Source organism: Schistocerca cancellata, chromosome 1 (genome assembly GCF_023864275.1).
Source record: "Schistocerca cancellata isolate TAMUIC-IGC-003103 chromosome 1, iqSchCanc2.1, whole genome shotgun sequence".
Lineage (NCBI taxonomy): Eukaryota > Metazoa > Arthropoda > Insecta > Orthoptera > Acrididae > Schistocerca > Schistocerca cancellata.
The window spans coordinates 137571955-137716133 of record NC_064626.1 but is presented as its reverse complement, the minus strand read 5'-3'; the positions used below and the strand labels follow the sequence as shown (position 1 = coordinate 137716133).

Sequence of the window (144179 nt, the reverse complement as noted above, 5' to 3'; positions counted from 1 at the left end):
ACTGATCGTCCGTCGGACACTCTCTGTCTAATAGGCGCTAGTCATGCATGGTTGTTTACATCTTTGGGCAGGTTTAGTGACATCTCTGAAGAGTCAAAGGGATTGTGTCTGTGATACAATATCCACAGTCAACGTTTGTGTCCGGGAGTTCTGAGAGCCGGGGAGATGCAAAACTGTTTTTGGTGTGTGTATATCCAAGAGTAAAAACTGCCTACATGTTGGGAAAAATGACAGTTGTACCTAGACTCCATGAAACGCCACAGACTACGAAGCCTAAGAAAGTACCAAGCAGTGAGGCTGACTCATTGAAAACGTTTTGTAGGCACGATGCTGAAAGGTTCCTCAACAATTTAAAATCGTTACTGGGCAAACTAACTTTACATAAGCCAGAAAAAATATTGGCAGTTAAAGGATGCAAGCAAGTTGGAGCTACGACATCAGCTGAGCGTGATGGTAATGCTACAATTATTGCATACATTAATAGATTTGGCAACAGTCTTACACTCTTGTTTATATTCCCAAGGCAGAAATTTAAGGACCATAAGTTGAAGGGTGCATCACTTGGATCTCTAGGATGTGTGCATCCAAATTGCTGGTCCAACAGCAGTATTTTTCTGAAATACTTGGGACACTTCATTTTCCATATGAATACAAATTAAAATGAGAAAATATTACTAATACTTCACAATTACGGAACTCAAATCACTGCGGAAAGCGTCACACAAGGAATGAAAAATGATGTAATCTTACTTACATTGCCATCGCATGGTAGCCGCAAGAACATAAATTTATGATGTTGCTCAAACTTCAAGTCGAACGTAACCATTATAATACACACCTTTGAACATTCAAACTAGATTTCGACCAACTTGAATATGGCTCCTAAACCAGACCATATTTCAAGATGATGAATTTCTCATTTTTTATGTGACAGATAAATAAGAATCTGATTTGAATACTGAAAATGCATCAAGGAACGACAAATTGGCAGCAGCAGGAGAATGTGGTGTTTCAACTCATTTATCAATTCAGGTACACTTTTTCCCAATAGAATCGCTACATCACTTCCCGAAAGCTCTTCCACAAAATTGTGGACTTATAGAAGGGGAAGAAAACATGCCGTTCATTATGAGTTTTGATAGACACACCTGAAAACAGACAATAAAATCAAGGCATACTGCAAGAGAAGACGGGTTCTTCAGCTATCGAAAGGAAATTATTTAGGTGAAATGCAGAAGGAAGTAAATTTAAGTAGAAAAGGTAGATGACTCTGCTTCAGGCAGTAATTGCCGTCCACTTAATTTGTGTCATGACAGTTACAATGGAATCAGTTTCAATGGCTTTCTACTGCAAATTCAGGCTGAAGAAAATAAACCAGATGTTATTTCATTTAATACAGACACAGGCTTTAGGAAAAACTACATCCTGGAAGTGAATTTTTGTGATATATGAAACAAGACAAGGAAACACTTTCTAGGAATGGTTGTCTCTGAAAATTATGTGAGGTTTCTGATAAATGGAACATTTTTATGGCCTTTAGTAGATGCTGTAAGTGAAATTTTGCAAGAAAATAATCTCATGTAAGTACCAGAATCATCATCACGAAGGCATGGTGGACTGAGATCCCCTCCTTATTTCTATTACTCTAACGTCAATTAACGCCTAGTATTATTACTATATTTGTAAAGTAACGAATTAAATATGTCAATCGGAAATGAACAAAACGTCGTAATAGAAACTAATATAGTGGTAACAAAAGTTAAAAATATGGAAATTTTACATAGTGTTGATACAATGAAGGTAATTTGCTGCTTTCATTCGTATGTTAATGAAAATTTTTAGTCCTACTTTTTACACCACTAAAGTTATTTTTATGTGTAGTATTAGAACGATCGAATTACTACCCTTTTTACGTTCAATGAATTACATTCACAACATATAAATCACTTATTTTATGTTAAGGCTCATAGTATATAACCACATTTTTCCCTTGAGCCAAGTACAAACTTCTAAACATTCATCTCTATGGTCTCGAAAGTTAAAAAATCAGTTAAGAGGGCTAAGAGAGTGTTTCTTCTAGAAAGATCAGACAAGCAATTGTTAGCATCTCACTTCGACAATGAACAGCAGTCGTTTGGTTCCAAAATGATGGCCATAGAGGAATTATGGGCGAACTATGTCGCAGCTGGTGAAAGTTTAATAGATTGTAACACGGGCTCTGGACAAGTATGCGCTAACAAGTGGATTAAGGACGGAGAAGACCCACCGCAGATAGTAACGAATTTCGGAAAATGCTGAGGAATCAAAGGCTGCTGCACTCTTGGTCCAAAAGAGGAAAATGGCCACACGCAAAGATTAGTAGAGATTAGTGCGTCTGCGAAAAGATCTATGCATGAAGCATAGAACAGCTACCACCGCCACACATTGGCTAAAGATCTGACAAAGATCCAGAAAAGTTCTGGTCCTACGTAAAATAGCTAAGCAGGTCTAAGGCTTCCTTTCAGTCACTCTTTGACCAATCTGGTTTGGCAGTAGAGGACAGCAAAACGAAGGCCGAAGTTTTAAATTCCATGTTTAAGAAATCGTTCACGCAGGAGAATCGTGCAAACGTACCGTAATTTGACCATCGCGCAGAGTCCCGTGCGTACGACATAGCAATAAGCATGCCTGGCGTAGAGGAACAACCGAAAGAGTTAAAAGTAAATAAGTCGCCAGGTCCGGATGGAATCCCAACTCGGTCTTACTTTGTTTATATTTATCGCGAACCCCTCGAACAACGCCTTAACACCGGTTTGCTGCAGAAGACTAGAGCATATCCTGAGTTCTAATATCATAAATTTCCTCGAGATAAAAAAGCTCATTTCCACGAATCAGCACAGCTTTAGAAGGCACCGCTCGTGCGAAACCCAGCGTGCTCTTTTCTCACACAGTATACCGCGGACTATGGATGAAGGCCAACAGCGTGATTCCACATTTCTTGATTTCCGAAAAGCATTTGACGCGGTACCCCACTGTAGACTGTTTACAAAGGTACGTGCATACGGAATAGGCTCCCAGGTATGCGACTGGCTCGAAGACTTATTAAGTAATAGAACCCAGTTTGTTGTCCTCGATGGCGAGTTTTCATTTGGGACAGGGGTAACGTCAGGAGTGCCTCAGGGAACTGTGATAGGACCGCTGGTGTTTTCTGTCTACGTAAATGATATGCAGACAGGGTGGGCAGCAAGCTGCGGTTGTTCCCTGATGACGCTGTGAGGTGTACAGCAAGGTGTCGAACATAAGTGATTGTTAGGTTGATACAAGAATACGTATACAAAATTTCTAGTTAGTGTGATGAATGGCAGCTGGCTCTTAATGTACAAGGGGCGTTCAAAAGGTTTTGCACAGTTGTCTCTAATATTTTTATTTTTCACAGGAGGATAATGAAACTTTTTGTAAACATTCTTGGAACATTTAACTATATGTTGGTGTATAAAAATATTTTCTTTTATTTACAGGAGACCCATAATGGACCGTGACGTAGATGTCAGGTTGTGACAACGGTCGGTGATGGAGTTCCTCTTCAAGACCGGCGATGACTCTGTCTCATCGATTCACAGGAAGTTGCTCCCTGTTTATGGGGAGGACACAGTGGATTGCAGCAGTATCCAGCTGTGGTTGCAGACGTTTAAAGAATGTGATTTCTCTCTACTGCACAATCCACGATGCGGAAGATCATCGACGGCAGTGAGTGATGTGAATAAGAAGACCATTGATCAAATCATAGCCGACCGCTGTGGCCGAGCGGTTCTAGGCGCTTCAGTCCGCAACCGCGCTGCTGCTGCGGTCGCAGGTTCGAATCCTGCCTCGGGCACGGATGTGTGTGATGTCCTTAGGTTAGTTGGGTTTAAGAAGTTCTAATTCTAGGTTCTGATGACCGCAGATGTTAAATACCATAGTGCCTAGAGCCATTTGAACCATTTGTTTGCGAAATCATCCAAAAAGACAGATGTGTGACGACACGACAGCTTGTCATTGGGCAGTGTGGTATCACTAGTACAGCCACTAGGGTACAGAAAAATCTGTGCGCGTTGGGTGCTTACTTTATTGACAAGAGAAATGAAAACGATGAGGAAGAATGTGTGCAATGGTCTCATGAAGACCTTTACTGAAGAGTGGAAACACTGTTTTGAAGGCGTCATTACCCAGGATTAAACATGGTTTGTCCGAACCTGAGAGCAAAACTCAATCCATGGAGTGGCGTCATCCGGGTTCCCCTTGAAAAAAGAAACCAAGACTTTCACGAACAGTAGGCCGTAAGGTGATGGTCTCCTTCTTCTGGGATCAGTGTGGTGTCATTTTCATTGACTGGCTCCACAACTAACTGGGACCGTTACTGTTTGTCATTGGACAAGCTGCGACGTGCCATCAAGACCCACAGACTACAGCTTCAGGGTCAACTCATCATACTACACCATGACAATGCCAAGCCCCATAGAGCCCTTATGATGCAGGAGTAAATCAGGAAATTGGGTTGGAAAATTGTTCCTCATCCTCCCTACAGTCCGAACTTGGCTCCGTCTGATTTTTACCTCCTTGGTCGTCTGAAGGCCCACCTGCGCGGTAAAACATTTGATAGTGAGAAATACCTGATTTCCTGTGTCAAGCGATGGTGTAAAAGTCAATCCCCAGAATTTTACCAAAGTGCATTTACATCGTGAAAAGAACGTTGGGCCAGATGCGTCACAGCTGAAAGAAATTCGTTCTCCCCCAGGCAAAAATAAAACAAATTGAGACACATGTGCAAAACTTTTTGAACGCCCTTTGTACGTACATGCTGTCGAGCGGGCGTTGGCGGGTTGTCGCTTGTGCGTGTGTCTCTCTCGTGATAGGCGCGCTCGATCCAGCGCCTGCTCGCGACCTTCGCGCTTCATCTTCGCCGACCAGTGTGCTGGCGACAGCTTACACCAGCACACATTCATTTCGAATAACACCACTGAGGAAGTTAAGAGAAGCGAAATTTGAAGCTGACTGCAAAACAATCCAATTGCTGCCGACATACATTTCTCGTAGGGACCACGAAGATAGGAGAAATTAGAGCTTATATGGAATAATATAGACAGACGTTTTTCCCCAGCTCTCTCTGCGAGTGGAACAGGAGTGGAAACGACTAGGTGTGGTAGAGGGTACCCCCAGCAACGCACTGCACGGTGACTTGCGGAATATGTACACTCCTGGAAACTGAAATAAGAACACCGTGAATTCATTGTCCCAGGAAGGGGAAACTTTATTGACACATTCCTGGGGTCAGATACATCACATGATCACACTGACAGAACCACAGGCACATAGACACAGGCAACAGAGCATGCACAATGTCGGCACTAGTACTGTGTATATCCACCTTTCGCAGCAATGCAGGCTGCTATTCTCCCATGGAGACGATCGTAGAGATGCTGGATGTAGTCCTGTGGAACGGCTTGCCATGCCATTTCCACCTGGCGCCTCAGTTGGACCAGCGTTCGTGCTGGACGTGCAGACCGCGTGAGACGACGCTTCATCCAGTCCCAAACATGCTCAATGGGGGACAGATCCGGAGGTCTTGCTGGCCAGGGTAGGTGACTTACACCTTCTAGAGCACGTTGGGTGGCACGGGATACATGCGGACGTGCATTGTCCTGTTGGAACAGCAAGTTCCCTTGCCGGTCTAGGAATGGTAGAACGATGGGTTCGATGACGGTCTGGATGTACCGCGCACTATTCAGTGTCCCCTTGACGATCACCAGTGGTGTACGGCCAGTGTAGGAGATCGCTCCCCACACCATGATGCCGGGTGTTGGCCCTGTGTGCCTCGGTCGTATGCAGTCCTGATTGTGGCGCTCACCTGCACGGCGCCAAACACGCATACGACCATCATTGGCACCAAGGCAGAAGCGACTCTCATCGCTGAAGACGACACGTCTCCATTCGTCCCTCCATTCACGCCTGTCGCGACACCACTGGAGGCGGGCTGCACGATGTTGGGGCGTGAGCGGAAGACGGCCTAACGGTGTGCGGGACCGTAGCCCAGCTTCATGGAGACGGTTGCGAATGGTCCTCGCCGATACCCCAGGAGCAACAGTGTCCCTAATTTGCTGGGAAGTGGCGGTGCGGTCCCCTACGGCACTGCGTAGGATCCTACGGTCTTGGCGTGCATCCGTGCGTCGCTGCGGTCCGGTCCCAGGTCGACGGGCACGTGCACCTTCCGCCGACCACTGGCGACAACATCGATGTACTGTGGAGACCTCACGCCCCACGTGTTGAGCAATTCGGCGGTACGTCCACCCGGCCTCCCGCATGCCCACTATACGCCCTCGCTCAAAGTCCGTCAACTGCACATACGGTTCACGTCCACGCTGTCGCGGCATGCTACCAGTGTTAAAGACTGCGATGGAGCTCCGTATACCACGGCAAACTGGCTGACACTGACGGCGGCGGTGCACAAATGCTGCGCAGCTAGCGCCATTCGACGGCCAACACCGCGGTTCCTGGTGTGTCCGCTGTGCCGTGCGTGTGATCATTGCTTGTACAGCCCTCTCGCAGTGTCCGGAGCAAGTATGGTGGGTCTGACACACCGGTGTCAATGTGTTCTTTTTTCCATTTCCAGGAGTGTATCTAGATGTAGATGTAGTTACGGCCTTTTACTATATGGTTCGTTGTGACGCATATGATAAGAAATATAGCAAGTAATAAAATGCTAACAGACTTATATAATTACATCAAAAGTCCAATTATTGCGTCTGCTGTGACTGTTGGAAAACATATGCCCAAAGTACTCCCCCGTATCTCAAACTGCCCATTTAGTAAGAAGTGTAGTTCTATTTTTCATGCAGACAGGGCTTCGCTTGAAAAAAATCATTGCATTTTCTTGTAATTCTGAACGTTTGCAAGAAGAAAGTCCTGTGGGAAACAAAACCTGATGGCTTCAAATCTGATGACTGTCGACATGTTATGAACATGGAACTAATGTGCACTGTTCTGCCGCTAAGATGAGCACTACAAACATGCCGAGACGGCTGTTTAATAATAGTCATATTGTTGTGTATGAACATAATGCGCGCCCGCAGCTCGTGGTCGTGCGGTAGCGTTGTCGCTTCTCACGCCCGGGTTCCCGGATTCGATTCCCGGCGGGGTCAGGGATTTTCTCTGCCTCGTGATGACCGGGTGTTGCGTGATGTCCTTAGGTTAGTTAGGTTTAAGTAGTTCTAAGTTCTAGGGGACTGATGACCCTAGATGTTAAGTCCCATAGTGCTCAGAGCCATTTGAACCATTTGAACCGGCGAACTTCTACGCATACACATAAATCAACAGCTAAGAAACAAAGTAGGCTGCTAATAATGGACTACAGTGTATCAAATGGTTTTTATTCCAGTCTTTGATCACAATATCACTTCTTTAGACGATGACCGGTTTCAGTCCGTAATGAGCATCCTCAGATCTTTTTTACATGTCCTAAAGTGATACGGCCATAATAGCATCGTCAAAACATATAAATCATCACAGCATCGTCACATAGATCTAAAATAAGGTGACCTATTCTACACCTAAAAAAAGATCTGAGGATGGTCATTACGGACTGGCCGGCCGGAGTGGCCGAGCGGTTAAAGGCGCTACAGTCTGGAACCGCACGACCGCTACGGTCGCAGGTTCGAATCCTGCCTCGGGCATGGATGTGTGTGATGTCCTTAGGTTAGTTAGGTTTAAGTAGTTCTAAGTTCTAGGGGACTTATGACCACAGCAGTTGAGTCCCATAGTGCTCAGAGCCATTTGAACCATTACGGACTGAAACCGGTCACCGTCTAAAGACTGGAATAAAAAACATTTGATAGTATTGGATCACTGTTTGTGTACGCGAACATGCCGCAGTTGGTGATACAGTGTGTCATCTGTTAATTCCAATACAGACTCTTCAGCATACAATAATTTACGGTGCTACAACTGATCGCTTGCACCCCTTCACTTTCTGTGTCTCTCTGTACGTGTTTTTTCCCTTTACACGCTAAATAAGCGGTCACTATCGTTATTACCACAGCATGTTTCATTTAAAAGATTGTCATGCTAGAAGCCTAACGTGCATTTATAAGAGTGGGAGTTTTAATATCGGAATGTGGCTTGTATTCCGTAAAGGCTGATTCTCAGTAGACTGGGTGAAGTCTAACGAACGTACACGTCTAAAATGCATCATCCACTCTTACCAGTATTCTAACACATCATCTGCAGGGCTCAGACAACTGGCGCCGACCACTAGAGGTCCAGTGTCTGCCACAGAGCGGAAACCTCTCCGTAGCGGAGCTCCACACTTGTCGAAGACAAAGTTTGTGGCAGACTCGTAAAATCGCTCCCGAAAACCAGCGAGCAGATAACAGTTAATGGAGGCTTAATTATATGCATCTTCGTATTGAGCAACTAGGACGATGTTACAACTTCAGATAGTCTTCTTCCTCTGTTGTTGTGTCCTATTTTCCCCGTACTTCTTCATCTCCCCACGTTGTGCTTTCCTTTCTTCTGTTCGGATAGTTCCCGATTTCTTACTTCTTCTGCCTTGAAAGCCTTCTGATTTAAGTATTTCATTATCAAAAAGGCTTCTTTCTGTTATGTCCCATTTATTGATGTTTCTTTCCAATGATTTTCTTATTTCTGTAATCCATACTACCGTCAGTTTCTTTTTGCCGAAATATAGAAATACTCGTTTCTTTCGCATGTTCCCATTCATTCGGATGAAGCATCCAAAGAAGGTCAATCTTTGCTTTACCATTACGTCTGGTATTTTTTCAATATTTTCGTAGATCTTCTCGTTACTTCCCATTTTCCAGCCTGTACATTGCACCCATTATTTTTCTAATAATTCGTTTGTCAAGTACTTGTAATCTGTCCAGCTTATTGTGCATTGTTTAGCATTCACACGTAAGAGTCTTATCGCTGTGGCATAGTGTCTCGGTTTTGTTTTTATGGATATGCGTTTCTTGATTTAAATACTTTTTTCAACCCATACGCTTTTGCTATTTTATTAAGTTACATATGTCGCCAATTTTTTTTTATTCCATTTTGCTCCGGCATAGCGGTAGCAGGCAGTACGGGCCATGGCGGTGCTCTCGCTGTCGCTGGTTACTCTTCGTGTTGTACTGTCCCCGTCAATACATATAAACAAAACTAGTATCGCAGTCGACTAATTTGGGAGCGTTCTATCGAATGTGAACGTAAAATTTCGCTTTTAAAAACCACTTTATTTGTAACGGAAAGCAGTCTGTCACGTTCCGTCGACTTTGGACGTGGTATGTAAGACTTGATGAGCAGTATTTGTTTGGGCTGACTCCAGCTACGCATTTCAAAAACAAAATTTCGCATACCTGCGGAAACACCAGAGAAAATGCGTCTGAAGACTCTTATGAGGGCATCCTGTATAATCCCGGGAGATTCAGCAGTTACAGGGTTATTACAAATGATTGAAGCGATATCACAGCTCTACAATAACTTTATTATTTGAGATATTTTCAAAATGCTTTGCACACACGTACAAAAACTCAAAAAGTTTTTTAGGCATTCACAAATGTTCGATATGTGCCCCTTTAGTGATTCGGCAGACATCAAGCCCATAATCAAGTTCCTCCCACACTCGGCACAGCATGTCCCCATCAATGAGTTCGAAAGCATCGTTGATGCGAGCTCGCAGTTCTGGCACGTTTCTTGGTAGAGGAGGTTTAAACACTGAATCTTTCACATAACCCCACAGAAAGAAATCGCATGGGGTTAAGTCGGGAGAGCGTGGAGGCCATGACATGAATTGCTGATCATGATCTCCACCACGACCGATCCATCGGTTTTCCAATCTCCTGTTTAAGAAATGCCGAACATCATGATGGAAGTGCGGTGGAGCACCATCCTGTTGAAAGATGAAGTCGGCGCTGTCGGTCTCCAGTTGTGGCATGAGCCAATTTTCCGCGGGCTACGCGTGAAACTTGCCCGCACGCGTTCAACCGTTTCTTCGCTCACTGCAGGCCAACCCGTTGATTTCCCCTTACAGAGGCATCCAGAAGCTTTAAACTGCGCATACCATCGCCGAATGGAGTTAGCAGTTGGTGGATCTTTGTTGAACTTCGTCCTGAAGTGTCGTTGCACTGTTATGACTAACTGATGTGAGTGCATTTCAAGCACGACATACGCTTTCTCGGCTCCTGTAGCCATTTTGTCTCACTGCGCTCTCGAGCACTCTGACGGCAGAAACCTGAAGTGCGGCTTCAGCCGAACAAAACTTTATGAGTTTTTCTACGTATCTGTAGTGTGTCGTGTCCATATGTCAATGAATGGAGCTACAGTGAATTTATGAAATCGCTTCAATCATTTGTAATAGCCCTGTATATGTCTGTTGTAACTGGTACATATGATACACTACGTGATCAAAATCATCCGGACACCCACAAAAATATACGATTTTCATATTAGGTGTATTGTGCTGCCACGCACTGCCAGGTACTCCATATCAGCGACATCAGTAGTCACTAGACATCGTGAGAGAGCAGAATGGGGCGCTCCGCGGAACTCGCGGACTTCGAACATGGTCAGGGTGTCACTTGTGTGATACATCTCTACGCGAGGTTTCCACACTCCTAACCATCCGTAGGTCCACTGTTTCCGATGTAATAGTGAAGTGGAAAAGTGAAGGGACACGTACAGCACAAAAGCGTACAGGTCCACCTCGTCTGTTGACTGACAGAGACCGCCGACAGTTGAAGACCGTCGTAATAGGCAGACATCTATCCAGACCATCACACAGGAATTCCAAACTGCATCAGGATTCAATGCAAGTACTATGACAGTGAAGCGGAAAGTGAGAAAACTTCGATTTCATGATCGAGCGGCTGCTCTGCTGGTAAATGCTACACTACGCTTGGTGTAAGGAGCGTAAACATTTGACGATTGAACAGTGGAAAAACGTTGTGTGGAGTGACGAATCACGGTAAACAATGTGGCGATCCGATGACAGGGTGTGGGTATGGCGAATGCCCGGTGAACGCCATCTGCCAGCGTGGGTAGTGCCAACAGTAAAATTTGGAGGCGGTGGTGTTATGGTGTGGTCGTCATTTCATGGAGGGGGCTTGCACTCCTTGTTGTTTTGCGTGGCTCCATCACAGCACAGGCCTACATTGATGTTTTAAGCACCTTCTTGCTTCCCACTGTTGAAGAGCAATGCGGGAATGGCGCTCGCATCTTTCAACACGATCGAGCACCTGTTCATAATGCACGGCTTGTGACGGAGTGGTTACGCGACAAAAACATCCCTGATTGGCCTGCACAGAGTCCTGACCTGAATGCTACAGAACACCTTAGGGATGTTTTGGAACGCAAACTTCGTGCCAGGCCTCACCAACCGACATCGTTAGCTCTCCTCAGTGCAGCACTCCGTGAAGAATGGACTGCCATTGGCCGGCCAGAGTGGCCGAGCGGTTCTAGGCGCTACAGTCTGGAACCGCGCAACCGCTATGGTCGCAGGTTCGAATGCTGCCTCGGGCATGGATGTGTGTGATGTCCTTAGGTTAGTTAGGTTTAAGTAGTTCTAAGTTCTAGAGGACTGATGACCAGAGCAGTTAAGTCCCATAGTGCTCAGAGCCATTTGAACCATTTTGGACTGCCATTCCCCAAGAAACCTTCCAGCACCTGATTGAAGGTATGCCTGCGAGAGTGGAAGCTGTCTTCAAGGTTAAGGGTGGGCCAACACCATACTGAATGCCATCTTTACCGATGGAGAGCGTCACGAACCTGTACGTCATTTTCAGTCAGGCGTTCGGATTCTTTTGATCACATAGTGTACGTGAGTCAGGCAAAATATTCTCAGATTTCAAGAAAATATAGTAATACCAATTACAAATAATGCAGGTGGTGAAAGTTGTGAATATTTCCGAACTATCAGTTTAATAAGTCATGGTTGAAAAATAGTACCATGAATTACAGCAGAAAGAAAAAACTGATAGAGGCCAACCTAGGCAAAGATCACTTTGGGTTCCGCAGAAATGTAAGAATACACTTGCCAAAGCTGACACTGCGATTTATCTTGGAAGAAATGTCAAAGAAAGGCAAACCGACATTTGTATCATTTTTAGATTTAGAGAAAGCTTCTGACTATGTTGAGTGGACTGCACGCTTCGAAATTCTGCTCGTGTCATGGATAGAGTACAAGGAGCCAAAAGTTATGAGGAACTTTTACAAAAACAAGACTGCAGTGGTAAGAATGGAAGTATACGAAAGTGAATCCGTGATTGTGAGGGGGTGAGGCCCTGTTCTACCGAATCCCTGGCGTTATTCAGTCAGTGCACTGAGGAAGCAGTAAACGACACCAGGGGGAATTTTGGAAAGGAAACTGAAGTCCAGGGAGGAGAAATATACACTGTGAGATTCGTCAGATGGCAGTGTAATCCTGTTAGGGGCTGCAAATTATTTTGAAGAGTAGCTGAACGGAATGGACAATGTCTTGAAAAGAAGTTGTAAGATTAAGGTCAACAAAAGCAGAATAAACGTAACGCAGTGTAGTCGAACTCCACTGAGGTAACAAAAATCATGGGATAGGCGTACGCCAATTTACGCATGGCGGTAGTATCGCGTATACAAGGTATAAAAGGACAGTGCATTGGCGGAGCTGTCATTTTCACTCGGGTGATTCACCTGAAAACGTTTTCGGCGGGATAATGGCCGGACTCTGAACGTGTAATAGTAGTTGGAGCTAGACGCATGGGACATTCCGTTTCGGGAATCGATAGCGAATTGAATATTCCGCGACCCACAGTGTCAAGATTTTGCCGTGACCACATTTCAGGCATTACCTCAGACAGCGAACAACGCAGTGGCCTACGGCTTTCACTTTGCACAGCGTTGTCAGTGCTGACAGACAAGCAACACTGCGAGCAGTAAGCGCAGGAATCAACGTGGGACGTAAGACGGAAGTATCCGTCAGGACAGTGCGGCGAAATCTGACGTTAATGTGCATGGTAGTAGACGACCGACTCGAGTGACTTTGGTAACAGCACGATATCGCCTCCAACTCCTCTCCTAGGCCCGAGACCATATGGGTTGAACCCTAGACGACTGGAAAACCGTGCACTGGTCAGCCGAGTCCTGATTTCAGTTAGTAAGAGCTGGTGGTAGGGTTCGAGTGAGGCACAGACCCCCCCCCCTCCCCCCTCCCCCCCCCCCCCCTGAAGCCATGACCCAGGTTGTCAACAAGGCACTGTGTAAGCTGGCGATGGCTCCATAAATGTGTGAGCTGTGTTTACATGGAATGGACTCATTCTTCCGGATGTTCGGCTACTTGCAGACCATTTGCAGCCATTCATGGGCGTCACGTTCCCAGACAACGATGCAATTTTTACGGAAAACGATGCGCAATATCACTGGACTATAGCTGATCGCGATTGATTCGAACAACATTCTGGACAATTTGAGCCCAGATCACTCGACACAAATCCTATCGAACATTTGTGGGACATAATCGAGGTGTCGGTTCGTGCGCAAAATCCTGCATCGGCAACACTTTCGCAATTATGGACGGTCATGGAGACAGCATAGCTCAGTATTTCTGCAGGCGAATTCCAACGACTGTTGAGTCCATGCCACGTCGAGATGCTGCACTAGGCAAAAGGAGGTCCGACATGATATTAGGAGATATCCCCCGATTTTTGTCACCTTAGTGTACATCAGGCGATGGTGATGAATTTGATTAGGGACTGAGACACTAAAAGTGTGGTGTCACCGCCAGACACCACACTTGCTAGGTGGTAGCTTTAAATCGGCCGCGGTCCATTAGTACATGTCGGACCCGCGTGTCGCCACTGTCAGTAATTGCAGACCGAGCGCCACCACACGGCAGGTCTAGAGAGACGTATTAGCACTCACCCCAGTTGTACGACTACTTTGCTAGCGACTACACTGACGAAGCCTTTCTCTCATTTGCCGAGAGACAGTTAGAATAGCCTTCAGCTAAGTCCATGGCTACTACCTAGCAAGGCGCCATTAACCATTTCAAGAGAGAGTCTCACTTGTATCATCAAGAATGCTGTATACAAATGATAGATTAAAGTTAAGTATTCCAGCAGCTACGTACTTTTCTTTATAGCATTCATTACGTATCCTGTTTCAGACCTAACGCCAGCCGGCGTCTGTAAACGCGTGCCTTTCGGTTACCCGTCACTGTGGACTGGCTGTCTTGTCAGTCCACTACAAAAAGTAGTAGGTAAGTTTTGCTGCGTTGTCAGCAAAATAATCGACGATGGTCTAAGTAGAGAGGATATAAAACGAGAGCATTTCCGAAAAACAAGAATTTGTTAACATGTAATGTATATTTAACAGTTAGGAATGTGTTATCGATAGTTACGATGTCACGGCATAGGTGCAAAGTTCGTAGGTTGGCACTACGACACCGACCCAGACGACAGCGCCCTCTAGCCGGCGCTGTGCAGCTCTACGATCTCCGCTCCAGATTCAACCCATTTGATTCCGAGGAAACGACCTAGCAACATTGATTCTACTTCATAGGGAGGCTAGCAATTACAGACTGTGTTACTTCAGTTACTTCAATAATAGTTTTTCCAACTACTAGTAGCTGTTAGATTTGATGGATGAACGGCTTCGCACCTACGTGCTCATCTGTACACAAAGTAAAGTAAAAGAGTTGTAACCTAATTGCAGTATCAAGCATTTCACCTATTCCTGCTCCTACTCACTTCCTACACTGGGCCTACTCTTCTGTTTACAGGAGCAGACCCACGCGCCGCCTTCCAGGCGGGATACAAAAAGGGCTGTATGCCTCGTACGGAAGTGAAACGTGGACGATAAGTGGTTATCAAAAGAAAAGAATAGCAGGTTTTGTAATGTAGTGCGTTTCTGGATGAGGTATCGAATATATTGCTTCCCCCTACTTATACCTCCCGAGGAGATCACGAATGTAAAATTAGAGAGATTAGAGCGCGCACAGAGGCTTTCAGGCAGTCGTTCTTCCCGCGAACCATACGCGACTGGAACAGGAAAGGGAGGTAATGACAGAGGCACGTAAAGTGCCCTCCGCCACACACCGTTGGGTGGCTTGCGGAGTATAAATGTAGATGTAGATGTAGATGTAGAACAATGCTGAAGATTAAATTGGTGTATCGACTAAATAATGAGTAAACAGAGAATCAGATTGGCAGACAAAAAAGTTATAATGTAAAGGGAGGGATTGGTTGATAGGACACATTCTGAGGCAGCAAGGAAAAATGGTTCAAATGGCTCTGAGCACTATGCGCCTTAACTTCTGAGGTCATCAGTCGCCTAGAACTTAGAACTAATCAAACCTAACTAACCTAAGGACATCATACACATCCATGCCCGAGGCAGGATTCGAACCTGCGACCGTAGCGTTCGCTCGGCTCCAGACTGTAGCGCCTAGAACCGCACGGCCACTCCGGCCGGCGCAGCAAGAAACGTCAGTTCGATAGTGGGTAAAAAAATGCAATAAACAGGAAGAAATGAGTATGCGTTGCAGTAGTTAAACAGAGATGAAGAAGTTTGCACAGGCTAGAGTAGCAACGAGAGCGACTTCAAACCTGACTTCGGACTGAAGACCATAACAACAAGAACCTATGTTGGATTCTACGGAGCATTTGGCGATAATTACAGAGTTCGAGTTGCGTTTCCTGACAGACGTTTAATTGACTTTGCGAGTGCCTGTCATAGTTGAATATCGCACGTGGGCAGACGGATCATAGCCACCGCAGCCTGTCTAGTGCTGTATAGACAGGGCAGGCGGCGTTTCGTTGCCAGAGCGGCGCTGTGATACAGATCTCAGCCTCATTGGCCGCCTCCTTTTCCCAGTTTGTCAGTCGGTGTGCCCATATGCAGCCGCCGTCCTAACAAGTTGTTGTGTTGTGCAACGCTCGCCAGACGCTGGCGGGCGTACGCGCCGCACATGACAAGCCGGCCCCGCGAACCGGAAATAGCGCGGCGACGCTCCGAGATCGTGACGAGGCCGGTTACGGCAGGGGAAGGCAGAGCAAGGAAAGGCAAGGACGCTTTCCTGCCCCGCTGCTGGGGCGTGTGTCACTGCACGCCGGCACCGCGCGGGAGGACTGGCCCTTTACAATCCTTCAGTTGTGCGCCACTGTCCTGAATAAGACTTTTTTTGGTTCACCACCAAAACGAACTTATAAAAGTTTGTTTTACTGCTAACTAACCTTTTCGCCGCAGATTTATGGCATGTTGCAGACATCTGCGTCTCCTCCCTCTCTATGTTCACCTATTGTTCCCTCCCATCGCTCCACCCACCTCACCCTTCTCTCTCTCTCCACTTTCTCCTCCCCCTCTCTCCTCTGTCCTCTCTCCGACCACATCTCCTTCCCCTAATAATCTTCTAGTCTTTCCACCTTCCTACTACATCTCCTCCCTCTGCCTGCCCCTACGTCTATTTATACCCAAGTACCACAAATCTCTGTCCATGTCCTCTGGCCGCTCTCTCTGTACATCTCCTCCTCTCCCCTTGTCTGTCTAGCTCATTCTACCCCTCTATCACTATTCATCTCCTCCCTTCCCTCCTCTCACAGCTCAGCCATGACTATTTGGAGGTGTACAGCATGCTGCTGCTACAGACATGCCTCCTCCACTCGCACTGCCTGCCTCTTCCTCCCCACACTTTTTGTCCATCTCATCCTCCTCCTATCTCTCTCTCTCTCTCTCTCTCTCTCTCTCTCTCTCTCTTTCTCTCTCGGTCTCTCTCTATCCATCCCCTCCACCCTCTCTCTGCCCTTCTCCTTCTCCCCATTGTCTCCATCTCTTACTAGCCATCTTCATCTCTCTGTTCAGCCATGCCCATCTGCACATGTAGTCCTCGCAAAGGAGGTCGATAAAACAGGTTGATAGTACTCCCACACAACACATCTGTCATGGAGGGCAACCTACACATTGGGACTGGAAAACTGTTTCTTGTCCCTAATGTGTAGACTGCACTAGAAAGCAGAGTACTAAGGCCGATACTGTTCCCACACAACATACCTGTTGTGCAGGGTAGCCTATATTCCATGTGGTGGGAAAAACACATTTTTTCCCATAACTCTGCTCCTATTGGAGATAAGAGGTACCCCTGATATTCGTGGAGGCTGCTGATTCTATGGCAAATTTGGCCGAAATCAATCGAGGGGTTTGGGAGGAGATTCTGGACATGAATGCACACATTTACACTCTGCCTCGTATATGTAGAGACAGAGATTGTTTCAAATGTCATTAGTAGCTGACACACTTTAAAGCTTAAAACAGAATATTTTACCTGAATAAAATAGTTCTCGGTTATGAAACACTAAAACAATTAAAATGCTGCTGTTTCGAGCATTGCAGCGTTCCTCTTCAGAGCGACTAACTGTTGGATTGTGGAGATGGTCTTCCCTTGTATACTCTCTTATTTCATTTGTCAGGTGGTTACCGACGTCGCATTGTTAGACGTCATTGTATGATTCGAAGTAAATATTGCTATGGAAGGGTGCCTGCACTGTGGGTTATTGGCTGTCCTACTCTCGCAGGTGATTGGTAGACAATAGCTAGTCGCCACCTTCTATCCGTGTGGTTGCGTTTCCCTGCAGCCAGACTTTAATGGTGCACAGTATGCTGTTGAGCCCAGGTACTGTGGAACAGCCGCCAGGTGAACCAATGTAGGCCTAAGGACTGGGATCGATGGTAGCCTACTCGTCAGCAACTTGTAACTACCCTCCCTGTTAATGCTCTTTGGGAGTTTAATTAGTTCGAACGCCCCTCTTATTTTTCACTACTTCATCCACAGCTGCCGCGCAAGTATACGAGGTTCTTGAAAATTAGTAGGTCGGCCACACTCCCAGTGGTATTCGGCCACAGCTGATCCGTTGCCTTGCCCCAGTCGCACATAGCGTTCATGTCCTGACACACAAGTGATCATCCATCTCATCGGACTTCGTAGACGTGGAGAGCATCTACGGAATCCATGCATCTCACGACATCTCGGACCTTGTGTCCTGGTATATTGGTGTAATTCTTTGTTAGGCGTCAGGCTAAGTGATGTGCCACACAGGAATTAAACCTATATCCCAGAGCTGCCACAAGATACGAGATTTGGTGGGGTTCACAAAGGGTTTCGTTGATACTCTTCATACTGCAGGCGTCTACGAACCCCGATGTGAATGTGGCGAAGTCTACATAGCAGAAACTAGGAGACCGGTTAGCACTCGTGTGTCGGAGCATAACTACGTTCGACTTGTTTGCTTCTAAAACTTCACATCTGATCACTTTAATGTGTTTATTGCATTGTCTTCGTGTCTTGCTATCTTTAATATTGACTGGTGTACTAAAATTTGAACAAAATGTGTTTTGAAAACTACAATATGTGAAATCTAGGCCCAACATCCGGCTAGATGAATGCGGCAAACCTTCCAAAACAACCCTCAAATTGGCCAGTGGATCCGACAATTAGCAGCCTAGTACTGAACAAAGATGATCGTCGTCTAGCTAGTTTGACACGTTATGCTAACGAGACTGCAGAATTTGTAACTATATGACTGCATGTTGTTGTGTGTTGCATCCAGTACTGTTTAAGAAGACCCAAAGCACGCGGAGCACATCTTTTCTATCCTGAAATTTCACGTGTTGCGCATCTTATTTCCCGTCGACGACGTATGTACGAACATCCTTCAGCATAGCATGATCATGTATTTCAGAATCTACTTTGTTCTACCATATAACACTCAATGCGACGTCAGCAAATCTTGCAAGGTCATCCGTGCTCCCAGGCAAATGATAAAAAGTTGCTCATAGGGGAAAAGGAGATGTCCTTGTAGGAAGTGGGAACGGATGTATTCCCAGTTTGTGCTGGTAATACTGTTGCTGAAATCCGCGAAGCAGAGTGTCAGAACAGTGCCCTTCTGCAACATGGTGAGTGCCGTATGAGGAAGCTACAGAGAAAATATGGGAATGTTTTGTAGAATTTCATATCAAATGATAGCCAAAACCGCTGTAGCGCCATTGAAATGATATGATAAAACTCACCGTGAATAGCCAGACTTAAACAAACCCAAGTTATGAGTGTCCGCCAAGGCTGTGTCCCTTTGTTTTCGGGACTTTTAAAATGTTGCTTAATAGATTCACAGAAATTCATAATCCACAAATGCTTGGCATGTCTACATTTAATACACCTGCAGAATCTGGCAGGGCGCAGATGTCCCCCACGTGCCTCCGCTTGCGGATATCTATGAAAGTAGGTTACATAGATGAATACTAGCAGCAATGTTGTAAGTCAGCCGTCTGGCACACTTTCTATGCTCGAGTACACTCCTGTTTAGAAAAAAAAAAACAGGACACCTTGAATGAGTAGAGATAGGACGTGTACTGCAGAAATGATTAACATTTGAACGATGTCGGCCCAGCCGGCCGGGTTGGCCGAGCGGTTCTAGGCGCTTCAGTCTGGAACAGCGCGACCGCTACGGTCGCAGGTTCGAATCCTGCCTCGGGCATGGATGTGTGTGACGTCCTTAGGTTAGTTAGGTTTAAATAGTTCTAAGTTCTAGGGGACTGATGACCTCAGATGTTAAGTCCCATAGTGCTCAGAGCCATTTGAACCATTTTTATTATGTCGGCCCACAGGTTCAACGTCAAAATCGTTATCGCGGCGCAGCAACACCTACCGGTAAAATATGCCTGGCGCTCTCGTTGTCACTATAAACCGAAGGTAATGCATCAGTGTGACTTGAGCTGACGTGCAAGATGCTTCGCAGACGTATGCGCGAACCGTACCGTCAAATCAGTGAGCTTGAAAGAGGGCAAATTATTGACATGAGAGAATGCGCGCGTAACTTCAAGCGGCCCGCCTGAGATAGTATCGCCAAACATATTTGTTTTCCTAAAACCGAAATACTAAGTGATACAAAAATTAAACATGGGACGGAGCAATGTCTGAACCAGAGCAAAAGGCAGTGCAGTATTGTGCTCTGTCGTCTACGCTATGAGAACAACTGACCTAACTGTATATGAACGGCTACTTGAATCTGCACGTGCATTCGCCTGATAGACAAATTTCATCGCTAATTAACTCAGAAATGAGCACCCTGTATATGTATATAAGTTTTCTATTCGAAGTATAAAAAAAGTTAACAAAATCCATTGCAAAAGATGTTGAAAAATTGTTCGTGATAAAACAAAACAGTCTTAGCAAAAATTTGTTACAAAAAACCATTGAAAAATATTGTCAATAAACCATAAATTACAAAAGTAATGTAAAACTGAGAAAAATATTGTTAATACACCGGAAATTAATTTGTTATACATTTGGAATATACTGGCAGATTAAAAGTGTGTGCCAGAACTTTGCCTTTCGCGAGCAAGTGCTCTACCATCCTTTTTTTTCATTTTGTTTGTTATTCTGCGTTGTATTTCGTCGTAGTAGACGTAATATGACATCCCTTGAAGTTCGTGGATGATTCTTTCACTCAGATTTTATATTACAGAGGCCAGGCAGCTCTCTGACCTACTTCGCTGAGCTACCGTGCCTGCGCCCTCTCAGGTACCCAAGTACGACTCACGCCCCGTCCTCACAGCTTTACTTTCGCCAGTACCTCGTCTCCTACCTTCCAAACTTCACAGAAGCTCTCCTGCGAACCTTGCAGAACTAGCACTCCTGGAACAAAAGATATTGCGGAGACATTTGCCACAGCCTGGGGGATGTCTCCAGAATGAGATTTTCACTCTGCAGCGGAGTGTGCGTTGATATGAAACTTCCTGGCAGATTAAAACTGTGAGCTGGACCGAGACTCGAACTCGGGACCTTTGCCTTTCGCGGGCAAGTGTTTTACCATCTGAGCTACCGAAGCACGACTCAGTCCCCGTCCTCAAAGCTGTACTTCCGCCAGTAGCCTCGTCTCCTACCTTCCAAACTTCACAGGAGTTCTCCTGTGGAAGTAAAGCTGTGAGGATGGGCCGTGAGTCGTGCTTGGGTTGCTCAGATGGTAGAATACTTGCCGGCGAAAGGCAAAGGTCACGAGTTCCAGTCTCGCTCCGGAACACAGTTTTAATCTACCAGGAAGTTTCGTATCAACGCATACTCCTCTGTAGATTGTCATTATTTTTAAAAAAATCCACACCCCGATCACAACCATACCTCGTCCTTTCACTACAGAGATGATGATGAGTCCCATACTTCTTTACAGAGCGTAGGGGAGCGACGCGGGAGACCCGCGCCGCCTTACTAGGCAAGGTCCTAGTGGAGATGGTTTGCCATTGCCTTCCTCCGACAATATTGGGAATGAATGATAATGATGAAGACGACACAGCAACACCCAGTCATCACGAGTCAGGAAAAATCCCTGACCCCGTCGGGAATCGAACCCGGAACCCCGTGCTCGGGAAGCGAGAATGCTACCGCGAGACCACGAGCTGCGGACTCACTACAGAGAACTGAGCACAAATGGTGAGGCTCATACAATTGCTGTAGAGAGAAAAGGGGGAGGGAAATAACTCGTCATTTTAATGTATTCCTATTGGTCTGGAGAAAGGTTGGGGGATGGGGTTGAAAGGTGACTACACTGGGCCACAGCGCCAGAAATCGCGCCAGAGAGTATTGTTCCTCCGCCTCCACTGGCAGTGATTATTGAGACGCAGCGACAGGCAGTTCTTACCGAGAAGTTGTGGTGGACACTGCTTGTAGCTGAAGTTGGAGTGAGATGGGGTAGTAGTGAGTGTTTGTTCCATGTTTTATGCAGCTATGTGATGGGAGAGATAGCAGATGTTATTCTAATGGAGACATTGTAATGATCAGAGTGCATTTCGTCAATATAAATTAAGGTAACAAACTACTTTTATTCTTCTCTCTCATTATTTCAGTGACCTGAATAATGTGTCATTACAGGTTCAGTCAACAAGCATCTGGCGTGTGTTCTTGTATTAGAGTGTAATTTTGGTTTTCTTGCACAATTATAGTATTTGTAATTTTCTTTTATCACGTCAGTATAATTGGTATTTAAAAATTCTTCTCTTGTTGAAGAAGAACCGTGCCAGATGTGCGTTGAGTCATACTACCACATACAGAACAGCTACACTTGTGCTTTGTTGGTTTCGTAGGTTTTATAGTTGCTGGGGACTTAATTAATTATTTGTATTGACTGAAATTTTCATTTCATTCTTTGTGGTTGTTACATGCAGTCAGATTGCGTACAAAAACTAGTCAGGGCCAGCCGTTTACGAGAGACTGCGTAACCGAACAGACAGTAAAAAAAAAAATTATTTGCATAATTATAAAATTTATTTAAGAAAGCCCCCATGCAGGGTCTCCCACGTTTTGTAAGCCCTCCTATTGGCCTAGATCATTGGTGGAGGGTAGCCTTGATTTTGGCTCTAGAACTGGCACAGTGGGTGTGTGACTTTCATTTTTATGTCATGCAGTTACCCAAAAGCCATGGGTAAGGGGGTTAAATGTACCACACACGATTGCCCTAAAGGTGTGGGTGGGACACGTGACAGGCATCAGGTTACATCCTGTCCTTGAAAGTATCACACCCAATTGCCCGAGATGCGTGGGCGGAAGGTAGAAGTTCGCCGGAAGCGTGGGCGTGACCTTGACATAAGATTGTTATCTGGCCTCGTACCCGCACTGATTAACTACTACAGTGTTCCGCTACCCAAGACTTGCAGGCCTGCTATGAACGAGTATGTCGTTGACGTTGTCGGTATTGTTCTTCGACAGTGCGTTAGTATGTGGGCAGAAAGCAGTTGTAACGTGATATTTCTGGACGATGCGTCTTATCTTCGCCGTGAATGCCTCGGTGTGCAGCACAAAAGCAATGACAATACTTTGTCCCTGTTCGTTCACAGTATCAGTGGTGTGGGTGTTGTACGTAAGGCTCGTCAGACCGGCCCTTTGGTGTAGCTGCTTGTACTTGAAGGAAAATCTGTGACCGGCTGTCTCAGCTTCACTGGCACTACTAGCGGATTCCTCATAGACCGCGGTTCCATTCACACGAACATCAAATTGACGGTGGAGACCGAAGTGGACGGTGAATTGCCGTTTCTAGACGGTGAAGAGGGTGGAGGATAAACTTAGCCACAGTGTATATGTCAAGAAGATTCATTCCGGCATACATTTAGGGACTTCAAAATGTAAATTATACATCTCGCCCACGCAACAGGGAGGCTACAAGGTAATCAGGTTTTCGCAGTTTTTTATGTTTATGGTATGTGAAGCTGATAACTTAAATATCAATCATCAAAAACAGTTAGACGCAACTCTCAAAAATTCTTGAGGAAATACATTTTGAAGTTCCCTGATCATCTATAACACGCTAAAGTAAGAGATTTTTTTTTTTTTACGAATAGCGTGCCTGTGTAGTACAGCATTCGCCTGTCACGTAGGGGACCTGGGTTCGATATCGAGTGACTTTAAATTTTTGAACAAAGGTGTATGTTCTACGTGAATTTCTGTGTCGCGTAAAATACTTAAGGGTAAAAAAAAAAAAATCGGTAGCGCTCGGGACTGAGTATCGCTGGATCGAGTTTCGTTTCGGTCATTATTCTTTTCGTTTTCTTTTTTTTTTTTTCGTTCAGCTCAGTTCGAATAACTGGGTCATTAAACATAAAATTCATCAAATGAGTGCTAAGTAACACATATCTAATCGTTATTTTTGTGAATGTCTTCCTATTTCTGAATACATTTTTGCTAAAATAAATTCTTCTTTACCGATCCAGTATAAAAGGTTTTAATCAAGAGTGTTTTAATTTTAAACAAATGACACAATAGTTTTTTCCATCTTTGTGCATTTTACGTTGCATGCGAATTCTCGTAGAACATGCAGCTTTGTTTAATAACCTGAATTCGTCAAGAATTAAAACTACGCGCCTAATATGGGAGGCGAGCAATCTACCACAGAGCCACGTCGCTTGCTTGCCGTAAGAGCGACCCCTAATATTTACTTATTAAGCATGGTCGGAAAACTTCAAAGTCGATTTTCTCGGTAATTTTGGCATCGAACTTCTTAGGAAGATTCACTTTTGAGTTCTGTATTTCACGTACCACAAATGCAAAATAATTCATAAATCCGATTGCAGTGTGGTCTCCTTCTAAGACCATTGCACAAGAGCAGCGCATTAACAAAAGGGAGTACATGTTTGCTGCGCGGAGTGGCCACGCGGTTTAAGGTGCCATGTCACGGATCGCGCTGCCCCTCCAGCCGGAGGTTCGAGTCCTCCCTAGCGCATGGGTGTGTGTGTCTTGTTCTCAGCATAAGTTAGTTTAAGTAGTGTGTAAGTCTAGGGGCCGATGACCTCAGCAGTTTGGTCCCTTAGAAATTCACACACATTTGATCATTTGAACAGTTCATGTTCCAAGCTTCCTGCAGAGACAGCTCTGCACGGATAACTGGTGCATCTCAGTGTACGACTGAACTGGAAACGTACTCCTCAGTTGATGTACCGTGAAAGTACTTGTGGGTAAAACGTCTAAACTGTACAAAAATTCACCTTGAAATTCTGGCAGTATATAGATCAAATGCAATGTAGCGTCCTGTCCTAGTGAAAACGAACCAGCAATTTGACAAAGATCCCACAGAAATGGGTGCTGCCGAGTGACAAATCCAGTAGCTCCACGTGATTTCCTTAGTTTCGCTAAGCTGAAAAAACGCCGGGGGCAAAAGGGGTTTTCCAGCAGTCACGACGTTCACTCAGCGGTTCTGCATTGGCTCTGTGACCAAGGAGCGGATTTCTACTGTCGAGAAACTGAACGAATGGTACACCGTTCCGACTGTTCTTTACAGCGACGTAGTAACTGTGTTTAAAAGTAGTGTCACGTAGCTGTGTCACTTTGACGTGCAGTGCAGCATTTAATAAAAATTAATTGGCCTCACACAATAATGCGTAACTTACTTTTCGATGTCTGCTCTTAGCTCTTCGCCCAGAGATGCTACCACCCAGCGCAGAGAACCAGTGCACGAAAACAACATACTGTGCGCTTCACCCGCAGCGCTATGCTCCGAGACTGTGAAGGAATACGAACCGACTGATGCTATTGCATTTGCGATGGCAAATTATTGTGGAAAATGGTCCCCATTCTCTGGAACAACCTGGAGGCGTTCTAGATCTGTAATCTCGAGCTGTTCTTTGAGTCGATAAAGGGCTGATGGGATGGAAGGGGGTGGGGATGGAAGGGGGTGGGGAACTGTCGGCCAGAGGAAGTTGCACCCTTGATGCGGCACCTTGTAACTGCGATGAGGGGTCCTTTTCCCGAAGGAGCCGTTACAGAACGGGAGGGAGATTTTGAATGAACGGAGAGACCGTGAGAAGAGACAAAGGCTCAAAATAGCCAGACCTGAATTACGAATACTAGCGCAGAGAGCAATCTGAACTAATACAAACATTCGAAAATTAAAAACACCTTTGAAAGGGAGACATACATGGTGTGAATATCACAAATTGAGCATTTTGCAACAAGGGGGAAGGGGGGCATACCCCTGTTTTGGGTGAGATCTAGCGAACGCCAGTCGGTCTGATTCAAAATCGTGCAGTTTAGAGCGATGCGGACGTCAGCTCACTAAAGCCACTGGGCAGGATCTCTCTCTTAGCTACGAGCTGATAGAGGAAAGGTTTGCCCTAAGGTCTGTACGATTCCTGCTGAACACAGCTGAGGATTCAGAACGAGATTTTCACTCTGCAGCGGAGTGTGCGCTGATATGAAACTTCCTAGCAGATTAAAACTGTGTGCCCGACCGAGACTCGAACCCGGGACCTTTGCGTTTCGCGGGCAAGTACTCTACCATCTGAGCTACCGCAGCACGACTCACGCCCGGTCTCACAGCTCTACTTCTGCCAGTATCTCGTCTCCTACCTTCCAAACTTTACAGAAGCTCTCCTGCGAACCTTGCAGAACTAGCACTCCCGAAAGAAAGGATATTGCGGAGACACGGCTTAGCCACAGCCTGGGGGGGGTCGGGCACACAGTTTTAATCTGCCAGGAACTTTCACAGCTGAGGATGTTTAAAATATTCCATGGAAGTGCGGCGGCACCTGGGATTAGATCTTTACATAGTGTGCTGCTATTAATTTACCTGTTTCAGTATTTACAAGACGTTTTTATCAGTAAATTTCTTTAAATTAAATGCTGATGTATATTTACTATGCCTCGTGGCATGAAAGTTCACCATAATTTGTCAGTTGGCGTTCTCATATGTTACCGGTTGACAGTAAATTCTGTATATGGAGGTGGATAGGCTGTTCTGAAAATTAACAGCAGCGCCATTTACTACCTTCTTTCTCTAGGTAAGAAATGCAATATTCAGGGTAAAGCGAAATTCACGCACTCGTACTTCGCAGCGCGACTCCTCACATGCCAGCAATAAAAAAATGTCTGTCACAAGATTTCGTCCGGCAAGTACATCCGACAGAAAAAGGACGTTCAGGAGTGGCAATCTGGCAACACTGTAACCACATGTATAGTAACCAGCTCTGTCAAAACTCGGCAATTGTATTGTACGGTTGGTGCAGTGGACAGAGTTTTGGGTTAGGACACAGGAGTTCGAGATTTCGATCCTGGGTTCAAGCATATGTTTTTTATTTGGTAAATGTGGTCCAAGTGGTACGGTATGTGGCATCTTAATCGTCAACAGCGATTGCAGCGAGTCCTCTGGAAAACATTTGCACCTACATACGACAATCGTAGAAATAGAACATTGGTCAGCTTTGAAAGATGCCCTTTCCACGTCGTGGGTTCCAATTTATTGGCGCCACTTCCTCTACTAGAAGCGAAACCCGTTTTCTTTGTACCCTCCTCTAATGCTCACATAGATAAGTACGAACTACACTCCTGGAAATTGAAATAAGAACACCGTGAATTCATTGTCCCAGGAAGGGGAAACTTTATTGACACATTCCTGGGGTCAGATACATCACATGATCACACTGACAGAACCACAGGCACATAGACACAGGCAACAGAGCATGCACAATGTCGGCACTAGTACAGTGTATATCCACCTTTCGCAGCAATGCAGGCTGCTATTCTCCCATGGAGGCGATCGTAGAGATGCTGGATGTAGTCCTGTGGAACGGCTTGCCATGCCATTTCCACCTGGCGCCTCAGTTGGACCAGCGTTCGTGCTGGACGTGCAGACCGCGTGAGACGACGCTTCATCCAGTCCCAAACATGCTCAATGGGGGACAGATCCGGAGATCTTGCTGGCCAGGGTAGTTGACTTACACCTTCTAGAGCACGTTGGGTGGCACGGGATACATGCGGACGTGCATTGTCCTGTTGGAACAGCAAGTTCCCTTGCCGGTCTAGGAATGGTAGAACGATGGGTTCGATGGCGGTTTGGATGTACCGTGCACTATTCAGTGTCTCCTCGACGATCACCAGTGGTGTACGGCCAGTGTAGGAGATCGCTCCCCACACCATGATGCCGGGTGTTGGCCCTGTGTGCCTCGGTCGTATGCAGTCCTGATTGTGGCGCTCACCTGCACGGCGCCAAACACGCATACGACCATCATTGGCACCAAGGCAGAAGCGACTCTCATCGCTGAAGACGACACGTCTCCATTCGTCCCTGCATTCACGCCTGTCGCGACACCACTGGAGGCGGGCTGCACGATGTTGGGGCGTGAGCGAAAGACGGCCTAACGGTGTGCGGGACCGTAGCCCAGCTTCATGGAGACGGTTGCGAATGGTCCTCGCCGATACCCCAGGAGCAACAGTGTCCCTAATTTGCTGGGAAGTGGCGGTGCGGTCCCCTACGGCACTGCGTAGGATCCTACGGTCTTGGCGTGCATCCGTGCGTCGCTGCGGTCCGGTCCCAGGTCGACGGGCACGTGCACCTTCCGCCGACCACTGGCGACAACATCGATGTACTGTGGAGACCTCACGCCCCACGTGTTGAGCAATTCGGCGGTACGTCCACCCGGTCTCCCGCATGCCCACTATACGCCCTCGCTCAAAGTCCGTCAACTGCACATACGGTTCACGTCCACGCTGTCGCGGCATGCTACCAGTGTTAAAGACTGCGATGGAGCTCCGTATGCCACGGCAAACTGGCTGACACTGACGGTGGCGGTGCACAAATGCTGCGCAGCTAGCGCCATTCGACGGCCAACACCGCGGTTCCTGGTGTGTCCGCTGTGCCGTGCGTGTGATCATTGCTTGTACAGCCCTCTCGCAGTGTCCGGAGCAAGTATGGTGGGTCTGACACACCGGTGTCAATGTGTTCTTTTCTCCATTTCCAGGAGTGTATTATTCTTGCCTCGTTCAGGTCCATTACATTTCGTTAGGGCTTTACGTTACCAGTAGCAGTAGCAACGGACTTTGCGAATAATGTCCAAACTCGCTTACTATTTGTATGTGTTGTCACCATGGTCCCATTAATTGTTTCAACTGTCTGTTTCTTATTTCTCCAACCACGTATTTTTTGTGTTCATTGATACAAAATATTGTAAATTTAGGGTACATGTGACATAAGAAACGGTGTATACTACAGTACGAAATGTCAGCATGAAATTAGCAGATAAAAATAATGCCCCCCAACCCAGGATTGATCGCTCGACCTCCTGCACACTAACCCAAAACTCTATCCACAGCGCCAATTGAGCATCTTATTAAGTAAGTGCCTGTAGAGGTAGTTACCGCTCATATTGTTACAGTGTTGCCAGATTGCCACTCTTTAACGTTCTTTTTCTGCCGGATATACTCGCCAGACGAAATTTTGTGAGAGACATTGTTTATCGCTGGCACGTGAGGAGTCGCGCTGCGAAGTCCGAGTGCACGAATTTCGCTTCACCCTGTATAATTTGCCTATGTTTTTCAAGTACAGAGTTATCAGGTGATTTCGAACTGGGCTGTATTTAATCCACAATTTAACAAGCTGTGGTACAGTGTGGAGGAGAAATTATACTACTAACGTAACACAGGAGCTGGTAATATGAAGGATAATACACTCCTGGAAATTGAAATAAGAACACCGTGAATTCATTGTCCCAGGAAGGGGAAACTTTATTGACACATTCCTGGGGTCAGATACATCACATGATCACACTGACAGAACCACAGGCACATAGACACAGGCAACAGAGCATGCACAATGTCGGCACTAGTACAATGTATATCCACCTTTCGCAGCAATGCAGGCTGCTATTCTCCCATGGAGACGATCGTAGAGATGCTGGATGTAGTCCTGTGGAACGGCTTGCCATGCCATTTCCACCTGGCGCGTCAGTTGGACCAGCGTTCGTGCTGGACGTGCAGACCGCGTGAGACGACGCTACATCCAGTCCCAAACATGCTCAATGGGGGACAGATCCGGAGATCTTGCTGGCCAGGGTAGTTGACTTACACCTTCTAGAGCACGATGGGTGGCACGGGATACATGCGGACGTGCATTGTCCTGTTGGAACAGCAAGTTCCCTTGCCGGTCTAGGAATGGTAGAACGATGGGTTCGATGACGGTTTGGATGTACCGTGCACTATTCAGTGTCCCATCGACGATCACCAGTGGTGTACGGCCAGTGTAGGAGATCGCTCCCCACACCATGATGCCGGGTGTTGGCCCTGTGTGCCTCGGTCGTATGCAGTCCTGATTGTGGCGCTCACCTGCACGGCACCAAACACGCATACGACCGTCATTGGCACCAAGGCAGAAGCGACTCTCATCGCTGAAGACGGCACGTTTCCATTCGTCCCTCCATTCACGCCTGTCGCGACACCACTGGTGGCGGGCTGCACGATGTTGGGGCGTGAGCGGAAGACGGCCTAACGGTGTGCGGGACCGTAGCCCAGCTTCATGGAGACGGTTGCGAATGGCCCTCGCCGATACCCCAGGAGCAACAGTGTCCCTAATTTGCTGGGAAGTGGCGGTGCGGTCCCCTACGGCACTGCGTAGGATCCTACGGTCTTGGCGTGCATCCGTGCGTCGCTGCGGTCCGGTCCCAGATCGACGGGCATGTGCACCTTCCGCCGACCACTGGCGACAACATCGATGTACTGTGGAGACCTCACGCCCCACGTGTTGAGCAATTCGGTGGTACGTCCACCCGGCCTCCCGCATGCCCACTATATGGCCTCGCTCAAAGTCCGTCAACTGCACATACGGTTCACGTCCACGCTGTCGCGGCATGCTACCAGTGTTAAAGACTGCGATGGAGCTCCGTATGCCACGGCAAACTGGCTGACACTGACGGCGGCGGTGCACAAATGCTGCGCAGCTAGCGCCATTCGACGGCCAACACCGCGGTTCCTGGTGTGTCCGCTGTGCCGTGCGTGTGATCATTGCTTGTACAGCCCTCTCGCAGTGTCCGGAGCAAGTATGGTGGGTCTGACACACCGGTGTCAATGTGTTCTTTTTTCCATTTCCAGGAGTGTACATAACGAACCCCCAAAATTCGCTAAGCCCACAGATTCTCTGCATCAGGGAGAGAGAATATGCCCTCTGCGCTAGGGTTTTTAGTAGACTCATTTCTGTGCAGGGTCGTGGCACTTCTGGGCAAGCAGGTACAAGTTCCGCTGAGTCTTACTGTGGCGCAACGTTCCAACCTGTTCCCTCTTCACCAAAGCGTCCAGGAAGGGTAGCTTACTATCCTCTTAGACCTCCATCGAAAATTTAATGTTCAGGTGAATAGAGTCTAGATGTGTGAGACAAACATAGGTATAAGGAAGGTACCTGCCAAGACACCTTGGGTACTTAGTCTGATCAACGAAAGAAAGAAGTGTAAAAATGTCTGGGGAAAGACGGTAATACATCAATATAAATCACCACCACTTAGGAATGAAGAAACAGGAAGTGCAGAGAAGCCAAAGCGAAATCTATAGGCACATAAGTGAAGAACCTGATAGGGAAACGGTTCTTAGAAAGACTGATCCAACTTAAAGAAAAGTCAAAACACCCTTCAGTGAACATTAAGTGTACAACGGGAATTCCAGTACACAGAGGAGGAAGAGAGTAAGTGGAAAGAGCACACTGGAGCCCTCTGAGAGTGGAGAAGCTATCTGAAGACGCGACAGAAGAAGAAATGGAAGACGATACAGAAGACACAGGGGGATCTATTATAAGAGTCAGAGTTTCAAATCATTGGGGGAAGTGGCAACCAAAGGTCTTTTCAAGCCGGTGTTCAGAATCCATGAGACTGGATACATACCATCAGACATACAGACAAATATCGTCCACACAAACACGAAAAAGAGTTAGGGCAGACAAGTGCGAGAACTATTTCACAATCAGCTTAACAGCTCGTGCATCCAGTTGCTGACAAGATTAATATACAGGGTGATTATAATTAAAGTTGAACTTTCAAATCACTGTAGAAATAACACCACTAGTCAGTATGGCGTCAAATTGCAATGGAATATTATCGGAGAAGGGGGAAAACGTATGACAGAAGAAAAAAATAGTGTGGAAATTGATCAATAGATAGTGCTGTATGTGGCAGAATACGTAAATGAAAACACGTGTCATTCGCACGACTCATTGAAGTTCGTATAAACACGCCGGGTCCACGGCTTTTCCTCCTTTCCCGTCTGCGACGTTCGCCATGGTTTTCTCAGTGCATCTAAAGACTTATCAATATTAGTACGGAAGACAGCAGTGAGGACAATAATTCGACATAGCACGATGCTTCTAAACATTACTAATATTGAAATATTAGGTATGTGTATCAGCGTTCAGGAGTATCTGTTTATATCAAGAACAGTACTTTCATTGTTTTGCTCCACAGAAGGACCGTACCACTTCAATGTTATGTACGTATATCTCAATTATTAAGGGTACTTTGGTTGGTTGGTTGGTTTGGGGAAGGAGACCAGACAGCGTGGTCATCGGTCTCATCGGATTAGGGAAGGATTGGGAAGGAAGTCGGCCGTGCCCTTTCAGAGGAACCATCCCGGCATTTGCCTGGAGTGATTTAGGGAAATCACGGAAAACCTAAATCAGGATGGCCGGACGCGGGATTGAACCGTCGTCCTCCCGAATGCGAGTCCAGTGTCTAACCACTGCGCCACCCCGCTCGGTTTAAGGGTACTTCTTCTAAATAAAGTTATTAATGTTTTATCTTTTTGTAGACATCTGCTTGTGTTTATTGACCACCTCCACTACCGAGACATCAACGGCTTTTGGGTAGCCTAATTCTGAGAGGCAGTTCTCACGAATAAAGAATATATCGTCAAGTAAAAAGCACTCGACGACATAATATGGTGTTAGATGTTCACAGTTCTGAGAAAAACAGGAGTAAGGTGTAGGAAAGGATAATATACAGTATGTACAAGAACGAAGAGGGAACAATAAGAATCCAAGAAAAAATGCTCATACTAAAAAGGGTGTAAGACAAGGATTTATTGTTTCGCACCTACTGTTCAGTCTATGCATCGAACAAGAAATGATGGAAATAAAAGAAAGCTTCAACAGTGATATTTATTCACCGTGAAATGATACCACTGATAAGTTCCCCTTGTGACTTTGCTATTGTCAGTGAAAGTGAAGATGAATTAAAGAAACTGTTGGATGGAATGAACAGTCTAATCAACAGAAACTAAGGACTGAGAGAAAACAGCAGAAAGCGAAAGTACTGAATAGCAGAAATGAGATTAGTGATACAATCAAAATTGGTGACCATGAAATGGCTGAAGTGAAGGAATTCTGCTACCTTAGAAGCAAAACGAAACGTGACGGACGAACCAAGGAGGACGTAAAAAGCAGACTAGCATAGGCGACGAGGGCTTTCCTGGCCATCAGAAGTCTATCTGTACCAAACATAGGCCTTAATTTGAGGACGAAATTTCTGAGAATCTATATTTGGAGCACAGCATTGTATGGTAATGAATAATACACAGTGGGCAAACAGAAAATGAACTGAAGTGTTTGAGCAGTTGTGGTATAGAAAGATGTTGAAAATTAGGTAGACTGAAGATATAAGAAAGGTGCAGATTTTCGCAGAATCGGTGAAGAAAGAATTATATGGAAACCTCAGGCAAACAGATGGGACATGATAATAGGACAAGTTTCAAGACATGACGGTCTAACTCGAATGCCATTTCAGAGAGTTCTAAAGGGTATAAACTGACGACAAACACAGAGATTGGAATACATCCAACAAAGAATTGATGGCGAAGGATCCTAGTGCTACCCTGATATGAAAAGGTTGGTACCGGTGGCAGTTCGCATCAAACCAGACAGAAGATTTAAGACCCAAAAAAGTTTGAAGACTCTGTTAAACTCCTCTCTTCCATGTTGCCATATTAAGAGGGTGTCGTCGACATAATGGAAGAAGCAGACCTCAGCTTGATATAGTTGCTGACCTCTCAAATTCAGAAATTGGTTTGGTGCAGTTCTCCATGCTTGTCTGTCCTGTGCAAGCCTTTTCATCCATACACAACTAATGCAGCCTACATACGCTTGAATTTATTTACTTTAGTCGACGTTTTGTCTCCATTTACCCCACGTACTTACATCCATAACAAAATTGACTAGTCATTGATACCTCAAGACGTGTTCTGTCAATCACTCCCTTCCCTTAGCCAAGTTGGGCCAAAAGGCTTTTTTCTCCTCAGTTTTTCCTTAGTTATGCGATCCACCCACATAAACCACAAAACTTTTCTGTAGTACCATATTTCCGATGTTCCTATTCTCTTCCTGTCCATACCGTTTACCTTCCATGTTTCCTTTCCGTACAAGGCTGCGCCCCATGCAGATATTTTCGCAAGAGTTCCTGGGCCGAAATATACATTAGATGTTCACAAATTTCTCTTTTCATAGAATTTTTTTCCTTTGTGTAGTCAGTCTGCAATTCGTACCATCCTTACCTCTGCTGTCGTCAGTTATTTTGCTCCCGAAATAGCAAAACTCCCCTACAAGTTTTAGTTTCTCTTTTCCAAACCTAATGCCCTCAACATCACATGAGTCTGGACTTTTACTATACTGCGTTACCCATGTTTTAATTTTGTTGATTTTCATGTTACGAGGGCGTGCTGAAAGGCAACGCCTCCAAATTTTTTATATGATAATTCTTAAAGCTTTTTATACAAAACTAACGTTATTACCATTCTGCATCTTTATTCTTCATATCTACATATTTGTTTCCCAGCTTAGTCACCCTGGCGACGAACACATTTCTCCCAACGAGAGATGAGATTGTTAATACTGTCACTGTAGTACGTGTGACTTTACTGACAGAGCCACAACCTCACTTCTGCTTGAACCGCTTTACCACAATCAAAGTGAAGACTTTTTTCTCTACTGTTGTTTCATCCGCCACGCCCCATATGGGCAGCGGGTGGGCTGTTAACGGTACAGTACTCCGTTCGTCAGACAAGGGTGTTCATAAAAGATAATAAAGGTGATAGAAAAATAAAAATATGAGGACTGTTTACGTTTTAAGTTAAAAGGTTAATGACGGACAGCTAAAAGGACGAAGAATACATACAATTTATAAACACAGTCGCAATGAGATGAAATTTTTCTATGAAAAAGCACTGCACTTTAACTTAACATCTGAAGCATCATCACTGGGTGAAAAAATTTTCTGGAATGAGAGGACATGTTTCTTAGAGGTTCAGGGGGTGTGGAAGTCTGTTTGGTGGGGAAACTATGGAGATAATAGGTAGAAGGTGAAGGAGCTAGTGGGAATACAAACAGTGGAAAGGACGAAGGGTGAGGAGGATTAATGATGTGTGAGGAGGTTAGGGGCACAAGAAGAAATGGATAGGGTTGCGTCTAGAAGGAAAAGGAGAGAGGAGCCCTCGTGTGGAGTGGGACCGCTGAGGTGGTGTGAAAGTTGGTAGGAGGGATAAATAGCTGGACAGATCTCATTACCTTGGAGGCAGAGCTCGTTGAAATTGCGTTGAAGTAGGATATGGAATGTGTGTAGGTTTAAGGATGGAGGGATGTGTTTGTGAAGGTGAGGCAGCATACCGGCTTTGGTGATCAGAGGTGTTATCGGAATCTAGTTTACAGATAGTGTAGGAGATGCAGAGGTCTTCGATGTGAGTAAATAGGGGTGGGAATTTGATCAGATGGTAAAGGATCCATGTGGGGAAAGGTAAACGGATCCAGAAAGGGAAATGGAGTGCATGCCGTTCAAGGATATGGATCGACTTATAGAATTTTGGCGGAGCGGATATCCATGCAACACTGGCATGACAGGGGATGGGTCAATCAGAATTTTGTAGATGTGGGAACAGTGGAGAGGTGTTATTCCTAAGTTCGGTCTGTTAGTAGTTTTAGAGTACTGTGTGCTTTTTGTTGGTTGGTTAGTAGGCTAGGTTTCTGCCGGTCGAGGGTTATTACAAGTTAGTTAGCTGCATAGGACGGTCGTAAATGGTAAGGTAGAAGTCGTGGAAGTGGAAGGTGTGCGTGGATTGTTCTATAATTATTGCCTGGGTTTTTGAGGGATTGATCTTGAGGCACCACTTGTTATGCCTGGAAGTAAACTAATTGATGTGGGTTTGGAGGGATCTTTGGAATTTCTGGAGTGTAGGATAGAGGCGAGGAAAGCTAAGTCAAGCATACTGAAGGAGGTGGAATGGTGGTGGTGGTCTGGACATACCAGCAGTGCAGTGGAGATAAAGGAGAGCAGAGTGGACAGAGCCTTGAGGCACTCCTGCAGTGGAATTGGTATTGTTAACAGTGACAAAGGGTGGGTAATTAGACGGAAAGGCTGCAATAAGATGGACATAGTTAATTGGAAGCACATATGTCTGGAGTCTGAAAAGGAGAATGGAATACCATACACGATTGTAGGCTTTCTCTAGGTCAAGGAACACAAAAATAGCAGATTTCTGGGAGCATATTTGGTGGGATAGGAGATAGATGAGTGCAGGAGCAGGTTAGTGGAGGAGAAACTGTGACAGAAGCCACACTAGTTAATTGGAAGAAGGTGCTGTTGGTTCAGATGTTGATGGACACGTTGGGAGAGGATGGATTTGAAGACCTTGCTGAAAACTGAGATGAGGCAGCTCAGGAAATGTAAGGAGGTACTGGTAGGGAGTTTGTGTGATTTGAGGAATAGGAGAATAGGAGGATTTGGAGGTTTTGTAAAGCTCAGGTTAATAACATTTGGAGAAGATAGTGGTATAAAAGGTTGCAAGGGTGGCGAGAAGGCAGAGGGGCATTCTTTAAGGTGGAAACAGGTGATGAGGTCATGATCAGGGGATGTGTTGCATTTTCTGTGAAGTACGTTTTATGTCATGTTCTGTGATTGGTGTATTTAATTCTGTATTTGGTATGTTGCCCAAGTACTGGAAGCTAATGCCAGGGGTGGGACAGCAGTGTTTGTACTTTTGTGAATGGTAGGGAATAGCGAGTAATCAAAATGAGGGTCGTCAGGGACAGAGAAAACGTCAGAGAGATAGGATGCAAAGGGTCAGCTTTGCGCAGGTTATCAGCTATGGAATGATTGTCGCGGAGGGGCAGATATTAAGTTGATGGAAGTTTTCCCGTACTTGGAAGAGATAATGGGGAGTGTAGTGTTGAGTCTGGTGCATGTCCGGCGCCAATTCTAGCATTTTTTTGGATTTAATAAATTCCTGACACGCCTCGGTATTTGTTGGTGGCATTTTAGTGTGCCCTGGCCATAAGTGAGTAGGAAGGAGCAGTACATGTGACACGATTCTCAAAGGAGGAGTAAGGCTTGTGGAACTGGGTGGCCCAGTGAGGATACAGTGTCTTGGTAGCGATGTGGTTGGAGATAGCATCTGACAAGGTCCGTTCCAGGAACGATGTGGCTTGAGGGATATCTTCAGATTGTTGTAAGGTCTGGGGGTGGCTTCCAATCTTGCTTTCTATGAAGTCCCAGTAGGCATTCCAGGTGGTAGGGGAGCAGTGTTGTATAGCTCTTGAATGGAGATTGGAATGGGATGCATGGGGAAAAGGTTTTGTGTGTAGATGGTGAGGAGTACACATAGGTGGTCACTTCCAATTCAATCAAGGACTTCTGTCATGAGGCCTCCAAGGAGGTTGGGTGGTGCTAGGATGACATTGAGGGTGGTGTTGATTTCAGGATGGGTGTGGCGTGGGATGGGAACAATGTCACCTTCCAGGGAGCCAGAAAACTGATGCCACCACTGGATCTCTGCTGAGGATCTCCTATGGATGTCAAGATCAGAGGCAGTGATATAGGTGTATGAATTGAGTAGGTGAGTAAGTCATAGGGGATGGGATGATTATGTCGGATGTTTCTGGTTGCTCAGGTAATGGTTAAGGTGTAAGGATAAGGTGTTGAGTGGGAGTACTGTATAAGGGTTTGGCTAAATGGGGACTTTTTGTGATGGCTAATTGCATCTCCATCTCTGGACAGGGGAAGGGGGCTATTTGTGCAGTGAAGAATACAGCGAGAAGCTAGGATGGTGTGATATGGTTGGAAGAATGTTTCATTAAAGATAAACATATGGACATTGTGCTGTGTCAGGGTATGCATTAAAAGACTTTTATTGGTGGGTAGTGAGCAGATGTTATTGGACAAGAATTTGTAGTGCTGTCACGCCATTACAAGGGAAAGTAACAGTGGTGCTTGTGGGTGGGGACTAGATGGACCTTATACTAGTGTTTTGAGGTAAGTGAAGACAAAGTGGGCCTGTTGGTGGGAGTAGGTAGCTTGGATGTTGAGATGAAAGACACAGCGATCAACAGGTGAGATTTGTTGAAGTGTGTGTGGATGTTGGAATGGATGAATATTTTGGAGGACAACTGTTATGAATTTGATGATGTCTTCAGCAGTGGAGGTTGGGTGGAGACATTTGCTAGGATGAATGGAGGTTTCAGTGGGACAGATTGACACAGTGAGTTCCAGGTTGATTGGTTGAGGATTGGCTTTACATTTCATGAAATAGGTGGAATGGGAGTCATTGCAGGTGTTGTAAGTAGGAAGGGAAGCTAGGTTAGGGCATCGTTTAAGGAAATGGGGGTTTTTGCAGTGTTGAGAGGTAGACGCGGTTTTACAACCTCTGGTTAGATGATCATTGTAACAAAGACATTTTTCATAGCAGTAGGACTGTGGATGGGATTTGGAAGGTTCAACATTGTCGCAGTGGTGGTAAATCAGGGCTCCCTCTTTAAGGAGAAGGTTAATAGTGGAAGCAGATTCAATAAATACACAGACAATGGGGTTGGTTCCGTGATCATTGTTGGTCCGAAGGGCTCGATGACTTCTAAATTAGGTTTGGTGTTCAGTTCGGATTCCTCTTGAGATCCATGGTGATCGGTGCAGTGAGGGTGGGGGGACAGTGAGGAGGTTGAGGTTGTCTGTCACATAGTATTGTGGTAACGGGTATTTAACAGGCTTCGGACCAAAGGCAATATGAAGAATTTTGAAGAGGAGGTTGTGGTGTCACCGCCAGACACCACACTTGCTAGGTGGTAGCCTTTAAATCGGCCGCGGTCCGTTAGTATACGACGGACCCGCGTGTCGCTACTATCAGTGATTGCAGACCGAGCGCCGCCACACGGCAGGCCTAGTCTAGAGAGACTCCCTAGCACTCGACCCAGTTGTACAGCCGACTTTTCTAGCGATGGTTCACTGTTTACACACGCTCTCACTTGCAGAGACGACAGTTTAGCATAGCAAGGCGCCATATTCAGTTACTATGTATTCTGAACAGATAATATTGTGAATCACGTACCGTCAAGAGCGATGTTCATCATTAATGGATTAAAGTTAAGTATCCAACTAATTACGTCCGCTTTCTGAATTCTAATTACTTGTCATGTTCCAGACCTCACGTCAGTATAGTTCTTCCCTCCTCACGCCAGCCTGCGTGAGCTAAAACGCGTGCATTTCGGCCTCCTCTAGTAACACGGTGTTGGCTCTTCTGCCAACACAACGGAGATCACTGTGGAAATTGAGGTTGAGAGACTTGGTAATACAGGGACTTTTCTAGGAATGATTTGTAGCATGTTCAGGCTGAGTAGGTATTTTTTGCTTTCGAGTGTGAAGCATTTGAGTTTGAGGAATTTTGGATCTGGGTTGGAGGACAAAAGTGTGGTTTGTAGGGGTGTACAGTGGGTGGGGAGAGGAGGGCGAGAGGAGTTGTGTCCATATGCTGGGTGTCGTCAGGATCAGTTACTGGGTTTTTTTGTGTGAGAGTGAAACGGATGTAAGTGTTTTGTCGTTTTGTTGCTTTTTTAAGAGCTTTTGTGGGGAAGGGTGATTGTGGGATGGAGGGTGGCGAGCTGTGACGTAGTTCGGGGTTATCTTTGAGCAATGCAAGTCCTTCAGCATGATATGCATTGGTTGGTGCAGTGAGGGTCGATGAGGCGATGCTCATATTGTCATCTGAGGCAATTTTTGCTCAGCGGGCTGTTACGCATGTGGCAGTGGTGGATGTTGTGCCCGATGAGTATTGGCTGAACGGGAAATTAGATGGGTAAATGCAGACGGAGAGAGTTGCATAGGTTATGGTTGTTGTGGAAGAGGTTACTGTAGGTAAGGGAGGATAGGTGTAGGAAGTTGGTTGTGCTACGTGTGGTGATGGTGGCAGCAGGAGAAGTGTAGACGATAATTGTTGTGAGACGATCCATGATGGTGGACAGTGATGCGCAGCGTTGAGGGGGATGAGCGGACGCCAAAGGGGCGCTGGGACGACAGTGACGGGCTGTGGTGAAGTTGCAAATGATGAGAATGTCTCCGGTGTGATGCAGTGGCGGCAAAAAAACAAATGGCACCAGCGGCGGCGACGAACAGGAGATGAAACTGCGGTGACTGGCCGATGGAGGCGAAGACTGGCTGCCGATGACCAGTGGCGAGGGCGAGGTCGGGATGCGACGACGATGACTGTCAGCGTAGGAAATGACAGGTAGTGAGCACTGGCAGCGAAAGCATTGATTGGCAGTGTAAACTGGCAACAATGGCGAGGGCGACTGCGATGACGATAGCGTAGACATCTGGAAACATATCCCTATCGCAATTGTAAACCTGAGAGCAGACCAAGCAGTTTTTATTTACGAAATGAATAGGGGTTCCAACCCTAGAATGTGACCAAGAGAAGAGTTCGAAGATGTCCTGTAAGTCTTCTGGCCTCTACGGAGGACGATCGATGACAGTGCACCCAAGGCGTCGAATTGTTGTATTTGTCGCAGCCCACTGCTTCTTATCCACCAACATAGTTATGATGCACATCGCCATGATGCACGCTACAATTCGGAGCCCTCCAGTGGCAGAGGGCTGCAAGTACAAAGCCGGAGAAAACAGTTAGTACAAACTTTTAGAGGTTTCCACTTCATTCAAGATTTATTGTTGCAACAGTGCAAATGGAGTATAAGAAATCATTACATTTGCAGTTAGGTAGCACAAGCGGTTCCCTAGTACCAAGTATCAATCCATGATGAAACACCCGTATTAGTGTAAGTTCCGTGGCCAGCAAGGCTGGCGCTGACTCTATAGTGAATACTTCTCGGGTTACGTTATACCACACAAGCTCGTCTTGTTCATGTACTTTTGAAGAATTGTATACGAGACTGTGCTTAACCTGACACACAATATTCTTAGCGCAACGCAATCTGACTTTCAAAAATCCCTACAAAAGAATAGCCCTGACTAACATTAACCTATACCTTTCACAAATCACTTACCTCACCAAAACTCTTCGTTACTCGAACTACTGCAATACAGCGAGCGCCACTACTGCCAGCTAAATAAAAGATTCAAACTACGGAAGGCACTAACTACTGATAGGCATAGTTAGCAAATGAAAGATTTTGATAGAGAACAAACAATGTATTTACCTTAGTAGTGTTGAAAAACCATAATATACATGTTCATGACATCCAGTCTTACAAATTTCCAAACTCCATCTCTCTCCCCACATCCACCACTGCTGGCGGCTCACCTCCAACTGAGCAACGCTACGCGCTGTTCACATCCAGCTGCCGCTGCCCAACACTACAATGGCAGACAACAATGCAAACTAGCCACAGACTGCACACAGCACAGCCAGTGATTTTCATACAGAGCGCTACGTAACGTTGCCAATAAGAAAACCTAAACAGCCTACTTACATAGCCCCCATGCTCCCCACAAAAAATTTTACAATTTGTTTTGGGCAGTGGCCAATAATGATTTGATAAAATTTTTCATAATTACAATAACAAAGATATCAAATGCACACACTTATTGATACAATGTCGGTCAAAAGCTAAAATTTTCTCACAGTCCATAAAGACAGTCCTGATCATTCATCATAATAGTAGTTACACTTTTTTTTCACAAAGTCTCATTAGTAAAAGAAATTGCACACAGAAGTAGTGGATTTCCATGCAGTCTTGAAGAAGTAGTGTCGATTGGACACAAGTCCAGAGATAATGCTGGCCAGGGAAGTTACTGCACGTATTGCAGGTCACATGGAGTTTCATGGACAGTGTGTGGGCGAGTATCATACTGTTGGAACAACAAACCACCTTCCTGAAGTTGCTGCACGTATTGCAGGTCACATGGAGTTTCACGGACAGTGTGTGGACGAGCATCGTACTGTTGGAACAACAAATCACCTTCCTGTTGCAAGAAACACAATAGAATGGATATAACAGCAATCTGCACATACCAAGTGCTGGTTAGCGTCCCCTCCAGAAACACCAAAAGTGAACAAGAGTTGTAGTACCCCAGACCACAAGGCCTGCAGTGGGGAGATTGTGTCAGACAAGTGGACTCTATAAAACAGCGCTCACCAGGTCTACATTGTAGGCACAAACGACCGTCACTTGCATGCAGGCAGAATCTGCAATGATCGCTGAAGACCACAATGCGCCATTCCAAGATATCCTCTGACGGCACCACTTGACCCGTGCATGTCGATGTTGTGGTCTTAGTCGAGGACGCTGCTCGTAAACAGTTCGCAATAGTTCGTGTTGGTACGTCTATGCTCACAAGCCGTCCTACCTGTGCTGTGTTAACTGCGCGATCTGCCACAGCTGCCCTTACAATACGACGGTCCCGGCGGGCGTCTGTGCTGCGTGGACGTCCAGAACCTCGTCTGAGTGTGAGAATGTTCACGTGACCACTGATGCCGGCACTGGCGCACAGCTGACACAGCACGTCCAACGTGTGTGGAAACTCTCCAAAAGGACAATCGCGTCGCTCGGAAGGCCATAATTTGACTCCTTTCAAACTGCTGAGTTGGCTGTAGGAAGAACGAGTGTGTCTCCATGGCATGGTTACCTGCTTGCTTCACGTGTTTACACCACACTGAGCTTTCTACGAGGGTAATCCAAAAAGTAAAGTCTCCTATTTTTTATAAGTACGGAACTCTGTTTGTGTGGCAGTTGGTCACACTGTTATGAAGAGTGCTTCATGCACTGTGTGTAAACATGCGCACGCCGCGCTGAGGCGCTGTGTTGGCTTGGCAGCCGTTGAGAATGGAGCTCCCGTTTGATTTTACCGCCAAGTGCGAATTGCTCGCAGTTACACGGTTTTTGAACGCAAAGGGCACTGCGCCGATTGAAATCCATCGCCAATTGACGGAAGTGTATGGTGTGTCGTGCATGGATGTCAAAAATGTCCGTAAGTGGTGTACAGAGTTTGCAGCTGGTCGGACCGAAATTCAGGACGAACAAAGGAGACTGTCAATTTCTGAGGAGACAGTGTTGAAGGTTGAGTAAAGCATGCGCGAAGATCGTCGAATCACCCTCTATGATCCTGAGGTTTCTCGAAGCACCGCTCACAGAATTTTAACGGAAACATTGAACTACGGGAAGGTGTGCGAAAGGTGGGTGCCACGCATGCTGACTGAGGACCACATGCGGCAACGAGTTGATGCTTCCCGCGCATTTCTTCACCGCCTTGTAGCCGAACAGGACAACTTTCTGGACTCAGTTGTCACGGGTGACGAAAGCTGGGCATACCACTTTACACCTGAGACCAAGCAACAATCACGGCAGTGGCGGCATCCTTCTTCGTCAAAGCCTTGGAAATTCAAACAAACACTGTCTGCCGGTAAAGTCATGACAACCGTTTTCTGGGATCGGAAAGGGGTATTGTTGGTCGACTTTATACCCACTGGGACCACTGTTAACGCTGAAAGGTACTGTGATACTCTGAAAAAACTCAAACGGGCAATTCAGAACTGGAGAAGAGGAATGTTCAGCAAGGGTGTACACATTTTCCATGACAACGCTCGCCCACACATCGCTCGGCAAACCGTTGCTCTCCTGCAACAGTTTCAGTAGAACATAATCACCCAGTCACCCTATAGCGCTGATTTGGCGCCCAGTAACTATCACCTGTTCCCTAGGTTAAAAGAACATTTTGGCCGGAAAGCGATTCAGCTGCGACGACGAGGTGAAAGAAGAGGTTCATAAACTTGCTGAACAGCATGGCTGCAAGCTAGTATGACATGGGCATACAAAAACTGCCACAGCGTCTACAAAAATGCATCGACAGAAATGGTGATTATGTCGAAAAATAGCTAAATGTTCAAGCTATAAACTGATGTAAACCATTGTAGAAATAAACATCTCTACGACTTATAAAAAAATAGGAGACCTTACTTTTGGGACTACCCTCGTAATTGTAAGCATTCCCTGCTAAAGATCAAAGACAGATGACTCTCTACTAGCTATGCTACTAGACTGTCTGTTGGAGGACGACGCTTAAACCATTATCATTACATCTACCATCCCACGGGTGGCATACGCCGTCATCGGATAAAAATCTTTCCAGGCGTACTACTTTTTTTCCGGCTGCGTCTGTGGACGTGAATAAAGATGTAGAATGTTAACCGTTTTATTTAAAAAGCTTTAAGAGTTTTGACATAAAAAACCAGAGGCATTCTTTTTTGCATCTCTTTTCCAAACACTGTCCATCCGCTCAGCTGAATCTTCCAAATCCTCTGCCGTCTATACTTTATTTAATAAAATTGCAGCCAAATAGCCATATACAGTTACTTTGCTTAACATTTTACATTTACATTTTCATTTTACATTTTTGCATATTCGTTTATAGATTTCACTGTTTTACTGCACATTTCTATGTGTTATCGTTCATAGGCTTCGTCAAACAGTTCACATGCATATGTCGTGGTTGAGTCATGATAAGATTTGTTTTTGCAAATTAGATGATGAACGCCGTTAATAGGTAGTCTAGTTACGACATGTCACAGTTCAAAGTTTAGTGCCGTCCATGAGCGGTTCGTCGTTGCTTCGGTGCCATAGAACTCCGGCCAAATTTTTTCTCGATTATCCTCCATGATCTTCAGTTGATTTCTGGAGTCGTCCGGGGTGGCCGAGCGGTTCTAGGCGCTACAGTCTGGAGCTGCGCGACCGCTACGGTCGCAGGTTCGAATCCTGCCTCGGGCATGGATGTGTGTGATGTCCTTAGGTTAGTTACGCGTAAGTACTAAGTTCTAAGGGACTGATGACCTCAGAAGTTAAGTCCCATAGTGCTCAGAGCCATTTGCACCATTTTTTTTTTCCTGGAAGTTTGATGTCTTGAATAAGGAATGCTTCTCTGGCTAGCAAGTTCACTAGTCTAGATCTTGTTGTTTTTGAGAGACCTAGTGCTCTTTTTAGGTAAGTCGATTTTGCCTTTTCTAGTGTTTCTAGATTTTTTCCTGTCAGGTTGTCGCACATAACCTCCATCCCATAGGCCAGGATTGGCAAGATTTTTTTTTCTCCTTGAATTTTAATACCCTTTCCATACGACTAACTAGAAAAGAAATGCTCTGTAGTGTCGCAATTTAGAATTATCAAGTGACAGACGATGGCACAGTGGCTCATCCTTTCAGAACACTCCATTTTCTGGAGCAGAGGGTAGTTCCTGGTACTAGCGTTACCCATCGGAGAAGCTGAGAGAGCAGACGTGCACAAAAATCAGCAGCCGGTCACAGCAGGTCCGAGAAAATGCCTAAAGGGCCGAGCGGGTACGTATTTCGCAAGTGTCGGCGCCGCAGCGCGTGCCGTGCCGTGTGTACCTGTAAGGAAAGCGGCGGCCCGCGTGACGTAGCCGTCACGTGACCCGCGGCGGCGCGCCGGCCGGAGCGCCCGTGGCCGGCACTCAGTGTCCGGCGCTCGCTCCCCACGGACGTCACCGCCACAGCCACACAGCCGCTCCTCACACACGCCTGCGGGGCCGCCCGGTAAGTCTGCCCTGCTACCTGCTGCGCGCCTCTGCCCGCGCGTAGACGCCCACCGACGCTGCACTCGCGACGCGTTGTAAACAAACGCCCGAGCAACAGGTGGGCGGCGCCCGGCGTACCGGGGCGGGAAGTTCGAAAGCGACGGCGTGGGCCGCTGTGGCGAGCAGCTGATCTTGACAGTCACCGGCACCGCCGGCCGCGTTTCGCCTTTTCCTCTCCCGCTTTACATTATTTCGTTATTAGCTCTCCAAACTCTTTAACCTCCTCTTTAATCTCGCCTACCTTTGCGCCGATGGTCACGTATCATGCTTACCGCGCGCAACAGTGAAAATGTAAATTCCATTCAACTAGCTAATTCTTACAATTTCAGTTGAACTGATAACGAACATCACATACAAAACTAAAACTTATCTCTGGTTTTCTTTTTGCAAAGATTTTCATCCACAAAGGAAAAGAGAGGAAATTTGTTGCCAGCTTACGGATAACTTACATATGACAGGAATGAAACAATATAACAAAAATAGCATCCACCTCTCGAGTCCTACCAGTTCAGTACACTACATCATTTAGTAGTGTAGTTGGCAGTAACTGAAACTTCTCCTCGCGTTTTGTTTTGAAGTGTTTTTTTACAACTCACGAAAAATTTTGCAAAGATAATTAATCATCAACGCTTGGCCCATAAACACTTGAGGGAAAAATTACAACAACTCACTGGAATTACCAGTTCAGTACACTACATCATTTAGTACAGTAGATGGTAGTAACTGCAACTTGTCCTGTTTTGTTTTGAAGTGATTTTCTTACAACTCATGAAAAATTTTGTGAAGATAATAAATCACCAACGCTAGGCCCATAAACACTTGAGGGAAAAATTCCAACAATGCAGTGGATCGAATTCGAAGCTGGTAAACTGTTTGGCCTACAAATTCGAGGGCTTGCCAGCTACGAGCAAGACGATGAAATGTTACAATGTGAGGAGAAGTTTCTGTAGGAAAATTTTAAAAATGTTTGCCAATTCGAGGCAATATACAAGTTATTGCTGCAGTGGTTAACGGTTTCGGCCTGACGCGCCCATTCTCAAATCACACACGCTGATACCATCTGTAACTAGTTATACAACATGGTGCCAAAAGGTAGCAGTATTTTTGTACAAGAATGTCAAAACTGTGAGCGACAAATACTCTCACTGATAAAAGAGCCTACGTGTGTACTTTAACAGTCGTTCACTTATGTAATAAAATGGAATGCCTACAGGTGACCTTTCGATGTTATTTATTATATTGCAACCACTTTCAGTGATTAAGTACATCATCTTCAAATCTTAACTCAAGCTGAAGGGGTTAACTCCAGTCGTAAACACGACTCCATGAGAAACCAGTTCACAGATGTTGGCCACTGATGGAATCGCGTGTACTATTGGAGTTAACCCCCTCTGTGTCAGTTAAGACCTAAGGATGGTGTACTGAATCACCGACACAGGTAGCCATTTAATAAGTAATATCGAAGGGACGGTTGTAGGTGTTCCAAAACTCAACCAAACGTACCAATAAGAGTATTTGTTGCTCAGAATTTGACTTTCTTCTACAAAGCTGTTCGTGCTCTTTGGCACCATTTTACATAACCAGTTACGGTTGATAACAAGGTGTGCGGTTTGTGAATAGACAAGTCAGCCCGAAACCGGCAACCATTGCAGCAATAAACTGTACGTTCATGAAAATGAAAAAGACAAAATAAAAAATATATCAAATTTTCCTTAAAAGTATTTGTTTCTACTTCTTAGGAAATAAGAGAGCACAAAATTATAACTAGGTAGTGGGTGAACTGTTGTCATACTATAAAAAGTTTCGCGATAATGTTTCAAGCATTATCCGATTTCGTTCCTCAAAACTGCGCGTCAATTTCTGACGAATATGGCGAATGGTTTCACCCAGTTATTACAGTACAGTCACGAAGAATTGGTACAGAGGGGAGTGGTCTCCTGTTCTTTTATAAGTGGAACATCCCGACTTAGCTTATAAGCGTGAGAGAAGCTTAAACGCGCAGCCAATTTATACTTCGATCAAAAATTCTTCAAAATGTCAGATCTGAACATTGATGATCGTAAAAGTTGTGAGAGATAGGTACTCTAACAGCACCTACTGAAATTTCTTCGTTCATTATAAATTAATGGATTATTTTTATATGTCTGATAATTTCTATAAGATTCTGTAAAAAAAATTGAAATTCTTTTGGTTTAGTTTAATAATTTTGTGAAATGAAGTTTATTGAATTTTATCAGTGCAGGTGTTTCCTGTTTTTCAAGTGACTCTTCAGGTCAGCGATTCACAATCGGTGGTAAATTACGTATAATAAACATTTTGGTGTCTATTACTTCTTTAATAAATATGTATATTGGTGACAGAAATCTGGAAATAATTAGTTTTTTTCGGATTTCTTTCTATTATGTCTAAATAAAGGTAAAAATCCTAATAAAAAATATACAAATTTTCGACGAAGATTTTTGCACAGTGCTACTGGTCGCAAATATAGTCAAAAACATGGGGTATTTGAATTACTATTGGAAACGAGACATTTCTTATGCAGGAGGTACCTGGAAACAGGAAAAACCCGGGAACCTGTAGTTTTTTTGTTTAAAACACAATTTTAGAGTGTTGCCAGTGCGTTGAGAAGTTTGCGCACTAATCGAAAATCTAGAGGACTTCCTGATGGGACAAATTTAAATCTGCTCTTTGTATGCATCTAGGCTTCATTCAAAAGAAAATTATCAATTTAGTATTTCAGTCGCTTCTATTTTGAACACCATTTCCCTTTCCAATGGTTATGCCATCATTATCAGATAGATTAAGATATTTTTAAGTCGTAGGATTAATTTTTGGCATGTCGGTGTGTTGTCTATTTATCAGAGAGCGATGAGGCAAAATGACTATATTTCGTCTTGCAACATTTATAAAATACTGTGATACTAAAATATGTAGTGACAACATATGTAGTGTACTATGGCAGCATACAGCAAACGTATTCATCCAGATATGTAGACAAGAGGATACACAACATTCTTGCCTCATCGCTACCTGCAAAATACGATGACACATGTTTCCATATCCCTAGATATGGAAACATGTATCACATGTAACTACACCTGATGATGATGGCATTACCACCGAAATGTTTGTTGGTCATTTAAATAAAAATGAATGAAGCTGTAAATCCTTAATCTTTTTGTGTATTATCTAATAAACTATAGTCCTAGATAAACAGTCCATTATGGACGAAGTATTTGGCATACCTAGACTTGCAAGCTAAGTAGAAAAATAATCAGGAGCAGTATTTGTCTTCTTCTTCTGACAACGAGAAATTAAGACCTAATACAGGGGCTTACCGACAATCATTCTTTCCACGCTCCATTCGCGAAAGAAAAAAAGAAGGGGGGGGGGGGGTGAGATTGTTGTACGAGAAGTACCTTCCGCCACACCCAGTTAGGTGGTGTTCGGAGTATGATGTGGATATTCTTGTTAGATCTTTAAGTGCAGATTCGTTGCTGTACATAAAAGCCATTGGTAAGACGGCTCGTGGAGAACTGCCCCAAAGACTCGTAGCTCATACAAAGTTCTGCAGGCAGGGTGTTATTTAGTATTTAAACAATGCTTTTCAAATTTTTATTTTTTCAGTGTCAATTTTACGACAGTCTTTTTGGAAAATGCACCGACAGCTGCTAAATGAAATTCTTTACTCTGCTACCAGTCTCAATTCACAGATCGTAATCGGCCTGTGAAACATACTTCATTCTAAACTTAAGCTTGACTCGCAGAGAACATCTATAAGTCATGTTTTGTGATCAGACACAGAGTTAACATAATGTTCTGTAACAGTTACGCTTATTTTGATGTTAGAGTTAATAGTTTTCCGCAGCTGTATTGTTTATGGCCTGCTCAGTGAAATTTTAGTACAAGAAAAGAGATTTACTGGGCAACTATCTGCAATGTCTTTAACACAATGGGTTACAGCTGTGGAGCATCGCCTTTCGAAAGCGTTAATGTTCACTGACATACGTCCATATCGAAGATGCTATCTCATAGTAAATTCCAGCCAATTCATGTATGTAAAATTAGGTTCATTCCTCGTTTTCTGATTGTTCAAAAAGCATCTTAGATGATGTACTATCCATATGGTGAAACATATTTCTCAAAGGCTACAGATTCAGACTAAATAGACAACTGGCTTCTTTGTAATGAGAAAGTTAGAGCATTTGTCAAACTTTTAAAGTGCCCTAACACCCATAGTTTAGAATGAAGGTAACCATTTTTATTGATTCCCGTGCATTACAACAGCTGTACGACATTTCCAATGTTCTAAATGATCGTATCTAAAGTAACTTATTTATTTTTTGCCATTTTTTTTTTGTCAGACATATCATCACGTTGATAGACTTGTGATGAGAAGCGCAGCAACAAAATGGTTTCGCCTTTTGCAAACTACCGCTCTAATATTTACCTGCATTTATTTTAAATAATCAATACTGAATTTGAATACTGATACCTCGAGCTCGATTTGAGCCTGAGTAACCACCAGACTGAAAGCTAGTGTTTCTATAGGTGCCACCCCTCTCCGTTTCCATGTTTCTGCTCGCTTTTAGAAATTACAAAACAGTGGTGTGAATAATTCTGTCTAACCAACTGTCTGCCAGACTGGGTACTGAATATCTGCAACGATGATCGACAATCATCCAGTTGACATTAATTCTCAGTCTACGTTGGGCTGCTAGCGGTTACTTCGTTAGGAGCTGTTTACAAGTTTACGAGAACCTGTTTGCCACGAGAAAGCACCAACGATGGTGTGCGTATTTCTCGCTCATTAACCCAACGGAGATTAATTACGGTAGGTATCGACTTCTTCGTTGAAAGTTAAAGGCCACAAAACCAAGAAAAGAAACATTAGGTATTCACGAAATAGTGTAGAGAGTCATTTTCTAGCAACAAAATAACATCAAAAAGTGAAAATAATTACTGTTAAGACTACCAGACTACCTGCACAATAGACACCATGTTGTTGGAGATGACAAACTATCCGAACAGTTGATCAAAGCTCTACAAATCCTAGCAAACTGGTAGCTAAGGTAACAGATTTCAGTACTTAAACAACTGTTTTAGGTGAAATTTTCAGTGGCACGTGTAATAGTGAAAATCTTGTATTTTCAAGTATCAGTAAAATATGAACACGCTGATGATGGCACAAACGTGCTAATGGATGATTTTGTAAGATAGGTAACGAGAGAACAATTTGTACTTCACAAACAAAGCCGAAATTCAATCCTATAAATTCTTCTTCAAAAGAGGCAAAACTCAATCCTTTAAAGTCGTCTTCTTCTTCTTCTTCTTGATTGAAATCATCTGTCCCTGGGTCGTCGGCTCTTTCCAACTGGTTTACAATTGATAACTTGTCTGACTAATCTGTCTTCCCTCAGTCTGCTGATGTGTTATTCTATGAAGTTAACCTACATTATCAATTCCTCTGAAACAGTGGGAACTCCTTCGTGTCCTTCCCAATAACACACTACTAACGTGGACAGGATATGAGTGTTGATGTAAGTATACGGGTAGATGTGACGGATGGCCTGTTGAGATCTGAGAGGATTTGCGTCACTGAAACGAGGTCACAGCTCTTTGGAGAATGTCTCAGTGGCGAAGGCAGACAGAACCTTGGGCCCGTGTTTACTTTGGGGTCAGTTCAGCTTCTTGCCGATTGTAGGAGCGCTTCGCGTAGCGCCAAAGAAGTGTACGTTCCTGACGCCACCAAAAGAAAGAAATAGGCTCTACCTCATAGAACGTAATAAATGGAAAAGAGAATGTAATGAAAATAATGTCGCGATCCTCTGGATAAGTAGCTTCTCGAAAAAAAAAAAAAGAAAATGTTTTATTGAGTACTCTCTTTGACAACATGCTATTACCATGAGATACGTAAAATAAATCGAGTTATTGCACTTGGCATAGAACGTGACGCCAATAATAAAATATAATCTGAGTGGTCCTTTTATACATTTTGTTAGTGACGTCGCTGTATCACCTATTCTAAGTATATTGACTTCAATTTTTGCAGACCCTATGACGCTCTGTGGTAAGGAAATCAGTGATCAACAAACAGTCTTTATTCAAGCTGAAGGTTATCGTCGTTATCATGGTATTCTTTAAATATTTAGAAGTTGTGGGGCAACGAGTTCAGAATGTGGGTTGTTTCACGATACCGAGGTTGGTTGATTCCGTCGGTAAATGCTATACCGCGAGGTCTTCGTTGCAGTGTGTTAGATGCAACGCAATGCAGCCTCCGTTTTGCAACATCGCCTCAAGTGCGAGCGAAATTCTTGTAACGTGCCTGTCGATTCCGAGCGGTGTTCCTATTGTAAGCGGTCTGCTTATATGAAGCGACAAATGGTCGTACGGCTCAATAAGGAAGTTGCTGCAAACACTGTACTTTACCGAACAGTACATTTATGTTTTGCCACTTTGTCTAGAACACTACGTCGTTTCCCACGTTGTGTCTTACATGATACATGTTTGCTATGTTGCAAAAATTAATCGATATTTTTTCTTCCACACTTCAGGTTTTAAGCGTTTGCCTGTTTCTTGTCCTTCCCAGACTTCTTTGGCACACCGGATTACAATTTCTGGCATTGTAATTTAGTCTGACACTCTTCCTTCTGTCGACAGTTTCACGCCATTTTCACCTGTTCTCTTCGATTTTGTTTCTTGCGATACATATGTTTAATTTCTTCTTAACGCCCCTGTTTCTTAATCTGTCTACTCTCCTACAGCCTTTGACAGCGGTAAGAAATCTCATTTCAGCTGCCTGGATCTTTGTTTGCTGTTGTCTGTAAATGACCCACAACTCAGTTTCGTAGGGTACTTTGGAGTTACACATTACTTTGTAAAATTTCAGTCGTGCTGTTGTTTGTGTCTTGTTCTAAAGAAGCTTTTTATTGTTCGACATATGTTTTAATATTTTGCTGTTGTTTGTGTCTTGTTCTAAAGAAGCTTTTTATTGTTCGACATATGTTTTAATATTTTGCTGTTGTTTGTGTCTTGTTCTAAAGAAGCTTTTTATTGTTCGACATATGTTTTAATATTTTGCTACTTTGCCGTCTATATCTTTGTCGTACTCGCAAATGATATCACATCTCAGATAAATAAAACGGCTGACCTGTTCTGCTACTGTGCTGCTCACATCCATTTTTTTGTTATGGGTTCCTAACCTATAAAAGCCACTGTCATAGTTTTCTTTGTGAATGTAGTCATATTAACAGGTCATACATCCAAGTTGCTGACAAGAATAATATACAGAAGAATGAAAAAGAAAACGGATAATGTGTTGGATGCTGATCATTTCGCCGTTAGGAATGGTAAAGACTCCAGAGAGGCAATTCTGTTGCGGGTGATAATGGAAGCAAGGCTGAAGAAAAATCAAGATACGTTCATAGGATTTGTCGATCTGGAAAAAGTATTGGACAATGTAAAATTGTACAAGATGTTCGAAATTCTGAGAAAATAGGGGTAAGCCATGGGGAGAGACGGGTAATACACAATATGTACAAGAGCCAAGAGGAAATAATAAGAGTGGACGATCAAGAACGAAGTGCTTGGATTAAAAAGGATGTAGTCTTTCCTCATACTGGTCAATCTGTACATCGGAGAAGCAATGACAGCATAGAAGAAAGGTTCAGGAGTGGAATTCAAATTCAAGGTGAAAAGATATCAGTGATACAATCCGCTGATGACATTGCTATACTGAGTGAAAGCGAAGAAGAACTGCAGGATTTGCTGAAAGGAGTGAACAGTCTAATTAGTACAGAATATGGACTGACAGTAAATGGAAGAAAGACGAAAGTAATTAGAAGCAGTAGAAATGAGAACAGCGTGAAACTTAACATCAGGATTTATGGTCACGAAATAGATGAAGTTAAGGAATTCTACTACGTAGGTAGCAAAATAGCCAAACATGGAAGGAGAAAAGAGGACATCAAAAGCAGACTAGCACTGTCAAAAAGGGCATTTCTGACCAAGAGAAGTCTAGGAAGAAACTTCTGAGGATGGACGTTAGGAGCACAGCATTTTATGGTAGTGAAACGTGGACTATGGGAAAACCGGTACAGAAGAGAATCGAAGCATTTGATATGTGGTGCTACAGACGAATGTTGAAAATTAAATGGACTTATAAGTTACGCTACGGTACTGTGCAGAATCGGAGAGGAAAGGACTGTATGGAAAACAATGGTAAGGGGAAGGGACAGGATGACAGAACATCTGTTAAGGCATCAGGAAATGTACTAGAGGGAGCTGTAGATGGTAAGAGAACTGTAAAGAAAGACAGACATTGGAATAGATCTAGCAAATACTTGAGGACGTAGGTTGCAAGTGCTACTCGGAGATGAAGAGGTTGACACAGGAGAGGAATTCAAAAAAAAAAGGCTCTAAGCACTATGGGACTTAACATCTGAGGTTATCAGTCCGCTAGACTTAGAACTTCTTAAACCTAACTAACCTAAGGACATCACACACATCCATGCCCGAGGCAGGATTCGAACCTGCGCCCGTAGCAGCAGCGCGGTCCCGGACTGAAGCGCCTAGAACCGTTCGGTCACATCAGCCGGCGTGAGGAATTCGTGGCGGGCCGCACCAAACCAGTCAGAAGACTGATAACTCAAAAAAGAAAAATACTCGTATTGTTATCTTCGGCTGTTTTGTTTGTTAAAATTGGGGGTTCAATATTTATGACAAGAAGATGGTATTCAAAGAACTCTATAGTCCAAGATGTCCTAGTCGCCCTTAATATCGTTGATAATCGATTTCTTGTGGCTAGGTGTCATAGATCGATACAGACGTCGATTGAAATCACATTAGTTAGTTCGAGTAGTAGACGGTACTGGCCACAACGTAACCAGTCATGCATCCATTTATGTGTCACAAACTGCAGCCGCGAAATTTGAGCGAAATCTTAGAAGGTGGTGATCAGCAAGCAGGAGGACCGCCCACGGTGCACCTACGTACATGACCGAGGAACCAGCCTCCAGCAGCCAGCTGCGAGCCGCTCACCTTGGTAACGGCGCGAGGGCCTTCGCCTTGGCCGCCACTTGCCGCTCGGTCCACGAGCAGTTCCACGCGCTCTGCACTGACAGCCATCCGCACGTTTGTTAACGAAATGCAGCTGACTGTGGTCACAGCAGTATTGTGTAAATGGAGTCCACCGATACAAGTACCTCCCGCCTTGTACATCAAGGTACGCCCAGTGTCAAAGGAAAAGTGCCAACTAATCTCTCGATACATACAGAGATCTCTTATTAGAGTCAAATCTCCTGTGTACGTTCAACAGGACGGTAGTGAGTATTCGGTTTAACGGTGTATTATTAACAGAGCCAGCAAAACATGAAAACTTGGTTCAAATGGCTCTGAGCACTATGGGACTTAACATCTGAGGTCATCAGTCCCCTAGAACTTAGAACTACTTAAACCTAACTCACCTAAGTAAATTACACACATCCATGCCCGAGGCAGGATTCGAACCTTCGACCGTAGCGGTCGTGCTGTCCCAGACTGAAGCGCCTACAACCGCTCGGACACATCGGCCGGCCATGAAAACTTGCCAGTAATCTAGTAGCGACTGAGTAGCGCTGCAAGGTGGTAGCAGACAGTGCGACGGCGAGAAACACACGGTATATACATCTGCATCTACATACATACTCTGCAAACCACTGTCAAGTGCATGGAAGAGAGTGGTTCCCAACTGTACCACGTATTAGGTTTTCTCCACTTTCATTTGCGTATATACACTACTGGCCATTAAAATTGCTACACCACGAAGATGACGTGCTACAGACGTGAAATTTAATCGACAGAAGAAGATACTATGATATGCAAATGATTAGTTTTTCAGAGCATTCAGACAAGGTAAGCGCCGGTAGCGACACCTACAACGTGCTGACATGAGAAAAGTTTCCAGTCGATTTCTCATACACAAACAGCAGTTGACCGGCGTTGCCTGGTGAAACGTTGTTGTGATGCCTCGTGTAAGGAGGAGAAATGCCTACCATTGCGTTTCCGACTTTGATAAAGGTCGGATTGAAACCTAGCGCGATTGCGGTTTATCGTATCGCGACATTGCTGCTCGCGTTGGTGCAGATCCAATGACTGTTAGCAGAATATGGAATCGGTGATTTCGGGAGGGTAATACGGAACGCCATGCTGGATCCCAACGGCCTCGTATCACTAGCAGTCGAAATGACAGGCATCTTATCCGCATGGCTGTAATGGATCGTGCAGCCACGCCTCGATCCCTGAGCCAACAGATGGGGACGTTTGCAAGACAACAACCATCGGCACAAACAGTTCGACGACGTTTGCAGCAGCATGGACTATCAGCTCGGAGACAATGACTGCGGTTACCCTTGACGCTGCATCACAGACAGGAGCGCCTGCGATGGTGTACTCAACGATAAACCTGGGTGCGCGAATGGCAAAACGTCATTTTTTTGGATGAATTCAGGTTCTGTTTACAGCATCATTATGGTCGCAGCCGTGTTTGGCGACATCGCGGTGAACGCACATTGGATGCGTGTATTCGTCATGGCCATACTGGCGTATCACCCGGCGTGATGGTATGGGGTGCCATTTGTTACACGTCTCGGTCACCTCTTGTTCGAACTGACGGCACTTTGAACAGTGGACGTTACATTTCAGATGTATTACGACCCTTCATTCATTCCCTGTGAAACCCTGCGTTTCAGCAGGATAATGCACGACCGCATGTTGCGGGCCTTTCTGAATACAGAAAATGTTCGACTGCTGCCCTGGCCAGCACGTTCTCCAGAGCACTCAGCAATAGAAAACGTCTGGTCAATGGTGGCCGAGCAACTGGCTCGTCACAATACGCCAGTCACTACTCTTGATGACCTGTGGTATCGTGTTGAAGCTGCATGGGCAGCTGTACCTGTACACGCCATCCAAGCTCTGTTTGACTCAATGCCCAGGCGTCTCAATGCCGTTATTACGGCCAGAGGTGGTTGTTCTGGTTACTGATTTCTCAGGATCTATGCAGTAAAATTGCGTGAAAATGTAATCACAAGTCAGTTCTAGTATAATATATTTGTCCAGTGAATACTCGTTCATAATCTGCATTTATTCTTGGTGAAAAAATTTTAATGGTCAGTAGTGTATGTTTATCTTTAAAGACAATATTTTGAACATGACTGCACGAAAGCAACGGTTACGTAACAGCAAGTGTAATAGACAGCCAACCAGTTGCAATAAATGGTGGTTTTCAAGTAACCTTTTTCCCTGGTTTCAACAGATTTAAACCCTGTCTTCCTCAGAAGGACAACCTGCATATAATGCGATAACATAACTTCCAACCAAAACGTCATGGACCAATATTACGTGTCAAACGGAAATTACTCTCTACAAAAAGTATAGCAATGTCAAAAACAACATGACGTGTACCAACATAGGACAAGTCAAACAATGGAAAATCCAGGATGAAAAGGATAGTTGCTACTGACCATATAGCAGAATGCTGAGTCGCACAAAGAAGGACAAGTAGTACTTACAAACTTCACATTAGCAATTAGTCAGTAAAACTGTCTCCGCATGACGTGTGTTGGCAACAGTCTTTATGTCCACATGTAAAAGTTAAGGCCCCATAGAATCAAGAGAAAAACGAATCTCTTAAAGTAACAGACCATGTTGATAGTTACATGCCGACTGAAGGGAATGGAGAGCGTGGGTTCCAGAAAAACAAATCCAGAGGCGCATGCCTATTCCTTGTATCCACGCTCTCCACTCTCCCTCAGTCAGCATGTAGCTGTTAACATGGGCTGTTATTTTAAGAGATTCGTTTTATTGATGTGACAATCCCTTGAGCCTAGATGCTTTAACTTTTACATGTGGACATATAGACTGTTGACAACGCATGTCATATGGAGACAGCTTTACTGACTGGTTGCCAATGTGAAGTTTGCAAGTACTACTTGTCCTAATTGGTATACATGATGTTGTTTGTGACATTTCTACATTTGCTGTACAGAGTAGCTTCTGTTTGGCAGGTAAATTGGTCCAAGACGTTAGGATTGTAAGTTTTGTTATCGCATTGTATGCACGTTGTCCTTCTGAGGAAGACAGGTTTCAATCCGTCGCAACCATGGTAAAGGTTATTTGAAAACCAGCATTTTGTCTATCGATTGTTGGCTGTCTATTACAATAGTCTGTTACAATAGCATCTGCTGTGACAGAGTGAAAGAAGGGGATGGTCCCCCTGTCAGTGTTCCCTCCTGTTTCACACGTCAAAGACCACAAAAAGCGCTTCATAGTGTTAATTTGAGAACTGGTGCCCTCTGGCTTCACCTGCAAAGTGCAGATGTGAGTGGAGGATGGAGTGACTTTGTGAGGACAGAGTAGTGCGTGGAGGAGTCGGGTGAGAGGCGCAGGCAGACGAGACGAGAGAGGGAGGGAACCTGGGGCTGCCTGAGATAAGCCAGCAGCGGCGTGACAGCGAGAGGGGCCGACGCGGCCGGCCGCCGCCCACGCCCACCTACCGGCGCTGCGGCCTCTTCAAAAGGACAGCCGCCGCCGAGGCTGCCCCCAGCTCTGCCGCACCCACGGCTGCCTCTCTGTTGTGGGGGAGAGGTCTCCGTTGGCTACGACAAAATGCAGCCAGCTGCTGAAGTTTTGTGATCTGTCCGAGGCGTTTCATTGTGTGGATCGTGGCACTCTTTCGTAAAAGCTAAAATTTTACCTAAGTAATGGTTTTACGAACCATTTAAGGAAAAGAGGCCACGTTTTTGTGCTGAATGATTTTTAAAAAAGTGCTGGGCGAAGAGAAAAATTTAGTTGCTTAGAGCGAAAATAAAAAGGAACTTCCACAGGGTTCAATTTTTGGTCCACTCCTTTTACTTTTTTGTGTGAATGATCTTCCACTCTATATTCAAGTGTTTCTTGCAGATGACACTAGCATTATACCCAACTTTGTTATAGAGAATGCTGTTGCTGTTGTTGTGGTCTTCAGTCCTGAGACTGGTTTGATGCAGCTCTCCATGCTACTCTATCCTGTGCAAGCTTCTTCATCTCCCAGTACTGCAACCTACATCCTTCTGAATCTGCTTAGTGTATTCATCTCTTGGTCTCCCTCTAAGATTTTTATCCTCCACACTGCCCTCCAATACTAAATTGGTGATCCCTTGATGCCTCAGAACATGTCCTACCAACCGATCCCTTCTTGTAGTCAAGTTGTGCCACAAACTCCTCTTCTCCCCAATTCTGTTCAATACTTCCTCATTAGTTATGTGATCTACCCATCTAATCTTCAGCATTCTACTGTAGCACCACATGTCGAAATCTTCTATTCTTGTCCAAACTATTTATCGTCCATGCTTCACTTCCATACATGGCTACACTCCATACAAATACTTTCAGAAACGACTTCCTTACACTTAAATCTATACTCAATGTTAACAAAAAATGGCTCTGAGCACTATGGGACTCAACATCTTAGGTCATAAGTCCCCTAGAACTTAGAACTACTTAAACCTAACTAACCTAAGGACATCACACACACCCATGCCCGAGGCAGGATTCGAACCTGCGACCGTAGCAGCCTCGCGGTTCCGGACTGCAGCGCCAGAACCGCACGGCCACCGCGGCCGGCCCAATGTTAACAAATTTCTCTTCTTCAGAAACGCATTCCTTGCCATTGCCAGTCTACTTTTTATATCCTCTCTACTTCGACCATCATCATTTATTTTGCTCCCCAAATATCAAAACTCCTTTACTACTTTAAGCGTCTCATTTCCTAATCTAATTCCCTCAGCATCACCCGACTTAATTCGACTACATTCCATTATCCTTGTTTTGCTTTTGTTGATGTTCGTCGTATATCCTCCTTTCAAGACACTGTCCATTCTGTTGAACTGCTCTTCCAAGTCCTTTGCTGTCTCTGACAGAATTACAGTGTCATTGGGAAACCTCAAAGTTTTTATTTCTTCTCCATGTATTATGATGGATTGATCACATAACCAATGCGGAGATATTGAATAGAATTGGGAAGGAGTTTGTGGCACAACTTGACTAGAAGAACGGATCGGTTGGTAGGACGTGTTCTGAGGCATCAAGGGATCACCAATTTAGTACTGGAGGGCAGCGTGGAGGGTAAAAATCGTTGAGGGAGACCAAGAGATGAATACACTAAGCAGATTCAGAAGGATGTAGGCTGCAGTAGGTACTGGGAGATGAAGAAGCTTGCACAGGATAGAGTAGCATGGAGAGCTGCATCAAACCAGTCTCAGGACTGAACACGACAACAACAACAACATGTATTTTAATACCTACTCCGAATTTTCCTTTTGTTTCCTTTACTTCTTGCTCAACAGATTGAATAACATCGGGGAGAGGCTACAACCCTGTCTCACTCACTCCCCAACCACTGCTTCCCTTTCATGCCCCTCGACTCTTATAACTGCCATCTTGTTTCTGTACAAATTGTAAATAGCCTTTCGCTCCCTAAATTTTTTCCCCCGGACACCTTCAGAATTTGAAAGAGAGTAATCCAGTCAACAGAAGAAATTATTAACGCTGTTTCCTCAGATAAATAGTTATCGCCTCTCTGAAAACAGATTTTGCCTTAATATTGGAGGGGGTAGGGGGTGGCGATGGGGGCGACGCAGTGTATTCACGTCTGTAAAATGGATAGGATTACATCATCAATGAATGCAACATATATTCATGCGTCACTAAACAGGATACAACGTCCAGAAACTGAAATAAACGTAGCACTGAGTCGCTCAAGAAAATAAGTTTAGCATCTGTTGTTCTTAGTGTAATTGCTAGCCTTGGAAACAAAAAAGAATGAACACGTTAACATATATTGCTTGTTTTTACTCATTATTGTCACCTGGCATAATTTTCTTGGATGACTCATGAGTAGTAGAAATAACGCGTGGAGTTGTCCATCACTCACAATGCAGAGGGCTCTTGAAGAATGTTGGCATTTTAGAGCCATTCCTTCACAGTCGATGCCATTCTTCGTGAAGTTGTGCCGTACATTTCTTTCTTCCCAAATTCGATTCTATATATCATCATTAGTTACTCGATCTATCCATCTCATCTTCAGCATTCTTCTGAAGTACCACATTTCAGAAGTTTGTGTTCTCTACTTGTCCGAACTGTTTATGACCCAGTTACACTTCAGTGCAAGGTCACACTCCCGAAAAAAACCTCCAGAAAAGATTTTCTAAGGTTTAATTTCTATTAGATATAAACAAACCCCTCTTTTCCTTGCTACTGCCAATTTGCATTTTATACCCTCTCTACCTCGGCCATTATCGATTATTTTACAACCAACATAAGAAAACTCACCTACTAGGATACTTCTAGTGTCTCATTTCCTGATCCAATTTCCTTAGCATCGCCTGATTTAATTCTACTACATTGCATTACCATTGTTCTTTATTATTGGTGATGTTCATCTTATAACCCGTTTTCAACAAACAATATGCTCCATTAACATCTAATACAGATTTAAGTGTTAAGAAGTATTTTCTGAAGATATTTGTCCGGGGAGTAAATATGTATGAAAGCGAAACATGGACGATAAATAGTTTAGATAAAAAGAGAATAGAAGCTTTCGAAATGTGTTGCTACAGGAAAATGCTGAGGATTAGATGGGTCGATCACGTAAGTAATGAGGACGTATTTCATAGAACTGAGGAGACCAGAGATTTCTGGCACAACTTGACGAAAACATTGGATCGGTTGTTAGGACACATTCTGAGACATCAGTGGATCACCAGTTTAGTATTTGATGGAAGTGTGTAGGGGGAGGTGGGAGAGGGGGCTGGGGGTACAAATCATAGAGTGAGACCACGAGATGAATACAGTAAGCAGATTCAGAAAATTGTAGATTACAGTAGTTATTCGGAAAAGAAGAGGCTCGCACAGGACAGAGTAGCATGGAGAGCTGCATCGGAATGAAGTCCACAACAACAACAACAGCAACATAGTTCCGTTCAATTGCTTTGACAGAATTACCATGTCCTCGTCAAACCTCAGGATTTTATTTCTTCTCCCTGAACTTCAGCAACCTCTCCATTTCTTTATGGCTTCCTTTACTGCTCGCTCAATGTACAGGGTGAATGACATCGGATTGCAACATATAGTAATAAAATTACTGACAGAAAAAAATGAAGCACGCTGAAGAGACGGTGGAAATGAAAAGAAATATCACGAGCTGAGATGGTATGTGATGTTATTTCAGTGATTACAAGATCTAGTTGTGTCTAGTAGTCGTTCTATCTGTCAGAGAGGTTTACAACTCTAATAATTTGCATACCCACCGATTTTGTGCGTGTAACAAGCTGCACTAACATCCGATCATGTCTTCTGGATGTTTCACATTTTTGTCAGGTAGTAGATTTTAACACTATTCCTGACGCCTGCTTCTGGATGTGGAGAACACTTTGATCCCGATGTGGGTGGAAGTACAGTGTAATATTTCGGTAGAATTCCTTACAGTTGTAGAAGACATTCTGTTGTAGTGCGTCGAACAACGTTTTTGTCGACGGCAACAGTGGCAGAATCACTGGTTCAATATTCCATTAAGTCCCATAGTGCTCAGAGCCATCAGAGCAACATCCCACAACATGACGCCGTCTAGAACCCTAAATTTCATGGAAAATGACTTTCTCCAAAAAAGCCTACGGAACCAACAACAGTTCAATAATTTTGAACTGATAACTGTATTATTAACGTGATTTCGAGCGTCACTTCTCCCATCCGTCAAAACGTGGCAGTTATCGGTCACACCAGCAGGTTTAAAGACGTTTGATTAACTTAGTGAAAACAGGAATCGTAGTCTACGGTCTGCCCCGGACAGGTGCAAGTACATGAGCTACTGGGGACAGGCCAGAAATCGGCACACTAAAAGGCCGACCGTTGCGCAAGCAGCAGGCGAAACACCCAGTGTTTGCTGACAGCTGAGCGACGAAAGCCTGAGGCGCCAGCGAGTGTTTGGATTACCTGCGCACTTGCGAGTGCTAGCTAGCTGTGCAGCATGCTGCACGTCATCCCCGCTGAAGATCAGCTCAATGGATACGACTACCTCAACCCTCGTCTTTCTCACTCGCTTACGGTCATTTTTCTCAATAGTACAAGAACGTGTTCAGATACTATTCGTTTCCGCGAAGGTCAGATATTCGACGAAACCAGTTTCTGCAGAGTGTCGAAATAGGCTAACGTGCAATACAGAGAAACAGAGATAACATACTGCTACAATGTGCGAAATTTGTTGACACACTTATTGCAAGATAATCAGCCATGTCCTGTTAACACAAACAGTGTTGTTCATAAAACGCGCTGTTTGCGACTTCGTGTATGTCAGTACTACCACCTCACGAAATTATTCTACTTGGCCTTCCGTGGCTGTTGACGGAAACATGCGGTGTCCTTACAGCAAACAAGTACAGCGGTGACTACGGAAAACACATCACACTGTGAATGGTTTCAAGACGGCTGTGCATATACAGGGTTATTACAAATGATTGAAGCGATTTCACAGCTCTACAATAACTTTATTATTTGAGATATCTTCAAAATGCTTTGCACACACATACAAAAACTCAAAAAGTTTTTTTAGGCATTCACAAATGTTCGATATGTGCCCCTTTAGTGATTCGGCAGACATCAAGCCGATAATCAAGTTCCTCCCACACTCGGCGCAGCATGTCCCCATCAATGGGTTCGAAAGCATCGTTGATGCGAGCTCGCAGTTCTGGCACGTTTCGTAGAGGAGGTTTAAACACTGAAGATTTCACATAACCCCACAGAAAGAAATCGCATGGGGTTAAGTCGGGAGAGCGTGGAGGCCATGACATGAATTGCTGATCATGATCTCCACCACGACCGATCCATCGGTTTTCCAATCTCCTGTTTAAGAAATGCCGAACATCATGATGGAAGTGCGGTGGAGCACCATCCTGTTGAAAGATGAAGTCGGCGCTGTCGGTCTCCAGTTGTGGCATAAGCCAATTTTCCGCGGGCTACGCGTGAAACTTGCCCGCACGCGTTCAACCGTTTTTTCGCTCACTGTAGGCCGACCTGTTGATTTCCCCTTACAGAGGCATCCAGAAGCTTTAAACTGCGCATACCATCGCCGAATGGAGTTAGCAGTTGGTGGATCTTTGTTGAACTTCGTCCTGAAGTGTCGTTGCACTGTTATGACTGACTGATGTGAGTGCATTTCAAGCACGACATACGCTTTCTCGGCTCCTGTCGCCATTTTGTCTCACTGCGCTCTCGAGCGCTCTGACGGCAGAAACCTGAAGTGCGGCTTCAGCCGAACAAAACTTTATGAGTTTTTCTACGTATCTATAGTGTGTCGTGACCATATGTCAATGAATGGAGCTACAGTGAATTTAAGAAATCGCTTCAATCATTTGTAATAGCCCTGTACTATCAAGTGTTTCAGCGTTTCTTCGGGAAAGACTGCCATAAAAACTAGCGATAAGCCGACCGGAAGATCATCACTCCCAGGTACAATAATAATGTGGTTGACTAATATTTGCTTCAGTTCACTGAAGTTGCTGACAGAGAAGACACCAAACACGTTCAATGGATTGCCTGTCTGCAGGCGCTAACTAATTCGATGTGACAATATGAAGCGGACGATCTATCAGGCCTGACCCAAAGCCAGTATTACGAATCCCACCTTGGTATGTGTTTGGATGTCTTGTAGTTTTGCGTAGTCGTCTTCTGGAACTCTGGCGATACTTATAAATAACCCTCTTCATTCACATCCGCATCTGTACTTTCCAAACGACTGTTTAGTGCCTGTGGGATCGTCGCACCATTACCAGCGATTTCCATTCCCATTCCACTCACGTAATGAAGCAAACGACTCATTTCTTTTTTTCTTGATCCCTGCGCGAGTTACACGTTAGCGGCAGGAGAATTTTTGCAAGTCTTCCTTGAACAAAGGTTCCCTAAACTTATTCAAAGGGGTTTTGCGATGGCGATGTTGCCTCTCCTCCAAGGATTCCATTTCAAGTTCCCTGATGGCGTTACCCTTAATTTCGAACTGTACTGACCTGTAACGACCCTAACATCGAGGTCTTTGAACTCTTTTGATGTGTGCTGTCACGCCTGCTTGATACAGCCTCCAAACTCTGTAACATTCCTCTGTAACTGGCCACACTACCGTCTCATTTACGATTTCCTTTGAAGATGCACCAGACTTTTCCAGAACCCTTCCAATAAATGTTAATGGTCTGTTAGCCTAACCTATATCAGTCCATACGGCTAACTGCCGCACTCGCTAGTGGAGAAGATGCAACAAGCTGTTGTGTAGAAAGGCCTTGTCTCCTACGAATGCGATACTTTGTTAGCTCTACAGAAGACAGCTTTTGACCAATTATTTTTCTCTTGGAACCCTCTAAAATCTCCAGTGGTTTTTTTTTCTTGTATAAAGGAGAAAAATAAACTGCAAATGTAAACTCATGTCCGAAACCGTCATCCACTGAGGCAACAGAGCATCGCTTTCATAGGAGAAATTGGTTCAAATGGCTCTGAGCACTATGGTACGTAACATCTATGGTCATCAGTCCCCTAGAACTTAGAACTGTTTAAACCTAACTAACCTAAGGACATCACACAACACCCAGTCATCACGTTTCATAGGAGACCAGGCCCTTTTACGCAGCAGCTAGCTCCGTCCTCTCCAATGGCGATCGTGGAAATCACGATCACTGAATAACAAACGGTATTGTGGGACGTTCCGCCTGTGGTCCATCACAGTAACTAGTTACTGCCCGCCATCGACGTGGAGCGCTTATTGGTCTCACCGCGGACTTCTACTACTCAGCCACAAGCAACTGATATCATCAAAGTGTACGGGCCTGAAGATGGCGTTGATGCAACATCGAAACTAGTAGCCAAATAAATATGAAATCTTAAGTACGGCTGGAGGAGTTTCATTTTTAATAAAAGGATATACAGCAGTCCAAATGTTGTATGCGTGATGAGAATGAAACGACTTGCATGGGCAGATCGTGTCACTCAGATTTTGAAACATGGTTGCCCCATGAAATCAGATGGTTTTATTCTACGCGGAAGAAGCCCACTATGTACGGGAAAAAAAAACTGGAAGTCAGAACAGTGGTAGCAGGAAGCAATGAATGCAGTCCAGTGGAAGGAGAGTGTCATAGCGGCACGCTGTCCTCCGGGCTTGATAGCGTAGGGTGAAATAAGTTTTACACACAGACAAACAAAGCTAGGGCTCTGCAGACAGATAAGTTTATTATTTTCTGGGTGTGGTACCGCGTCATAATATAAATACTACTTCTGCTGGAGAAAAACCAACGTTTCGGCCACGGTTGCAGCGGCCTTCTTCTGGGTCTACTGGTCAAGTCCATCAGCTGAGGGACCGAAACGTTGGTTTTCCTGCAGCAGCAGTAGTTTTATGCATTATGACGCGGTACCACACCCAGAAAACTTTTATGTCGACTGACTCTGGCCGCCGCGCGGGATTAGCCGAGAGGTCTCAGGCGCTACAGTCATGGACTGTGCGGCTGGTCCCGGCGGAGGTTCGAGTCCTCCCTCGGGCATGGGTGTGTGTGTGTGTGTGTGTGTGTGTGTGTGTGTTTGTCCTTAGAATAATTTAGGTTGGGTAGTGTGTAAGCTTAGGGACTGATGGCCTTAGCATTTAAGTCCCATAAGATTTCACACGCATTTGAACATTTGAGTCAGGCCGCGGAAGCCTACGCATTTAGATTAGTTTATTGTTCGTTTCTGCGTCTTCGTTACCATGGCTAAGTCTTGAAGGACGAAATGAGCGACGACGGAACGATGGTGACACTCTGGGAAGACGCCAGGTAGCAGTCGGCTGCCTCTGCACCCACCCACTCGCTTTGTCCTCTGGAGACGACGGCAGCCGCAGGTGGCACATCTCTTGGCACAACGAGCGCCGGCGGACCAGTGACTGCGCCCAACCCTCCATCAGCTGCTGGACTGCCAGCTGCGCCAGTCGCCTCCTACGAACGACCTCCCTAAACGAGCCACGCCTTATGAGTCGTAAATCGTGCAGAGCGTCAGAAAGTTACGCGAGGCACAAAGCTCTGCCAGGTGAAACTTCGGCGTGCTGTCCAACAGTGCCCAGGTGTTTATGCGCGTATTGCCTTTGTTCTTCAGACCTTTCGGTACGCGCGTGCGCCTATTCCAGGTCTCCATAAGTATTAGAGAAGAAAGTTTGTAGTCCTCTGGAAAAGAATGTCTGCACACATACAGACACTGGAACTTTCTTGTGGCTGGCATCCTTTCATGTTCATGAAGTATCAGTGAGCGAGCTGTCCATAAGTGGAATGGGGAAGGCAAGCGATCTATCTGAGTTTGATCGAGGGCAAATTGAGACGGCCCGAAGGCTCGGCATGAGCATTTCCGAAACCGCATGACTTGTCGGGTCTATGAGAAGTTTCGAATTAAAAAAAAATGTGGGACCACTTAGAAAAAGAGTTTGGCAATGTAGGCTGGCGCAAGATGTTCAATCTTCTCAGAAAAATAGGTGCAAGCTATAAGAAAAGATACAAACTACATCCTGATCAGTCAGAACATTATGACCACCTACCTAATAACCGGTGTGTCCACCTTTGGCATTGCTAACAGTGCAACACATCGTGGCATGGAAGGAAAGAGGCCTTGGTAAGTAGCTGGAGAAGACTGGCACCACATCTGCACACACAAATCACCCAATTCCCGTATATTACGGACAGGATGAACATGAGCTCTGGCGCTACATTCAACCACACCCCAAATGCGCTCGATCGGGATCAGATCTGGCGAGTTGAAGGGCCAGCACATCAATTGTAAATCGCCACTGAGTTCCCCGAACCACGCCAGCGACGACGCATCGTGGCATGGAAGCAATGACGCCTTGATAAGTCACTGGTGGAGATTGGGACCACATCTGCACACGCAAGACACCTAATTCCCGTATATTCCGGAGAGGATGAATAGAGATCTGACGCTACATTCAGTCACATCCCAAATGCGTTCGATCGGTGTCAGATCTGGCGAGCTGAGGAGGCATCTCATCAACTGGAAATCGCCACTGACTTCCCCGAACCACGCCATCACACTCCTGGGCTTGTGGCATGGCGCATTATCTTGATGAAAAATGCCGATCCCGTCACGAAACAGTATCGTCGTAACGGAGTGTACATGATCTGCAACCAGTGTACTTCTTGGCGGTCATGGTGCCTTGCACGAGCTACTCTGGACTCATGGATGCCCACGTTAATCTTCCCCAGAGCATAATGGAGCCGCCGCCAGCTCGTCTCCCTCCTACCGGACAGGCGTCAAGGAGCTGTTCTCCTGGAAGACGACGCGTTTGCGCCCTCCCATCGGCATAATGCAGAAGGTATCGGGATTCAGCAGACCATGCAACGCTCTGCCACTGCGCCAACGTGCAGCGCCGATGGTCACGAGCTCATTTCAGTCGTAGTTGCCACTGTCGTGGTGTTAACATTGGCACAAGCATGGGTCGTCGGCTGCGGAGGTCAATCGTTGGAAGTGTCCGGTGCACTGTGTGTTCAGACACACTTGCACTCTGCGAAGTATCAAAGCCTAATGTTAGTTACGACACAGTTCCCCGCCTCTCCAGTTTCACCAGTCTGCAAAGCCTACGACGTCCGACATCTGTAATGAAGGGCCGCCCTACCCCACGACGTCTGAGCGTGTTTTCTCCTTGGTTTCGCCAAGTGTTGAAGACACTCACCACAGCACTTATCGAAGACACGAAAAGTCTTACAGTTTCCGAAATGCTCGAGCCTTCGATCCGTCACAATTTGCCCTCGATCAAACTCAGGTAGTTACTTTTGAATTCATTGTGGGAGTGAACAGTGATCAATGTGTCACAAATATTTACTATCAAAAACAGTCATGATCACAATTTATTTATTACCGTGACCGGTTTCGACCACCACTGTGGTCATCTTCAGACCAATGAGTAAGAACCTCCTCCAGGTGGTAAATCTCACTCATTGGTCTGAAGATGACCACAGTGGTGGTCGAAACCGGTCACCGTAATAAATAAATTGTGATTGACACTGTTTTTGATAGTTAACTCAGATAGATCGCTTGCCTTCCCGATTCTACTTATGGACAGCTCGATCACTGATACTTCATGAAGATGCGTTTGTCTGACTTGCAGTCATTCCCTCGCCAGTGACGCTGCTCTCGCCTCGACAGGTTTTTACGATAGTAGGCGGTCCTAATGTTGTGACTGATCAGTGTACATTATATACAAGAACCAAGGCAGAGCATGAAGAATGGAAGACATTAGTCCTCAGATAAAAAAGGACGAAAGACTTTCTCTCCATCTATTCAGTCTGTGCATCGAACAGGTTACAGCGGAAATGAAAGAATGGAACAGGGTGGGGCCAAAATTCAGAGTAAAAATGTGTAGTGTCACCGCCAGACACCACACTTGCTAGGTGGTAGCCTTTAAATCGGCCGCGGTCCGTTAGTATACGTCGGACCCGCCTGTCGCCACTATCAGTGATTGCAGACCGAGCGCCGCCACACGGCAGGTCTAATCTAGAGAGACTCCAGAGCACTCGCCCCAGTTGTACAGCCGAATTTGCTAGTGATGGTTCACTGCCTATATACGCTCTCATTTGCAGAGACGACATTTAGCATAGCCTTCAGCTACGTCATTTGCTACGACCTAGCAAGGCGCCATATTCAGTTACTATGTATTCTTAACAGATATTGTGAATCATGTACCGTCAAGAGCGACGTTCATAATTAACGGATTAAAGTTAAGTGTCAAACTAATTACGTCCGCTTTCTGAATTCTAATTCCTTGTCATTTTCCAGACCTCACGTCAGTACAGTTCTTCCCTCCTCACGCCAGCCTGCGTGAGCTAAAACGCGTGCATTTCGGCCTCCACTAGTAACACGGTGTTGGCTCTTCTGCCAACACAACAAAATGTGCCAGTTATAAGATTCGTTGATGAAATTGCTATCCTCTATGATGCTGAGAATGTATTACATGACGTGTTGAATGAACAGTATAATGAGCACACAATATCGATTGAGAATACACAGAGCAAAGACTGAAGTAGAGAGGAGTAGCAGAAACGAGATTAGCGTAAACTTCATAATTAGGACTAACTGAAGGAATTTTCTTTTTAAAAACTGACGTATTGTGAAATGGAAGTATGCCGCCTTATAAATGTTTTTATAACATGTTATGTCGCATGATGGAATTCTGATATCTTGGAAGCAAAGTAACACATGACAGACTAGGTAAGGAGGATATAACACGTAGACTAGGCTATCAAAGAAATGATTCCTCACTAAACGAAATCGACTAATATTAAATTTTGGCCTCAGTTTGAGGAAGAAATTTCTGAGAATGTAAATTTGTAGTTCACCACTGTGAGAAAGTGACTATGGGTAAGCCGCAGAAAGAGACACGCGAAGCGTCTGAGATTTGTTGTTACAGGAGGATACTACGAGTTCATAGGAATGATAAGAAATGAGGAGGTTATTCACAGAAAGTCAAGTCACCGCTTCCTAGACCATACCGACAGAATCCTGTTTCCCCACTTATCCTTGGTAAATCTCGCTCACCGTCACGGCTGAATCAGCGCACGTACTCGTACCGACTGAGTTCTACAGTGTCCCCTCACCTCGTCCAGTAACCCTAACTACATTAATCTGCGAGACTCCGAGTAAGAATTAAAAACTCCCAGAAAGGATGGCGATTAGCACGCAGCGCTGCAGTGAGGGAACTGGTGCAGAACCCTGTCGCTCTTTACGAGGTCTCTCTGGAAGTGTCGTAACTGCAACTAGATTTAAGCCGATAGCGAAACACAACTCGCTGATGGCTGCAGTAGATAGCTCCATGCACTTATAACATTTCATGGCCTACGTGCTCCTGTTCGCTAACGTCACTACACTTTCAAGTGCAAAATTGGGAACAGAGTAGTTTTTATCTGAGAAGGAAAGGGTCTAAAATAGGTCAAAGATGTCGAGGTCTGTAAAACGTTCGTTATGCCGACAAGGGCTATGACTCTTATGGCGAGTAAAAATACGGCATACAGTCGAGGATGTTCTACAACGTTTTATTTTGTTCAAAGTATCAACAGCGTCCTCTTCACCCCCCCCCCTTTTTTTTCCTTGTTGCATGTTGTTGATTCCTATAACAACATTCGTTCAGCCAAGATTTTGTTTCAGATTAAATGTGTGTGGGTACATGAGATAAGGTCTCTACACCGCTACGAAGTGAATCACACCTCGTGCCAGAATTACGCACTGCGTCCTATTCCGTTCCTTGACATTTAGAAGCAGGTAATGACGCCTCTTGCCAATTTGCCGTATCTATTGTCGTTCGATCTCATCCCAGACAGCTACTTCGTACTTGCTCCTGATTCATCGCCCCGTGGGCACTACTTCATGACTACAAGCGGCTTCTACGTTCGTACATCGCATCCCACTGTACTGAGCAAGGCGGAGGGTATTTCGAATCAATATCGTCAATTTTCTGTCCTATTGCTATTCCGAGGCAGGAACTTCGACCATAGATACTAGTAGACTGGCCTTGCTGTGCAGAAGCTATAGGGCTGGTGTGGCTCCAACATAAACCACGTGACTGTTGGCAAAACATGGCGGGATATCAAATGAGCGGTCTGCCATCCTATGTTTGTATCGTATTTTACCCACATTTCTCAATTGACTGCCAATCGCTTCCAACAAAAATTACTTTTTTATTTGCGAAAAATTATGTCAGAACTACATTTGACCTGGATTTGTTCACAGTAGTATTTATAAAATCTAACAAATACATCGAACGCCCCTTTGGTGGGCAGCGGGACGAAATTACTATAAACTATCAAGTAAAGTAAAATGTCGTTAAAATTCTTTTAGAACAGTAACAGTGGGCCCGTGTCAAATCTTTAAACATTGGATTCGCCGCGTTTTGAGCTCTAGTCACTTATAAAAGAAAATGGGATATGGGAATTATGTCAACTACAGGTGCCAAAATTGTCGACTTTAGGAGCAAGTCCATTTTAGAGTATCAATTTTAGGTGCACTTCAAAGGTTCAGTTCCTACTATTTTTACAAAAGTTTAAACTATAAGTTAAAAAAATGATATTTTAGATGAAAGATGAAACTTTGAAGTTTCAGAAAATAATTTTCGAGCCTACATTTATTTAATAGTGTTAGAAGGTAGAAAAAAATTCTCTTCATGTGTCGACTATAGGTCCTCTTACCTTACTATAATCTCACTTGTATATACAAAAAGACGCGTATGTGCAGATGGCTTAAAGTTTCTCCGTTTCAGGGCCTGTATCCAAAGCTGCCTTCGGTTTTCATCCTTAGTGTACCTATGAGTAGGAACGAGAAACAGTTGTACTTACTTCTGTAACCGAATTATCACAGATACTTTCCAAAATGTAGTATGAGTCTGACTTTACAGGCATCACTTTTAACACTTTAATTTACGTGATACTCTATTTCAAGTATAAAAAACATATAAAAGTCACGTCAACAGATTTCCATAAACGCATCTGCACTATCATAGAAACACACGTGAAATGTAATGCCATTTCCCCCGACAAAACGCTGAGTACAGCCATAAGCACAACACGAAACAACCATGTTTTGCCAACATTCACATGACTTTAGCCCAGAGTTGTTGGAGCCACGAAAATGACGTCAGGGCCAGTCTATTATATGTATGGTCGAAGGGCAGGAATGACCCCGTATATCCGCCTGTACCCACCCTACTTTCCCATATCCTGTCGTCACGACCCCCTTACGCTGGATGTGCGATGGTGGCAGCAGAATTCTGAGCATTGTCTTTTCGATTACTGGTTCTCTCAAGGTTTTCAACAGGTTTTCGTTAGATTAACATCGCCTGTCAGTTACCAGGAACAACACCGATACCCTTCCACATAGTCTACACTGACCACTTACGACGCTAGCAGCACACATCTACGAGGGTCGCTCCAAAAGAAATGCACACTATTTTTGTAAAAGTACAGTTTTCATTCTGCATGTGTGAAAGTTGTACAGTGTGTAGATACGTCCTTCCTGCTTGTTTTCAAACTTAGTTCAAACTGATCCCGGGAGGGGCGCCGTCACAGCATGTCTTCAAGATGGCTGCTACACTTGACGTTCGTCAGAAGCAACGTGCTGTCATAGAATTCCTTTGCTGTGAAAACGAGACAGTGGGAAACATCCACAAGAGGTCGAAAAAGGTGTATGGAGATTCTGCTGTCGATCGTACAACCGTTAGTTGGTGGGCAAGCAGGTTACGTGATGAAAGCGGGCACCGCAATATTGAGGATTGTCCTCGCAGCGGCAGGCCTCGTACTGCACACACTCCAGACCATGTGCAGAGAGTTACCGAATTGGTGACTGCTGACAGACGCATCACAGAGAACGAATTGTCACGCTACGTTGGGATAGGGGAAGGAAGTGTTTGCAGAATACTGAAAGTGTTGGCCTTAAAAAAGATTTGTGCCAGGTGGGTTCCCAGGATGTTGATAGTGGCTCACAAAGAAACATGAAAAACGGTATGCAGCGAACTTTTGCAACAGTACGAGAATGCTGGAGATGAATTTCTTCGAAGAATTGTGACAGGTTATGAAACATGGCTCCATCATTTTTCCCCAGAGACGAAGAGGCGATCAATGGAGTGGCATCATGCAAATTCACCCAAGAAAAAAAAATTCAAAACCAAACCTTCTGCTGGAAAAGTTATGGCTACGGTGTTTTTCGATTCCGAAGGACTCTTGCTTGTTGACATCATGCCAAGTGGAGCCACCATAAATTCTGATGCATATGTGACGACACTGAAGAAACTTCAAGCTGGACTGAGTCGTGTTCGGCCACATCGGCAAAAGCAGGATGTTTTGCTGTTGCACAATGCAGTGGTTAGTACACTGGACTTGCATTCGGGAGGACGACGGTTCAATCCCGTCTCCAGCCATCCTGATTTAGGTTTTCCGTGATTTCCCTAAATCGTTTTAGGCAAATGCCGGGATGGTTCCTTTCAAAGGGCACGGCCGATTTCCTTCCCCATCCTTCCCTAACCCGAGCTAGCGCTCCGTCTCTAATGACCTCGTTGTCGACGGGACGTTAAACAACACTAACCTAACCTGTTGCACAATGCACGGCTACTTGTCAGTCAAAAAACCATGGAAGCGATCACAAAACTCGGATGGACAACACTGTTACACCCGCCTTACAGTCCTGACCTGGCTCCATGTGACTATCATGTCTTTGGGAAACTGAAAGGCTCTCTTCGTGGAACAAGGTTTTGAAGGTGATGACTCCCTTGTGCACGCTGCCAAACAGTGGCTCCAACAGGTTGGTCCACAATTTTAACGTGAGGATATACAGGCGCTGGTTCCAAGATGGCGTAAGGCAGTTGAGAGGGATGGAAATTATGCGGAGAAAGGAATATATTGTTCCTAAAGTATGTATCCAAACACTGTAAAACTTTCAAACATGTAGAATAAAAGATGGATTTTAAAAGAAATAGTGTGCATTTCTTTTGGAGTGACCCTCGTATATTTATTCGTTGTCTGAAGTCGTACCTTCTTGGTAACGACTCCAAACGGCTCAATACAATGCCTCACATAAATGGGAAGCACAGACAAGAGGAGGAGAAAACGAAATGAAAATTTAAGGCTTTAGAGGACATGTGATATTATTTCAGTCATTACAAAAGCGAGTGGGACTATAAAGAACTCGACTGTGTAAGCGCAATTGTCAGTATGACATTCCACCCGCTCATGCTTGGATGCCTCCGGTTGGGATGGTAGTTTACGTATTGTCATTTGGACGTAGCGAGTGTAGATTTGGACGCTAGAAAATGGAGTCCCAAATGGAGAAATTGGAACATTTTCGACATATTCTTCTGTTTGAGGTCAGAAGAAGGGGTGACAGCAGCCCGAAACATTTGCGTTGCATGTGAGGATAATGTAATTGGACCACGAAAAGGAAATGGTTTCCTCGGTTTAAGAAGGATCGTTTTGACAGTAAAGATTGTCCACGTTCAAGAAGATATTTGGGGCTGATGAAGACCGCTTAAACGCATTAATCCACAGTGATTCAGGCCAGTGTACTCGAGAACTGGCAAATGTGATGAACTGTGATCGTTCCACGATCGTGCGACATACGCACGCGATGAGGAAGGTTCAAAACTCGTATGTATGTGTACCGCGTGCTAAGCCAAAATCACAAAAATCTGTGTGTTGTCATATGTGCATCTCTGCTTGATCGTCATCAACTGGCTCGTGGACAACACCGACCATTCCTATCCTGTATCGTTACCGGTGACGAGGAGTGGTGTCTTTATGCTAACATAAGGACACTAAAGGAATGGCTGAGCCCAAACACAGCAGCAACTCCCAGTACTAAGACCTCGAGACATCCACCAAAGATGATGTTATGCATTTGGTGGATAGAGACGGTGTGGTGTACTGCCCATTGCTTCCCTGAGACATAACCATCACGGCTGACACTTTCTGTCAATAACTCGAATACCTCGAAGAAAACGATTTATTGACACATACTCATGACGCATTCAGAAAATATCGTCCGTGTGAAACACAACTAGCTCTTTATACTCATGAAGTAATAAGTGCTATCGACAGGGGATGTCAAATTGATTCCATATTTTTAGATTTCCAGAAGGCTTTTAACACCGTTCCTCACAAGCGTCTTCCAACCAAACTGCGTGCCTACGGAGTATCGCCTCAGTTGTGCGACTGGATTCGTGATTTCCTGTCACAAACGTCACAGTTCGTAGTAATAGACGGAAAGTCATGGATTAAAACAGAAGTAATATCAGGCGTTCCCCAAGGAAGTGTATAGGCCCTCTATTGTTCCTGATCTATATTAACGACATAGGGACAATCTTAGTAGCCGTCTTAGATTGTATGCAGATGATGCTGTCAGTTACCGTCTTGTAAAGTCATCAGATGATCAAAACGACTTGCAAAATGATTTAGATAAGATATCTGTATCGTTCGAAAAGTGGTAACTGATCCTGAATAAAGAAAAGTGTGAAGTTATTCGCATGAGTACTAAAAGAAATCAGCTAAATTTCGATTACGCGACAAGTCACACAAATCTGAAGCCAGTAAATTCAGCTAAATACGTAGGGAATAAATTACCAATAACCTAAATTGGAACGATCACGTAGATATTATTCTGGGTAGAGCAAACGAAAGACTGCATTTCATTGGCAGAACACTTAGAAGGTACAACAGGTGTACTAAAGAGACTGCTTAAGCCTCGCTTGTCCGCCTTATTCTGGAGTATTACCGTGCGGTGTGGGATCCGCATCAGGTGGGACTGACGGATGACATCGAAAAAGTACAAAGAAGGGTAGCTCGTTCTGTATTATCGCGAAATAGGGGAGATAGTGTCACACATATGATACCTGAATTGGAGTGGCAATCATTAAAACAAAGGCGTTTTTCGTTGCGACGGGATCTTCTCATGAAATTTCAAAAAATGGTTCAAATGGCTCTGAGCACTATGGGACTCAACATCTTAGGTCATAAGTCCCCTAGAACTTAGAACTACTTAAACCTAACTAACCTACAGACATCACACACACCCATGCCCGAGGCAGGATTCGAACCTGCGACCGTAGCAGTCCCGCGGTTCCGGACTGCAGCGCCAGAACCGCTAGACCACCGCGGCCGGCATGAAATTTCAATCAGCAGTTTTCTCCTCCGATTGCGAAAACATTCTGTTGGCACCCACCTACATAGGGAGAAATGATCATCACGATAAAATCAGAGAAATCAGGGCTCGCACAGGAAAATTTAAGTGCTCGTTTTTCCCGCGTGCCGTTCGAGAGTGGAACGGTAGGGAGACAGCTTGAAGGTGATTCATTGAACCCTCTGCCAGGCACTTTATTGTGAATAGCAGAGTAATCACGTAGATGTAGATGTAGATGTAGAACTGAGCAGACGCTGCCCAAGAACAACGACCAGGAAGACAGCCTGAACTGGTGCTACTCCACGGCAACGCCCGCCGTCATTTTCCTAAACTGACAAAAACCACACTATGAACGAAATGGGTTAGGAAGTCATTCCGCGCCCACCTTATTTACCTAATCTTGCACCCTCTGCTTTTCACCTTTTCCCCTCTCTGTCGAACAACTTACAAGGTACTTACCTTCCGGGTGAAAATGTGCTCCGAGTTCTTCGCCTCAGAAGCACGTAATTTCTTCAGTCGCGGAATCGAAAAATTACCCCAGCGTTGGCAGACTGTTGTAAATAGGGAAGTCTCTGTTATGTGTATTTGTTGTCCAAAATGATTCAAATGGCTCTGAGCACTATGGGACTTAACTTCTGAGGTCATCAGTCCTCTAGAACTTAGAACTACTTAAACTTAACTTAAGGACATCACACACATCCATGCCCGAGGCAGGATTCGATCTAACGACTGTAGCAGCCGCGCGGTTCCAGACTGTAGCGCCTAGAACCGCTCGGCCACTCCGGCCGGCGTATTTGTTGTGTTTAGTAAACTTACGGAAAAACGCTGTGAACTTACGCACCACTTGATACATGATCAAGTTGGAATCAGTCTCTCTCACAGACAACAAGTGCGACAGCGTCCAACAGCTGTGGTGGCACGTCTCGAATGAAAACGAAACAGCTTGCATCATTCAAACGATATGGCAGCAGATAATGCCCCGTTAGTTGATCATTATAATTGCAGCCCACATGTCTATAAGAAATCTTTGCTTGTGATCTGAGACCAGCGTGGTGTAAGATTTTCGTCATTGCATACATGGGTCGCTATTATGCGTCTGGCTGTGCGGGTGTTAGCGCGCCGCTTCTAGCGTTCGGGTAGGTGCTCTGGCCACGGATCGAATACGCCCGGCAGATTAACGACGAGGGCCGGTGTGTGGATCAGCTTGGACATGTTTTTTAGGCACTTTTCCAAATCCAACTTGGTGAATGCCCGGGTTTTACCCAAGTCCCGCCTCATTCACGCTATTAGTGACGATTTTGAATACGTTCGCACTCTTTCAAGTGCATACGCGATTCCTCCCCAGGGTGGGAACGGGGTGGCGACATGAAGAACATCTGGCCACCCCTTAAATCAAACATGCCAAATCCAACAGTAACCGTGGAGACCTCTCGTCGATGTGGGACGAAGTCAAAGAAAATGAAGAGTATATATGGGTGGGTACTGGTTCAGTGGAAATTGTGTCCTTTGCTTTACGCATCACGTAATTTTCTACTTTGTCTATGCTTACCGTTCTGTCGAAATCGAGTGCCCAATCTAACGGAATTATAAATCACTATACTTGGCGCAGGCTGGGGTGGCCGAGCGGTTCTAGGCGCTACAGTCTGGAACCGCGCGACCGCTACGGTCGCAGGTTCGAATCCTGCCTCGGGCATGGATGTGTGTGATGTCCTTAGGTTAGTTAGGTTTAAGTAGTTCTAAGTTCTAGGGCACTGATGACCTCAGAAGTTAAGTCCCATAGTGCTCAGAGCCATTTTGAACTATACTTGGCGATTTGACGATTAGAGCGTCCCATTTCCTTCTACGCACCGATTTCTGCTTTTTCATCACATGATAACTGTTTTCCGGTTGGCAGTGTCACAATGATGGTTTACCTACACAATAAGCATTGTCACCTGAACCTTTGATGTCTCGTTATATACTGTTCTACCGTCATCAAATGCGATACCATTTGACTGAATTCCAACCTACAGATATTTTTATCTTTATACTGATTTGCACGACAGTATAACACTTGCACCTTTCAGCCTTCCATTGTTTGCTTAGTACGGGCTTGGTATTGATAGACGTTCTCCTGTTTTCTCCGAATGTCTCTCTACTTTTCCTATATGCTCCATCTGACCCTGCATTACATGAGTAATTTTGCATATGTTTTCCTACTCACTATGCTTTTGCTGATGAGAGGCAAACGCAGACTGAGTGCCTTACTGCCGACATCTGGACCAGCGCTTACTTCACTGAGGCACGACGAGCAGACGGAGAGAGGGAGAAATCGAGCGAGGTCAGGAGCAGGAGGAATAAAGGGCCAGATACCGGCCCGCCTTGTTACGAAGCCACGGGCAGATGCCGGACTGCAATGGCACTGTTGCTGCTAACAGCTTTGTCCCCCTCTGGAGTGCAGACCTACCGCTTGCGCGCAGGTCGGTGAGTCTGCTACACGGACCAGCTGCTCTAGTCGAAGCTACCTTGTTAGATATTCAGCATACCAATGTCGCATCTCCATTGCAAACTGCGCGAGACGGATCACTTGCAGTGAGCAGTGTTCGTAGGCCGGGAGTGTCCTTCCATTACTGCGCCAAAGGAGATACCGATCAAGGCGAGTTCAGAGGCTAAACCACCAGACTCCTACTCTAGATGCTCGGGTTCTGCAATTCCACTACACACAACCTGATTTCAGATTATGTGAGAACATGCAGTGCTGAGCAATGAGGCACTGATGAGAATGATACACAAGCTATAGATCTCTGACAATTCTTAGGAAATGTTTCCATTCTTTTTTGTTATTTTTTGTGAAACGCCGAAAGTTGACCTTGTACATCGACTGGAACTGCAGTGAAACTGTCCTCCTGATATGATTTTTGCATACAACGAAATATTCTCAAGTTTTATTACCGGAATCTGGGGTCATATTCGTATGCCTTTGTTTGGGAGTGGCAAAATTATCGTGCCACCACTTAAAATACAGTTGGGGTTCATGAAGAACTTGGTAAAGCTACGCAGATTCAGATGCTTTGCATTACAAGTGCAACAAGAGCCCAGACTTGAATTCTGCGGAAAGAAGGGGTGTACATAGGTCCAGAAATAAGGACTGCCAATTGCAAGATCTTTCCAGTGGTGCTGTGGACACGCACGCGCAGTATTCATCTTAGGCGCAGCCAGTGCTCTTGGAAACTACTCATACCATGACTTTGTAAATGTCGTGAAGAGCCAAAGAAACTGGTACACCTGCCTAATATCGTGTAGGACCCACGCGAGCACGCAGAGTGCCGCAACACGACGTGGCATGGACCAATGTCTGAAGTAGTGCTGGAGGGAATTGATCCCATGAATCCTACAGGGCTGTCCGTAAATCCACAAGAATACGAGGGGTGAAGATCTCTTCTGAACACATTGCAAGGAATTCCAGATATGCTCTATAATGTTCATGCCTGGGGAGTTTGGTGGCCAGCGGAAGTGTTTAAACTCAGAAGAGTGTTTCTGGAGCCACTCTGTAGCAATTGCGGACGTGTGGGGCGTCGCATTATCCTGCTGGAATTGTCCAAGTCCGTCGGAATGCACAATGCACATAAAAGAATGTAGGTGATCAGACATGATGCTTACGTACGTGTCACCTGTGAAAATCGTACCTAGACGTATCAGGGATGCTATACTGACATGCAGGGTCCATGGGTTCATGAGGTTGTCTCCATACCCGTACACGTCCATCCGCTCGAAACAATTGTAAACGAGACACTTCCGACCAGGCAACATGCTTCCAGTCATAAAATTACCAAATAAGCAGCAACCTGTCGCAAAATCATGTTTTATTTATTCACTTTTGCAAATCGATTTCAACTGATTAACAGCCATTACGTTGCTTTATGTACATTTATTCATTTGGTCACTGTTATTAATTTTTTTTAATTCTTGTATTTGTAGCACCGATGATGGCTGTTAATCAGTTGAAATCGATTTGCAAATGTGAATAAATAAAACATGATTTTACGACTGGTTGCTTCTTAATTGGTAATTTTATGGTTTACAGTCGCTCCACAACTTGGGAACCACATGGAGCCCACCATTCATATGCTTCCAGTCATCAATAGTCCATTGTCGGTGTTGAAGGGCCCAGGTGAGGCGTAAAGCTTTGTGTCGTGCAGTCATCAAGGATACCCGGGTGGGCCTTCGGCTCCGAAAGCCCCTATGTTTCGTTGAATGTTTCGCACGCTGACACTTGATGGCCCAGCATTGAAACCTGCACTAATTTGTGGAAGGGTTGCACTTCTGTCAGGTTGAACAGTTCTCTTCAGTCGTCGTATGTCTCGCTCTTGTAAAATCTGTTTACGGCCGCAGAGATGTCGGAGATTTGATGTTTTAACGGATTCCTGTTATTCACGGTACACTCGTGAAATGGTCGTAAGGGACAATCCCCACTTCATTGCTACGTCGGAGATGCTGTGGCCCATCTATCGTGCACCGCCTACAACACGACGTTCAGACTCGCTTAAATCTTGATAACCTGCGATTGGAGTAGTAGTAACCGATCTAACAACAGCCCCAGACATTTGTTGTCTTATATAGACGTTGCCGACCGCAACGCCGTTTTCTCCCTGTTTACATATCTCTGGATTTGAATACGTATGCCTATACCACTTCCTTTGGATCTTCAGTGTATGTTAGTGCGTGGACAGCTGTGTTTACACACGTCCACTTTCACTAAAACGCGTTTTAACGAAAATTTTTGGGGGGGGGGGGGGAGGAGTCCCCCTGCCCCGTAACCCGATCACCGTCATAGATCAGCGCCTGCATGCTGTACTGTGATTTGCAGACTACACTGTGAGAACCATAAAATCATCGTCGGTACTACAACAGTCTTTCGGACTACTCTGGAGTGCACGTCATGGTAAACAGCAAAGAAAAGCGGAGGTTACCACAGATGGTACATAACTGTCTCCATGTCTGCCGGCGCACCAGGACGTGTAATGGTGCCAGTTGTGTCTTGGCATATTCATGGCGACGCGCAGTACTTCTAAAATGCCCAGCAACCTGGCGTTTTCAAGTGACGTCGTCGTCCCAGCACAGAGGTAGCACGTCCGCTAAATCCGTTGTGAGGCTTCAGTGGATCTCACAAGAAACTGACTTCCTCACTCTTTTACTGAAATAATGAAGTCTGTAGCTTAAGAGACGCCAGCAACTTTCTTATTAGGCGCACTTTTTCAGATAAAATTTCAGACTTTACGATGATGCACGCGTAAGGGAATCACATGCAAACTTACTAATTATTCAAATCTTTTTCATTTATAGAGTACCAAACATTTTTAACATTTCACAAACGAAATTACCGGATTATAAACTCGTTGTACTGTAAATTGTTCGCAGGCACTGCAAGCTATCCAACCCAACCGTTCGGCCTCTCCTCTAACGACTGAACCGTTTGCCGCGAAGTATTTCGCCAGTCCGTCATTAGGCGCGAAGCCGACGACGCACGAAGTGTTTCGCCTCTTTCTAGTTACGCAAATGTTGTCTAAATGTTGATGATAAAATGAAGTGTTGATTATGTAATGATAGCGCAGCACTAAGAGGTTCTGTTGCATTATTATGAACAGAATCCGACTGTTAATTTAGCAATAGTTAGTAAACTAAAATATGAGGGTAATCCTTCCATCTTTTATTACAGCTGCCGCTCGGCACACAACACGCTTGAAGTGACGCAGCAGGTTCTCACGATTATAACAACTGTACAGTAGCATCTGACGTTCCTGCTAGGACTGTTGATATTTCTAAAAAAGTCAGTTATATCGATTTTGAAAAGAGTAGCATTACCAGTCGTCGAGATATCGAGAGAATAATCGGTACATCTACGTTTCGACGGAAAAAATACTGACGTACGGTTTATAGAAATATCGGCTGCATATTGTAAATATACTGCCGGTTTTAGAGCTGTATGTTTAAGTATTGATGTATTATTAGATATTTTTATAGCAAAGTGCTAGCAGTCTGCTTATCCCATTAGTGCAAGAATTGAAAGGAAAACGATGCACTTTCAAGCTTTGGTAACTGCATTTAAGCGTAATAATAAAGGTGACCGATAGGTCCGTCGTTGGGTTTCGTGACATATCGGATTTGTTTGGAACACTTCATGCCGACTTCCATGTTTTTCCATTTCTGCCAACGCCAGCGACCCAGCAATTGTAGTGTCAAAATTGCGTGTTGAAGTTAAACGTTTGCAGTTTCTGTTGGTAGCGCCGTGTCCTGATTACGTCAGCATTTTCCCCCACACGTTTTCGCCTACCTGCAACGACCAGTCTTGTAATTTAGATTTTTGTTCATCATTTTCAAAAATGGTTCAAATGGCTCTAAATACTATGGGACTTAACATCTTAAGTCATCAGTCCCCTAGACTTAGAACTACTTAGCCCTAACTAACCTAAGGCCATCACACACATCCATGCCCGAGGCAGGATTCGAAGCTGCGACCGTAGCAGCAGTGAGGCTCCGGACTGAAGCACCTAGAACCGCTCGACCACAGCGGTCGGCTTCATTTTCAGCAACGGTTTTTGAAGAATGCCGACGTGAAGAAATAGCACGCTAGTTGAGTTAAAAATTGTTTTTTTTGACGCAACTGGCGTGCTATTTCTTCACATCGGAAATCTTGTTGTCCCATTCACGCCGCCAATCGCCGCCGCCCCCTCTCCACCCCCCCCCCCCAATTGCAATCTGACTGCTTCTTCTTTGTGCCACCTGTACTTGCTCCACACAGTCAAAGAGAAAGACTGGAGGTGATGAGAGCTCAAGAAGTAGTAAGACTCTTTCACACAGTGAAAGTAAAATTATGTTCTGCTGCAATTTCAAAAAACAGTTACAAATACTAACCAAAAATAGCGAAAAAAATATAATGTAAAATGAAAATACCGGCACTCGACTTAGCCGATTCGAAATCGATACATTGATATATCGAGGAGAAATTAATCTCCGCGATATATCTGCAAGTTTTAGAATATCGATCTATCGATGTTATATCAACAGCCCTAGTTCCTATCTCATTCCACATTACATCACGCATTTTTGCTCAACAAATGTGAAATAGGAAAGTAAAGTTTTAGCTCCAAGAGCCAGGAATGTTACAACATGGATTTACTGGCCAGAAGTTTAGTGAGATACCCTGTCGCAGCCAACATGGCTTTATACCATGAAACACCAAGATGCGGCATCTGCCTCTATTGTTCGTGTTGGAAGTTGTAGATACTTTACGATAAAACGCCTGGCATGTCACTGTAATGACTCGACTCTTTTATGCGTATCGTGTAGTCATCATGTGACAGAGTTATATAAGCACTGTACAATGCAGCTACCATTGACCGGGCTTATGGCTCTGAGGATGGCAATACATACTGCCGAAACTAGTAATACAGTAATTTTGTTTACGTAGCGATCTTGGCAAATAAACTGGTTTTCAAAAGAAAGCTACAATACAAAATTACAGATCGCCTCCTGCACTGATTGATCGCGTCAGGTAACCATAGTTACCTTAGCAACAATGCGCTTCTACTGTTGTCAGTGAGCACCAACACTAGCGGCAGCAGCGGCAGAGTCGTGCTACCTACCTCACGCGTTCCTGCAGTGAGAGCGTCCCTAATGGCTGGCGCCGGTCCTGCCCTTCAGGCGGCGATAAGGGCCTCTTGCGGCCCTGCAGCGCGCCGGCCCCCTCTGGAAGTGGCCCTCGGGGAGCCGTGCCCTGCCCTTGGACTGCCGTAATGAACCGCGTCTGTCGCACATCTCGCACATTCTCATGCCGTGTAGGGCTGACGCAGCATCGCGTCGCAACTGCTTTCACTAAACGCCATCCCTACCATGTATATAAGGGCCCGTTTTCTTAGATGACCCTGCAGTGACACGCTTATATAACCGTTGCGAATCGCTAGGTAATGCTGCGCATTAATATAGAGCTAAGGTTCAGAAGCAGTGCCATGAAGGGTGGTATCGAAGGGTCTTCGAAAATGAGACGGAGTAGAGATTCTTCTTGCTCACTGAACTACTTGGTTTTTGTAGTGGACTGACCCGACAGCCAATCCACTATGACTTGTAGCCGAATAGCACGCGTTAAGCTCACGCAGACTGGCGTGAGGTCTGGAACAATTAAAGGAGTTGAGTCTAATAAATAAAGTACGTAGTTGATGTAATACTTAATAATTGGTGTACATCGGTCTGATGGTTCATGCTTCATTAGATACATAGCAAAGGATAAATGGCGTCTTGCTAGGTCGTAGCAAATGACGTAGCTGAAGGCTATGCTAACTATCGTCTCGGCAAATGAGAGCGTATTTGTCAGTGTAGCATCGCTAGCAAAGTCGGCTGTACAACTGGGCGAGTGCTAGGAAGTGTCTCTAGACCTGCCGTGTGGCGGCGCTCGGTCTGCAATCACTGACAGTGGCGACACGCGGGTCCGTCGTATACTAGCGGACCGCGGCCGATTTAAAGGCTGCCACCTAGCAAGTGCGGTGTCTGGCGGTGACACCACAGTTTTAGTAGATGGATTCTACAGGCACTTGTTACGTCACTTTTATTCAAATAATCTGTTTACACGACATGTAGCCCATCTAGCTTCTCACTAGTATATACCAATTACTTCTTCAGAAGAGGTGCAATCCCTTTTCCGTCGAAGATATTCCACAATGTCTCAGGGCCGTGAAACTTTATTACACGCGTATTGTAGAAAGGCGGAAAGCGGAACTGTTTCTGTTCTCTTCAAAGTCTAACCTTCAATACTGTCTCTATCGCGTACGAAACGTTTCTTTTACAGGGCGATTAGAGTACAACCTTTAAAGGTTACGTGCACTGTTCTTTAGTACCGTCCCCTCTCGGTGACTGGTCGAATTTTTATGGCGGGAGTCAGTGTCGACTGTGGTACTGTGTGACAGTCCTTGTGCCACTAGTATCAGAGAAATTACCTGATTGGAGGGCAGGCATTTCCGGCTTTACTCGGGGTGATCCTACCTAAAATTCACTATGTTTGACAGTCCTACTGCTTCCTTTCTTGATGATGATGTTTGGTTTGTGGGGCGCTCAACTGCGTGGTTATCAGCGCCCGTACAATTACCCAGTCTTTACTCAGTCCAATTTCGCCACTTTCCTGGATGAGGATGAAATGATGAGGACAACACAAACACCCAGTCATCTCGAGGCAGGTGAAAATACCTGACCCCACCGGGAATCGAACCCGGGACCCCGTGCTCGGGAAGCGAGAACGCTACCGCGAGACCACGAGCGGCGGACACTTCCTTTCTTCTTATAGACTCCAGTGTAATCTCACTTAGCTGCACAGTAAAGTTGGGGTGACGACTTGTGAACCCGAGGAATACGTCTTTGATCAAAATAATCTCATTTGTCGCTTATCGATCATTACAAGCCTTACGCGAAAGGATGTTGCCACAGACACGCGTTATTTTTCAGACTGAATTTTTGACGTTATATAGAGTCGGACACAACAGCATGTATGTACCCATACATAACCCGTCCCGGGTTCGATTCCCGGCGGGGTCAGGGATTTTCACCTGCATCGAGATGACTGGGTGTTTGTGTTGTCCTCATCATTTCATTATCATTCATGAAGGTAACGAGATTGGACTAGGCAAAGATTGGGAATTTGTACGGGCGCTGATAACCGCGCCCCACTAACCAAACATCATTATCATACATAACCCATAATTAAAAAACCACACTTCGATCTACTGAAGATTAGTAACAATCGAAACTGGAAGCAATAATGAAGGTTTTAATGTTTCCGTAGGATATAACGATAGTAAATAACGGTGGTAATCATTTTCGGCAAATACATTAAATCCTAATCATCCCATTCGTGCTATAAACACAAAAGCTTATATAACATACGCAGCGATACTGGCGCACGTTTCTGATGAACAGGAGCTCTCCGACAAAGGGAGACAAGTTGAAGCTGTGGAGGAGCCAATTTAAACTCTGGAGTCTCCTGTGCGTCTTGGAAAGTTACAGCCTCCTTATCGCTGTCTTAAAACGCCGTATAACAAGTGGTACTAAACCGTGCCTGCTTCGTCGAAGCGCAGGAGGCGACTTACAACGAAGTGTGTTCCCTCGCACTCTGGTGTTCTCTTTTTCACCAAAGCATCTCGTAACTGCGTCGTCGTTCTAGGCGTTAGATCCTGTCCCGTTCCGGAGAGGAATAATGGGGCAATGGAAAGAGCATCCGTAAAGAGCTACAGAGGACATTATGCTACCCAATGCACGCTACATCTGCTGTTGCATTGTGTTTTATACAAAGAAAAGGGAAACGCAAACAAATTTTGCAGATTGATCTCATTTTCTCTTGGGTCATACCACTTTTGCAGATGTAGAGATAACGAAAGACACAGATCTATGATTATAACGCCGTCATCGCTCACATGTCGATAACTCCAGTTTGGTGGAAAAAAGTAAAAGTAAAGACGTAACGCAACGAAGACAAAAATGGTTCAAATGGCTCTGAGCACTATGGGACTCAACATCTTAGGTCATAAGTCCCCTAGAACTTAGAACTACTTAAACCTAACTAACCTAAGGACATCACACACACCCATGCCCGAGGCAGGATTCGAACCTGCGACCGTAGCAGTCCCGCGGTTCCGGACTGCAGCGCCAGAACCGCTAGACCACCGCGGCCGGCCAACGAAGACATATTAGGCCGGTTCCGACTGAGCAGCTGCTGCGTACAAGGCAGTACGAGGAACGATGCATGATCGTGGGACATGTGATCAGAACGTCGCCAATTCCTCCAGCCGTTTATTGCCAGCAGATGAATCCTGATCATGCCGCTGCTTCTTTATTCAAGTAGCCCCTCTTTTGGCCTCACAGGGGTTGAGCGGACGCCGCAACAGACCTTCTACCTCAGAACTAAAACCAGAAAAGATACTGGGAGTCGAACCCAGATGCTTCGACAACAAAGGCAACTGATGGTAACCAGTTTTAAAAATTGTTGTTTTAGGCCTCTATTCACCACTATAGACCGTCCTTGCACTCGTCAGATTACGCCTTCATTGGCCGCCTTCCTTCAGCTATACTCGTATTTTCCTTAAGGGGGGTAGGACGTCAAACGGGCCGACTTGGAGAAGGAGAGGCACCACAGGACATTTTAATATGCACTGTCTATACTTTTACAAATCAATTCATAAAACTTTGTCAGCATGACCAGGAAGGATTCAGAATTCACACTCATAGCAGTGGAAGTTCGAAAACATAACGCAGTAATTTTTTTTACATCTGAAATTTCATCATTTCTTTCACTTACTAATGGCAGCATTTGTTGCTATAGGTACACTTTTATTCATAAGTAAGAGAGATTCTTCGATGAATTTTGCACAGCATATAAACCATACTTAAAGGTGTATGACACTCTAGAATTTTCCAAATCTCTTAAAAACTGTGGTAAAAATAGAGGTAATTAACTATAAAATTTGTGTTTTTCCTAAATATGAAGTTTAAAATATAACAGCTCATTCGTTTTCTCATAAATTAAATCAATTCTAGAGTTTCATACACCTGTAAGTATGGTATTATACTGTGCAAAATTCATCGAAGAATCTCTCTAACTTACGAAGAAAAGTGGACCTATAGCAACAAATGCAGCCATTAGTAAGTGAAAAAATAATGAAATTTCGCACGTAAAAAAGAAAATTATTTTGTTATGTTTTCGAACTTCCACTGCAATGTGTGTGAATCCTGAATCCTTCCTGGTGATGCTGACAAAGTTTTATGAACTTATTTGTAGAAGTATAGATACTGGAAATTAAAATGTCGTGTGATGCCTCTCCTGCTCCAAGTCGGCCCGTTTGATATCCTACCCCCCTTAATGAAGTAAATTCTTCGTCCTTAATGAACTAAAAACGTCTATTTCCTCTTACAACCACAACTTTCTTCTCAAGCAAATGTTGTTATTTAATTTCTTTAATCTTTGAAGATTTAAAAACGTAGTATATTCTTACTGCATTTGATATTGTGGAGATGAACTATACTTGTACATGAACTCCAAACTTCCTCCTCTGACAAGTGAATTTTTGTGGTTTTTGTGGTGTCACCGCCAGACACCACACTTGCTAGGTGGTAGCTTTTAAATCGGCCGCGGTCCGCTAGTATACGTCGGACCCGCGTGTCGCCACTATCAGTGATTGCAGACCGAGCGCCGCCACACGGCAGGTCTAGAGAGACTTTCTAGCACTCGCCCCAGTTGTACAGCCGACTTGCTAGCGAAGCTACATTGACAAATACGCTCTCATTTGCCGAGACGATAGTTAGCATAGCCTTCAGCTACGTTATTTGCTACGACCTAGGAAGGCGCCATTTATTCTTTGCTATGTATCTGATGAAGCATGAACCATCTGACCGATGTACACCAATTATGGAATAAAGTTAAGTATTACTTCAACTACGTACTTTATTTGCTACTATAATTTCCGTTAACTGTTCCAGACCTCACGCCAGTCTGCGTGAGCTTGCACGCGTGCATTTCGGCCTCCGCTAGTAACACGGTGTTGGCTCTTCTGCCAACACTACAGTTTGCTTTCTAAATTTTCCTTATATTTATTAGAACTGTATGAATAGACCAAAATTGATTCAAGTACTGTTTGAATTCACCAATCGGCTACAGAGACAGTCAGTAGAACAAAGTGTGTCCAATAATATCCAATAATTCAAGGCACATACTTGACTAGAAGAAGGGATCGCTTATTAAGACATATTCTGAGGCATCAAGCGATCACCAATTTAGTAATGGAGGGCAGCGTGGAGAGTAAAAATCGTAGAGGGAGACCGAGAGATGAATACACTAAGCAGATTCAGAAGGATGTAGGTTGCAGTAGGTACTGGGAGATGAAGAAGCTTGCACAGGATAGAGTAGCATGGAAAGCTGCATCAAACCAGTCTCTGGACTGAAGACCACAACAACAACAACAACAACTTACTTTCGTGCAGAGCCTGTTGATGTGGCTGATCAGAAGTCCAGCGTCCACTGTTCTGCGAGTACACGTAACACCCTGAAAAATGCTGCCTCCTAAAACTGAAAAAAGAACATTTCAGGGTCAAACTTTCCATCACGCACACACTGCAACAGGCAGTTGCAATATCGACTGCAGCAACAATATCGGAATTGTTGTGCACATATTTGTGAGCAGGTACTGCTGAAACATCAGTCTCAAGTGCGAAATAGCACAACGATTTCTAGCAACTTCTTTCCAACCCCCCTCGTAACTTGCCTCTTATTATTCTCCGTTAAAGCACTTTGTTTACTATTATTATTATTATTATTATTATTATTATTATTAACATCTTGCTGTATCCCAGCCACGTTCTGCCAAGCCTGTCCATACTCCGCATCCCCCTTGCGTACTCCACGATTGTCAACTGTTTCGCTGAGATGGTCTTCCCTAGAACAGCAAGGTCTGCCGTGTTTCCGTTTGAGGGGTGCCTCCCACTGAAAACGTTTCTTTGGTCGCAGATGATCTGACACTCTCAACGAATTTCCATATTAATTTAATAATTTTCTCTCAGTCCTGTATATCTCTCTCTCTCATTTTGTTCCCATTCTAGCGCTTATTTCATTACCAGCTTTTCTTTCGATTCTTAACATTCTGGCGTTCATTCGTAAATTATCCGTTACCACAGCTGTCAGTCTTCTTTTCAGGCCAACATCAAAATCCATAGTTTCAGTCTATAGCATAGACCAGATTTCACCATTGGCCTACTCACTCGTTTCTTATTTATGTTGGAAAACCAACCTATTAAAATTTTTGCTCTGTTGTACTCTGTGATTTACTTCTGTAGGAACTACTTGACGTTTCTCAGCGCATGTCCCTACATATTTAAATTTTCCTACCTGTCTCATAACTGCTCCGTACTTCAAATGTAGTGTTACTATTCAGTAACAGATATTCAGTTTTTCTTACGCTCCTCTCCAGTCCCCATGTGTCATGTTCCTGATATTAACGACATATCGCAAACTCAAGATCGTAATCATCTTATGCCATAATGGCTTGTTCATGAGCGAAAGTTAATGAAAACACCTACGTATCGCCGGCCGGTGTGGCCGAGCGGTTCTAGCCGCTTGAGTCTTGAACCGCGCGACCGCTACGGTCGCAGGTTCGATTCCTGCCTCGGGCATGGATGTGTGTGTGATATCCTTGGGTTAGTTAGTTTTAAGTAGTTCTGAGTTCTAGGGGACTGGTGACCTCAGATGTAAAGTCCCATAGTGCTCAGAGCCATTTGAACCATTTTTAAACCTACGTATGATTAACGACGCTTCCCGTTCTTCCACACTTGTTCCTCCATCTCCAGACAGCCACTTCCTCGTAGAGCAGACTATCTTATCGAAGTTACTTGCAGTAATGGTCGAGAGGGTTTGCGTGTTTCGTTGAAGATGAGGGCGATGCCGGAGGCATCATCGTAGCTACCAGTGGGGCCCAGGGGCACCCAAGACGCACAGGCCTCAGCTAAGTGAATGTCTCACTAGGCGCAGTGAAGCCAACCCTCCTAGCAGAGCAAATCCAGGTGACAGATCCTGTCGACTATGGGATCATTTGAGACGGAGTACAAGACCTTTCAAAGGATACATCCTCGCATTTGCCTTGCCCGATTAGGGTAATAGCTACAAACTTCTGTTTCTATGTAAATACCGTTGTGGAAAACTTCGTACACAACAGTAAGCTGTGGTGGGCTACAGTAGGGAAGCTGGACAAGCGGAGAAATCATTACCGAACACGTAAATACAGTAAACAGAAGTTTTACTCAACTTCTAGCTTTCTCCAAGCATTGAGAAGAAACTTTGCAAACGAACAAACAACAATAGAGTGCAGCTATTATAAGAAGTGTCGTGCAGTGTGAAGCTCCTACTACTAATGCGTGAGCAAAGTGTCGAAGGTTGACTAAGACCGAAGACTGTCGAAAACTGCTACTGAGACTTGGCGTGTAGCTGCCGCCGGCCGTCGTAAACCGCGGCGGCAGCAGGGGGGCGCTCGGAGTCGGCGCCGTTCAAGGTGTGGCGCGGCGGGCGTGCATCATTGGTTTCGCCAGGTCCCCGCGTGACCGCTATCGGCGTGTGTCCGAGATGTGTATTTCCACTGCTAACTCTGAGACGCCAGTACGGGGATGGTATCGATCTATTATACCACAAATCCAATATGCAATTTAAGGGGCTCCGGAACGCCCTATACTTGCAATGTTAAAATAACGCTTATAAATTACATCTTTCCTCACAAAGTATTTGAGGTAGGAAGTTGAACTTTTTACAGATTATTTATTGGAATATGGGCTACAACTTAACACAGGGATTTTACAAAATTTTAGTTCAGTTATTACAGATGATTTTTTTTCAATTGTAATGAAAATTCACAACATTTTTTTGCAATTTTTTATTTATATATTCAAAAATATACAGTTTTTTGGAAAAAGGCTGTGTTAAATTATGCAGAAGGTACTGTGTAACATTTACTGAAAGTTTGAAACAAATATGTTTGGAAGATCCTTAGAAAACATGTAATTAGTATGAGAAAATAAAAGTTTTGGGAATCGAGCGACAAAGATTGGATTAACTTTTTAGTGCATTCCAGGTCCATAGGATGGATTATCTTCATCCTCTGCAAACTCCTCCTCCAGCTTCCTCTTGTTCCTCCTCCTGTTTACTCTTGCTTGTATTTCTAGACTCTTTACAGCCCTGTCTGCAGCTGTACTTGAGAGGTTAGGTTCACTCACTTGGTTATCGTCTTTATTGTTTACAGTAATAACACATACCTTTGGCTTTCCAACATTTCTCCTTTTCTTAAAAGCCTTCAGAGGATTTCTAATAACTTTACTTTTACTCATTATTATACTTCAACAAAACAGAGACTCAAGAAACAGAATTAATTACGAATATTTTCGAGATAACGACAGAGTAAATAAACATGAAACAATCGACAATCACGCCAGCGATATATATTGAACCATCACAGGTTAGCCACAACACATACTTTATCTCACATCACTAAAATGTACCTGATGAACACGGATGTTAATAATAACACCATTTGACAGCAGTTTAACAGCGCCACAGTGGGTCACGCCCATGTAGAACACATTTCAAAAAAAATTTAAAAATAGTCGTAGTCTTCGGAATTGAATAAATTATATATTTATTAAAAGGTAATAGTCTGCAGATTCATAAAACGCAAAAAAGTAAAAATTGAACTTTTCATGATTTTGAGCCTTTCCGGAGCCCCTTAAAGAAGTTTGGAATGTGTCTTGGATGGTTTTGCAGCTTGCGATGCTCCCCAAAAATATAGGATGTAAAGTCATCTATAGGATGTAAAGTCATCTGTGGTCTATGACAAAGTGCACAAAATCCCGTTATCCAAGTGTAGCTGTTGTGTTTTGCACTTTCGATAATGGTTCCAGGTGGGATAGAGTCCTTCACTGTTATGGTAGTCGCAATGGTTCTGCTCATAAAGGCTGGATTTTTTTTTTTTTTCTGCTCCAATTCAAGTTTCGTATTTTGTCTCCGCAAAGAAGTAAGCGCCCCACAAACGCAACTACCTAGCAATAACGACAATGAGGGGTGGCTTGCAGCTTAATTTTATTGAGTCCTTCCACAGTAGGGATGGTCCCGCTGACGCCGTCGTACAAAGTATGGCATAAGCGTCTGAGTTATGCAAGGGCGACTCACGACCCGCCCTCACAGCTTCACTTCCTCCACTGCCACTTCTCCTACCTTCCAAGCTGCACAGGAGTTCATACCTTGCGGAACTAGCATACCTGGAAGAGAGAATAATTCGGAAAAACGCCTCATCTGCAGACTAAAGAACTGTTTTCAGAATAATTTTTTTTCTGCAGCTGATATGGTTCGAATCCCGGTCCGGTAAACAGTTTTAACCTGTCAGAAAAAGTTTAATACTTGATTATGATTCTTTCATTAAATGTCTGTCCCGCACCTACTTTTGGTATAAGTAGTTTTATGTAAAACAATAAACTGGTAGCCAAGGTCGCAGGAATTCTTTTTATTCCATGATCACCGGTTTCAGCGAAACTAAAGCCGCCATCATCGGATCTAGGGAGGAGGCCTGCGTGTTATAGGCAACTATTAATATCACCATTGTTTGCCTTGATGTTGTAACCTGTATGTGTCCTAAGGTATGTAACTAAGTTTATGTATATACATGTTATAAAAGTGGAATCCAAGTCCACTTTTATAGTGTCCCTAGATCCGATGATGGCGGGTTTAGTTTCGCCGAAACCGGTAATCATGGAATAAAAAGAATTCCTGCGATCTTGGCTACCAGTTTATTGTTTTACAGGCATCTAGATGGCTCCCACATGAGCACAATGTACTCCCTACAAAGCAGTTTTATAACATGATCTGTTTCCTGTGGTCTAACTTCAAGGCAGGTAGCCGAATACTTACCTCGAATACAGGGTGTTTCAAAAATGTCCGGTATATTTGAAACGGCAATAAAAACTAAACGAGCAGCGATAGAAATACACCGTTTGTTGCAATATTCTTGGGACAACAGTACATTTTCGGGCGGACAAACTTTCGAAATTACAGTAGTTACAATTTTCAACAACAGATGTCGCTGCAAGTGATGTGAAAGATATAGAAGACAACGCAGTCTGCGGGTGTGCCATTCTGTACGTCGTCTTTCTGCTGTAAGCGTGTGCTGTTCACAACGTGCAAGTGTGCTGTGGACAACATGGTTTATTCCTTAGAACAGAGGATTTTTCTGGTGTTGGAATTCCACCGCCTAGAACACAGTGTTGTTGCAACAAGACGAAGTTTTCAACGGAGGTTTAATGTAACCAAAGGACCGAAAAGCGATACAATAAAGGATCTGTTTGAAAAATTTCAACGGACTGGGAACGTGACGGATGAACGTGATGGAAAGGTAGGGCGACCGCATACGGCAACCACAGTGGGCAACGCGCAGCTAGTGCAGCAGGTGATCCAACAGCGGCCTCGGGTTTCCGTTCGCCGTGTTGCAGCTGCGGTCCAAATGACGCCAACGTCCACGTATCGTCTCATGCGCCAGAGTTTACACCTCTATCCATACAAAATTCAAACGCGGCAACCCCTCAGCGCCGCTACCATTGCTGCACGAGAGACATTCGCTAACGATATAGTGCACAGGATTGATGACGGCGATATGCATGTGGGCAGCATTTGGTTTACTGACGAAGCTTATTTTTACCTGGACGGCTTCGTCAATAAACAGAACTGGCGCATATGGGGAACCGAAAAGCCCCATGTTGCAGTCCCATCGTCCCTGCATCCTCAAAAAGTACTGGTCTGGGCCGCCATTTCTTCCAAAGGAATCATAGGCCCATTTTTCAGATCCGAAACGATTACTGCATCACGCTATCTGGACATTCTTCGTGAATTTGTGGCGGTACAAACTGCCTTAGACGACACTGCGAACACCTCGTGGTTTATGCAAGATGGTGCCCGGCCACATCGCACGGCCGACGTCTTTAATTTCCTGAATGAATATTTCGATGATCGTGTGATTGCTTTGGGCTATCCTAAACATACAGGAGGCGGCGTGGATTGGCCTCCCTATTCGCCAGACATGAACGCCTGTGACTTCTTTCTGTGGGGACACTTGAAAGACCAGGTGTACCGCCAGAATCCAGAAACAATTGAACAGCTGAAGCAGTACATCTCATCTGCATGTGAAGCCATTCCGCCAGACACGTTGTCAAAGGTTTCGGGTAATTTCATTCAGAGACTACGCCATATTATTGCTACGCATGGTGGATATGTGGAAAATATCGTACTATAGAGTTTCCCAGACCGCAGCGCCATCTGTTGTTGAAAATTGTAACTACTGTAATTTCGAAAGTTTGTCCGCCTGAAAATGTACTGTTGTCCCAAGCATATTGCAACAAACGGTGTATTTCTATCGCTGCTCGTTTAGTTTTTATTACCGTTTCAAATATACCGGTCACTTTTGAAACACCCTGTATATTCCCAGTAGTGTTTATCACGCCATCCCAAAGCCATGCCACTGGAGACCGCCTTCCACTCGACAGGGCGAGCTGCGCGAAGGAGACAGCAAACAGTCCGGCGTGCGTGTCGGCCCACGTGAGACACGTGCGAAGCGACAGGTGCAGAGCTAGCTGGGGCGTGTCCCGTTCTCCACCTCGACAGCTCAGGAATGGGCCATCCGCCGCCCGCATTTGGTTTGCCCTAACGCAGCCGGGTTCGCCCACGAGTGTTTCGCGCTTGTACCCAGATTTAATTTTCCACCCAGTCCGCAACGGAGCACTGCCTCAAGAGTTTCACACATGGAAAACTCTTGATTGAGTACAATGAAGACGTGTTAAATAACACGCATTCCGTTAACTCGCGAGCAACTCTGAAATTCCCGAGTTGGTCTCCGAACGTCCGTAAGGTGCGACGAGTTATCGAAACCTGGATGGAGCAATCGGGGCAGGTGGCTGCCAACTTGCCGACTAGTGCAGTCCGTCCGGGACTGCGCTAGCGAAACTGAAAAGTGTTACACCAAATAAAACGCTGACCGAACGCTATCAGATTGATCTCCTACGCGCGTGAAATATCTCTACAAAAATTTTATCCTTAATGAGAGCTTATATCCAGTACAGGAAAATACCAATCCTGTAGATAAAGAGTTGTCTTATTGCAGCTTCTCAACTAGACATCGTATCATGGAATTCCAAAGGACGCTTACGTGTAACTTATCGCCATATTTCGGACTTCGAGAAAGGTCGAATCATTGGCATAAGGGATTTGGGAACAACATACCGACAGACCTCACAGTCAGATGGATGTAGCGCAGTGGCAGTAGAACGACGGGTGGCTGCATGGCAAGAAGAGTAAGCACAGGTTCTGCACCACAGGAGATCATAGGCAGAGACTTCCAAGCTTGAATAGAGGTTCAAATGGCTCTGGGCACTATGGGACTTAACATCAGTCCCCTAGACGTAGAACTACTCAAACCTAACTAACCGAAGAACATCACACACATCCATGCTGGAGATAGGATTCGAACCTGCGACCGTAGCAGCAGCGCCGTTCTGGACTGAAGCGCCTAGAACCGCTCGGCCACATCGGCCGGCCTTTAATAGAGCCAGAAGAAGTGCGATACTATGTGGAATTCTGTATTGCTCAGCAATGAGCCTCGTTTCCGTTTATGGCGTTCATATCAACCACGTGTCCGCTTACGACTTGTTGAAAATTCACACGAAGCAGCGTTTCTGTGTCTCTATCTCTTACAATGATATCACACGTAGCGTTGATACTTCGTTACTACTGATAATATTCTAAAAGTTTTTTTGTCGACTATGTACAGCTGTTTGTACACCACTACTTATTTATACACAGGGAGAATCACTTAAAACTTCAATCGCATATATTGCAAAAATGGAAAGTGCTATTTATGTACCGTTTTCACAGAATGCATTGGCAGTCGTATTGTTAACAAATACGTAGCTTACATAAATACTTAGAAAGTGTATTTTTTGTGCAAACATACACTTTTTTAAATCAAAAAATGACTATTGACTTTAAAAAGCTAATTCTGACCAGCATCGAGACAACTGATCATCACAGATCGTGTCCAAAATGACCAGGAGCAGCGGCAATAAACGCTTCCAGTCTGGTATGGAACGACTATTGCACACGTGCTAGCATTTCAGCGGAGACGTCCGAGCGGACTGCAGTATTGCGTCGTTGAATATCATCGGGTGCAGTTGGTATGTCCTTGTAGATAGCGTGTCCCGACAAGAAAAAAGTCTACAGGCGTCAAATCTGGGGAACGGACCGGGCAAGGTAAAGGTCCTCTGCGTCCAATCCAACGATTTGGTATCAATTTGTTAAGACATGCACTAGCACTTCGAGCAGTATGGGCTGGACAGCCATCACGTTGGTACCACAGGTTCCTCCTAGTCGGGGAGGAACGCCTTCTATCTTCGGTGGAAGATGGTCTGTTAGGAATCAATAATACATGCGCACGTTCAGTTTTCTGCCTATGAAAAACGGCCCTATGAGCTGATGTTTCGCTATCCCACATCACGTTTACACTCAATTGACCCTGAAGTTCCACCTGCTAAAGCCAACGGTGATTGTCAACAGAGCAACAGTGCGTGTTTCGGTTGTTTATCTGGCCATGATTGGTAAATGTGGCTTCATCACTACACAAGATACTTGATACATTTGAAGTATCCTAATTCCCAGGTAAATAAATTAACACGATTCTCATAATCGCTCCATGCAGCTCCTGATGAAGAGATATATGACAGGAATGGAACGTATGTCGATCGTGAACGTGTAGGTCACTAGCCTCAGGCTACTTCCTCGTACGATGCACAGGAACTAACGTACGGATCAACTGCAACAGCAGCAAGAACATTAATTTCGCCCTCCTCTGTCGTCATTTGTTTCCTTCTGTTACGTCGTGTAGATGTTACACTACCACTTTCGCGTAACTGGTTCAAGAGGTTGATAAACAATTGTCGAGATAGTTGACGTCTATCGGGATATCTTGCCGCATACACCGTACAAGAACTAACTGCATTCTTCCTACACTCTCCATACACCACGAGCATGTAAGCTTTTTCTGCAGCGGTAAATTTCATCGTCCGCTCACGACCTACTGCTTGGACGCTCAAACACTAACTGACTAGCAAGCCAACATGCACTCAAGGAACAAACAAGCACGCTATAAGCGAACATAACAACATGATACCCAGCAATTGTGAAGGTTGAATAGCACAAACAAGTGTCGCCGTGGAAACTTTTCAAAACTGTATATCTCGTAAACGACTCGCACTAGACTCCTGTAACTAACACCACTGTCATTCCAGTTCATCCAACTTTTAGTCTGTTAATATCAAGAGACATTTTTCCATTAAACAAAGAGTATTTTTTTGCAAAATAGTGCCACGTTGTAGAAAGAGCTATGCGGATTGTTGCAGATAGTGGCACAAATAGATTACTAAAAGAGGATCTTTGTGTGTAAGGTATCTAGATTTCTCATATATGCATAAGTTCTTTGAAGTACTCGTACCCGATCTAAGGCGCTGCAGTCATGGACGGTGCGGCTGGTCCCGGCGGAGGTTCGAGTCCTCCCTCGGGCATGGGTGTGTGTGTTTGTCCTTAGGATAATTTAGGTTAAGTAGTGTGTAAGCTTAGGGACTGATGACCTTAGCAGTTAAGTCCCATAAGATTTCACACACATTTGAACATTTTGTGCTCGTATCAACAGATGTCAGCCCTCATGTTACCAACTTACTGCTCATTCTGTTTACTCATAGGGAAGCCAACTTTGTGCCCGTTTCGAAATCATGACCTGTTATATGTGGTTCTGTACACATTTCATGGCTCGCAAAATTTAGAAATAAATTTTTGTAATCGGGGAAAAACTTTAGGCCTACTCTGTACATCTGTAACTTCTAGCGAAAATTTTTAATGAGCTGGTCTTAGTAAAAACACGGTATTTCCTTTCGAGCTTAGCTTGACTATGGTGATCCCACTCTCCAAAGCTCATGGAGGCTGGAGCTGGCGATCAATGATTGTGTACGATACATCTGTAATGTACACATTTTCGACCACACCAGCCTACAAACAATTATCATGGCGACATGCCGATAAATGTAGAGACTATCATACTCTATGTTTGCTCTATCGTCTTCTCAATCACTGTACCCATTGTTATTTGTCTTCAACCCTATACTACTATCTGAATACGGAATAGCACAGCACAAACACTCGTACTCAACAAAGTAAAATTCTCTCTGTGCCATCACGTAGCAGTGCCACGTTTGCTAATCATTTTCTGTATCAGAAACCCGACTTCGAAACAATTTTCGTCAAAATAACAAAGGAATTAAATTCCTTCTGAACTTCAAAGCACAGCTAATGGTCCAGCTTCTCTACATTCTGTGCAGATCATTCTCATCGATCTCCCTCCCTCAGAACTTTTCCCTACCCCTTGCCGGCAGCGTTCTCTCTCTATTTACAGTCTGTTCTCTCCTAACAGCCACTTTTTTTTTTGAGTCATCAGTCTTCTGCCTGGTTTGATGCGGCCCGCCAAGAATTCCTCTCTTCCGCGAACCTCTTAATTTCGGAGCAGCACTTGCAACCTACGTCTTCAGTTATTTGATGGCTGTATTGCAATCTCTGACTTCCTCTACAGTTTTGCCCTCTACAGCTCCCTCTAGTCCCATGGAAGTTATTCCGTGATGACTTAATAGATGACCTATCATCCTGTCTCTTCCCATTGTCAATGTTTTCCGCATATTCCGTTCCTTGCCGGTTCTGAGGAGAACCTCCAAATTCCTTATCAATCCACGTAATTTTCAACATTCGTCTGCAGCACTTCAGTCAAATGCTTCGATTCTCTTCTTTTCCGGTTTTCCCATAGTCAGTGTTTCAGTGCTATACAACGCTTTGCTCCAAACGTAAATTCTCAAAAATTTCTTCCTGATATTAAGGGGCTCCGGAACGCCCTATACTTGCAATGTTAAAATAACGCTTATAAATTACATCTTTCCTCACAAAGTATTTGAGGTAGGAAGTTGAACTTTTTACAGATTATTTATTGGAATATGGGCTACAACTTAACACAGGGATTTTACAAAATTTTAGTTCAGTTACTAAAGATGATTTTTTTTCAATTGTAATGAAAATTCACAACATGTTTTTGCAATTTTTTATTTATATATTCAAAAATATACAGTTTTTTTGGAAAATGGCTGTGTTAAATTATGCAGAAGGTACTGTGTAACATTTACTGAAAGTTTGAAACAAATATGTTTGGAAGATCCTTAGAAAACATGTAATTAGTATGAGAAAATAAAAGTTTTGGGAATCGAGCGACAAAGATTGGATTAACTTTTTAGTGCATTCCAGGTCCATAGGATGGATTATCTTCATCCTCTGCAAACTCCTCCTCCAGCTTCCTCTTGTTCCACCTCCTGTTTACTCTTGCTTGTATTTCTAGACTCTTTACAGCCCTGTCTGCAGCCCGAAGGCGTTCCTTGTCTAAAGCAAGCATCGCTCGTACCATGTTAGAACCTATCTTCATTCCCATATTTCTAAATACCTTGCACCTTGCAATGTTGCCATCATTGAAAGTCGCAACAGCACCATACACACCAAAGTGAAGTGTTTCTATTCCAACAAATACAGTCTTGGGGATTCTCGACCATATAACACTATTTACACTTTCATTGGGGTTTTGAGTTTTTCCGTGAATACACTTTTTCAACAGTTCAGGTGCTGCTAAGTCTCTGAAAATAGGTAGGCCACAACACATACTTTATCTCACATCACTAAAATGTACCTGATGAACACGGACGTTAATAATAACACCATTTGACAGCAGTTTAACAGCGCCACAGTGGGTCACGCCCATGTAGAACACATTTCAAAAAAAATTTAAAAATAGTTGTAGTCTTCGGAATTGAATAAATTATATATCTATTAAAAGGTAATAGTCTGCAGATTCAGAAAACGCAAAAAAGTAAAAATTGAACTTTTCATGATTTTGAGCCTTTCCGGAGCCCCTTAAGGCCTATGTTTGATAATAGTAGACTTTTTCCAGTGCTAGTCTGCTTTTTATGTCCTCCTTGCTCCGTCCGTCATGGATTATTTTGTTGCCTAGGTAGGAGAATTCCTTATCTACTCCGTGCTCACCAATCCCGATGTTAAGTTTCTCGCTGTTGTCATTTCTGATACTTTTCATTACTTTCGTCTTTCTTCGATTTACTCTCCATCCATATTCAGTACTCATCAGACTGTTTATTCCATTTAGTGGATCTTGTAATTCTTGTTCACGTTCACTGAGGACAGCAATGTCATCAGTGAATACTATCACTGATATCCTTTCACAATGAGTTCCACTGTTGAACCCTTCTTTTATTTCCGTCACTGCTTCTTCGATGTATTGATTGAACAGCTCGAGCGTAAGGTTACACCCCTGTTTTACACCCGTTTTAATCCGAACAGTCCGTTCTTGGTATCCCACTCGTATTATTCTCTCCTCGTTCTTGTACGTCTTTCCCTATAACTCACCCCAATTTTTCTCAGAATTTGGAACATCTTGCACCATTTAGCACTGTCGAGCGTTTGTATAATCTTCGTTGATCCATTATGGATCGTGGGACGACGGTTGGCATAAACTTCTTGATGCAATAATTTACCAACAGCCGTTCGATTTTATTTTATGAACTTCTATGTGCTACTAGTTTCGGCATTACATTGATGGCATCTTCAGGCCCCACTCGTCGTAGTCGTAAAATCGCTATACACGGAAGGAGCCATGTAACTGGATCCGTGAATCAATCGTCCTGCAACAGCTCTTGGTGGCCAGGCGACACAGACTCACAGAATCCATCCGTGTGTAGCGATTTTACGACTATGACGAGTGGGGCCTGAAGATGGCAACAATGTAATGCCGAAACTAGTAGCACATAGAAGTTCATAAAATAAAATAAACTTCTACAAATCATATGGCTGCTGGTAAATTATTGCATTAAGAAAAACGTTTGTATAGGTTGATAGATCTTATGAAAGTGTCCTGATTTTTCTTTAGTCTTGCTTACATTATCAACCGTGTCGCCAGATCTGCCTCTCTGATGCATTTACGTTTCCTGAAGCCAGACTGATCGTCATCTAACACAGACACTGTCACCGTCATCTTAATCTTTTCCTTTTCGCTCATCCATTCCGCTTCTGATAATGTTAAACATAGCTTCCATCGTAGGCTACTAATTTAATTTATACTATTCTAAATGGTCTTTACTATTATTATTATTGTCATTTGTTATTATTATTATCATTATTATTGGGAAGGTTTTGTAATGTGTTTGGTATGTGTTGCTCCTGGTCAGATGTAAGACAGGGCCTCATCATCATAAACTAAAGGCTATGCCTTGTCGATTTAGCCACGTCCCTCTCTCCACTGTCGTCCTCTTCAATTCTTCATACGGTTTTATCCCCATATCTTCTTTGATGTTATTAAAATACGTTGCTCTTGGCCTGCCTCTTTGTTTTTTTCCCCTAAAACTTTTCCTTCAAATACATTCTATAGGAACTGGTTGTGTCTCATTATGTGCCCTATCATTTTTGATTTTCTTCTTCCTATTTAATTTAGCAGCGTTCTGTTCTCATTCACTTCCCTTAAGACCTGTTCATTACTTTTTCTATCTACCCAGCTTGTTTTCGTCATTCTTCTCCATATCCACATTTCCATTACTTCCAGTCTCTTTTTCCCTGCCTTTCCCAGAGTCCACGCGTCACATCCGTATGTTCTCGAGACAAACGTTCTGGCAAACTTTTTCCTACTTTCTAGGCTTATACGATTGTCTGATAGTAAATTCCTTTTATTTTTGAAAGCTTGCTTTGCCAACGGTACTCTTCTCTTTATATCTGTGATACTGTCGTCAGTAATTGTGCTCCCCAAATAACAGAAGTTCTCTACCTACTCTAGAACATCATCTTCTAGTTTAATATTAACTTTACCATTTTATTTTGTCTTCCCTACTACCATAGGTTTTGTTTTAGTCTTATTTATTTTTAGAGTAAATTCTCTTAGGATTTTGGAGTAGACAACATTCCATTGGAACTACTGACGGCCTTGGGAGAGCCAGTCCTGACGAAACTCTACCATCTGGTGAGCAAGATGTATGAGACAGGCAAAGTACCCTCAGACTTCAAGAAGAATATAATAATTCCAATCCCAAAGAAAGCGGGTGTTGACAGATGTGAAAATTACCAAACAATCAGTTTAATAAGCCACAGCTGCAAAATACTAACACGAATTCTTTACAGACGAATGGAAAAAATAGTAGAAGCCGACCTCGGGGAAGATCAGTTTGGATTCCGTAGAAATACTGGAACACGTGAGGCAATACTGACCTTACGACTTATCTTAGAAGAAAGATTAAGAAAAGGCAAACCTACGTTTCTAGCATTTGTAGACTTAGAGAAAGCTTTTGACAATGTTGACTGGAATACTCTCTTTCAAATTCTAACGGTGGCAGGGGTAAAATACAGGGAGCGAAAGGCTATTTACAATTTGTACAGAAACCAGATGGCAGTTATAAGAGTCGAGGGACATGAAAGGGAAGCAGTGGTTGGGAAGGGAGTAAGACAGGGTTGTAGCCTCTCCCCGATGTTATTCAATCTGTATATTGAGCAAGCAGTAAAGGAAACAAAAGAAAAATTCGGTGTAGGTATTAAAATCCATGGAGAAGAAATAAAAACTTTGAGGTACGCCGATGACATTGTAATTCTGTCAGAGACAGCAAAGGACTTGGAAGAGCAGTTGAACGGAATGGATGGTATCTTGAAGGGAGGATACAAGATGAACATCAACAAAAGCAAAACGAGGATAATGGAATGTAGTCGAATTAAGTCGGGGGATTCTGAGGGAATTAGATTAGGAAATGAGACACTTAAAGTAGTAAAGGAGTTTTGCTATTTGGGGAGCAAAATAACTGATGATGGTCGAAGTAGAGAGGATGTAAAATGTAGACTGGCAGTGGCAAGGAAAGCGTTTCTGAAGAAGAGAAATTTGTTAACATCGAGTATAGATTTAAGTGTCAGGAAGTCGTTTCTGAATGTATTTGTATGGAGTGTAGCCATGTATGGAAGTGAAACATGGACGGTAAATAGTTTGGACAAGAAGAGAATAGAAGCTTTCGAAATGTGGTGCTACAGAAGAATGCTGAAGATTAGATGGTTAGATCACATAACTAATGAGGAAGTATTGAATAGGATTGGGGAGAAGAGAAGTTTGTGGCACAACTTGACCAGAATAAGGGATCGGTTGGTAGGACATGTTCTGAGGCATCAAGGGATAACCAATTTAGTATTGGAGGGCAGCGTGGAGGGTAAAAATCGTAGGGGGAGACCAAGAGATGAATATACTAAGCAGATTCAGAAGGATGTAGGTTGCAGTAGGTACTGGGAGATGAAGAAGCTTGCACAGGATAGAGTAGCATGGAGAGCTGCATCAAACCAGTCTCGGGACTGAAGACCACAACAACAACAAACTCCCTTTACTGAGTCAGCAAGTACTACTATATCATCTGCAAAACGGAGGGCCTTAAGACCTTAATCTGGTCAGGCTAAATAAGCAATAAGCATACAAGTAAAATCATCCCCATGCTACGCAGGCACATCGGCTGTCAGCAAGAAACTGTCCGCTAGTCTAGGAGCCCCGCGCTGCAAGTAGCGCCCGGTGTGTGCTGTGCGTTGCACTCCCGCCCGCACGCCTCATTGGAAGCACGCGCACGCAGCTCGCACACAGCTGCTGGGCTGCGTCCCTTTTGGAAACCTGCCTCCCTCTCGCCCTGCGGAGGGATTTATGAAGTACATTCCGCGCCGGCGGAATCGATACGTGACGCTGCCTGTCGCGGCCTTAAACACGTAAAAAATGTTTATGCGCCGACCGACAGAGTATTTAGACAACTCTGTTGCGCGGATCGTGGAAGCTGTCTGCCGTATACAGAGCGCCCTGCCGGACCAGTTTCTCCTTTACAGGCTCGTGAAAGCCGCACAGCGGCGCTCGGAGAGTACCTTATGTAACGGCGAACGTGGGCAAGTGACGTGTCCCTGCCGGCAGGATTCATTTGTAGGCGGCGTGATGTCTGTGGTTACTGCCTCGGCCCATACTTCACCGGCCGACTACTGCAATTTTCCCCGCCGGCAAACAGGTCGTCCGCCGCTAACAACGCCAGCAGTATTGCGAGGTGCCACACAGAAGACGCCTGGCTGTATCTAGGTTTAGGTTAACTACTCCAGCCCAATACCCACTTTCACGGCGTCGTTAAGATGCAATTACAGCACCTCGCGATAAATGTTTCTATTGTTCAGAGTCAACTATCATACCGCCTGCCTACACCCACTTCCATTCCATTTTCATCTCATCATCACCCTCATCTACTTCATGTGCTAGGTTCTACGACCTGCTGCAAAGTTCAGTCTTGATCTTTCCATTTCTCTTAAGGGGAGGTTTACTATCTTTAGCCCGAAAAAAGCATATTCCTTGAGAATTATTTTATCGGGGTGTGTTACAGATATACATGTCAACTTTGGTCAAAGTTTTTATTGATATTTCCTCAACAACCTGGAATTTTTTCGACCGGAAAAGTCGAAGAGCAAAGACGGAAGTGCCGTCAACGGAACAAAATTTCGAGGTAGAAGAATAAAAAACGTTTATTTCATCGAGTGAACAACAGACAATGAGTAATACAGAGTGATATTGGCTAACTCTTACAGAGAAGATAACAGCAACCAGTCACTTTTTACAGTGCTATTTATGTATTTAAATAGCGCTGTTACCGGTTTCGAACCAACAGGTTCATCTTCAGGCAGCTCGTTCGCGTTAAGATACATTTTACATTAGCTTTCACTTTCTGTTTTCCCAAGAGTGTAAGAGTCAACCTATGTTTTGTACACAGCCACGGGCTTAGACTGTCAGTTTTCGACAAAATAGCATACAGTGAAATGTTCTGAAAATTCTCGCAAACTAAGATAAAATGAAGCTGTGGGACCCACTTTTAATTGGAGGACTGTAGGAAGCTAAAATGAGTGAGACTTCTGCACCCGGGCTGCTCACAAAAGCAAGATAAATGACACAAGTATTCAACATAGCTCAGTAAGCATACAAGATGTGTAGCCAAATGGATTGAAACGAGTTTCTCAGGACGTGGATAGCTCTACCACCTGAGTGAAAGTTACATTCTTCAAGTGCTGATGAGAGCACCAGATGAGAGCTGGGAAACGAATCCTCTGCCCTCAACTCCCCAAAATTCCTAAGCTACATTTAGAGAGGAGCCTGAAGGGTACTGCCAACCTGACGAACGAAATTGTTCCTTTTCCTCCGTAAAACAGGGGAAAGGAGCAGAAACTCCCACTCAAACATCGTAAAAATAAACATTCCATTTATGAGATTCGTACTGGTTTCAGACGGTCTCCCTTCGTTAGTCAGCACCGTCTGAACTGCGCCAGGTGGTGTTATCTTTGGATTGGGAGTCCGTAATTATGAGAGAAGCAACGAACTTTCTCACTCCATGATAGCGCCGGTAGGTGAGTCACCTTATATGCGCAAACAGAGAGGCAGAGTTCACCCTCAAGCACCTCAGGACAAAGTTGTGGCGACTGACAGCCCCGTGCCTGTGGCAAGTGAGTTAGCACCACGATATGCCCCCACAACAAGTATTTTGGGAAACAGGACAGTTTCCTAGGAAACCCAGGAGGTGGCCGTTCCCTGTTTTTGAAACACTGAGAAAAGCCTTCTGTCGACCTTATGGGACTGCTGGGCCCTCCGGACACACCCATGTGGTGAAAAAACAAATATTAGCCGCTCTCAGCGTAATGTACCTGTGGTGTCACCGCCAGACACCACACTTGCTAGGTGGTAGTTTTAAATCGGCCGCGGTCCATTAGTACATGTCGGACCCGCGTGTCGCCACTGTCAGTAATTGCAGACCGAGCGCCACCACACGGCAGGTCTAGAGAGACGTACTAGCACTCCCCCCAGTTGTACGAAGACTTTGCTAGCGACTACACTGACGAAGCCTTTCTCTCATTTGCCGAGAGATAGTTAGAATAGCCTTCAGCTAAGTCCATGGCTACGACCTAGCAAGGCGCCATTAACCATTTCAAGAGAGAGTCTCACTTGTATCATCAAGAATGCTGTATACAAATGATGGATTAAAGTTAAGTATTCCAGCAGCTACGTACTTTTCTTTATAGCATTCATTACGTATCCTGTTTCAGACTTAAGCAAGCCTGCGTGAATTAAACGCGTGCCTTTCGGTTACCCGTCACTGTGGACTGGCTGTCTTGTCAGTCCACAACAGTACCAAACTCACACAATTAATAATCTTGTAAACGTGATAGAATTGAAACAAGGTCATAAAGCGATATGTGACACTCGTCTCACAATGTTTTGAGCAGCCATTTGCGTGCATGCTAGCATATCTGGACATGGTTATGGACATGGTGTAACGTGCTTATCCGACCAGATGCCATACTTCCATAGTCCCACATTCTAATCTCGATGACCCCGTGGCCACTACAATCGTAGTGATCACACAGACGTTGTCTGCTACAGAGCCTCATATTCAACAGTGTGCACTAAACGGTGTGCTCTGAAATACTTTCGCCTGCACCAGCACTGTGCCCTGTCTTCAGATTTGCCACAGATCACCGCCAGCGGTGCTCTACAGAGTAACTGAGCGTCTGACCTTCACGTTTTGTGATAAGGCGTAGACGCCAAAGACTTTTTCGCCTACTCATGGTTTCACCGTTGTTCAACCACTTTTCCTGACGCTGGGCCATAACAATCTGCCGTTCTTCTTGTGGTGTCACCGCCAGACACCACACTTGCTAGGTGGTAGCCTTTAAATCGGCCGCGGTCCGCTAGTATACGACGGACCCGCGTGTCGCCACTGTCAGTGATTGCAGACCGAGCGCCGCCACACGGCAGGTCTAGAGAGACTTCCTAGCACTCGCCCCAGTTGTACAGCCGACTTTGCTAGCGATGGTTCACTGACAAATTACGCTCTGATTTGCCGAGACGATAGTTAGCATAGCCTTCAGCTACGTCATTTGCTACGACCTAGCAAGGCGCCATTATCATTTGCTATTTATCTTGTGATGCCCGTACCGTCAGACCGATGTTCACCAATTATGGATTAAAGTTAAGTATTCCAGAAGCTACGTACCTTTATTACTAAACTCAACTCCTATAACTGTTCCAGACCTCACGCCATCCTGCGTGAGCTTAAACGCGTGCCTTTCGGCTACCAATCATAGTGGCTTGGCTGTCTTGCCAAGTCACAACACTTCTAACTCGTTTATATCAATGAATTTCCTCAGTTTTGCTACACTGATTTCCTAATCGTCTCAACTCCAGTTAAATACTTAACATGTTATGTGCCTGCAACATCAGCCTGTGCCATTCAGTGAAATTGTGGGCAGTGGTCACAGTGTTTCGGCTGATCAATGGACTTACATAGTAACTTCGGCTTTTTGGTTTTCTGTATTCTAATTACGTCCTCTTTCCAACTGCTCCTATACTTCACTATCTTTTTCGTTCACATTAAATATTTGTTATTCTTTCCTGTCATACTGGTTTCTCTTTTTGTCAAGCTGTGTGTAGCCAACTAGAGCTCTCAAAATTCAATCTCTGCACTTAACACTCTTTCGATCGGTTGTTTAGAAAGTGTCCAACATATACATCCATACAATAACACTACATACACTGTGTAATAGGTACAAGTGCTCGTGTTTCTATTCACAACTGAGGACGGTGTACTGAACAACTTTAAATGAGTGCTTACGCCATTTGCAGATTAATAATTACAGCTACCATAAGTTGCATGTTTGTTGGTTGGTTAGTACCTCTAAGTAGATGTGCCAAGAGCAAGCCATTAAGTCTTATTTTCTCCTGGGCAGCAGGTCAGGTGTTAAATTGTGGACACGTGGACGCAAAACAAAAAAATGGTTCAAATGGCTCTGAGCACTATGGAACTTAACAGCTATGGTCATCAGTCCCCTAGAACTTAGAACTACTTAAACCTAACTATCCTAAGGACATCACACAACACCCAGTCATCACGGACGCAAAACAGTTCGCCTGAACTGACAGGCGTAGTCTGCTTAGTGGTGCAGTAGCACTGTGTAGAAAAAATCAGCCTGTAACGATCGTAACGCGCTTGTGGAACGACGGGTCAACAAAGAGAAAAAAACAGCCAATACATTAATGTGTGTACATGTTAAGGTACCACAATAAAAATATCTGCACCCTGTATAGTTGAAGCTATCTTCTGCTGCTTCAAAATTCCGTTCGGTTGTGCTACATTGATACTGGAATATCTGTAGCTTTGTACTCACATCATCATTTGATATGAAAATAACATCACACCCAAAGTAAAGTAGTATGTTAATGTCGTCTAATGCTTTGTTATTAATGACTATTTTGGCAGTAATCTGTGCACATGCTGTAAATGCAGTCACGTTTATTTTTGGTGCAGAAAGGGTAATTCTCAATTGTTGTGTACATAGTTCCGCGTAGTCAGTGCGTACACAACTTTCCCACTAGAGCGCGCTCCGCTAAGCACAACAGCGCAGGCGCAGCGCTTGTCCGTCTCTGCACTACGAGATGGCGCTGCCATACAGACGGACCAAATTCTGATTCCGCCTATCCGTGGATTAATATGTAATGCAGCCAGTGAGATTGCTGCTAACGTAGAACCTTTTCTCCTCGCAGATCACACTCACGCAGTGATACATGAACGCGCGAGGTAGTACAACGAGTGTACAGACCTCCGATTAGTCAGTCTGCATCTGTCTGTACCAGTCTGTAGTCAAGTTTCAGTCTGCGCCTAATAAGATTACCATATTCCTCTACATAGACATGAAGATAAATGTATAGACACTTTTGTCAAGTATCAGAGATATGTGAGAATAAGATTAACGTACCAAGACCAAAGGAACTTCAGATTGTCAATTGTAAATAGCAAAAAAAAAAAAATGCTGCAAATGGCTCTGAGCACTATGGGATTTAACAGCTATGGTCATCAGTCCCCTAGAACTTAGAACTACTTAAACCTAACTAACCTAAGGACAGCACACAACACCCAGCCATCACGAGGCAGAGAAAATCCCCGACCCTGCCGGGAATCGAACCCGGGAACCCGAGCGTGGGAAGCGAGAACGCTACCGCACGACCACGAGATGCGGGCTGTAAATAGCATCCAGAATCAAGTTACATAATGTCTACTCTTTTTATTATTTTAATAAATGTGTGTGAAAATTAATCAAGTTCTGTTTAAAGTTGGTCACCGTCAAGCTGCTACTCTAAGCGTGCAAGTGGCATTTCTATCGTCTGACCTGTGGTGTCACCGCCAGACACCACACTTGCTAGGTGGCAGTCTTTAAATCGGCCGCGGTCCGGTAGTATACGTCGGACCCGCGTGTCGCCACTGTCAGTGATTGCAGACCGAGCGCCGCCACACGGCAGGTCTAGAGAGACGTCCTAGCACTCGTCCCAGTTGTACAGCCGACTTTGCTAGCTATGCTACACTGACAAATACGCTCTCGTTTGCCGAGACGATAGTTAGCATAGCCTTCAGCTACGTCAATTGCTACGACCTAGCAAGGCGCCATTTATCTTTTGCTGGTTATCTTATAAAGCCTGTACTGTCACACCGATGTTCACCAATTATGGAATAAAGTTAAGTATTACTTCAACTACGTACTTTATTTGCTATATTAATTACATTGTAATGTTCCAGACCTCACGCCAGTCTGCGTGAGCTTAACGCGTGCCTTTCGGCATCCTCGCATAGCGACTTGGCTGTCTTGGCAAGTCACAACATGACCTGACGGCAGAAGATAAACACGCCACGATAAGACCACGAGACAAATTGCTGACACTCGCCTACTTCGTTAGAGCGACAAGTCAAATAATCTGATGGTGTGTGTACTGAAGGTCTTACAGTGCGCTCACCACATGAACCATCTGCGTTCAATGGTCGGTTTTTCTCCGCTCTATCACGCGTTCAAGAGTTGGCAAGTGGTCCATTGTATTATATGAACTTGTAATGCCACTTTCGATTGTTCGATTAAGTTTTCCGATACAGTCGCAGGGTTGTGTTACGCCTTTGAACATTGAAAGGTTCCCCAGCAGTCGAGTCTGGTTCGCTTATCCGTCCGCCGGGATCTGTATAGTACGTGCTTCGTTCGATGCGGTAGTGCGGACGGCCGGTTGTGAACGGCGCACTTTAGCGAGGCGGACACGGCCCATTGCAGTTCGGGGACGCGTAGGAAAGGCGGCCTCTCTGCGTGCGGCGTCAGAGGCAGCAGAGGGGGCAGGGGACCGTGGCAGGGCGGCGACTGCGCTGACCTTGGTTCGAGTCCGGTTGCCGGCGCGGCGTGGCGGTGCCCGCGCGGTAAGACACGCCGCCTGCGGGGAAAATAAAACGCGCGCTCCAGCCGGCAGAAGAGCCGGCCCGGCTCAAGGCTAGCCGCAGACGGCGCAGCCCGCGACTCCTCGCCTCTGCCGGGCAGAGGACGCGAAAACGGCGAGGTGTCGGCGCGCGCGCTGTCTTCGCTCGGCGACCGTGTTGTGGAGTTACTGGATTGTGGTGGACGGTTACGTATTGGCGATCTCTTCATTCCCGCACGATTTAACTAAGGCCCTGTTCCAAGTCAACTGACGACTTAATTTCGTCCATTGCTATCAGTGTTGCTTCCGTCACTGTACTACTTTCGTAAAATTAAAGGCAAACGGTCTTCACCCACTGTTTCACTTCAATGCATGCTCACCCAGCTGGTAGCATATGCTGCGAGGAAACTCTTATTCTTTGTTCTTTTCTAGGTAGTAAAGCCCAGTGGCGACCCTGTTATACAGTATTTAATTTATTTACATTCCAGCGTTACCAGTTGGCCGATACTTTTCGAGTCCTGTGGCCTTATCAGCAGGTGCTTCACCAGTCTGCATCATTTTCTCGAGTTAAGATTACTACTGGCCCTGTTAAGCCCTGTTAAGAGTACGTAGGTATATTACAACGTGGCACATTCTGACTACAATTATTACAAAACTAAGGCAACACAAAAATGTTACTTACTGTTCCCAGCAACAGTTACATGCCAGAATGAGAGCACTTGCCCGCGAAAGGCAAAGGTCTCGAGTTCGAGTCTCGGCCCAGCACACAGTTTTAATCTGCCAGGAAGTTTTAACAGTTACATGGTTTTTACGCACAGTATGAACAGGTATATTTACATACATATACACACTTTTCGTTCCACAGTAGGTTTGTAAACACAACTAAAACAAGCCAAAGAATACCGAACGCTAGAGATGTAGCATCTTTACATTTGTATATTCTTTGACTTTTTTGCATGTGTTTACGAACGGGCTGTGGGGCGAAAAGTGTGTATACGTCTACAAATACGTCTATTCATACTGTGTTTAAAAACGTATTACTATTGCAGGAAAGATTAAGTAGCTTTTTAGTTTTTTCTTAGTTTTACAAAAATTGTAATCACGGTGTGCCACTTTGCAATATACTAATGTACTTTTAACAGGACCGGCACTAGCGTAAATTCGAAAAATGATGCAGAGTGGGGAAGCACCTGAAGATGAGTCCACAGACTTGAAATGCACCAGTCAACTGGTGACTATAGAATATGACAAATAAATAGACGAATTTTTAGATATAAAGTAATAATTGTAAAAAAAGATTACACTGTGTAAAGGAAAACTCTGGCTGAACTGACACGTTCCACATAATTACGAAATGTTGTATTTATGACCTATGGAAGAAGTATAAATGTAAGGTAAATTAAATACTGTATAACAGAAATGCCACTAGGGGCTTTACTACCTGCTCTTCAGAGCAATTAGTCAGGTTTCGTAACAAAATCAAATGGCTCTGAGCACTATGGGACTCAACTGCTGTGGTCATAAGTCCCCTAGAACTTAGAACTACTTAAACCTAACTAACCTAAGGACAGCACACAACACCCAGCCATCACGAGGCAGAGAAAATCCCTGACCCCGCCGGGAATCGAACCCGGGAACCCGGGCGTGGGAAGCGAGAACGCTACCGCACGACCACGAGATGCGGGCATCCGTTTCGTAACAGCATTGGTTACCAGCTGGGTGAGCGTACACTCAAATTGTGTCTGGTACGGTAAAGTTTCCCTGCGGTTAATTTAAATAAACGTATTCCTTCACACTGACAGAAACATTCCAGAAATATGAAAACCGCAAACCATTTACATATCTAAGCCTAGGTACCCGTCCACGTGTACTATCGCACTCCCGTACAATTTTTACTCATCCTCGGCTGTACTCAACAGCCAGTCCTGTACAGCACCTAAGGCGCGTACTTCTTCTACCTGACCACAGGTAAGTGGTAGTAAATAAACAGCCCTTGCCAGTGACTTCAGCGAACTGGCGTCCGCATTATACTCTAGTGCTGAAGGTTACGTAGGGGACAAATACTGAAGAGGTACTGAATCTATTCGTGCAGAAACGAAATTTATGGCACAGTTTGACTCAAATAGGAAATCGCTTGATTAGAACACATTCACCCTTATCAAGGATTATTGAATTTTGTAATGGAGGAGTATTGGCTGCAAAAATTGTAAGAAGAGACCAAGACTGGAATACAGTTAGTAGGTGAACGTGGGTGCAGGGTGCAATAGTTATCCAGAGATGAAGAGGGTTGCGCATCATATCAGTTTCCGTACTGAGGAGACGACGACGACGACGACAACAACAATAGTAACAACAGCAACAACAATAACAACAACAACAACAGACACCTTTCGCTCCGTACTTTTCATTCGTGATAAAGTGCGTATTCCTGCCAACATAGTAAACATCTTGCTATCACATATTATTACAAATGTCATAAAGCAGCGTTATACTTTCCATGTATCGCTGGCACCATTCGGGATTGACAAGGGGCGGGCGCTCTTTGATTTTTTCATTGTTGCACGATATGAAGTGTGCCCTGAGACCAATTTCACAAAGCAGTACGATACATTTCGCACTCCCCCACCCCCCTCCAAAAACAGTCGACTTTCATGGTTGGAGGATTTCCAGGCAATGTTGAGTACAAAGCTTTCGCTAATGCTGTGGAGTTATTACGTACAGGACGCTCAACTGCGATGTCATCAGCACTGAGATAAATGGAGACAAATGTGATGCGTAGAGTGAAGGTCTTGTAATCACGAAGTACCCAGTTCGAATCTTTTTAGTAACAATCACTTTTATTACTTTTATTTAAATTCTATATTTATTATCAAATGGATGTATTAATTAATATATCACAAATCATAATATTTAATAAAAATACATGTTTTCTTTTCTAGTTACCAATCGCATGAAAATGTATGTATTCACTATAAATTAAAATTTGACTCAAAAATGCGAAATATCAAATAGAAAATACAATACCTCATTTCTAGAGATTCGACAATATCGTTGATGTACATAAGTTTTTGATGTGTTGGCAGAAGAGCCAACACCGTATAGCTAGAGGAGGCCGAAATGCACGCGTTTAAGCTCACGCAGACTGGCGTGAGGTCTGGAACAGATTAAGAAGTTGAGTCTAATAAATAAAGTACGGAGTTGATGTAATACTTAACTTTAATCCACAATTGGTGAACACCGCTCTTGTTGATACATTATATAATCTCAATATAAACTGGTCATGACGCCTTGCTAGGTCGTAGCAAATGACGTAGCTGAAGGCTATGCTAACTATCGTCTCGGCAAATGAGAGCGTAATTGTCAGTGTAGCATCGCTAGCAAAGTCGGCTGTACAACTGGGGCAAGTGCTGGGAAGTGTCTCTAGACCTGCCGTGTGGCGGCGCTCGGTCTGCAATCACTGACAGTGGCGACACGCGGGTCCGTCGTATACTAGCGGACCGCGGCCGATTTAAAGGCTACCACCTAGCAAGTGTGGTGTCTGGCGGTGACACCACAGTTTTTCCTCATCTATCCTTTACCCATTTCGCATGCCTGTACCAAATTTTACTACATTTTCGTACGACCAGTAACTAAAATTAAAAACGAGTAACTTTTTGTTAATAAGTCATGATTCAGTATTTTTTAATTAACATCTCCATTTGTTAACAAACATGTAATTTAAAGAAAAATAAAAAAATTGCTCCTTACAACTTTCGAACCAGCAACGTCGTGATTACTAAACTTCTACTCTACGCAAACAGCTACTGCACACTTCTCTTTAAGCAAATATTTTATTGAACTGAAATATAATGAATTAGAAGGTTTATAAAGTGTAGATTTATAGGGTAGCGACTATCAGTGCATCATTCAAATTATCTACATAAAAAGGAATTAATAATATGATAATAAAAAGGCTGTCTCTAACAGTGAACCTTTTGTATCCAGAGGAACATATTATATTAAGCAATATAAACTATTTTCACTACTTCTTGGTAACATTTTCTTTAGGCTATGTTTATGTTCTCTTAACTGATTTTAGTTGTAATTTAGAGAACTTAAGCAACAGAATTGCAGCAACAGGATAAAAGTTTACATCGTGAAATAAAAATTTCACTTGTATTAAAAAATAACGAACAACTGATATTTATATCAATGATATGAATCATTTCTTCACTTTTTGTAGGTGAAAGTCATGTGTTCAAGCATAATGAAGTTCGTCCCAGTTTAATGAAATTAGACCTAAAATGCAAAATATATCATTTACTTCTCTTAAGGGGACCACATCGTGGTTCAGGTCGAAAAAACTCGATTTTCGGTTTTCATTATATTTCGATAGATCAAGGTTTTATTTAAGTACTCTGAAAAGGATTTTTCTGACAAAAATTTTTTTCGAGCATTTTAAGAGCATTTTCCTTCCACATTTCGCCACGCCCACTTCCCTGTCACCCACTTTTCTGCATATATTTTAGATCTTTATATCCCCTACATTGCACATGATTGATTTTTTTTTTACTCCCGAGTGTGTTGGCTATCCTTGGAATGCAACGGTCGGTGTTCTTTTGTTTCTGCTTTTTGTAAACAACATGCTTTCAAACACGCGGTTAGTTTTGTTCAAGCGTGATTGCGAGTAGTTGTTATACTTACGTTTGCAGTGCTAGTTTAAGTGTGTTTTGTTGTGGGGACGAAACGTAAAGGCATTTTCAAGAAATGTCATAGATTGTGTCCATCAGGAGAAAATTCGTGGTGCAAATACAATAGGGCTCACGCAACTGGAGAATCTTACTGTGACCAGCATTCTCTGCCTGCTCCTGTTATTATAACAATTAAATCTATTTTCAGAGACTTGGCTCATCCTGACGTTCTAAGGAAATGTCTGTGTGGGCAGACAGAGAACCCAAATGAATGTTTGTGTGTGTGTGAAATCTAATGGGACTTAACTGCTAAGGTCATCAGTCCCTAAGCTTACACACTACTCAACCTAAATTATCCTAAGGACAAACACACACACCCATGCCCGAGGGAGGACTTGAACCTCCGCCGGAATCAGCCGCACAGTCCATGACTGCAGCGCCTCTGACCGCTCGGCTAATCCTGCACGGCAATGAATGTTTCAACAGCATAATTTGGAACCGCCTTCCTAAAATTGTATTTGTAGGCATGCATACAATGAAACTAGGAGTTCATGATGCTGTTATTATATTCAGTTGTGGTAATATTGAGGTGTTGGGTACTGAAAAAGCTGAGAATTAATCAAATGGTTCAAATGGCTCTGAGCACTATGGGACTTAACATCTGAGGTCATCAGTCCCCTAGAACCTAGAACTACTTAAACCTAATTAACCTAAGGACATCACACATATCCATGCCCGAGGCAGGATTTGAACCTGCGACCGCAGCAGTCACGTGGTTCCAGACTGAAGCGCCTAGAACCGCTCGGCCACACCGGCCGGCTGAGAATTAATCCTGGTGAAAATATGATCACTGGGCTGTAACATTGCGATAAAATGAGGATAGCCGATGCAGACGGGTCTGCATCTAATATGGCCAAGAAAACAAGGCAAACATGCAGGAAGGTGAAAAAGAAGCTGGAAGATCTGCTAGAGGCCAATGAAGGGCCATCATATGCAGCAGAACAGTTTTAATTAACTGTAAGTAACAAATTTCAAAAGTTTTTTCTTTAAAGTAAAATTTCCTGCTAACTAAAATTTTCAGTACATATGCCCCATTATATCAGAAAATATCATAGTTAAATGAATGAAATTTTCAGAGACTCTGCATAACATAAGAAGCCACCTCTGGTACTACATTCATTAATATTCCCCCATTAGGAAATCCACAAAAAAAAAATTCTGCAGAAAAAAGTTAATACTTTGTGTTAATAAATTGTAAAAAGTATTCCTTAAATACTATAAAATGGATAAAGTTGATTTTAGTAGATTTGACTCTATTAGCATCATGTAACATACAGTAAAAATATTAAGGTCCTGCATAAAATAGTTTTTTTTCAGAAATGGGTCAAATACTTGCCTAAATTAACATGGGTTAGATATGCAGGGTGTGGTCCCCTAAAACTAAAAGTTTAGTAAAATTTAAAAAAGTACAAGTTACAGCAAACAACGATTTATCTCTGTCGCATTCTCATATACTGCCTGATCAAAAGTACCTGGAGAACCCTATGTAATGCGGAATTGGCCACTAGAGGTCACGAAAGGCAGACCCCTCAGTATAAAAGGAGGCCGGCAGTGTTGTGCTGTCAGTGCAGAAGCAGAAACTGCAGAATGAGTGAGTCAGGAGAGGTCAAGTAACTTCGAACGAGGACTAGTCACTGGGTGCCGCCTGAGTGACAAGCGTAAGAGGGACGTTTCAGGCTTCTATGGCTGCCCAAGTTGACCATTGGTGAAGCGAGTGTGAAATGGAAACTAGAATCAGCAACCACAGCTAAAGCAAGACCAGGCTGACTTCATGTACTGACGGACACGAATCGAAGAGCACCGACGAGGGTGGTTGTGACAGATTGCTTGAAATCAGTGGAAGGAATCACTGTTGAGTTGCAAAGTGCCACCAGCAAGCAAGATACCAGAGTGGCTGAGCGTAGGGAGTTAAAAACAGTGACGTACAACGGCCGAGCTGCCTGTCATGTCATACTTTTCTGGTCATTGCTAAGCGACGCTTGATTTGGTGTAAAGAACGAGAGAGGTTGACTGGAAACGAACGATTTGAAGGTATGAATCACGGTATGTTCTGTGGCATTCCGAAAGAAGGGTTTGGATCTGGCGAATGCCTAGAAAACATTACCTGCCATCATGTGTAGAGGCAATAGTGAGGTACGCAGGAAGTGATATTAAGATATGGGGTATTCTTTGTGGTTAGGATGTAGTCACCTCAACGCCCTTAACAAAACGCTAAATACGGAGGGATAGGAACACATTTCAGGCTTTGTGTACTGCTTGCAGTTGAAGAATGGTTCGTAGACGATGGTTCTTTGTATCATCGTCCCCTGTCACAAAGCAAGATCTGTGAGGCAATAGTTTCTCGACAACAACATTCCCGAAATGGGACCTGAAGACAATGGAACACCTTTGGAATAGAAGGTCGACTTCGCTCCAGACCCTAGAGAACAACATCACTACTCTCTCGGCTCTTGACCAGTAGTTGCTTACCATCCCTCGAAAGACATATAAACACCTCCCCAGCAGAGCTTAAGGCGTCATAAAGGTGAAAGATGGACACACCTCATGTTAATACGTATCTGGATGCTTTTTATTAGCTAGTATACTGATAAAAATATCGAAATGTTTTGTAGTTAACAGAGCTCAGAAATATTCTAGTGATTAAAGACGATTTCTAGAAAAAAAAGTGTGGAGCCGGTCCACACCCACACCGGCATGATGACCAATGCAAAAAAGGCCTACTGCCCTCTCTCCATATTGGTTAGTTTTCACTTGTAAGTGAGGTCTTCGAATGATAGGGGTACTATTATGTTTGCATACGTGTGGTTATGACTAACCATTAACACGCACTCATCTGGAGATACACTCATGCTCATAAATTAAGGATAATTGCAGAATGTGGTGCCACACAACGTGGCACTGCACAAAACTGGCGCTAATAGCGTAGGCACATAGCGAACACACACGTCACAGATCTGTAAGTCCACTGTATTGGTGATAAGTTTGAGATAACCGTCCCGAAACACATGTGCTACAAAACGCCACTGTTTCCTACGCATGTACCCCGACATCAATATGGGATATGATCACCATGCACATGTTCACAGGCCGCACAACGGGTTGGAATACTCTGGATGAGGTGGTCGAGCAGCTGCTGGGGAAATGCCTCCTATTCTTGCACCAGTGCCTATCGGAGCTCCTGACGTGCCCTAGGTGTTTGAGGACGTGCAGCGATACATCGACCGAGAGCATCCCATACGTGCTCGATGGGGTTTAGGTCTGGAAAACAGGCAGGTCACTCCATTCGCCTGATATCTTCTGTTTCAAGGTACTCCTCCACGATGGAGCCATGCGCTATCATCCATCAGGAGGAAGGTGGGACCCACTGCACCCATGAAAAGGCGGACATACTGGTGCAAAATGACTTCCCGATACACCGGACCTGTTCCTCTGTCAAAGACATGCAGGGGTGTACGTGCACCAATCATAATCCCATCCCACACCATCAAACCACGACCTCCATACAGGTCCCTTGCAAGGACATTAGGGGGTTGGTATCTGGTTCTTGGTTCACGCCAGATGAAAACCCGGCAAGAATAATTGTTCACACTATACCTGGACTCGTCCGTGAACAGAATCTGGGACAACTGTTCCAAAGACCATGTACTGTGTTCTTGGCACTAGGCTTTACGGGCTCTCCTGTGACCCGGGGTCAGCGGAATGCACATTGCAACTCTCCGGGCGAGTAAGCCATGTCTGTTCAGTCGTCTGTAGACTGTGTGTCTGGAGACAACTGTTCCAGTGGCTGCGGTAAGGTCCCGAGCAAGGCTACCTGCAGTACTCCGTGGCCGTCTGCGGGCACTGATGGTGAGATATCGGTCCTTGTGGTGTTGTACACTGTGGACGTCCCGTACTGTAGCGCCTGGTCACGTTTCCTGTCTGCTGGCATCGTTGCCATAATCTTGAGATCATAATTTGTGGAACACGGAAGGCCCGTGCTACGACCTGCTGTGTTTGACCAGCCTCCAGTCGCCCTAGTATTCTACCCCTCATAACGTCATCAACATGAGCCATGTTCAACACACAGTCACCATTAGCACGTCTGAAAACGTCTGCACACTTACTCGCTGCACCCTACTCTGACATGCACCAACACACCTCTGCGTATGTGGACTGCTGCCAGCGCCACCGTGCGACGACCGCAGGTCAAATGCACCGCATGATACCCCGAAGTGATTTAAACCCGCAAACCGCCCGACAGAGCGTTGTTTCACCATGTATCAGCATATCCTTAATTTATGAGTGTGAGTGTAGACTGGGTCGAAAGTTGAGCGAAGGATAGCGGTTTGTAAGGCACAGGAAACAAAGTGCCACGTCAAGAGCCAAGGTAAAGAAATCTTTGGGATAGTCGTGTAGGGTAGTAAGAGCAGTAGCGGACTGCTTGCTGCCTGCGAGATATCATGCAAGGGTTAGCTAAGTTGGTAGTGGGTATCATGCAGGCGGATACCTTTGACGTTGTGAGGCGTTATTAGTCGGCGGCTGCAGCTGGATACCGACTCTTCTCTACTAGTATCAGCATACCCGTAACAATTGGGTTCATCATCGTTTAGTATTCGACAGGTCATGTATCGGATTCACAGTGTAGGGTAGTGTTGGCGGTTTGTTTCTGCATTAGTGTGCGAGCTTGTCTGCTTCCCTACTGTTGCCTGTTGGTCGACTGTGATAGCAGCTGGAATATACAGCCAACGTTGCTGATCTGCAGGCGCTTGCCGATTCTCTGACTTGTGAGTGTGGGTTGCCTCGCCATGGGTGGTTATGTCTTTGTCTTTCGTCGCTTATGCTTCCACCTATGGTTGGCTTCTACATTTTTTATGAGAACTACATCGTACTGGTTTAGGAAATCGATGTCTGGGCAGTGAGCTTCGAATTAGATAAGTATGAAGAAAATCGAAGAGCGCCACTGAGCGATCCTCCGCCCCCCCCCCCCCCCCACTCCCTTGTGAGAACAAGGGACGGGTGTGTATATATCTAATGCAAATGTAGGCCAGAGTCCCAGTTCATCTGAATGCATGTTCGTCTACTATTTCCTGCTAAACTGATGGATATATTTCAATAGAATATAGTGCAACTATTCTGTAGAATTTATGGCTTACTTTTCTGTTGTGGTTCCGGTAAGGGGTAGTTTTCTTTGACGACCTGCGATGAAACGTAACAATTATTACAACAGGAGGAGCGTTCAGAAAGTAACGGGGAATTTGTAATTTCGCGTGTGCAAATCAACCGAGTTTTTTGTCACTGTGTTGGCTAACATGTCTGAAAAGTATCTGTACAATGTTAGTCATATCGCATATGTAGTCCTGTATCAGCCGTCAGAAAGCTGTTGCACAATCCGCTTTATAAATTAAGTATGCCTTGGGTAAAAACCCAGCGTTAGCTTCAATATTCGTGACAATAACCCTGATGCTTCCTTTGAAGCCGCCTATGTTGCCGTCAACGCCAGGATTCTGCCCTGATTTTCTGTACGCAATGCTGTTGTCCACCGAAGTTGCATTGATATAAAAAAAAACTTTCTACCTTACTCCCTTAATTATCTTACTTGTATCAAGCATTTATATCGTTAGTTAATTACGTCAATTCTCTGTACCACAAATCTTTCTTTTACTTAAAGAACGCTTGCAGATAACTCAAAAAAATGTTCAAATGTGTGTGAATTCCTAAGGGACCAAAGGTGCTGATGTAATCGGTCCCTAGACTTACAAACTACTTAAACTAACTTATGCTACGAACAACACACACACCCATGCCCGAGGGAGGACTCGAACCCGGGCGGGAGGGGCCGCACAATCCGTGGCATGGTACCTCAAACCGCGTGGCCACTCCGCGCTGTTGCAGATAACTCCAATTTCATGCAATGTCTTGTGCAAAACATCTTCATGCCAAGGAAAACGATTTTTTTTATTTTACAGCAATAATATGCTTAATTTCAGTTTATTTTTTATTTATGTATAAGCTCTCTATCGTTTGACAGTTACCGGTTCGGTAAAGTATCTAGAGCGATTAATTTCCTCCCAAAATTCTTAGCGCTCTTTCTTGGAGATTCCAGTAAACCATACAGTGTATTTTCGCTTTTCTTTCTGATTCGTCCTATTGTGGCAAGGCTGACTTTTGTATAAAGTTGTTTGCTTGGGACTGCCAATTTTAGCACAGTTTTTTTATGTTGTCTCTCTAATACAAATAGTAATTACGTTAGCAACGACCGAACGCTCATTACTCCACAAAAACCTCTGTATTATCATTTACTTGCGATGAAATATTCGTATTCATCAGTTCTGAATAAGCTTATTACGAAACGTAAAAACCACACCGAGAGTCACTGTAACTACAGAGGGGTCCAAAATATGTACCCACTGTTTAAAAGTCCATAACTGGCAAACTAATTGACGGAGTTGTCTGATCTTTGGTAGTGTAATAGTTTGTAGTTCCAGCAATCGCCACACAAGCGTTGTATTGCGTTGTTTTGTTTTGTCAGATGACAGTCGCCAGATAGTATTTTGTTCTTAGTTGCACCTAGTTACTCGAGTAAACATGGCTGCCGCAAGGCTTACATTCGATGAAAGGAAGACAGTTTTGAAGTGGTACTTTAAGTACGAAAACATTAATGAGGTTCAACGGCAATGGCGAAATGAGTATCAAACACAGCCACCGACACGTTTAACGATTCGTCGCATTCGAGACAAATTTGAAGCCGAAGGCTGTGTCAAAGATGTACACAAATAACGATCTGGACGACCTGTAACAGTAACAAGTCCAGCTAACTCCCGAAATTCGCTCGCTCACCACAGAAGTCTGTGAGACAGTGTGCCCGTGAAACTGGAGTGAGTCCCTAAAGTGTTCGGCGAATTTTGAAGACAGCAAAGTGGAAGTGCTACATCCCACGATTGCTACACGCAATGAACGAGGACGACCCAGATCGTAGAATGGAGTACTGCGAGTGGTTTACTAACATGGTGCGCAACGATGAAGAGTTTTCAGAGGTAATTGTGTGGTCTGATAAGGCACAGTTCAAACTCAATGGTACAGTAAATCGTCACAATTGCATCTACTGGGAAGCCGAAAATCCGATGTAGACAGAGCCGTGAATTTGCCAGGAGTAAATGTGTGTTGTGGGGTGTCTTAGCCGCGCGGGATTAGCCGAGCGATCTAAGGCGCTGCAGTCTTGGACTGTGCGGCTGATCCCGGCGGAGGTTCGAGTCCTCCCTCGGGCATGGGTGTGTGTGTTTGTCGTTAGGATAATTTAGGTTAAGTAGTGTGTAAGCTTAGGGACTGATGAGCTTAGCAGTTAAGTCCCAAGATTTCACACACATTTGAACTTTTTTTTTTTGTCTTACCGGGGCCTGATTGGGCCATTCTTCTTTGACGGCACAGTTACCGGTGAGGTGTGCCTTCAGAAGCTTCAGACATCCATTGTACCTGCCATCCAAGACTTTTATGGAAACGGAAGAGTTTACTGTGAACAATATGGTGCCGCAGCCCACTACAAAAAACGTGTTAGGGCGTAAACGAAAATCTACCAGGAAGATGGATAGGCCGTGGAGGTTCTGTGGAGTATCCACCAAGTTCCCCAGACCTCTGGACTTTTACCTGTGGGGAACACTAATGGACGTCGTTTATCGACAAAAGCCACGCACATTGGATGATCTTCGAGAATGCATCGTACTTTCATGTGCAAATATCCAACTGAACACGTTGCAGTCAGTAGTTCGTGCTGCAGTTCGGCGGCATCGTTTGTGTGTGGATGTTAATGGTGACCATTTCGAACACCTATAGTGATATCTTTAAGTTGGACTTTAAGCTACTCTTTCACCAAAAATGAGACAACTCCGCCAATTAGTTTGCAAGTTTGTTGTTGTTGTTGTGGTCTTCAGTTCTGAAACTGGTTTGATGCAGCCTTCCATGCTACTCTATCCTGTGAAAGCTTCTTAATCTCCCAGTACCTACTGCAAGCTATATCTTTCTGTATCTGTTTAGTGTATTCATCTCTTGGTCTCCCTCTACGATTTTTACCCTCCACGCTGCCCTCCAATACCAAATTGGTGATCCCTTGATGCCTCAGAATATGTCCCACCAAGCGATCCCTTCTTCTAGTCAAGTTGTGCTACAAATTTCTCTTCTCCCCAATCCTATTCAATACCTCCTCATTAGTTATGTGATCTACCCATCTAATCTTCAGCTTTTTTCTGTAGCATTACATTTCGAAAGCTTCTATTCTCTTCTTGTCTAAACTATTTATCGTCCATGTTTCACTTCCGTACATGGCTACACTCCATACAAATACATTCAGAAACTACTTCCTGGCACTTAAATCTATACTCGATGTTAACAAATTTCTCTTCTACAGAAACCCTTTCCTTGCCATTGCCAGTCTACATTTTATATCCTCTCTGCTTCGACCATCATCAGTTATTTTGCTCCCCAAATAGCAAAACTCCTTTACTACTTTAAGTGTCTCATTTCCTAATCCAATTCCTTCAGCATGACTCGACTTAATTCGATTACATTCCATTATCCTCGTTTTGCTTTTGTTGATGTTCATCTTACACCCTCCTTTCAAGACACTGTCCACTCCGTTCAACTGCTCTTCCAAGTCCTTTGCTGTCTCTGGCAGAATTGCAATGTCATCGGCGAACCTCAAAGTTTTTATTTCTTCTCCATGAATTTTAATACCTACTCCGAACTTTTCTTTTGTTTCCTTTACTGCTTGCTCAATATACAGATTGAATCGAGGAGAGGCTACAACCCTGTCTCACTCCCTTCCCAACCACTGCTTCCCTTCCATGTCGCTCGTCTCTTATAACTGCCATCTGGTTTCTGTACAAATTGCAAATAGCTTTTCGCTCCCTGTATTTTACCCCTGTATTTTACACCTTCAGAATTTGAAAGAGAGTATTCCAGTCAATATTGTCAAACGCTTTGTCTAAGTCCACAAATACTAGAAACGTAGGTTTGCCGTTCCTTAATCTAGCTTCTAAGATACGTCGTATGGTAAGTATTGACTCACGTGTTCCAATATTTCTACGGAATCCAAACTGATCTTCCCCGAGGTCGGCTTCTACCAGTTTTTTCATTCGTCTGTAAAGAATTCGCGTTAGTATTTTGCATCCGTGACTTATTAAACTGATTGTTCGTTAATTTTCACATCTGTCAACACCTGGTTTCTTTGGGCTTGGAGTGCAAGTTATGGACTTTTAAACAGTGGACAAATTTTTTTGGACCCCTCTGTAATATCACACGAACAGGATCGACGTAAGTCACTGTATCCTGCACTACACTGGTAGACAGGGAAGGTTCATCTGTGCCGGCCGGTGTGGCCGTGCGGTTAAAGGCGCTTCAGTCTGGAACCGCGTGACCGCTACGGTCGCAGGTTCGAATCCTGCCTCGGGCATGGATGTGTGTGATGTCCTTAGGTTAGTTAGGTTTAATTAGTTCTAAGTTCTAGGCGACTGATGACCTCAGAAGTTGAGTCGCATAGTGCTCAGAGCCATTTGAACCAGCCATTTTTGGTTCATCTGATTTCGGGTGTGCCTGTAGGGCAATTGCAGTATTCTTCCTGGAAAGGCCACTTCCCCCACCAAGAGCGCTGCTCGCTCATGAGTTTGCCGACAGGCTGCGTCGGTCGTGCTGCACAGTGGTGGCAGACCTGCTCGGTAGTTGAAGACGGGCGAGGTAGGCGCACCGGGTTCTCCCAGCTGCGTGCTGCCGGGCCGCCGGGCTTTAGGAGCAGGAGAGGCGATAACGCGGGCGTCCCGGCTGGCCTCGCGCTGGCTTCCGTGGCTCGACCCGGCTCGGCTCGGGTTCAGCAGCGGTGGGTGGGCGGGCGCCACGGGCGGCAACTCGAGAAGGCGGGCGGGCCGCGAGGCCGCCGCGGCTGGCGTAACCCGCGGAAAACCGCAGCCCAGCACAGCCCAGCCCAGCCCAGGCGAGCCCGGCGCGGTGCCCGGCCGTGACTTCCTCGAAGCGAGACCGCGCCGCGGGGCCCTCCTGCGGAACCGAGTGGCTGCGCCGCGGCGCGAGACCTGGACGTCCATTCACAACGAGCGTCAGCGTAAACATCACGCACTGTAGTGGGACGTCACCGCCGAATGGCAAAACACTACGAACGTGAAACCGAACGTGGGCGTGCAATTTTTGTGATATCACAACGTGGAGTTTCACATAGCGGAGCAGTCTCGAGCGTGAAATACAGAATTGGGCACGTGAGATTTTTTTTTTTTTTCGTCGTGGAGAGGAAAGTGGCGAATGAGATGCTAGATCGCTTGCTACGTCACAAGAGGAACTCAGCAAACGCCATCCTGGATTGTGTCGTTTCAGCTGATACCCGTATTTAGTTGCTCTTATACTGTAACTCCTGGCTATTTCCTGTTTAATGAGCGCCGGCACCTTGAGGGTCTCTGTCTGGCACGATGTGTTACAGTAGGAAGGCCGGTGTGGCCGAGCGGTTCTAGGCGGCCGTCCGCGGTGGCCGAGGGGTTCAAGGCGCTTCAGTCCGGAACCGCGCTGGTGCTACGGTCCTGCCTCGGGCATGGATATGTGTGATGTCCTTAGGTTAGTTAGGTTTAAGTAGTTCTAAGTTCTAGGGGACTGATGACCTCAGATGTTAAGTCCCATAGTGCTTAGAGCCATTTGAACCATTTTTGGTTCTAGGCGCTTCATCCGGAACCACGCGGCTGCTGCGGTCGCAGGTTCGAATCCTGCCTCGGGCATGGATGTATGTCATGTCCTTAGCTTGGTTAGGTTTAAGTAGTTCTAAGTTCTAGGGGACTGATGACGTCAGATGTTAAGTCCCATAGTGCTCAGAGCCATTTGAACCCTTTTTGTTAAAGTACGGTAAACGAGATACTACTGGTTAAAGGCTTTCCGTATTACACTGAAGAGCCAAAGAAACTGTTACACCTGCCCAATATCGTCTAGTGCCCCCGCGATATCGCAGGACTCGACTAATGTCTGAATTAGTGATGGAGGGAACTGACACCACGAATCCTGCAGGGCTGCCCATAAATCCGTAAGAGTACGACAGGGTGGAGATCTCTTCTGAACAGCACGTTGCAAGGCATCCCAGATATGCTCATTAATGTTCATCTCTGGGTACTTTGGTGGCCAGCGGAGGTGTTCAAACTCAGAAGAGTGTTCCTGAAGCCAATCTGTAGCAATTCTGGGAGTATGGGGTGACGCATTGACCCGCTGGAATTGCCCAAGTCCGTCGAACTGCACAATCGACATGTAGGTGATCAGACAGGATGGTTACGTACATGTCACCTGTCAGAGTCGTATCTACACGTGTCAGGAGTACAATATCCCTCCAACAGCACGCGCCCCACACCATTACAGAGCCTCCACTAGCTTGAACAGTCCTCTGCTGACACGCAGGGTGCATGGGTTCCAGAGGTTGTCTCCATACCCGTACACGTCCATCCACTCGATACAATTTGAAACGACACTCGTTCGTCCAGACAACATGTTTACAGTCATCAACAGTCCAACGTCCAGTGATGGTCCCAGCAGAGGCGTGTCGTGCAGTCTCAAGGATACACGAGTGGCTCTTCGGCTACAAAAGCCCATATCGATGTCATTTCGTTGAATGGTTCGCACGCTGACATTCGTTGGAATTTGCACCAATTTGCGGAAGGATTGCATTTCTGTCACATCGATCGACTCTCTGCAGTCATCGTTGGTTCCGTTCTTGCAGGGTCTTTCCCGGTCGCAGCATTATCGGAGACTTGATACTTTAGCGAATTCTTGATATTCACGGTACAAAATGTTCAAATGCGTGTGAATTCCTAAGGGACCAAAGTGCTGACCTCATCGGTCCCTAGACTTACACACTACTTAAATTAACTTATGGTAAGAACAACACAGACACCCGTGCCCAAGGGAGGACTCGAACCTCGGCGGGAGGGACCACACAATCCGTGACATGGCGCATCAAACCGCGCGGCCACACCGGGCGGCTATTCACGGTACACTCGTGAAATGATCGAAGGGGAAAATCCTCTTTTCATCGCTACGTCGGAGATGCTTTGTCCCGTCGCTCGTGCGCCGACTATAACATCACGTTCAAATTCACTTAAATCTTGATAACCTGCCATTGTAGCAGCGGTAGCCGATCTAACAGCTGCGCCAGACGCTTGTCTTACATAGGCGTTGCCGAGCGCGGCGCCGTACTCTCCCTGTTTACGTATCTCTGTATTTGAATATGCATGCCTATATCAGTTTCTCTGGCGCTTCAGCGTATAGCTTACGTGCTTTGACTATCCCTGATCAAAAGCGCCTGAGGACCTCTCGAAAACGCATTGTTTTCTGATACCATCTGTAACAGTACGGTAAAGGATGTATTGGTGGTTAAGGGATTTTCGTATTATAATTTGTGTTTTATGGAAGTAGAAGGTACCCACCCACTCCCTCCCCTCATGTATAAAACAATTTTAAACATCAGATTGCTAAGAAACCCAGACACGAGTGATTGTAATAATTCCGACATTGGATATTAATCATTTAATGTACGCCTGTTACTAGTTCCAGCAACACAGAGAACTATTCCTTGCAATGTTGTGAAAGTTTCGGGTACTATTCGCTAGAAGCAGATTTTTTCATTGTTAAACTCACTCACGCTTGCTAGATAATTTCTTGCGCAACGGGGATTCAAAATGGCTCTGAGCACTATGGGACTTAACATCTGTGGTCATCAGTCCCCTAGAACTTAGAACTACTTAAACCTAACTAACCTAAGGACAACACACACATCTATGCCCGAGGCAGGATTCGAACCTGCGACCGCAGCAGTCGCGCGGCTCCGGACTGAGCGCCTAGAACCGCGAGACCACCGCGGCCGGCAACGGGGATTCCATGTTTGTTCCTTTCCTCCTACACCACCATAAGACGGCGGTGTACTAACCTCAGCGAAAGCGATGAGTCAAAGTATCACACTACGCATCAACAGAAATACTTCCTCAGCCTCATGTAACTTAGTCCTGTGAGCCGGCCATGTTATCTTTGATGTTGCTCCGTCCCTACACGCACACCCTTATTTGTCGTAGTATCATTGTACCCATTCCTAATCGTAACGAGTGATTTGAATAGGAGTTTATAATCTGCAGGAAGTAGGCAACATCTCTCACAGTTAAGAATAAATAAATAAATATAAGCTATTTTTAAGGTTCTACCATGTTGCTACTTTCAGTTAGGAGTAACTCAAGATTTATGTTCCATTGTGACATCACCCTGTCGCAGTTGTAAGGCCATCGTACGTGAACAAATTAAGTCAAATATTATGCACGCAATCTTCCTCATGGTCGCATCCGTCCTTTACAATGTTTGCCATATTAGTAAAAATATCGATTGCAAATAGCATATCAAACCCCTTTTATGACAAACTACGCCTCTGTCATTTGGAGACGACTGTGAGTGACAATGCATGGTCTTTCCCTGCAGCACAGTGGTCTGACGGTGACCATATGAAACGATCGAAATCCATTGCTGAAAAACATAAATATGATTTTGGCTGATTTTGAAGAAGCACGTTAAGAAATGCTTGCTGCTTGGGTTCGTCATCGCGGTCATAAGTTATTCTACCTACCGAGTGTAACGCAACCTATGGGCCAACAAACAACCTGGCCAGGAAGACAGAAAGAACGTGACATATTGAGGTCATTCTGTGGGTCGACAGGCTTCCTCATGTTAGCGGACAAGCCAGATCGCTGGCTATCGAAGGTATCGCGATCGACAAACATAGCGAAAGGCTGCCACTCTATACTGAATCTGAATGCCTCACTCCTGTGGAATATACAGGAGCTGCTTTGTCACAGATAAACACCACTGTGTCACCGTGTCAGACAGGGTCTCCCCGCTAGCTAGCGATCTCTCTCTCTCTCTCTCTCTCTCTCTCTCTCTCTCTCTCTCTCTCTCTCTCACACACACACACACACACACACACACACACACACACACACACACACACACAAAAGACGACACGGCTATACTGTTTGCCCTATTTGAGTAACGCATTCCCTCAACCTTAGGACGGTCACTGTACTCATCTATTTCCCCTGCCCACATACGCTACCAGACAAGCCACATCTGCTTCTATACCCTGCCAAGCCTCTTTACACTATGCGGCCGAAAGCTCTCGTCGTATCACTCTCATATCTACGGTTACACTAGTACCGTGCAGTTCGCACTTACATGTTTGCCAGACTGTTCAGAGAACCACTTTGAGACTACTTCTCGAGCGTTCAGCTACCGTGTAGCACGTGGGAAAAATTAACACCCAGTCCTTTCTGTGCGAGCTTTTCTTTCTCTTTTTTTATTATGATATATGTGGCAGTCAACAAAGTATATTTCATATTAGGAGGAGAAAGTTAGTGGCTGACATTTCGTGAAAAGATTTCGCCGCGATGAAAAGCATCTTTATTTTAATGAGTACCACCTCAATTGGTTATCATATCCGTGCACTCTCTCCCCTATTTGGCGACAACACGAAGGCAGCTGCCCGTCTTTGAACTTTTTCGATGACCTCCGTCAGTCTTATCTGGTACGGATTCCAAACCTTGCACCATCACTCCGCAAGAAGACGGGCACGCGTAGTGTAGGCTGTCTATTTAGCAGATTTGTTACACCTTCCAAGAATTCTGCCGGTAAACCCCTATTTATGGTTCGTCTTTCCCATAAAATTTTCTGTGTGATGGTTCCAATTTTATATGTTCGTAATTGCAATCCCTAGATATTTAGTTAAATCGACAAATTTTAATTTCGTATGATTTATCGTGTGATCAAAATGTAATGGTTTTTTTTTTTTTTTTTACTGGTCATATGGAGGTCCTTATTGTTTAGGGTCAACTGCAGAGATCACTTCTGTTTCACGCGATGACTTCCCGTCAATTACTACAAACTGTGTCATTTCTGACAGGAAATCCCGTATGTAGTGACGCATTACACTGTACTCCATAGGCACGCAGTTTGATCAGAAGCCTCTACTGGGGAACGGTGTCAAAAGCTTTATTGATATCTAGATGTATGGAATCAACTTGAGACCAATTTCTTTTCACAAGAACGATATCTTCTGAATCCGTGCTGGCTATCAGTCAATTGATCGTTTACTTCGAAGTGTTTCACAATGTTTCAACACACAATATATGTTCCAAAATCGTACTGTAAATCGATGTCAGTGATATGAATCTATAATTCAGCAAATTAATTCTCTTTCCAGTTTTATGTACTGTCGCGACAAGTTTAACAGTCCAGTCTTTAGGTGCGGATCTTCCGTTGAGCAAGCGATTGTATCTGATTGCTAAAAATGGAGCTCTTTCATTAGCATTTTCCGAAAGGAATCTAATTGGTATACAATCTGGACCAGAAATCTTGCCTTTACTGACTTCTTTGTTGAAGCAATTTCGGAAAACCGTATTTAGTAACTTTTCTTTACTGGTGGTGCCATCACTAATACTGACATAGGCATTCGCTTCAGAACTGTTACAGAGATTCGACAGGCAGTAGACCACTCCATTGACACCATCAACAAAAATGGTTCAAATGGCTCTAAGCACTATGGGACTTAACATCTGAGGTCATCAGTCCCCTAGACTTCGAACTACTTAAACCTAACTAACCTAAGGACATCACACACATCCTTTCCCGAGGCAGGATTCGAACCTGCGACCGTAGCAGCAGCGCGGTTCCGTACTGAAGTGCTGATAACCGCTCGGCCACAGCGGCCGGCGCACCATCAACAGAACAGGCTCTGCTACCGGTATATTACGCCTTCCACATCGCTGGCAACGGGTTCTACACAACGCTGGTGACTACTTTGAAGGACAGAAACAGGTGCAAATATGTAACTCTTTTTGTATCGGTTGTGAATCAATAGTTGCTACTGTTTAAGTTCCAACCCTCATATAGTTTCTGCGTTCTTAGTGCTGCCGAAGATGCACAACTGACGTAGGATATCCAACTTGTGTGGCAGTTCTCCGAAATGACCATCCCGCCACCCAGAAGCCCCTTTCAAACTCCCTCAATTGGCTGTAAGAAGCACGAGTGCGTCTGCGTGCCATGGTTACTAGAGATGGGCAAAACTGTTCTTTTCAGAGATCGGATCAGAACTGTTCACTCCCTGAAATGAACTAGCTCTTTTTCATGACTCACCACTCATTCACAATAGAAAATAAATGGAAGGAACAATGCCCTTTAAACTTGGTTTATTCCAGTACTATACCTGTATTTTGATCTTATTTGGTCCTATTTTGAAGTAACACAGATAATGATTAAGAATTTTGTATTGTTTATTGAAATTGCCACGATATGACAAAGTTTTTTATTATTGATTTATTTTGCACTATCGTGGTTTTTTGGGTGATCGGAAAATGTTGTAACTTGAGATTTACATTAACAATATATTTGGCTATAATGTGTTATAATTTCATTAACCTCGTACAAATACATCACAAGCCATATATTTTTAAAGTGAACGTTTCCTTCCGAAGACGCCTAAAATCGCAAAATCCGTATCAGAATAAGAAAAAAAAATTTGACTGTAAGACTAAAGTGCTGCATATAGCCTTACGCAGAATAAAACAAGGAAAATATTGATGTATCACATTTTGCAATACCTTTTTTGGTTCGCTCGTAATTAAAGCGTAAATTCGAGTGTCCATAATAAAAATCCTATAGTAAGAGGAGTCGTCAGGAACCTAATCTGATTAGTTTAAACTAATAAAAATAAAATAAAAACAAATGATGTATACATAACATAATAATGTAATATACATAGTGGTATTACTACGAAGAACAATATCCAGTAGAGACGAACTCCAATGCAGAGGCGCTGAGTCAAGCAGGTCGAGCCCCGAGCTGTATTACTGCATGAGCTAAGACCGCAGAGACCAGAGTGACACCTGAGTTGCTTTGCTCAACGCTCTGCTAGAGTCGAGAACGGTGGGATGAGCATTGAGCGGGCGAGTTCCGAGGGTGGGGGGAGCGGTGAACGGCCACCAGTCACCCGCTCCGAGACAAATCGTTCTCTTGCGAGCAGGTTGTTGCAAGTAGTTCTTATGTTCTCCGCTAGGAGGCTCTCTGTCCTGTTGCTCGCATCAACTGCCCAGAGGGCAGGACGTGCGACTGAAACGACCGCCGACGGAGTGCGATGCTAAGTTAAGCTGCGCCAGACACTGCATGAGGCAGAGGAAGCACAGAGACGGCACGGCATATGTGAAACACAAAATCCAATGGGGCACTGCACAATGCAGGCAGCCAAGGCAGAAGCAGGGCAGAGGCCGGCGCTGGCTGTGTTGTGTGGCTTGCAGTGTTCTCTGACCAGCAGAGGCCCCGCTGATATGCTCCGACTCTCTCTCTCTCTCTCTCTCTCTCTCTCTGCTGTGGGAAACGTTTGGAGCTACCGTTCTTTCTTTCTGAATCACTGATTGTTCACTCCTTTGAAAGATTCAACTCTATGAATCAGTTCAGGAGCGGATCCCCCATCTCTAATGGTTACATTCTTGCCCCACACTCAGCCTTCTGGCACCACTTGGCCCTCTGTGTGCCCTCTAGTATGCTACTACGCTCTCTACTGGCGGACGACGTTGAAACCACTAGCAGTACATCAACTATCCCCCATGTGGTATACGCCATTATCGGGTCAAAATCGACGTAGTCTTTCCAAGTGTGCTAATTTTTTTCCGGGAGCGTACCTGTCAGTAAAGGTAAACAATCAAGTATTTTCCCAAAAGAAAAATACCCTACCTTTTAGTGAAAAACAAAAGAGGGTGCCTGTTCCACTACTAAAAAAACACTGTTTTTATATCATTTCTGTCATCTGGCAGCTCTGACTGAAGGAAGGAATATGGTGACGAGCGAGAGGCGCCACCGACGTTTAATCGTACGCTGGGAACAGAACAGGTGCAACAGGAGGGACGCACTGGTTGCCGTTGTGCCCACTGCCCTCGACTGCGGTGTTAAACGCACCTACTGTGCACAGAGCGGTAACCGCTGCCGTTTATTTTCGTTTAACGGTGGCCCCGAGCGCAGTGACTGTACACTGCAAGCAGACGGCACCGCGCGGTTGTTATGGTAACCCTCAGCCTCCATCCAGCCTTTAAGGAGAAGCTGGCTGCCGGAGACTGCCCTTATAGAGGGGCTCCTGCCGCCCACGCAGCTCTGGCCGAGTAAACAAGCGCCGCACGCGCACCGTTTACGCCAGCAGCCGCTTTGCACCGCCGAGGCGTAGTTTTCAGACTCGCCGATGTAAGTAGCGATCGGTCCACTAAGGTTGCCGCAGTAAAATATCTCGACTCACACTCGACCGTGCATTTCACATGGATACCGCACCTGCCAACCATCCAACACGGAGCCCATGACAGAGTAAAAGTGCTAATCGGCCCCACATGTGGATTGCATATCTCTAGCAAACTTCACATCTTGTTGTTGTTGTTGTTGTTGTACTCTTCAGTCCAATTAATGGTTTGATACAGTTCACCATACTACTCTATCCTGTGTAAGCTTCTTCATCTCTGAATAACTACTGCAGCTTAAGCCCTTCTGAATCTGCTTACTGTATTCACCTCTTGGTCTCGCTCTACGACTTTTACTATACACTTTCCTCCAACACTACACTCCTTATCCTTTTACATCCTATCCACCGATCCCTTCTCGTATACAGGCTGTGCCACAAAATTTCTCTTCCCCCCAGTTCTGTTCATTCCCTCCTGATTAGTTATGTGATCCACCCAAGCAATCTTCAGCATTCTTCTGTAGCATCACATTTCAAAACCTTCTGTTTCTTCTTGTCCAAAATGTTTATCGTCCATGTTTCAGTTACATACATGACTACATTCCCTACAAATACTTTAGGAAAATACTTCTTAACATTTAAATCCATTACTGATGAAACTTCCTGGCAGATTAAAACTGTGTGCCGGACCGAGACTCGAACTCGGGACCTTTGCCTTTCGCGGACAAGTGCTCTACCATCTGACGGTATAGCGTTTTAACCTGCCAGGAAGTTTCATATCAGCGCACAATCCGCTGCAGAGTGAAAATCTCATTCTGTCTCCATTACTGATATTAAAAAATTTCTCTTCTTAAAAATTGTCTTGCTATTCACTGTCTACATTTTATATGCCCTCTACTTCGGCCATCATTAGTTATTTTGTTGCCCAAATACCAAAATTCATCTTCTATTTTAATTATCCTGTTTCCCAATCTACCTCACTATTACCTAATTTAATTTGAATACATTCGATTATCCTTGTTTTGTTGTTGTTGTTGATGTTCATCCTGTATCCTCCTTTCAAGACACTGCCCATTCCGTCCAACTGCTCTTGCAAGTCCTTTGCTGTCTCTGAAAAAATTATAAAGTCATTGGCAAACCTCGAAGTTTCACCTATAGAACCTTAATCTGATCAGCCCTACGTAATGCCAGTGCCGCCTGGATTTCCGTTCCTTCGTAGCAGTTTCACCACACACTGCTTTATCACACGGGTCCACCGTTAGGCAGCCCAACTACACTGTCGATAAGTGTGGATCAGTGGAGTGGCACTGCTAGCCTCGGCAAACTGGAGGAAGCGATGCCGCTGGCAGGCCATGCCTCCGAGCATCGTCCAATGAAAATGGTTCATGTGGCTCTAAGCATTGTGAGACTTGACATCTGACGTCATCAGTCCCCTAGACTTAGAACTACTTAAACCTAACTAACCTAAAGACATCACTCACATCCATGCCCGAGGCAGGATTCGAACCTGCAACCGTAGCAGCGGCGCAGTTCCGGACTGAAGAGCCTAGAACCGCTCGTTCACAGCGGCCGGCCATCGTCCAATAGACCGCAAGCAAGTAGCAGCAGCCTACACAGCCGCGACGACGACATAGGCTAAGACCATGACTTATGTGGCTGTGAACAAGTGCCCCCTGTCCAGGTGACACCGATCTACGGTTCTAGGCGCTACAGTCTGGAGCCGAGCGACCGCTACGGTCGCAGGTTCGAATCCTGCCTCGGGCATGGATGTGTGTGATGTCTTTAGGTTAGTTAGGTTTAATTAGTTCTAAGTTCTAGGCGACTGATGACCTCAGAAGTTAAGTCGGATAGTGCTCAGAGCCATTTGAACCATTTGAACACCGATCTACGCCTGCCTACGGTCTTGGATTTTGTAACTGATCCTACCTGTTTCTTCGTTGTGGAGTCTGGCTGTGAGTTTCCTTTATTCTCCACTGTCATCGACCGAGCTCGCGTACGTTTTGTGCTCTGTGAGCATTTCATGTAAACAGTAGTTTGCATGTGAGCTACAAACCAAATGAAGTTTAGTTCCTTGGGAGCCAAAACACTCCATCCAGATCCTCGAACGACATGCAGTTCGCTCGTTCCCACTGGGATCATGTATAACTTATTAATTTCCCGTCTCTCTCCTCCCCCACTGCACATCTTTGGATTTCCTATACTTTCCGCCTATCTGACACCAAACCCTAGCGTCTCATCTACTATTATGAATCCTTGTACTCTGCTATGCTTTTAGCCCAATGTTTCCACACTCTCTACATCCTGTACCAACCAAACTTCAACCGCCTCCCCCTACCTGACCATGAAATCCCGCAAAGAGACCTCCACCACTCCTTCCAGCTTTAACACAACACTCCTCTTGCTCTCCATGTCATGGCACCCGTTTCTTCCACTTCTTTCCCTCCCTTTCCAAGCTCCTGGTTCGAAGTCCCTCTCCTCAACTCCTCCACACCACATCCTTCAGAAAATCTTTCCCTCTGACAACCTTCCACATCTACTGGCCGTTTCCTGAGCTGCACTAAAGCGCATTATTCCAATCCTCTAAAGCCTATGCCAATTGCGCTGTGTTTTAAAAACGACGGCGATATTGTACTTCAAAATTTCAACGTAGGGGCCTACAACGCCCTGTCTTAATCATTTTAAAAACATGTACGTATTTTACATTTTCAAATTTTTTTTTCGAAACTGTTGTTGTGGTCTTCAGTCCGAAGGCTGGTTCTATGCAGCTCTCCACGCTAGACTTCCCTGTGCAAGTCTCTTCATCTCAGCATAACTGCATCAATGGCCATCCATTTAACGTGCACACTGTATTCGAGTATCGGTCACCTTCTACAATTTTTACACCACTCACTTCCCTCCACTACCAAATTGACCAATCCTTCAGGTGTCACTATTTGCCCTATTATTCGATCCCTTAGTTTCGTCAGCTTGTGTCGCTAGTTCCATCATCAGTTATTTTGCTGCCGAAACACCAAAACTACTCTACAACTTTTAGTGCATAAATTCCTAATCATATTTCTTAGCGTCGCCTAATTTAATGTGAGTACAGTCCACAGCCCTCTCTTTCGTTCATGTACGTCTTATAACTCTTTTCAGGACATTATTCGTTCTGTTCAACTGCTCTTCGAAGTCCCTTGCCATCTCTGACAAAATTACAATGTCACATTTTATTTCTTCTCCATGAAATTCAATTTTCTTCTTCAACTTCTTCTTAGTTCCTTTACAGTTTGCTCAATGTGTAGATTAATAACATCTGGGAGAGACTACGACTCGTTTCTCAACTACTTCTACCCTTTCGTATCCTTGTGAAACGTAGCAAGCCAGTTATTTTCATTCTGTTAATGTTAACTACCTTGCTAAAGTAAAAGGTATAGCTGTTCAAGTGCTACCAGATGAAACGGGATTCTTCCCCTTTTGTCTTGTCCCTGACAGCATTAAAATGACTTCAGAAAATTATACATGTCGTCCAACGCTAAGACCATTGTGCAACACAGTTCTGCTTCGGTTATGGATAACAGCTGCATCACAGGGTGCGAGTGAAACTTACTCGTATAGCTGCAGTACGCGGTACGGGATGATTCTTATGGACAAAACGTGTAAAGTGCAGAAATATTTTCCGTGAAATTCTGGCAGTATACGGACCACCCAAGAATCTGACCCAGGCCGCACAGACGCAGGTGATGCTGCTCGGGACAGAAGGCCACCGATGTCGACCGCAGACGAGAGTGTCCAGACAGTCATTCCAGGAAGCTAAGAGAACAATTGGCAGAAAAGAGATTTCCCAACGATGAGCACGTCACACAGCAGTTCTGCAACGGCTCCGTGATCAAGCAGCTGATATCATCGTAAAGGGATTTGACGATTGGCAGAACTTTCCGATAGTCATTTGCAGAGACGTTGTTGAAAAAAGTCATATATCTAATGTGTAACTTACTTTTTGCAGTCCAATTGTATCTTTTAATTTAGCATGGACTTGTTTGACATTAATAGGATGACGGTCTGGTTTCTGTAGAAGTTGCAAATAATCTTCCACTCTGTGTATTTTAACCCTGCTGCCTAGAAAATTTGAAAGTGTGTAGAGGTCAACATTGTGAAACTATTTCTCTGATTCTACAGATGCTATAAACGTAGGTTTGCCCTTCTTTGGCCTTAGCTCTAACATAAGTCGCGCGATCAGCATTGCTTTACGTGTTCCCATATTTCTCAGTAACACAACCTCACCTTTCCCAAGGTCGGCCTCTATTACCTTTTCCATTTTTTTAGAAAATACGGTTGTACATTCTATTCGCTTTGCCAGTCCCCCTTCGCTCTGACAGGTGAGGAAATGAAATAACAACAGAGAGGAGAAAAGACCAAGGTGGAAGGTATCCAGCTCAACAAGCTATCGCTGCGTCGTATACCCCGGTCATCACGACCTCTCCATCGCAGCCGTGGTTAGCGGTAGTTGGGATGCGCGATCGACTCCATTACGTCATGGCGGTGTGACCTTCTTCTCAAGATCCTGGCACGCGCCAGTGTTCTTCCGGGAAGCAGGATTTTAATACTGGTGTAGAATGTTACATTGCTCCCCCTCCTCGCCCCCCCCTCCACCCTCCTTCCCCGCCCACATCCAGCCGGCTGGAGTGGCCGTGCGGTTCTGGCGCTACAATCTGGAACCGAGCGACCGCTACGGTCGCAGGTTCGAATCCTGCCTCGGGCATGGATGTGTGTGATTTCCTTAGGTTAGTTAGGTTTAATTAGTTCCAAGTTCTAGGCGACTGATGACCTCAGTAGCTAAGTCGCATAGTGCTCAGAGCCGACCCACCCACATCCCTGAAATCTGGCTGACGTGATGGACTAATTTTTAACGTAGCCTAAGGTCTAGGTTAGGATGGACGTTCACTATTTGATTGTCATTTGGCGACGTCAGCGAATGTGAAATAAGAAATAAAAGTTGCGCTGAGAGTTTGATGCGTAGCGTAGCCGACGGTTCTACAGTAGCCGGCCGGGGTGGCCGAGCGGTTCTAGGCGCTACAGTCTGGAACCGCCCTACTGCTACGGTCGCAGGTTGGAATCCTGCCTCGAGCATGGGTGTGTGTGATGTCCTTAGGTTAGTTAGGTTTAAGTAGTTCTAATTTCTAGGGGACTGAAGACCTCAGAAGTTAAGTCCCATAGTGCTCAGAGCCATTTGTACCATTTTGGGTTCTACAGTAAACAGATGAGAAAGTTTGTGTGAGGGGTGGGGCGCCAAGTTGGAAACAGACTACCAGCTTCCTTTTGCCCCGCGACTCCTTAATTGCCGTCCGAAAAGTATTGCTTTACTAGCTAACCCAGTCTTGTCTGTGTTTCGTTGTTTGACGTTAATTGTCTCCCTGTTTATTTTTTATGTACAGAACCAATGAGATGGAGGAAAACTCTGGTGAAACACGCATGCAGATATCAGGTCAACATTATAAACAAGAATCGGACGAGAAAACGTGCCATTGGCGATGTTCTAACTGAATGAAACGAAACATGTATCTTGACGAACGAATTTCAGTAGTTGCATACGCGGTAACAGCATTTATTATTTGTTGATGCAGGAGATTTTGATACCGCGTACATACAAATGGCAAAATTTCATTTTGGTTAGGAAGTACGTGATATGTAGTCCGCTGCTGGCCCCTGTCTCTAAAATTATCCTCAGCTTCGGACAGTTCTTTCGCGCCATAGTTAACGCACTGTACCATATTTAAAGCTGTTTTCCTTAAAAAACAGAAAGTGGAAGGTGAATTCAGAAAACTTACATTGGTTAACAGATAAGTCACTGGCGAATATTCTGTTGCATATTATGTATATATATCGTATATAAACTACAAAAAATTCAAGGTAGGGGAGGAGGGGGAAGAGGGGGAGATGCTGTGTACTGGTGAAGCTTACCTAATAACGTCGTTACCAAAATGATGCGGGTTTTTTTCTATTTTATCTTAATGCAATGAACCAAAGTGTTTTTCAGTCTTATCTAGCCTGCTCTCAAACAACAGAATGCATTTATTAATTCCTTTCTTATTTCACTATCCATCGACTGGCAACTTGTCGAGTGGAAGTAGTGCCTGTAATTTATGCTACCCTCAAGACACACTAATTCATAGTTTACATGTACTGAGGAAATCGAGATCTGGAAATAGGTCAGAAAATACATTGCATTGATCTCCAGAAGCGCAAAAAAGGATTTCAGATCACAAATTCTGAGAAGACCATTTTTACTCTACGTAATCAGTAAACGAGGAGCGAACGACCCAAGTAATTTTACTTTCTAGATGGTTACAGAGTACACCTAAAGTGCAAGATACGCCAACGGTATATAGAACTGTGGAAATATATTACACGTAGTGTTGTCAAACAGATACGAGGTACAAGACAGGATCCTCGGGGCAATCTTACCTTTAATCTTAAATCGTCCACCAAATAAGAGATCGTTTTACTTGGTTTGAATACAGTGTTTTAGGAACAAGACTTTAACTTAATATCATACACAAATATACGTATATTAAGAAAAGAAAAGTATTCTTATAACAATGACAAAAAAACGAATTTATTCAATTGTTATTCGTGTTATCACAAGGTGGAGCTATGTGCATTAGTTACATAAAAGTTGACTCAGACTAAACTCGTGCCCACGATGAAAACCTGATAACGATATCAGGGCCACATAAAATATGAAAATGATCAACAATATATGTCACAAATGTAGCTCTACTTCATCTGGAGACACCTCAGATATCAAAATATTTTGCATGAGCGGCATTCCACAGCTTCAATATACTTAAAAACACTATTGCACTCTCCCAAAAACTACTGCGTTATCTGCTTTATTTGTTGACAGATAAAGTAGACAATACAGTGGTTACTGACGGAGTAATGACTTTTTTTAAACCTCATAAGTTCCCGAAACGGTCGTTAACCCCTCTATATTTCGACCTCTTAAGTCCTTGTTGCCGATACGTGTACGTACCCCGTCACCCAAAGGTCCTTTGCATGTGCACTGTCTAGTTCCCTTGGGCAGAGTACTGGACACAGTAATTCACTGTGTAGAAAGTTGTAGACAATGACACCTCTCAAAAGGTTTTTATTATGATCACTGCTGAAGTCCAGATCAGTGCTTTAGTAAACTACTTGCTCTGGTGTCCCTTCTGCACCACACACATCTCTTCTGTCTGTTTATTCTCTGTAAATAGCAGCTCTATGCTGCATCAAAAAATTTGAAAGACAGCTATGGCTGTGTGTGCTTCATTTTGCGCCGCTCACCAATAGTCAAAGTGTTGCCATTAATGAGAATGAAGTTTTTTTTTCATTACTGACTTATACTGTATTTCCTGAACGTGGAGTACAACTGTTGCTATTAGCACATTTAAGCAGTAGTCTTTTTAAAAGCTTGAGTCCACAACCGAATTGCTTGTAAGAAGTCAGCTTCCAGGATCAGGGCGTTTATTTTAATCAAACACTTTATTTACACTCCTGGAAATTGAAATAAGAACACCGTGAATTCATTGTCCGAGGAAGGGGAAACTTTATTGACACATTCCTGGGGTCAGATACATCACATGATCACACTGACAGAACCACAGGCACATAGACACAGGCAACAGAGCTTGCACAATGTCGGCACTAGTACAATGTATATCCACCTTTCGCAGCAATGCAGGCTGCTATTCTCCCATCGAGACGATCGTAGAGATGCTGGATGTAGTCCTGTGGAACGGCTTGCCATGCCATTTCCACCTGGCGCCTCAGTTGGACCAGCGTTCGTGCTGGACGTGCAGACCGCGTGAGACGACGCTTCATCCAGTCCCAAACATGCTCAATGGGGGACAGATCCGGAGATCTTGCTGGCCAGGGTAGTTGACTTACACCTTCTAGAGCACGTTGGGTGGCACGGGATACATGCGGACGTGCATTGTCCTGTTGGAACAGCACGTTCCCTTGCCGGTCTAGGAATGGTAGAACGATGGGTTCGATGACGGTTTGGATGTACCGTGCACTATTCAGTGTCCCCTCGACGATCACCAGTGGTGTACGGCCAGTGTAGGAGATCGTTCCCCACACCGTGATGCCGGGTGTTGGCCCTGTGTGCCTCGGTCGTATGCAGTCCTGATTGTGGCGCTCACCTGCACGGCGCCAAACACGCATACGACCATCATTGGCACCAAGGCAGAAGCGACTCTCATCGCTGAAGACGACACGTCTCCATTCGTCCCTCCATTCACGCCTGTCGCGACACCACTGGAGGCGGGCTGCACGATGTTGGGGCGTGAGCGGAAGACGGCCTAACGGTGTGCGGGACCGTAGCCCAGCTTCATGGAGACGGTTGCGAATGGTCCTCGCCGATACCCCAGGAGCAACAGTGTCCCTAATTTGCTGGGAAGTGGCGGTGCGGTCCCCTACGGCACTGCGTAGGATCCTACGGTCTTGGCGTGCATCCGTGCGTCGCTGCGGTCCGGTCCCAGGTCGACGGGCACGTGCACCTTCCGCCGACCACTGGCGACAACATCGATGTACTGTGGAGACCTCACGCCCCACGTGTTGAGCAATTCGGCGGTACGTCCACCCGGCCTCCCGCATGCCCACTATTCGCCCTCGCTCAAAGTCCGTCAACTGCACATACGGTTCACGTCCACGCTGTCGCGGCATGCTACCAGTGTTAAAGACTGCGATGGAGCTCCGTATCCCACGGCAAACTGGCTGACACTGAAGGCGGCGGTGCACAAATGCTGCGCAGCTAGCGCCATTCGACGGCCAACACCGCGGTTCCTGGTGTGTCCGCTGTGCCGTGCGTGTGATCATTGCTTGTACAGCCCTCTCGCAGTGTCTGGAGCAAGTATGGTGGGTCTGACACACCGGCGTCAATGTGTTCTTTTTTCCATTTCCAGGAGTGTAATTTACGATTTGCTAATTTCGACATCTTGTGAAATACCAGGTAAAAGCAGACATAAAAAATGTTATGACCAGACAATAATGTGGAAAATGATATTATGGGACTACGTCCCATATTCCCGTCGAATACGGTAATATCTTAGGGTCACAGACCCAGGTTCTGTCTAGAACGAAATAGTGGAATCCACTTTTGTGTCTAATCATCGTACAAGCATAAACACTATACAGCATGGTACAATAATGTGGCATGAATTTCTACGATTTCTGAAACATAACCTTATTGTGAAAGACGTGAAAATTCGACATGATGTATACATTGGACCAAATATTACGGCTTTTCATAATTTTGGCACTACGGGTCCGTTACTTATCTGTTAGAGATCCATGCCATTTGCTCTGAATTCGTTGACCAAACTATGTGTGTCTTTGTTTTTCTGTGAAGTACTGTGTATGGTGGCACGGTGAGTCGACCCCAAGCTATCAGCCCGAGAAAAACATGAGAAGTTACATACCACAATAGTGTATTAAAAATTACTTAGCAACAGATCAACAAAAAAGGGACAATTGTCGGCATGCTCTTGCATGGCTACCAGTGCAATAAGATCAAACATTTGCCACTAACTCAATCCTATAAATTCTTGATTCTTTACGTATTACCCCTCACTCCCCCTCTAGTTCTCAGCGGTATCGGACATAACGGATGATTCTTTGTGCATGCATATGAGTATAGTCTATTCCTTGCACAAATGTCTCGACTACATACATCGCATGTCTCAAGTCGTCTTCTCAGTGGGTTGAAAACTATCATTGCAGTGCATGTCGCCGGTTTATATTTACACACAGCGAGGAAGTGCATACTACTACAGATATTAAAACTGACAGATGTTAATACCGAGTGTCAAAGATGTTGCGTGTGCGACATTCCGTTACGAAGGCCACGGCGTATTGGAAACAAACAATCTACGCATTGGATACGGTAATAGATGCCTGTCTGCCGATTCATGCGGACATTATGCGACATTTCTCTTGGAAGCGAACTGAAGAGAGGGCCAGACTTTAGGAGAGAACTACTCTTACCACTGATTAAGCCATCTAAAAATGGTTCAAATGGCTCTGAGCACTATGGGACTCAACATCTTAGGTCATAAGTCCCCTAGAACTTAGAACTACTTAAACCTAACTAACCTAAGGACATCACACACACCCATGCCCGAGGCAGGATTCGAACCTGCGACCGTAGCAGTTCCGCGGTTCCGGACTGCAGCGCCAGAACCGCTAGACCACCGCGGCCGGCGATTAAGCCATCTGCTAGCAGTGTTCGAAAACGCCCTTGCTATGTATCTAAATATGTTTCTGCCATTAGCAAACGCGGACTCTGATTCTTTGATACGTAAACATGTTTCGGTGAAATTTCACCATCTTGGTGCATGTATTTCCTGTGAAATAACATGTAAAAATTGTGCATGATAAGCGACT

At 44.6% G+C, this 144179-nt stretch overlaps 1 protein-coding gene across 1 annotated transcript; it reads right to left on the bottom strand.

The window, feature by feature from the left end:
• Positions 1–44786: 44786 nt before the first annotated feature.
• Positions 44787–125586, bottom strand: LOC126100931 (translation initiation factor IF-2-like). The gene is made up of 4 exons (XM_049911937.1): positions 125199–125586; positions 110751–110810; positions 83445–83586; positions 44787–45273 (listed from the first exon to the last, which is right to left on the bottom strand). Exons 1-4 carry the CDS (start codon positions 125584–125586, stop codon positions 44787–44789), a joined length of 1077 nt encoding a protein of 358 aa, XP_049767894.1.
• Between the last annotated feature and the right edge of the window lie 18593 nt (positions 125587–144179).

Excerpts from the sequence above, each read along its gene's own strand:
- LOC126100931 (XM_049911937.1), bottom strand. The coding sequence starts at position 125,586 with ATGGACGTCCAGGTCTCGCGCCGCGGCGCAGCCACTCGGTTCCGCAGG. Across the intron at positions 110,811-125,198 it reads CGTCTTCAACTACCGAGCAG|GCGGCGTGTCTTACCGCGCG; the intron begins GTCTGCCACCAC and ends TTTTCCCCGCAG. Across the intron at positions 45,274-83,444 it reads TCACTGCAGGAACGCGTGAG|CGGGAGAGGAAAAGGCGAAA; the intron begins GTAGGTAGCACG and ends AATAATGTAAAG.